Source organism: Hyperolius riggenbachi, chromosome 6, assembly GCF_040937935.1.
Source record: "Hyperolius riggenbachi isolate aHypRig1 chromosome 6, aHypRig1.pri, whole genome shotgun sequence".
Lineage (NCBI taxonomy): Eukaryota > Metazoa > Chordata > Amphibia > Anura > Hyperoliidae > Hyperolius > Hyperolius riggenbachi.
The window spans coordinates 317,438,905-317,583,083 of record NC_090651.1 but is presented as its reverse complement, the minus strand read 5'-3'; the positions used below and the strand labels follow the sequence as shown (position 1 = coordinate 317,583,083).

The window sequence follows — 144,179 nt, the reverse complement described above, 5'->3', positions numbered from 1 at the left end:
GATAGATAATTTCCGACATATCCGATCTCCCATTTGATCGTTTTGCTGCTCAATTTCTGATAGAAGTGAATGGAAAAAGATAAGCAAAACGAGCGGAAGATAAAAGAATCGACTGCAGAATAGAGCGGCAAAAACGATTGAGCGGTGAATCGAGTGCCAGAGACGAACCGTGTATTCCCACATATTTAACCTTCATATGTAGTGCCGGATGGATTATTCTCTTTGCTTTATGACCATTAACAGAGATTGTTTACAACCAATGCAATCAGAATTTCTGATCACTCAAACGATTTTTCGCTAGAAATTGGACCATTAGTGGACTAGTGGCCACCTTAACATCTATTTGTAAAGGACAATCTATGGGTATGGTGCTGTGCACGTGCACTCAACTTTCTTGGCCAACCATGGCAACAGTAGCATCACTAGGGGGGTGCAGTAGGTGTGGACCGCACCAGGTGTCATCAACAGAGGGGGTGACACCAAGCTTCAAGCTAAGGCAGAGTGTAGTAGGCTATGTACTGTATATACAGACCAGGCTAGTGCCTGATGTACATCTACCTCCTGCTCTTCTACCTTCTGCCTGCTCCATGTTGAGCTGTTAATAGTTTACAGGCCACCAGGGCCACATGGTGATCATCTTAACATCCCACCATAACAAGCAACCTTACTACCTGGTGAGGTTGGAGAGTCATGGGGTAAGAGGCAAGGGCGTAACTAGAAATAACTGGGCCCCCCTGTGAAAATGTGGGTGCCCCCCATAGGTGCCAAATGATTGTAATGGGGCAGTGTTTCACTATAAAATAATCGTAAAGCGGCAATGTTTCATCATAAAATAATCGTGTGCAGCATTTCACCAGAAATTAATTGTAAAGTGGGCAGCATTTCACCAGAAAATAATTGTAAAGTGGGCAGCATTTCAGCCGAAAATAATCATACATTGGGCAGCATTTCACCAGAAAATAATCATACAGTAGGCAGCATTTCACCAGAAATGAATGCACCTGCAAAAAAAATAATTTACTCACCTGACAACAGTCTCCTCTCCCAGCCTCTGGCACGCAACTCCCCCGACGATCCTCCTGCAGCAAATCTCCCGCGCTGAGAGGAATAGCAGGGCTAGAGGAAGATGGCGCCCGAAGCCCTGTACTGGAGACACAAATAGTCTCCAGTGCAGGGCTTTGGACGCCATCTTCCTGTAGCCCTGCTCTGCCTCCCAGAAGACTCCTGCAGTCTAAGGTGAATTGCAGGTTGCTGGGAAAGAACTGGCACAGTGTCTATTAGATGCCGCGGCCAGTTCAACACCTGGGGGTCCCACAATCGGACGGCAGCGATACCCCGCACACGGCGCTTCTGCTCCTGCCCCCCCCAAAAATGGCCTTGCGCGGGCCCCGGGCCTCCCTGCGACTGAAGGGGTTGCAGCCACTATAGTTACACCCCTGGTAAGAGGGGGTGACACCATGAGTTTCCGCACCAGGTGACACCAACTCTAGTGATGCCTTTGCATGGCGAGACCTGTTCTGAATAGAACCTGTCCTATTAAACTACTCTATGGTCTTGGCCACTGTGCCACAGCTCAGTTTCAGGTTGTTAATCTTCTTATTGCCAAGGCCCTCTTTATGTAGAGCAGCAATTAATTTTAAAAATCCTCAGAGAGTTATTTTTTGAGTTGCCATGTTGAACTTTCTGTGACCAGTATAAGAGTGATAACACCAAATTTAATACACCTGTTCCCCATTCACAGCTGAGAAATTGAGGGGAAGATGTCTAACTGGCCAGAATTTTGACATTCTCACTTAGGGGTATACTCACTTTTGTTGCCAGCGGTATAGACATTAAAGGGAAGCTGAACCGAGTAAAATGATTTAAAATCATCACATGATGTACATGAAAATTAATATTCCATTCTTACCTCGCCGTCACTTCCTCTCAGAAGCTCACCATTTTCTTCTTATGATGATTACTTCCCGTTCTAACAAGATTTCGTCAGAACTGAAATAGATCAGTTGCTGTCAGTTATATATCAGTTGCTGTCAGTTATAACTGACAAGACAACTGATAAGCAAGGTTTCCCCTGGCTCGAGTGGTCGAAATTACAGTTTAACAGTGCTGACCAGGAAGCTGTTATTAGAGATGGCTCGAACCTCAGATTTTAGGTTCACGAACTTCCGCAAAAGTTCAGTTCTCGTGAACCGCAATAGACTTCAATGGGGAGGTGAACTTTGAAAACTAAAACATTTATGCTGGCCACAAAAGTGATGAAAAAGATGTTTCAAGGGGTCTAACACCTGGAGGGGGGCATGGCGGAATGGCATACATGCCAAAAGTCCCAGGGAAAAATCAGGATTTGACGCAAAGCAGCGTTTTAAGGGCAGAAATCCCATTGAATGCTAAATTGCAGGCCTAAAGTGCTTTAAAACATCTTGCATGTGTGTGTATACATGAATCAGGAAATGTAATTAGAGTACTGCTTCACACTGACACACCAAACTCACTGTGTAATGCACCGCAAACAGCTGTTTGCATAGTGACGGCCGTGCTGGACTGGTGCGCACCATGGCGAGATTGCTCTTCCTCACTCAGTGATGTCAGGCGATGTCCGACTGCCTTATCAACTTTCAATAGTTCTTTCTCTACCATTGTTAAAGCTTACATCTATTTTTTTTTAAATACTTGTTCTGCTTGCTGTTCAGTACCGGCAACGAGAATCTTTTATGGAGGGCAAGTCTGCCATTGTGAGTGACCACAGGTAATGGCCGGGGAATCAGGGTTCAATTCCGGTCCAGAGTGGGAGCCTAAGAAGCGGCTACCACCACCACACATCCAGTGGCGTAGCTAAGGAGCTGTGGGCCCCGATGCAAGTTTTACAATGGGGCCCCCCAAGCACTCTATACATAACAATGTATACGGCGCACCAAAATCTGCCAATGGCAGCTACAGTGTCAGAGGTGCAAGAAGGGGATGGGGAACAGTTTGTTAATGATTACCACTATTCAAAGTATCTACAGAAGTCATTATTATGAGCATAGGACCAATAGAGAGCTAATTCTGTAGTCAAGGGAGGGCCCTTCGGGGCCCCTCTGGCCCAAGGGCCTTGATGCGGTCGCTACCTCTGCACCCCCTATTGCTACGCCCCTGCACATATCCAAGGAAGGCAGCAGGCACGCTGTGGGCAAAGGAGCAGGAACGGCTACCACACATCCAAGGAAGGCAGCAGGCATGGCATGCACGTCCTGAGGTAGTGACCAAAAAGAGGACTTTCGATGCTCTGCTGTAGATGACACTGATAGACTGCACTACCTGGAATGAGAATCTGTTATGGAGGGCAAGTCTGCCATCCATTCAAGTGAAAGGTATGCACTAACTGCCAGGTATAATACAATGTGCAGTCAAAGTTAAAGATGCAGTGAAAGGTATGCACTGACTTAACCAATACAATGTGCAGTCACACAGGTGCAGTAGGTATGCACGTAGTGGTATGTCACACTGCGTGCACTCACGTAGGTATGTGGGTGCACTGAACACAATAGGTAGGTATATGCAGTGATGGGTATTACAATGTAATACAAAGTTTATAGCGGTGGGGATGCGGCGGTTTAGTTAGGGATAACATATTAAACATATTTTTGAAATAAAGATACTTTAAGAGACTTCAGAGTCTCTTTAAAGGATGCCGGAACTGACATATGACTTGATGAGATAGACATGTGTATGTACAGTGCCTAGCACACAAATAACTATGCTGTGTTCCTTTTTTTTCCTTTCTCTGCCTGAAAGAGTTAAATACCAAGTATGTGAGTGGCTGACTCAGTCCTGACTCAGACAGGAAGTGACTACAGTGTGACCCTCACTGATAAGAAATTCCTCTTTTTATCTCATTCGTGCTCTCAGAAGCCATTTTCTGCTAGGAAAGAGTTTTATAGCTGGAATTTCTTATCAGTGAGGGTCACACTGTAGTCACTTCCTGTCTGAGTCAGGACTGAGTCAGCCACTTACATACCTGGTATTTAACTCTTTCAGACAAGACAAATAACATTTTTATCGCGCTTTTCTCCTGGCGGACTCAAAGCGCCAGAGCTGCAGCCACAAGGACATGCTCTATAGGCAGTAGCAGTGTTAGGGAGACTTGCCTAAGGTCTCCTACTGAGAGAGAAAGAAACAGCATAGTTATTTGTGTGCTAGGCACTGTACATACACATGTCTATCTCAGCATGTCACATGTCAGTTCGGGTAGCCTTTAATGCTGGGCATACACGGAACGATCTAGTGGCTCGATTAGCCGCCGGATCGACTCCCACCGCGTCCCCGCTCGTCCCTGCGGCCAGCCGGATCGATCCCCGCTCGTCCCTGCGGGCGCTTCCTTATCAGCCGCTCGATTCCCCGCTATTGTCCTCCCGCGGGGATCGAGCGAGGAATCGATCCGCGTGGGTATCGGACCTGTTGGAAATTATCAGCTGGGAGCATCAGCGGCTCGATACACGGTACAGAAACGTACAGTGTATCCCCAGCATAAGACTGCTGGTTAGTTGAGTTCCAGATAACCAGGACTCTGTGTATTATTTTCACATTACATACCATGCTATTTCCACCCTTTTTTAACCTCCTTAGCGGTAATCACTAGTACAGCTCAGGGTGGAAAAAACACGCGAGAAGCAGTAACCCCAAGCTGAACTAATGGTAGCCGCCAGGAGGTCTATGCAGGGCAATGCGTGCAGCAAGCATTTTTCACTGACCTCCTGGGGGATCCTGTCGGGGGATTCTCTTTCCTCTCCTCTGAGGCTCTGCTTTCCCCTGGTGAGATTGCCTTCTGTCGTCATGATGACAGCCGGAAATCTCACTATAGGGTTACAGAGGGAAAACTGCAGCGCTGGATCCCAGGGAGGTGAGTGAGCGCTGGGCTGCTGCAGATCTCCTTAGCAGCATGATTTTTTTTCCCCAGTTTTAGAGTCTAAAAACATGCAAAAAAAATCTAGCCCCTAAAATCCAGAAATAATCATACCGCCAAGGGGCTTAATATACACATACACACACTCTTTCATAATTCCATCCTTTTCATTGTTTATACAAACAATAAATAAAGTTTAACCACTTTACCCCCCACGGTACGGATTTCTCCGGCCCTTTTTTCCCCCCTAAAAAAACCATGGGACGAAGAAATCCGTACCTTCCGCGCTAATGGCCGCTGTCCGTGCTCCCGCCGCTTGTGCGCACGCTCCCGCCGCTAGTGCACGCCACCGCCCGTTCGCCCGGAGATCAATGAACGGGAAAATCCATTCCCGTACATTGATCTAAGCCCCCGCAATAATCTGCTGCTTCTTTGAGAGACAGCGCGATCATTGTGATTTGCCCAGCCTCGTAGTGCTTCCTGTAAGCGTCCTTCCGGACGCTTACAGGTCGCATGTAAACACTCACTGTGGCCATCTTGTAGCCAAATAGCAAAACTACACCCTAAAGCATTTTACATATACAAATACATTAGTTTTATACAAAAAATTAACTAATTACCTCCCACACTCCCCAATTTTTATTTTTTTTAGTAATTAAAAAAAAAAATACAATTATTAAAAACACTACCTTATGGACTGAACTTTTTAAATATTTATGTCAAGAGGGTATAACACTGTTACTTTATAAACTACGGGCTTGTAATTAGGGATGGATGCAAAACTGAAAAAAAATGCACCTTTATTTCCAAATAAAATATTGGCGCCAAACATTGTGATAGGGACACAATTTAAATGGTTTTATAACAAGGACAAATGGGCAAATACATTTCATAGATTTTAATTACAGTAGCATGCATTATTTAAAAACTATAATGGCCGAAAACTGAAAAATAATAATTTTTTCCTACATTTTTTCCTATTTTCCCATTAAAACACATTTAGAATAAAATAATTCTTGGCATAATGTCCCACCTAATGAAAAGCCTAATTGGTGGCGAAAAAAACAAGATATAGTTCATTTCATTGTGATAAGTAATAATAAATTTATAGACGAATTAATGGAAGGAGCGCTGAAAGGTGAAAATTGCTCTGGTGTTCAAGGGGTAAAACGCCTCAGTGGTGAAGTGGTTAATATCGTTCCATAAAATGTATTCAGGTTAAATACAATTTGACAATCTATCACACACCATACAATTCCAACACATCCAGTCCCAAAATATTGGAAAAAAAAATTCAACCAGATTGCTTGGTCCAATTTAAAAAAAATATATATATTTTTTTTTTCTGTTCAACCGATTGTTTTCATTGAATTGTGGTAAAATCTAACAGAAAAATCTTAACTTGTGTGACCACCTTAAGGCTGGTTTCACACCAGGACGTTGCGTTTTAGGGGACGTTATGGTCGCATAACGTGCCCCTAATGCAACGCCTGGTGCTCCCTGCTTTGGACGTCAGAGTGAGCCGCGTTGTGCAGCTCACTCTGGCGTCCGTGATGCGCACTCTTGGACGCATGCGGCATCACGTGGTCCCGCCGGCCAATCGCCGCACAGAGCGGCCGCTCCAGGAAGTAAACACTGCACATCACTGAGTGCAGTGAATATTAATTAGCCATGTGCCTGGCCGCTCTCCGCTCCTCCCCAACGTTACTGAGCATGTGCAAACAGTCTAACGCGGCTCTGCCGCTTACAAAGTACTGCATGCAGTACGTTATATTATGGCGCAGCGTACACTGTAACGCAACGTGGGCACTGTGAACAGCCCATTGATTTTTCATTGCTGTGCGGTGGGCTGGGTTACAGGCTGCTCTAAGGCCCGGTTCACATTAGCGGTGGCTATCCGGAATAGCCGTGCCGGAGCCGCACCGCATGCTGGCCGGACGAAACGGACGCACGGCATAGCAATGTTAAGTCTATGCCAGGGTTCACATGTGTCCGTTTCGTCCGGACCGGAGCCGGACCGGATCCGGACTCCGGTGTCCGTTCCAACATGCGCTATTTTTTGGTCCGGCTCCTCCGGCAGCCGTATCCGGGGCGGAGCCGGACTGCACCATCCGGCCAATGGAAACCAATGAGAACCGGAGAGCGCACAACACACTGGCAAAAAATCTGGATGTTCTACCCCACTTCCTATGCGGATTTTTGCGGCGATATTGGCTGGGGACACATGGGCAAGCATTTTGGAGTGGAGCAGCACAGCTGGATCCGGATCCGGAGATGTTGGCAGCATGTCGGAGGTGGAGGTGAGTGCTAAACAGCAGAGGGCCTGATTCCACAGGTCCCCCTTCTGCTGACCTCCCAGACCCCAAAATTTTTTTATTTTTTTTTATACAGGTTGTACTCTTTAAGAATCCGGATCCGGACCGCAACCGTGTTCATACCGCACGGAAACCGTATGCAACCGGACCGGATCCGGACAGGAACCGTACGGTTCAGGTCCGATCTGGCTCCGGTGCGGTCCGGACATCCGGTGCGGTTTTTGCAAAACCGCAAGTGTGAACCGGCCCTAACGTGCGCCTGTACATCCCACTGTGAAACCAGCCTAAATCCATCCACATCCACCCTGCCTAAAATCCATTAAACTGTCACTGCAAGATCTCAGGCAGGGGCAGAACTAGACTTAATAGGCCCTACCCTGCAAAAAATGATATCATGTAACACATACATGCAGGTTGTTTGGTAAAGTGAATCTGAACCCTTGCACAGGACAGAAAGAAAACATGAAGAAATGCACCTTGGCCTGTATGTATTTAGAGAGTTTAGCCTGTCCCCCTTCACTTGTGTCTACGGTAATGACAAGTTGTAATTTGATCCCTCACCTGTGTCACATGACTGCCATGGCAGAAATGACAGATAAGCTGATTTGAAAGCACAGGATGTTAACAATATGGGCTGGTGCACACCGAGCGGTCTTACCGGCGTTTTTGCAGCCGCTTGCGGCTGCGGATACGCTAGGGTAATGTATTTCAATAGGGTGGTTCACACCAGAGCGGGAGGCGTTTTGCTGAAACGCATACTCCTGGGATGAGGCATTTTTTGGATTGCGGAGGCATTTCTGCCTCCAATGTACAGTATAGGAAAACGCAAACCGCTCTGAAAAACGCCTGTTCAGAGCGGTTTTGCAGGCGTTTTTGTTACAGAAGCTGTTCAGTAACAGCTTTACTGTAACAATATATGAAATCTACTACACCAAAACCGCTACGCAAAACGCTAGCTAAAACGCTACATAAAAATAAGAAAAAGAGTTTCCAAAACCGCTAGCGTTTTGCGGATCTGCCAGCGGTTTTTGGTGTGCCCCAGGCCTGAGTCTGCTTCCATGAATCAGGAAGTGGAAACAGTAGATATGTATTTTAAGATTTTTTTATCCGCTGTAACAAAGAAATGTTTTCTTGTTTGAAGGTTATTATGATGTTGGGCATCTTTTAGAGCAGGGAGGAAGTTCTGAGTTCAGGTCCGCTTTAACTGCACTTGTTGTTCCAACAGCGGTTTACCTGTTTATGGTTTTGTTTGTCTGGGTAGTGTTCTCATCATCTATAATCAGACATCTGTTTCTTTTAATTGTATGGAAAAAAAAATTTGATTGGGAGCATTAAAGAGGAACTCCAGTGAAAATAATGTAGTAAAAAAGAGCTTCATTTTTTACCATAATTATGTATAAATGATTTAGTCAGTGTTTGCTCATTGTAAAATCTTTCATCTCCCCGATTTACATTCTGACATTTATTACATGGTGACATTGTTACTGTGGGCAGGTTATGTAGTTGCTGCTAGCTGTTTTGGCTGTTAGAGACAGCTGTAAACAGCTATTTCCTGTCTGTGAACCTTGTTACATTGTAACAAACTGCCAAAAGTACCGCGGTACTCAGAGCTTCTTGTGGGAGGAGTTTCAGCACAAAATAAGTCATACAGCGCCCCCTGATGGTCTGTTTGTGAAAAGCATATTTCTCATGTAAAAGGGGGTATCAACTACTGATTGGGATAAAGTTCAATTCTAGGTTGGAGTTTCTCTTTAAGTGTATTTTACTGCACAGATGTGATTATGATTTTTATGCAACCTTATGGACAGGACATTGGCCTCAATTCACTAAGATCATGCTGGAGATAATAAGGCAAGAGATAACTTGCCACCACACAGTGAGGCCCAGTGCACATCCACTAGCAGATCCACAAAACGCTAACGGTTTTGGAAGCGATTTTTCTTATTATTATGAAGCGTTTAAGCTAGCATTTTGCGGTTTTGTGTAGTGTTTTTTGTGTAGCAGATTTCATATATTATTACAGTAAAGCTGTTACTGAACAGCTACTGTAGCAAAAATGCCTGGAAAACCGCTCTGATCTGGCGTTTTACCTAGCGTTTTGCGATTTTCTTATACTTTACATTGGAGGCAGAAACGCCTCTGAAATCCAAAAAATGCTGCAGTATCTACCGCTCTGGTGTGAACCAGCCCATTGAAATACATTACCCAAGCGTTTCCACATCCGCAAGCGGTTGTAAAAACACAACCAAAACCGTTTGGTGTGCACTAGGCCTGAGAGAGTTATCTTATCTCTTCATTCCTTAAGTTACCTCCTCTGTAGTTATTTTCACACGCAGTAAATTAACAGCCTGTCTTTAACTTTAGAATTCTGGAGTTATTTTAAGGACTGAAGAGTTAACTTTAGGTTTGCCTGAGGTAAAATGTTTCCTGAATACTACATGTCTCATCACCATGGTGATAACTCTAGAAACATTATTAAAGACAGGAGATAAGCTTAGTAAATTGAGGCCATTATCTTTGTCATCTGTCCTGTAAGTTAAAGCAAGTTCTGTGTTTTTACTTATGCGTTTGTGGTCCTCAATAAAAAATTTTTGCACCCCAAAAAAGAAATCTCATTGGGCCCACTTTGTCCTCGATCCCCACGGGATTTGGAGCAGGCAAATGGCCGCAGAGAGTGTTCTGCTGTGACGCAGCATCTAGAAGCAGAAAAAAAAATTACACACGCTCATGCACACATTTTTCGTGAGTAAATGGGGAGATTTCTTTGCTAATTGGCTGCACTTGAGGTTAGTGAGACAGAAGTGGAGGGGCAAAGCCTCTGGACCCCCCTGCGATGGCAGGGGTCGCAGGGGTGATTGTTATGCCTATTATCTTGGGGAAGCCTTTGGCCATTACATTGTGGACAAAGTATGCTTCTGTGGTCTGGCATCCAAACAGCAGTAAGGACAGACATGCAGGGCTCGCTAGATACCAGCCGGTTTACATATAAACTTGCTGTTGGGACTTTTGAAGCATGGCTGGTGGATATGTAACCATGCTCAAACCCTGGGCTCAGTAACTGATAGGGGTGTGATCTCACCCACCTGCTGCAATAGGTTGCTGCATCCTTTCCTGAGACGTGTGTCCTGTGTGATGTGTCTTCTAGGCAGCCAGAGCAGGAACAGAGCACCTGTACTATAATCACCTGCTGGGATAAGGAAAGGGGTGTGATATGAACTGGCAAACTAACCAAGCAGTGATGTTCAGTCATTGTGGGTGTGGCAAATTTTAATAATCAGTAAAACTGAGAACATTAGATTGAATGTGTACGCTTCATAATGTAAATAACACTTCATTGGGTTTCATATGCTAATTCAATCAATTTAATTTATATGCATATTCATATTTTAAATATTGATGATTTTCATGATATCACATGGTAATTAAAGAAATTTACACTTATAGACATTTTTAAGGCTATGACCCTTTCTTTGGAGGATTTAACTAGCATAAAACCAAGTGAAAAATAAGGAAAAACAAGTTATACGCGTCTAGATTACTCAAACGCCAATGTGTCGGCTCTTCCCTATGCATTTTCGGATGATTCGAATCGGATCATTGAAAACATCTGGATCTTTGAACCGAATCTTTGAATCATTTTACTAGGGAAGCAGGGGGTGCATCAGAGTGAGAGGTGCAGGAGAATGAGAGCACATTGAGGGTGCTAATGGGGAAGGGAGAGATGCAGCAGGAAGATTGCTACAATTCCTGTTTCTTCCAGACATCCACTGTGAACCTTCATTGTGATGATCCGACTCACAAAAAAAATCTGGAAATTGTTCATGATCTGGACAACACTACAGTGCAGTGAATATTAATTAGCCATGTGGCTTGGAACAATAGGACTCTCCCCTTACTGAGCATGTGCAAACAGTCTAACGCAGCTAAAACCACATATAACGCACATATAACGCAGGCGATCGTGCGGGCACATGCCCGTAATCGCGCTGCTGCTGCTAGCAGGGGGATTGGCTGAGGGGACAAAAGTCCCCTGTGCCAATCCGAGCATGTCCGCCGAGAATTCTTACATAGAGCCGCCGACCCGCCGTTGATTTCTGCCGCCTAATCGTTAAATTTATGAATGGAAACAATGTATCCATTCTTAACCTCCCCATCGCCACTCTGATCAGAGGCTTCCGATGGAAGCCAAGCCTACCTCACATCCCCTAGTTACAATGTTACAATACATTGTATACTATGTAGCGTAATTGTACGCTACATAGAATTTTGCTCAGCGGGGACATCTTGTGGCCAAATAGTAAAATACACCTACTGACTATAGGGGAACAAAAAATAAATAAGATCTATGTCAAGAGTGCATCTTATTATTAAATAATAGGCTCAAAATTAGTGATGGATGTAAAACTGAAAAAAATACACCTTTATTTCCGAATAAAATATTGTCACCATACATTATATTAGGGATATCATTTTAACCACTTAACGACCAGCTAATGCCGATAGGCGGCGACTGGTCGTTTGTGGTTTTGCATGGAAACGGACGCTCGTTCGAGTGGCCTTTCCATGCCAGTTCACGGAGGGCGTCTCCGTGAACAGTGTGCAAGCCGCCGATCGCAGCTCGCACACGTAATGTAAACACGCGGGGAAGAAATCCCTGCTGTTTACATCATACAGCGCTGCTGCGCAGCAGCGCCGTAAGGCAGATCGGCGAACCTTGGCCTCTGATTGGCTGGGGATCGCCTGCATATGATAGGCTAAAGCCACTGCGATGGTAAGGGAGATGGAGGGAAAGCTGGGGATGGTGGAAAGCGCTGAAGAGCCCCCCCCCCCCCCCCCCCCCCGGAAAGCGCGGGTAGCCGGCTGCGATCAGACCCCCCCCAGCAGGACATCCCCCTAGTGGGGAAAAAAGGGGGGGTAAAGTCTGATCGCCCTGGCTATTTCCTGATCGGTGCTGCGGGCTGGAGAGTCCAGGCAGCACTGATCAGAAGAAAATCCCCTGGTCCTTAAGTGGTTAATGTCCGAATGGCCGAAAACTGAGAAATAATGATTTTTTTTCCATTTTTTTTGTGTGTTAATGGTTAATAGAACATTAGTAGCAAAGAAAAGCGTTATATAACATTGCATCATTCTCTAATATTTGCAAACTACACTCTGTATTTGAAACTATGAATCGCAGCAGAGCTAATGACCCTTTGAATTTTCCTGCAGTAAAACCTTAAACAGACAAGAAACAGTGAGAGACAGGTTGAGATAAGTGCTTTAGAAAACAGCACTGTAGCCGACCCAGCTTGGTCGAAGAGCTCAGAGAAGCTCTTTTGCACAGATAACAACTGAAGTTTCTTAACTCTTCCTGTACTGGAAACAATATGAGACTCATAGCTGTGCTACTAATGTTCTAATTCTCAGCTGTACTACATATGTTATACAATTTTATTATAATGATGCCGTCACTTGGGAAGACATGAAGAACTATGACTTTTTGTGAAGGATGTCCAGTTTTATTGGAGCAGCCCTTTGTTGCGTTCATCAGTTGGAAGCAGGATAACTGAAACTAGATTATTTACAGGAGTCACCAACTCTCTAGCGAAGCAGCATCTTCAGACATCTTGTATCTCCAGTCAAACCACAACAGGAACCAACAATCCACAACAGTTCAGAGAATTTCTTTCAGCAATACAAGTAGAACAGTTCCAGCTGCAGACCAGATGTACAGTATGAACACCTTGACAGCTTGATAATACAGCTTGGCGTTTCAGATGCATCTAAACATATGACAAGACAACAAATAAATAATGTGTATGACTTGGTACCTGGCCTCCAACCTTAGATTCCCAAGTCACTCACGTATGGCGTCACGTGATTACATACACTTCCTCCTTCCGGGTCACGTGACCGCCGGAATGGAGCGCAGCGTGGGAGGCACGGAGGGACAAGCGAAGAAGACGCCTGATGGGTTAGATTAACCCCCCCTCGGCCACCCGCACAGCTGCTGTAATTAATAGGATGAAATTTGAATAACCCTATTCGAATTTCATCCGAATTCGAAGTTAAGAGCATCCCTGGAGAGACTGTTCAGAGGATGGAGAGAAGGCAGATAAAGAGCAGTCAGCGAAAGTGCATTGAATAATGCCTTACCATTTGTTCATTTATTTTACTTCCCAAATTTTAAGACATTTTAAATGTGGTATTTAATTTTTCTGACTGTAGATCAAGTTATCTATCAATTTAGGAGGCTTATTTGTAGCAGTAAAATTGAGTTAAGGTCCTATTTATACATATACAGATAGGCAACCCAAAACAAATAGCTGGGATAACTTTTCCTTAAATATCTTGCAGGGATTCCCCCCTTTGGTACCTCATTGCAGTGGTACCACCTTACCAATAATTATTTATAACAAAAAGAAAATTGTGTATGTGTAAACAAAAAACACCCACAACCTAAAAAAAAAAAAAAAAGACGCCGGATCTGTGAACAGTCTTATCTGTCTGCCGACAGACTGTACACACTTCCTACTGTCTGCAAAACATCCACCCAGCGGGAGCAGGGCCGTGCAGAGAGTCCTTAAGTGGGGGGTGCTCAAATTTAAAAAAGGGGCCTGGCAATGCCTTCCCCCGCATGCCCCCACCTCATTTTTGGCTAGGGGGTATTGATTGTCATGCTGCTGAATGCAGATGCCCGGGTGCCATGTGGGTTCTGGGTGTAAGTATAGAGTGTCATGTGGGTTCTGGCTATGATTGGGTATCGAGTTTCATGCGGGTGTTGATTGCAAATACTTAGTGCCATGTAAGATCTGGGTGCATGTACTGGATGTCATGTGGATGCTGGGTGCAGGTACTGGATGTGACATGGGTGTAAATACTTGTCGCCATGCCTGTACTGGGTGCTGGCTATGGGTGGGCTTTGGGCATCACATGGGTTTTGAATGCAGGTACTTTGGGTGCAGGTACGGGTTAAGTAGGTGCTTGGTGCAGATAGCGGGCGCCATGTGGAAGTTGTGTGCAGGTGTGAGTACTGGGTGCAATTTTAGGCCTGGGTGCAGATACTTGGGGCTTGATTCACTAAACGGCGATAAGTGTTAGCAAGTTAGCAGTAAAGTCTGTATCAAGCTGCTTTGGGTACCAAGGTCTAGTTTGTATTGGGTGTATATTTGCAGTGGGTGCTATGCAGTATTGGGTGCTGAATGAGTAGCAGATGGTGATAAACAATAGTGGGTGCCATGTGAGTGCTAATTTGTACAGGGAGCCATGTGAGTGTTGGACATGAGTGAGTAGGGAGTGCCATGTGTGGTCTAGATGTGTGCCATGGGAGAGTACTGTGTCTCATATGGGTTCGGATCAAGGATGGGTACTGGGTGCTATTTGGGTGCTGGCCATGGATGGGTACTAGGTGCATATAATGGCGTTGGAACTTGGTGACGTTTGAGTACTGTGCCATGTGCGTGTTGATTATGGGGGTATGTGGGTCTTAGGTGCAAATTACAGAGTGCCAAGTGGGTACTGGGAGTGAGTACATGGTGACATATGGGTGATGGGTGCTGGCTAGTGGGGTATTTGTTGTCATGTGGGTGCTAAAGGCAGATGCTGGGTGCCATGTGGGTTCTGGGTGCTGGCACAGGGTGTCATGTGGATTCTGGCTGTATGGGTGTGTATCAACCATCATGTAGGTGTTGATTGCAGGTACTCAGTCCCTTGTGAGTTCTGGGTGCAAGTACTGGATGTCATATGTGAGTGCTTGGTGTGGGTTCTGGGCACCAAGTGGAGGCTTAGTGCAACTGGAACTACTGCAGATGAAACATGTGGGTGTTGGGTGCAGGTACTGGGTATCACATAGGTGCAAATACTTGATGCCATGCCTGGGTGCTAGCTATGGTTGGGCATTGTGTCATATGGGTTCTGAGTGCAGGTACTTTGGGTGCTAGTACTAATTATGTGAGTGCAGATAGTGGGTGCCATGTGAAGGCTGTGTGCAGGTGTGAGTAGTGGGTGCCATGTTGGGGCTGGGTGCAAGTACTGTGCCATGTAGGTCTGAGTACTGGGTGCCAGCTATAGGGTGAAGGGGTGCAGGTATTGGGTGTCATGTGGCTGTTTGATGCAAGTACTCAGTGCCATGTTGAGGCCGGATGTGAGTATTGGGTGCAGGGTGCTCGGTGCAAGTACTGGGTGCTTGCAATAGTGGGGGTTACTGGTTGAGTGTAATGTATGTGGGAGCTGAATATATGGTGGAATTGTTGTGGGTGCAAGGGGTGGGAGATCACTGTGGGTACTGCTATGAATGGCATAGTTGCTGCTAGGGGAGGTAGAGGTCAGTGTGGTTGCTGGGGGAAGGGTAGGTCACTGTGGTGCTGGGGGGAGAAGTAACTGTGGGTGCTGTGGAAGGTAGAGGTCAGTATGGGTGCTGGAGGAAAGGGAGGTCACTGTGGGTCCTTTGGGGGAGATCACTGTGGGTCTTGGGAGGTAGAGGTCATTGTGGGTGCAGGGGGTGGGAGGTCACTTTGGGTGCTGCTATGAATGGCATAGTTGCTGCTAAGGGAGGTAGAGGTCAGTGTGGGTGCTGGGGGAAGGGTAGGCTACTGTGGGTGCTGTGGAAGGAAGAGATCAGTATGGGTGCTGGAGGAAGGGGAGGTCACTGTGGGTGCTGGAGGAAGGGGAGGTCACTGTGGGTGCTGGAAGAAGTCAGAGTGGTTACTGGAGGAAGGAGTGGATGCTGGGTGTTGGGAAAGGCCACTGTGGGAGCTGGCAATGGGAGAGGTCACTGTAGGTGTTGCTTTTGGGATGGAATGTCCCTGTGGGTGCTGCAGGGGACAGGAGGGTAGCCACTGGGGGAGGGAAAAATCACTGTGGGTGCTGGGGGAGGGATAGGTCAGTGTGGGTGCTGGGGTAGGCAGGATCACTGCTGGAGAGGGAGATGTCACTGTGGGTGCTAGGTGGAGGGAGACTTCACTGTGGGTGCTGGGGGAGGGAAAGGTCACTGTGGGTGCTAGGTGGAGGGAGAGGTCACTATGGGTGCTGGGGAGGGAGAGGTCACTGTGGGTGCTAGGTGGAGGGAGAGGTCACTGTAGGTGGTGGGGGAGGGAGAGGTCACTGTGGGTGCTGGGGGAGGGAGAGGTCACTGTGGGTGCTAGGTGGAGGAAGAAGTCGCTGTGGGTGCTGGGGAGGGAGAGGTCACTGTGGGTGCTGGGGTAGGCAGGATCACTGCTGGAGCTGGAGAGGTCACTGTGGGTGCTGGGGGAGGGAGGGGTCACTGTGGATGCTAGGTGGAGGGAGAGGTCACTGTGAGTGCTGGGGAGGGAGAGGTCACTGTGGGTGCTAGGTGGAGGGAGAGGTCACTGTAGGTGGTGGGGGAGGGAGAGGTCACTGTGGGTGCTGGGGGAGGGAGAGGTCACTGTGGGTGCTAGGTGGAGGAAGAAGTCACTGTGGGTGCTGGGGAGGGAGAGGTCACTGTGGGTGCTAGATGGAGGGAAAAGTCACTGTGGGTGCTGGGTAGGGGAGATGTTACTGTGGGTACTGGGGAGGGAGAGGTCAGTATGGGTCCTAGGTGGAGGGAGAGGTCACTGGGTACTAGGTGGAGGGAGAGGTCACTATGGGCACTGGGGAGAGAGAGGTCAATATAGGTCCTAGGTGGAGGGAGAGGTCACTGGGTCCTAGGTGGAGGGAGAGGTCACTGTGAGTGCTAGGGGAGGGAGTGGTCACTGGGTACTAGGTGGAGGGAGAGGTCACTATGGGTACTGAGGGTGGAGAGGTCAATATGGGTACTAGGTGGAGGGAGAGGTCACTATGGGTGCTGGGGGAGGGAGAGGTCAGTATGGGTCCTAGGTGGAGGGAGAGGTCACTGTGATTGCTAGGTGAAGGGAGATGTCACTGTGGGTACTGGGGAGGGAGAGGTCAGTATGGGTCCTAGGTGGAGGGAGAGGTCACTGGGTACTAGGTGGAGGGAGTGGTCACTATGGGTACTGGGGAGGGAGAGGTCAATATGGGTCCTAGGTGGAGGGAGAGGTCACTGGGTACTAGGTGGAGGGAGAGGTCACTATGGGTCCTAGGTGGAGGGAGAGGTCACTGTGAGTGCTGGGGGAGGGAGTGGTCACTGGGTACTAGGTGGAGGGAGAGGTCACTATGGGCACTGGGGAGAGAGAGGTCAATATGGGTCCTAGGTGGAGGGAGAGGTCACTGGGTCCTAGGTGGAGGGAGAGGTCACTGTGAGTGCTAGGGGAGGGGGTGGTCACTGGGTACTAGGTGAAGGGAGAGGTCACTATGGGTACTGAGGGTGGAGAGGTCAATATGGGTACTAGGTGGAGGGAGAGGTCACTATGGGTGCTGGGGGAGGGAGAGGTCAGTATGGGTCCTAGGTGGAGGGAGAGGTCACTGTGATTGCTAGGTGAAGGGAGATGTCACTGTGGGTACTGGGGAGGGAGAGGTCAGTATGGGTCCTAGGTGGAGGGAGAGGTCACTGGGTACTAGGTGGAGGGAGAGGTCACTGTGGGTGCTAGGTGGAGGGAGAGGTCACTGTAGGTGGTGGGGGAGGGAGAGGTCACTGTGGGTGCTGGGGGAGGGAGAGGTCACTGTGGGTGCTAGGTGGAGGAAGAAGTCACTGTGGGTGCTGGGGAGGGAGAGGTCACTGTGGGTGCTAGATGGAGGGAAAAGTCACTGTGGGTGCTGGGTAGGGGAGATGTTACTGTGGGTACTGGGGAGGGAGAGGTCAGTATGGGTCCTAGGTGGAGGGAGAGGTCACTGGGTACTAGGTGGAGGGAGAGGTCACTATGGGCACTGGGGAGAGAGAGGTCAATATAGGTCCTAGGTGGAGGGAGAGGTCACTGGGTCCTAGGTGGAGGGAGAGGTCACTGTGAGTGCTAGGGGAGGGAGTGGTCACTGGGTACTAGGTGGAGGGAGAGGTCACTATGGGTACTGAGGGTGGAGAGGTCAATATGGGTACTAGGTGGAGGGAGAGGTCACTATGGGTGCTGGGGGAGGGAGAGGTCAGTATGGGTCCTAGGTGGAGGGAGAGGTCACTGTGATTGCTAGGTGAAGGGAGATGTCACTGTGGGTACTGGGGAGGGAGAGGTCAGTATGGGTCCTAGGTGGAGGGAGAGGTCACTGGGTACTAGGTGGAGGGAGTGGTCACTATGGGTACTGGGGAGGGAGAGGTCAATATGGGTCCTAGGTGGAGGGAGAGGTCACTGGGTACTAGGTGGAGGGAGAGGTCACTATGGGTCCTAGGTGGAGGGAGAGGTCACTGTGAGTGCTGGGGGAGGGAGTGGTCACTGGGTACTAGGTGGAGGGAGAGGTCACTATGGGCACTGGGGAGAGAGAGGTCAATATGGGTCCTAGGTGGAGGGAGAGGTCACTGGGTCCTAGGTGGAGGGAGAGGCCACTGTGAGTGCTAGGGGAGGGGGTGGTCACTGGGTACTAGGTGAAGGGAGAGGTCACTATGGGTACTGAGGGTGGAGAGGTCAATATGGGTACTAGGTGGAGGGAGAGGTCACTATGGGTGCTGGGGGAGGGAGAGGTCAGTATGGGTCCTAGGTGGAGGGAGAGGTCACTGTGATTGCTAGGTGAAGGGAGATGTCACTGTGGGTACTGGGGAGGGAGAGGTCAGTATGGGTCCTAGGTGGAGGGAGAGGTCACTGGGTACTAGGTGAAGGGAGAGGTCACTATGGGCACTGTGGAGAGAGAGGTCAATATGGGTCCTAGGTGGAGGGAGAGGTCACTGGGTCCTAGGTGGAGGGAGAGGTCACTGTGAGTGCTAGGGGAGGGAGAGGTCACTGGGTACTAGGTGGAGGGAGAGGTCACTATGGGTACTGAGGGTGCAGAGGTCAATATGGGTACTAGGTGGAGGGAGAGGTCACTATGGGTGCTGGGGGAGGGAGAGGTCAGTATGGGTCCTAGGTCGAGGGAGAGGTCACTGGGTACTAGGTGGAGGGAGTGGTCACTATGGGTACTGGGGAGGGAGAGGTCACTATGGGTCCTAGGTGGAGGGAGAGGTCACTGTGAGTGCTGGGGGAGGGAGTGGTCACTGGGTACTAGATGGAGGGAGAGGTCACTATGGGTACTGGGGAGGGAAAGGTCAATATGGGTACTAGGTGGAGGGAGAGGTCACTATTGGTGCTGGGGGAGGGAGAGGTCAGTATGGGTCCTAGGTGGAGGGAGAGGTCAGTATGCCACACTAGGATTTCTGTCTGGGCCTCTTCACTTTGAAAGTGTCCCAGGTGGGGGCGGAGCTTCCCGCGGGTGGGCGGGGCTTATCGCGACCGGGGGCGGAGCTTATTTTGCGCGCGAGAGGGGCTTTTTTTTGAAGATTTTAAAAAGGGGGGTGCCTGGGCACCCAGAGCACCCCCCTGTGCACGTGCCTGAGCGGGAGGGTCTGACGGACCCGTCGTTTGCTAAAGTATGGCGTGTGTACACGCCTTTATGCAGCACAGTTGTTGAACAACTGTTGTTGTGAAACAAGTTGAAACAGCTAAAAAATTTATTTTGCTATTGTTCAAAAAGCTGATAAGAAGTCAATCCAACAGTTGGATTGACTTCTTATCAGTCTTATCAGCTTTTTGAACAATAGCAAAATACTTTTTTTAGCTGTTTCAACTTGTTTCACAACAAAAGTTGTTCAACAGTTGTGCTGCATAAAAGACCGCTGTTGAGCGTGTGTATGAGGCTGTAGACTGTTAGTGACACAGGCCTTGACAATTAGTAAACATTAACACAGCCGAGGCTGGTATCCATTGACATTCCATTTCTAATCAATTGTCCTTCAGTAATGGCCCATCTGTGTGGCAACAGGGGAAAAAAAAAAGTAGAAAAAAAAAAAAATCAAAGACTACAAATACATATATTAACTAATAACCACTTTTTCTTAGTGTAATTTTACTCATTAATGTTCTCGGTGGGGGCTGTCAGTTGAAAGTATTAGATAGTATGTTCTATAAGGGCTCGTTTCCACTAGTGCGGCGTGCGTCTCGTAGACGCACGCCGGCACTGAGCGGGTGGGCGGGATCGCAGGCGATTCCCATCAGCCGTGCCATGCACGGCTATGGGAATCGCAGCCTCCGCCGCGAATTCTGTGGGGGTTTCCGGCCGAATCGCTACTGCAAGCGATTCGGCCGGCGGCGCCGTTATCCCCTATGGCAGAGTTTCCCCGCGCGATTTGCCTGCGGGGAAACTCTGCGGATTCGCGGCCGTTTCCGCGAGAGTGGAAACGGGCCCTGAGTTAGAACCTTTTTTTAAAAATCACTTGCGGTTTCAGTCCTACTGCTTCTCTTATGTCAGGATCTAGTTGCAATAAGTGCCAGTGCTTAGATAGGAACTTTTTGATATCTCCACGTATATGTATATCAAGGGCTGCCTTTAGAAATTTTGGGACCCCTCACACATCATCAGGTCTGGTCCCCCCAGGCCCATCTACTGGCTGCTGTGCCCACCCACGAGCCACCCCACCCCGTGCCCACCAGTCAGTACTTTTATAGGATTGGATTAAGAATACCTTAGTGGAAAATAAAATGAATAACGGGGGGGGGGGGGGAGCAGGCATGTTGAGTGGGCTCTCCTCAAGCACACCGTTCGCCCGTTCTTCTCCATTAATCAGTAGCGACCCCCCAAACTTACTTCCGTGCCAGGGTGGTCATGGCTTTCTGCTCAGGTGCTGCCACACGAAGCGTATCCTTGTATGCCTTTACACACTAAATAAGTAACAGTGTTATTCACAGCGAGAGTCTGTCCAGAAAATCTTTATATAAAATAATCTAGTAGTCACTTGCCTTGTGGTAATTAGTGTTGGGCTGGATGTTCGGGTTCGGGCCGAACAGGCCGAACATGGGCCAGATGTTCGGCATGTTCGGCCCGAACCTCGAACTCAATGGGACCCCCGAACATGCCCATTTTGGGGGCCCTATGGGGTCGCAGGCATAAGGGGGGAGCATGCCCCGATCGCGGGGGGGGGTCGGAAATTCCCCCCACCCCCTCCGCTAGCGCTCCCCCCTCTGCCCGCTTCCCCATAAAAAAAGTTTAATGCAAGTTAAATAGTACCGGTGGCTGGCAGTGGAGTGAGGAGGAGGAGTCCGAGTAGGAGAGTGACGCGTTGAGGCCGGGCAGCGGGCGGTTCAGCGGTAGTACCCTTGTGGTACTTCCGCCCTTTCTCTGACCTCACGTCCTCTGCATACGAGGGTACGCGTCACGCGTACCCTCGTATGCGTCATCACGTAGAGGACGTGAGGTCAGAGAAAGGGCGGAAGTACCACAAGGGTACTACTGCTGAACCGCCCGCTGCCCGGCCTCAACGCGTCACTCTCCTACTCGGACTCCTCCTCCTCACTCCACTGCCAGCCACCGGTACTATTTAACTTGCATTAAACTTTTTTTATGGGGAAGCGGGCAGAGGGGGGAGCGCTAGTGGAGGGGGTGGGGGGAATTTCCGAACCCCCCCCCCCCCGCAATCAGGGCATGCTCCCCCCCTTACGCCTGCGACCCCATAGGGGGGCCGTATTCGGCCGAACAGGGCCCTGTTCGGCCGAACAGGGGCCCTGTTCGGCCGGCCATTAAGCAGTTCGGGCGAACCCGAACAGTTTAGCCGAACACCATTAGGTGTTCGGCCGAACTCTAACATCACCCAAACAGGGTGATGTTCTGCAGAACCCGAACAGTGGCGAACACTGTTCGCCCAACACTAGTGGTAATTTATAAAGTGGTCACATGCCACTAAATAAAAATATTTAGCCCCTCCACACACCTATAGATAAAATTATTAAGTAGCCAGGTGCTTTACAATGAACAAATTAAATAGCCAGGCGCATCAAAATGAAATAATAAAGTAGCCAAATGGGTCCTGTATACATAAACAGAATTAAGTAGCCATGTATCACAAAAAAGACGTCCATGACAAAACTAATTCTAAGCCAATCCAGCTCCATATGGAAAATTAGTCAAAATCTTTATAAAGGAATTCGTTATAAAAACAATTAAAACCAGAAGCAGCCACTGGGTATCCACAGTGCGGAACGGTCAGGAGGATTCCTATGCAAGAGCTTGCAATGCAAAGGAATCGCAAAGGAAGTAGTTTTGTCACTATGCAAGAAACACTGAGACTCAGACCGGGATTAAAGGAAGTAATGTGAAGATTTATTGCAAACGCTGACATAAATGAAATAAACGCCATCAATGATATAAATTAAGCTCATGCACAGAATCATGCAAATGACCAGGCAATCAGTATACATAAGCAAATGGCATTAAGTTCATGCACAGAAGTCATGCAAATTATCAGGCAATCAGTATAAAATAATAATGCAACAGAAAACACAACTAAACACTGTAACAGTAATAACTATCAGAGCAGGGGCGTAACTAGACATCACTGGGCCCCCCTGCGAAACTTTGGATGGGGCCCCCCACCCCCACCTCCCTCACTTAGGGTATCATTCATAAAGCATTTCCGCATGCGGAAATGCTTAATACCGGTGACTTTACCGACCACTCAGCATAATCCCCATTCATAAAGGCTCTTTCCGCATGAAAAGCTGACAGAGCGATACATTTCCGCCTTGTGCGGAGTTTTTCTAGATTTATCTAGAAAAAGTTACAAACACGTCCATTCATAAAGTTTAGAGCAAGCGGTATCCGGAAGGAAAATACCGCTTGCTCGACAGTAGCGATAGGCGGGCGGATTATATGTAAATGAATGGGACGGACCTCCCAAGCAGCATCAAACAGAGCAGTGCACGGAGGGAATCGGGCAGCTTTTATGTTTCCGCATGTCTTCCGCCACACTACCGCCAGCTTCCTCCAGAAAACCTCCGCACTTCTTCCGCAACAGGCAACTTCTTTATGAATGCCCACCCAGAAGTCTTAATTACCGGTTGCGGAGAAGAACGGTGTTTTCCCGCACTACCGACAGCCTCTTTATGAATGATACCCTTAGTCGTTTTCTGCACAGGAAAACTGAGGACCAATGTGTTTTCTCCATGCAGATTAAAACACTTATTAGACTTAAAGGAAACATCAGGCAATCTATGCTACCCCCAGATCTACTTACCCGGGGCTTCCTCCAGCCCCTTGCAGCCGACAAGTCCCCTGTTGCAGCTCTGCTCCCAGTACATACATACACACACAGCCGTATTATTTTACTACATGAGAGCACATACTATATAGAGGAACAACAATGACATGCTGAATATAAGATATGGGGCTTGATTCACAAAAGAGTGCTAACTGTTAGCACGGCCGTTTTCGTGCGAATTTTCGCATTGCGTGCGCAAATTTTCGCACGAAACTATAACGTTTTCACGCGCAAATGCGAATTTTCCCGCCAAATCAATATCGTTTTCGCACGAAAATTCGTGATCGTGCGCAATGCGAAAATTCATGCGAAAACGCCCGTGCTAACAGTTGGCACTCTTTTGTGAATCAAGCCCAGAATGTCACTGATTGATACTGTTATTACGGGATTTTTGACTCAGTATGAGTTCTCAATGAGGCAGCAACAGTCAGACATCAATCTTACCCACTCTGCTGTGTTGTTAAAGTAATCAGACACCATAAGCCTGCTGTGTGTGATAAGAATCTAGGAATGCTGGATAAGGGAAAGTCTACAACTTTTTTCAAAATGTGATTCCTTTGTTTGTAAGGTTGTACATGAAGTAATCAGAACTTTGAAGCGGTGAGAGACAGATTTTTTTTACGAACCCTAGGGAGCAGGGACAGTGTACAAATTCCAAAGTGTGTATGACTCCTTATCTGTGTGGTGGACACATGCAGTCAACATAACAATGGTGGGAGAGCAGAATACGTTTTTTCTCTCCATGCCCTTAGTTTCTCAAACTTTTCCCCCCGCGGGCCCCCTGTGGCTTCTGGGCCCCCCTGCGGAGGCATCCCTTGCAGGGTCTTTTGTTATGCCCCTGTACCAGAGATTTGCATATGCTAAGAACCCCCTGCATATAGAAGATATGCGGGATAATTCAAAGCATATAATCAAGTGTGCACACTGAACCCTGAACCTGGCTAATATATACACATGTGAGCTATATACAATATATACCTTGACAAAGCAACTGAAGCAGAATCGGCAGGAAACGGAAAGTCAAACATGCAAAGTCAAACCAGAGAATCATACAAGATATAATCGCTTAAAGTGGACCCAAATTAAAAATACAAGATTTCAGAAATAAAATCTATTTTCTAAATTATAATAATAAATAGCAGCCTTTTTTTGGCTGCATGGTGACAAATATAAAATATTTTACATTTCTTGGAGGAACCCCTCCCTTCCTTTCACATTGCCGGGACAGAATCCGGCAAACTGGTTTAGTAGATGGTATCCAGCAAAGGAGGAATTGTTAATGGCTGCAACCTGTATAACCCTAGTAATGAAAAGAGAAGGGTGAAAAGCATGCACTGAAATGATCATAGGCTTGAAGGAGTGTTATTTATCTTTGTATGTGTCAGAGTGGTGCAACTAAATATTTTGAATTAAAAAAATGTTTGGTTTGGGTCCGCTTTAAGCAAAAGATTAGCCAAACAGCAAAAGGTCATACACGGCAAAAGCAAGATACAAAGCACAGATGCAAGGCAGGAAAGGCTAGAACACAATAATCAGGACCAGGAACTTACATGATGGTCTAGCATTGGACTGACTTGCTAAAGCAGCTTATATTCTGTGCTGGGAGGTCAGATGACAAAGTCCAGGTGATCTCAGACCTGTCCTCATTACAGTCTGTGATGGACAGTCCCTAAAGGAGAGACTTCTGCTGGTGGCAGAGAGTAAATCAAGCTGCTGCATAATCCCTGAGGATACTGAGGACATCTGCTGGTGAAATAAAGGAAGTTCATCAACATAGTTCAGGAAATTGCCAGCAGATGCAGCTGGTGACAAGAACAGTGTGCAATAATATAAATCCTGTTATAATATAATCTAGCTCCCAGGATACATAACAGAATAATTCAAACACATATGCTGTAGCCAATAGCAAAGCGGCAGTTCAATATGCTGCACAACACATATGTATATGTCACTAGCTTTATCCATATAAGTTCAGCACATGCTAGTGATAAATGGAACACTCTCCCCAGGAGTAGGGACACCGCACAATGAGGCCCAGCACTGCGCCTATCTGATGCATATCGGACCCCTGTCCTTCATCGGAGACGCGTCAGATAGGCGCAGCGCTGGGCCTCATTTATACTATTGCACACTGACTGTTCCGCACTGTGGACTACCCAGTGGCTGCTTCTGGTTTTAATTGTTTTTAGAACGAATTCCTTAATATAGATTTTAACTAATTTTCCATATGGTGCTGGATTGGCTTAGAATTTATGTTGTTATAGATGTCTTTTTTGTGATATGTGAATCTTTTCGCCCATAGACATGGATGGTGGTGTAGTATTTGTGTTGCTCTATCTGTTTTGGTGCTTAAGTAGCCATGTGACCATATTATCAGTATTAGGTATTGCTGACTGGGGAGGGCTGTGTGCTTTGTTGGGTGCTGGGCTGGGTGCTGTGGAGGGCAGGGCGCTGGGTGCTTTGCTGGGTGCTTTCCTGGGCTATTTGCCAGGTGCTTTGCTGTGCAATTTGCTGGCTGTTGGGCTGGGGGCTTTGCTGGGCTATTTGCTGGTGCTGGGTGTTTTGCTTTGCAGTTTGCTGGGTGCTGGGCATTTTACTGTGCAATTTGCTGGTTGCTTGGCATTTTGCTTTGCAGTTGTCTGGGCATTTTACTGTGCAATTTGCTGGTTGCTTGGCATTTTGCTTTGCAGTTGTCTGGGTGCTTTGCTGTGCAATTTGCTGGTTGCTTGGCATTTTGCTTTGCAGTTGTCTGGGTGCTTTGCTGTGCAATTTGCTGGTTGCTTGGCATTTTGCTTTGCAATTGTCTGGGTGCTTTGCTGTGCAATTTGCTGGGTGCTGGGGGCTTCACTGTTCTATGTGCTGAATGCTTTGCTGGGCTTTGTGCTGGCGGCTTTGCTAGGCTATGTGCTGGGTGCTTTCCTGAGCGCTTTGATGGGCTAAGAGTTGGGGGCTGTGCAGGGTGCTTTGCTGGGCTGGGTGCGGTGCAGGGTGCTTTGCTGGGCTGGGTGCGGTGCAGGGTGCTTTGCTGGGCTGGGTGCGGTGCAGGGTGCTTTGCTGGGCTGAATGCTGGGTGCTGTGCAGGGTGCTTTGCTGGGCTGGATTCTGGGGCGTTTGCTGGGCTGGGTGCTGGGGGATGTGCTGGACTCTGCTGGGGGCTGTGCAGGGTGCTATGCTGGGCTGGATGCTGGGGGCTGTGCAGGGTGCTATGCTGGGCTGGATGCGGGGGGCTGTTTAGGGTACGGTGCAGGGTGCTTTGCTGGGCTTGATGCTGGGGGCTGTGCAGAGTGCTATGCTGGGCTTGATACTGGGGGCTGTGCAGGGTGCTATGGTGGGATGGATGCAGGGGGCTATGCAGGATGCTATGCTGGGTTGGATGCAGGGGGCTATGCAGGGTGCTATGCTGGGCTGGGGGCTGTGCAGGGTGCTATGCTGGGCTTGATGCTGGGGGCTGTGCAGGGTGCTATGCTGGGCTTGATGCTGGGGGCTGTGCAGGGTGCTATGCTGGGCTGGATCTGTGCAGGGTGCTTTGCTAGGCTTGATGCTGGGGGCTGTGCAGGGTGCTATGGTGGGCTGGATGCTGTGCAGGGTACTATGCTGGGTTTGATGCTGGGGGCTGTGCAGGGTGCTATGCTGGACTGGGGGCTGTGCTGGGGGCTGTGCAGGGTGCTATGCTGGGCTGGATGCTGGGGGCTGTGCTGGGCGCTTTGCTGGGCTGAATGTGGGGGACTGTGCAGGGTGCTTTGCTGGCCTTACACAGACCTCAGAGCTGGCGGCGACCAGACCGGAGAGCGGCAGAGCAGGGCGCACACTACCACCTGGACCACTTCACATGCAGGAAGTGGTCATAGTCAATGACGTCACTTCCGCATGTGCAGTGTCTGCGGGTAGCGTGCACTCTGCTCTGCCGTTCTCCGGTCCAGTCGCTGCCAGCTCTGAGGTCTGCAAGAGAGGCAGGCAGCAGTGGGAGGCACACGGGGGAGGGGGAATAGCCATGGCACCATTTTTATAGTACAAGAGGGCCTGGGGATTTTTTTGTCTTCCCGGTGGTCCAGCCATTTATGCCAGCGGGTAGGGGGGTAGGAGAGCCCGGGCCTCCTGAGGGCTCCAGGCCCGTCACTGCAGTGGTAGTTGTCCCCCCTGATGGCGGCACTGTGTATATCCAGGTATAGATTTAAGCGGATGATGGATTAACTTGGATGGTGGAAATTATCAAGTTCACACTCGATGAGCTAAAATCTGAGTTAATTTATTAATGGTAACGAGGATAATCTGGTTTTTAGGTGTAACTGATGGTGTTGATATGGCATATACTGTAAGACACGCTTACCTAAACTCACTTCTGCCCACCCTGCCGAATAGCAGGAGGTAGGTTCTTGTTTAGTGATGAGCAGAAATGATGCCTATGCATGACTACGTATCCTAATTTTGCAATTACGTATCGTAATGCTAAATTTCAGGGAAAATCATAATTTCGTATGTAATTGTAAAAATTCGTAATTTTGCATAGTTTTTCATGTAATTTTTCTGTAATTTTGTGCCGATTTTAGCAGTTAACAGCAAAGCCTCAATGCATGCTATGGCTACCAAAAGTGCTACATATGTTAGGGAAAGTAGTGGGTACACGTCAAAAAAATTATTTTTCAAAAAGTGGTTGTAGTTTTTAAAAAAATCGATTTTAAAAATGCAAAGATAAATATTTTTTATAAACTGCCAGTTGTACCCACTATTCTTCTTATAAACATATGTAGCAGTTTGGTGACAATAACATGTATGGGGGTTTAGCTATTCACTGCCAAAGTCTGCACAAAATGACGTGAAAATTATGTGAAAATTCATGCGAAATTTCGAATGATTATACAAAATCAATAAAATTAGCAACCTGTAATTACGTATAGGCGTAATCGTAATTAGCTTATTACGATCATCACTGTTCTTGTTTTTTTATTTTTCAAGGTACATTAGAAATGATGTTAACTATGTAAAAACGAACTAAGGCCACATTATAAATCGCCAGCGCTATCGCAAGCGCTGAGCTTAGGGCTATTTTTGAAGCGCTTTTCCAAGCACTTTCTGGGCAATTTTCGCTTAGAAAAGCGCTTTTATAAGCGCATTTGTGCAGCAATGATTTTTTTTCACTTCCTGACGTCAGGCAGAAAGTGAACTCTTCGACCTGGAAATGAATAAATACAATGTATTTATTCATGAAAGCGCTCAGGAAATTGCAATTTAAAGCGCTTTTTAAGCGCTTTGCTATTACCATATACTTTCCATTGAATCACAAATGCTCAGAAAATGGTGCAGGAGCCGCATTTGTGATTGGATAGAAAGCTCATCACCATTGCACTAGTACTTTTAAGGCAATTTTTTTAATTCACCAGCACTAAAAAAAGAGCGAAATCACTAGTGTGAACAAGCTCTTACTAAAACCCAAAAACAACTGTTGAACACAGTGGAGCACAGTTGTGTCCTATTTAAAACCACATCCAAACATGTGTCAGTTTTGATAGGTTGAATAACAGGAGATCGTTTTTTTTTAAAGTACATTAAAAATGGTGTTAAAGTGGGCCTGAACTCTTGAACAGGACAGAAGAAAAACAGAGAGAAATGCACCCTGTATGTATTTTGAGAGTTTAGCCTATCTAATTCCCCCTCATCTGTGACTAATTTGATCTCTTAGCTGTGTCAGCTCAGGAATCTCCTCTGCTACTGCAAAGCAGATTATTTGTAAACACAGGATGTTAACCCTATGTCTGCTTCCATGAAAGCAGGAAGTAGACACACTGCAGATGTATTGTAGTATTTGTATCAGCTGTAACAGAGAAATGTTTTTTGTTTAAAGGTTATTATGCTGTTGCATACCTTTTAGAGCAGAGAGGAAGTTCTGAGTTCAGGTTCATTTTAACTATGTAAAAACTAAAAAAACTAACTAATTAAAACCAAAAAAATAACAGTTGAACACATTGGTGCACAGTTGTTTCGTAATTAAAATCCCAGCCAAATATGTCTTGGATTCTTATGTATATGTCCAGTGTCGGACTGGCCCAGCGTGGGTTCGGGATAAACACCGGTAGGCCTTTCAATAACAGTGCGACCTCTCCTGTCATGGATACACACAGTCAAAGCTGCTACTTCTGTTCAAGGAGAGAGGAGCGGAGGTGCCACTAGGAGGAGCTCTAGGAGAGAAGAGTGCACTGAGCTCTGAAGGCTCGTGCAGAGAGAAAGGAAATGCAGTGAGAGGGAAACATGCCGAGGAGGACCGAGGACAATGGGTTGAGCTGCGGAGAGCGTTATGAGGTCACTGTCCAGCCTGGCAGCTGAGTGAGGGGAATCACAGTCCTGCCTGGGGTAAGAGATCTTAGCAAGATTCCCCCACCTGCCTTTCACAGCACACCCCTGCACACTAAACTTGCAGAAGTACGAGTGACACTCACACACTCCAGCTCTCTGCAAATGCAGATGCGTACACATTAGTTGCGGGCAATAGCCTCATGTCTATGTGAGTATATAGTCATGTGTGTCACTGACTGTCCGTAGAGGAGCTTACAATTTAATGCCTACCATAGCCTGTCTAATGTCCTACCATATTATTATTATGTAATTATATAGCACTGACACCTTCTGCAGCACTTTACAGAGTACACAGTCATGTCACTGACTGTCCTCAGAGGAGCTCACAATCTAATCCTACCATAGTCATAGTCTAATGTCCTTACATATTAATATGTATTTATATAGCAATGACATCTTCTGCAGCACTAACCATTGTATGGAAACAGTAAATTCGGGCGCATGAGGCAAGTGGACAAAAAGGGCGCCGCCATAGACTGCCATATTAATTATCGTTTGACGGGCACCCATCGGGAAAAAAGGGCGCCCGCGTAAAATAACGTTTTACCATTACATTTTTGCTAATTAATGTTTTCCACATTTCCCCACGATCATTGTCGTTAACATATTAAAATTTTATCCCTTACTGTTTGTAAAACATTATTATTCACAAAATAAAGCGATCAGTACGTAACAGAAATTGTAATATATTTTATCCTTTACTGTTTTTAAAACATTATTCTCCACACAATAAAGCTTAGGTTTAGGCACCACCAGGGGGGGTCTTAGGTTTAGGCAAAACCAGGGGGGTCTTAGGTTTAGGCACCACCAGGGGGTTTTAGGTTAGGCACCACCAGGGGGGTCTTAGGTTTAGGCACCACCAGGAGGGTCTTAGGTTTAGGCACCACCAGGGGGGACTTAGGATTAGGCACCACCAGGGGGGTCTTAGGTTTAGGCACCACCAGGGGGGACTTAGGTTTAGGCACCACCAGGGGGGTCTTAGGTTTAGGCACCAGTAGGGGGGACTTAGGTTTAGGCACCACCAGGGGGGTCTAGGGGTTAGGGGTAGGTACAGGGAGGGTTCTGTGTGAGAGTAGGGTTAGGTATAGTTTTAGTAAAATTTTAGTAATACTTACTAATGTTTTATCACACTTATTACGAACTATCATCTATCATCACTATTATCTATATTTCTATCATCGTTATAAACAATATTTTCAGATTTTATTATAAGAAGGAACAATAAATGAAGGTTATTCACAATAATATACAATTACAATGATTAAACATATATTATCGTTTTTTAAAGAAACGTAATTATAAGTTTAACTTTTGAAACAGGGAAGATTAACGTTTTCACAATTGCCGATTTCATACACATTATTTAATGATTTATAAATTTGTAAAACATTATTTTTAAACGGAATACAGCACAATATTTTTTTTAAACGCTATTAGAGCTTATAGTTTAAACCCCGCACCCTTTTTTCCCGATGCCCTTTTTTAACGTACGCGTGGGGACTGTATAGGGTAGGGAGGGGAACCGCTATACAACTAGGTAATGCTGTAATGGGGACCACTAGAGTAGGGTATGTGAGCGCCAAATCATGGGGCGCGTGGGCCCCAGGCTGAAATATCTCTGGTGGGCCCCCAGTGTCCCAGTCCGACCCTATATATGTCCCATATGAAGTTAGATTCACTTACATTTCCTGCTCCTGTGGCCTTCACAGCTTTACTTTTGCCAGAGGCTCTACCCTCCCCCACGCTACAATTTATGGGGAGTCTTTGTCCATTCTGGAAAGATTTATACCACTTTCTGTTAGGCAGGTTACACACCTACAAGTGGGATATCGGGGGCATTTTCTCATTATTGCGTCACCCTCCGATTATTTGAATCCATCTGAAAATGGCGCCTGAGAATAATGGCGCACGGTGTTGCCGCTAATCCATTTGCCGCTTATTGCTATTTAACGTTAAAGCCTTATTGTTATTTAGCTTTAAAGGATACCACAACTGACATGTGGCATAATGAGATAGACATGGGTATGTACAGTGCCTAGCACACAAATAACTATGCTGTGTTCCTTTTTCTCTTTCTCTGCCTGAAAGAGGTAAATATCAGGTATGTAAGTGGCTGACTCAGTCCTGACTCAGACAGGAAGTGACTACAGTGTGACCTTCACTGATAAGAAATTCCAACTATAAAACACTTTCCTAGAAGAAAATGGCTTCTGAGAGCAAAAAAAAGATAAAAAAGGGGGAATTTCTTATCAGTGAGGGTCACACTGTAGTCACTTCCTGTCTGAGTCAGGACTGAGTCAGCCACTTACATACCTGATATTTACCTCTTTCAGGCAGAGAAAGAAAAAAGGAACACAGCATAGTTATTTGTGTGCTAGGTACTGTACATACCCATGTCTATCTCATTATGCCACATGTCAGTTGTGGTATCCTTTAAAACACAGAGCCCTCTCTGTACCTATCCCTAACCCCTAAACCCCTCCTGGTGGTGCCTAACCCTAAGACCCCCTCTGGTGGTGCCTAACCCTAACCTTGACAGTGTTACATTAAATCCATTAACCGTTTTGCAGTTAAATAACATCTGCAGTTTGGCTTATGTAGGACGCTATTGATAAATAACGTTACTGTGGGCAATAACGTCTGCTGTTTGGCAAATGAACGGCACTATTGATAAATAACGTTAGTGTGTGCCGTTTTTCTTCTTTTTTCCCTGTGCGCCATTATTATGCAGTACTAACGATAAATAGCGATAAGCGTATCTTTTTAATGCGGCGCCATTTTTATGCATAGGCGCTGTGCGCCATTATTCACTGATCCGGATTATTTATTCATATTTTTCTCATGCAATTTCTCATTTTCATTAGCAGTTTGTTTTGTGGCAAAAATTGTATTGGCTACTTTTAGCAGCTCTTCAACACTTTTACTGAAAGAGCACCTGTAACCTTAAATAGCACAGCATAAATTTGTCAAGATACCCAAGAACCAGGGCTGTAGTGTCAGTACAAAAATCCTCCGACTCCACAGGTTAGGATTCCACCGACTCCTCTAATTTGCATATTACAATCTTGTTGGTTGAAAGTATGTAACATAAAATGCATCTCTTAACTGCCAATGCATAGGGATATGGAGGCTGCCATATTTATTGCCTTTTAATCCTGGCTATCCAGCCGATCTTCTGCCTCTAATACTTTTAGTCATAGACTTAGGCTTCGTTCTCATGATACCCGCTTCTGTGCACAGTTGGAAGCGCATATGATGTGGTAACATGCAAGAACGGCAGAAGGGAATAGACAGCCCTCTGCCGTTCACATTAAATGCACTGCGCAGCAGTACGGTGTGGCAAGCCGGGCCGAGGCATAGGCTGGAGAGGCTCCAGCCTCAGGGCGCACTGTAGAAGGGGGCGCACAATTCATTCAGCTGTCATTCCTAATTGTGTTTGAAGCAGAAAGAAATAAGAAAAGGGGATACATAGCAGTGACTGCAAGCCAGACAACTAGATATTGAGGTGTTGGGGAGGTTGTGGGCCCTGTGGCACCTCTTAGTCTAATAGCAATCAGTGTGTGACGGCTGGGGTGGCAGAGCTGGAGGGGCGTACTTTGGTGTCTCAGCCTTGGGTGCTGGAGGACCTTGTCCCGCCTCTGCGATGCGCTATGATGTGCTTGCGTACTGCTGCATGCATTCTGCCCGCAAGCGCAGAACTGACCCATTCACTGTCAATGGATGGGATCGGCGGGTAGCAGCGCAGATGGCGTGCGATCATAATGCACTGCATAGATGTGAACGAGGCCTAAAAGCAGTACTTGGTAAGAGTACTGGTAGAAGGTACAGACAGGAACAAGGCAATGTGATTGTGGGTACATGTAAGAGTGATGTGCAAGTACTCTGCAGGAGAATGAGGGGACTCTTCCTCTATTACACATTCTTCATGTACAATCTGAACTAGGTTTATAGGTGATAGACAACACCTATGTTCAATATGCACAACATTCTCAGTGGATTCCCTGCAGCTCTGTGGGGAGTGCATATGTAGAGTATAGTACTACTGTGTAACTTAAAGTAAACCTGAGACAGATGAAATTAAAGTTTTATACATACCTGGGGCTTCCTCCAGCCCCCTTCAGGCTAATCAGTCCCTCGCTGTCCTCCTCCGCCACCTGGATCTTCTGCTATGGGTCCAGGTATTGAACCAGTCGGGTGCAGTGCGCATGCACACACTCCGCCGCCAGGAACGTACTACGCCTGTGCAGCACTATTGCGCAGGTGCAGAACGCTCCTGGCTGTGGAAGCGGCACGCGGCGGGACTGCACTGACTGGCTGAATTACCAGGACTCATAGCAGAAGATTCAGGTGGCGGAGGAGGACAGCAAGGGACTGATTAGCCTGTAGAGGCTGGAGGAAGCCCCAGCTATGTATAATACATTTCTTTTCATTCATCTCAGGTACCCTTTAGTCACCACACCAAATTTTAACAACATACCAAATTATTTGATTTCATGAGCAAAAGGAGTGCATAAATTTGCATAAATCAGCATCAATGCAGAATTATTTCCATCTCATTGACCATCTCTATTAGTGACACGGCTACACATCAGGCTTTATTCTTACAGCATAGATGTTATTTAGTATATATAAGATTCCTGTGTACACATCATATATACAGTCACAATCAGATGTGTATATCTGACTTTAAAAATACGGGGACTGCTTTATTGAAGCAGCACAAGTAACTAATTTTGATTGGTTTATTTCATTTTTGTGGCTAAGCACAGCTATTACTGTATATATAATTTATGATGACTATTATCTGAGAAATAGAACATTTTATCATATTTTCTATTTTAATTACAGTTTAGATTAATTGGGAGTCAGAGTCGGTGCATTTTTTCCAGACTCCAAAAATTGCTCCGACTCCACGACTCCGACTCTGACTCCACAGCCCTGCCAAGAACCTGGCTTCTGCTTCAAAAATGCTTTTTATATGTATATATTGATGTATGGCCATATGCAACCCTGCCCTCCCAGAGATGTTTATCATAGGCAATGATGTCACACAGCCTTTTGCACTAAAGTACTCTGGGAAGTGCAGCTGATGTTACTGTTCACTATACAGATGGGAAAAAACATACAACAATGATTCACCTTGCCAGCAGTAAAGATGCTGGCATCACACAAATAAATTAAAAAATGTAAACCAGAGCAAGTTAAGAGTAAAACATTGGAAATTGTCTGAATAGTTTATAGTTTATAAATAAATATTATAAAAAATAAACAGTTTTATTCCTTAAGCTATATTCAGCAAAAGCTACTCTTTAAAGGAAACCTAAAGCGAAACAAAACAAAAAGAGTTTAACTAACCTGAGAATTCTACCGCCCCCCTGAAGCCGCCCTGTGCCCGTGCCAGGACAAATCAATCCACCTATCCCTGCAGCGACTCAGTTTAGCCAGTCGATGCCCACTGCCCCTGCGCATCCTTGATCATGCTTGCCTTGCAGGAGCATCCTGCGCGTGCGCAATATGAGAAAATCTCATACTGTGCATGCACAGAATGCTCCTGGCGAGAGGAGGAGATGCGCAGCCATTGCCACGCAGGCGCAGTGGCCATAGGCTGGCTCAGTCGCCAAAAATGAAACTAAGTCACTGCGGGGACTGATTGGTTTGTCCCGGCGCGAGCTGCAGTGGGTCGGTAGAAGCCCGAGGTAAGTTACATTTTTTTTTTTGTTGCTTTGCTTTATGTTCACTTTGGTCATTTAGTCAAGTATTACAGCTTAAAGAGACTCCGTAACAAAAATTGCATCCTGTTTTTTATCATCCTACAAGTTCCAAAAGCTATTCTAATGTGTTCTGGCTTACTGCAGCACGTTCTACTATCACCATCTCTGTAATAAATCAACTTATCTCTCTCTTGTCAGACTTGTCAGCCTGTGTCTGGAAGGCTGCCAAGTTCTTCAGTGTTGTGGTTCTGTGATGCATCTCCCCCCTCCAGGCCCCTCTCTGCACACTGCCTGTGTATTTAGATTAGGACAGCTTCTCTCTTCTCTCTTATCTTTTACAAGCTGGATAAATCCTCCTCTGAGCTGGCTGGGCTTTCACATACTGAGGAATTGCATACAGGCAGAGCTGTCTGCACTCTGCAGGAAGAAACAGCCTGACACTTCAGTGGAAGATAGCTGCAGGAGGAAATAAACACATAAATGATCTCTTGAGATTCAAAAGGAAGTGTGTATACAGCCTGCTTGTGTATGAATGTATTTTCTATGTGTGGACATACTATACATCAAACCTACTTCCTGTTTTGGTGGCCATTTTGTTTGTTTATAAACAAACTTTTTAAAACTGTTTTTAACCACTTTTAATGCGGCGAGGAGCGGCGAAATTGTGACAGAGGGTAATAGGAGATGTCCCCTAACACACTGGTATGTTTACTTTTGTGCGATTTTAACTACTTCCCGACCGCCGTATAGACAAATGGCGGCCGGGAAGCAGACGCCGCAAGGACCGCCGTATTGACAAATGGCGGCGGTCCTTGTTTGGGCATGGGCGGAGCGATCGCGTCATCCGTGACGCGATCCTCCGCCTCCGCCTGTCGCCGCTCACTCGCCGCAACATCCCGCCGGCCATACGGAAGCACCGGCGGGATGTTAACCCGACGATCGCCGCATACAAAGTGTATAATACACTTTGTAATGTTTACAAAGTGTATTATACAGGCTGCCTCCTGCCCTGGTGGTCCCAGTGTCCGAGGGACCACCAGGGCAGGCTGCAGCCACCCTAGTCTGCACCAAGCACACTGATTTTCTCCCCCCCCCGCCCCAGATCGCCCACAGCACCCATCAGACCCCCCCCTGCCCACCCCCAGACCCCTGTTTGCACCCAATCACCCCCCTAATCACCCATCAATCACTCCCTGTCACTATCTGTCAACGCTATTTTTTTTATACCCCCCCCCTGCCCCCTGCTCCCTCCTGATCACCCCCCCACCCCCCAGATTCTCCCCAGACCCCCCCCCCCAGACCCCCTACCATGCACTGTATGCATCTATCCCCCCTGATCACCTGTCAATCACCTGTCAATCACCTGTCAATCACCCATCAATCACCCATCAATCACCCCCTGTCACTGCCACCCATCAATCAGCCCCTAACCTGCCCCTTGCGGGCAATCTGATCACCCCCCCACCCCAATAGATCGCCCGCAGATCCGACATCAGATCACCTCCCAAATCCATTGTTTACATCTATTCTCTCCTCTAAACACACACTAATTACCCATCAATCACCCATCAATCACCCCCTATCACCACCTGTCACTTTTACCTATCAGATCAGACCCTAATCTGCCCCTTGCGGGCACCCAATCACCCGCCCACACGCTCAGATTGCCCTCAGACCCCCCCTTATCAATTCACCAGTGCATTCATTACATCTGTTCTTCCCTGTAATAACCCACTGATCACCTGTCAATCACCTATCACCCATCAATCACCCCCTGTCACTGCCACCCATCAATCAGCCCCTAACCTGCCCCTTGCGGGCAATCTGATCACCCACCCACACCATTAGATCGCCCGCAAACCCGCCGTCAGATTACCTCCCAAATGTATTGTTTACATCTGTTATCTTCTCTAAACACCCACTAATTACCCATCAATCACCCATCAATCACCCCCTATCACTGTTACCAATCAGATCAGACCCTAATCTGCCCCTTGCGGGCACCCAATCACCCGCCTACACGCTCAGATTACCCTCAGACCCCCCCCTTATCAATTCGCCAGGGCATTATTTACATCTATCCTTCCCTGTAATAACCCACTGATCACCTGTCAATCACCTGCCAATCACCTATCGCCCATCAATCACCCCCTGTCACTGCCACCCAACGATCAGCCCCTAACCTGCCCCTTGCGGGCAATCTGATTACCCACCCACACCAATAGATCGCCCGCAGATCCGACATCAGATCACCACCCAAGCGCAGCGTTTACTCTCCTCTAAACACCCACTAATTACCCATCAATCACCCATCAATCACCCCCTATCACCACTGTCACAGGAGCCCTCAGTGGCTGACCGCACTTAGCCTTCTAAACGGTGCCAGCGCACAGATCGTGCGAACTCTGGTCGCAGTCAATGCGCAGGAACCGTTAAGAATTAGCCGCAGACAACTCAGAAGGGAGCCTGTGAGACACGGGTAATTACAACGTCACCTACTGGTTCAGAGTAAACTGCCACCACCGCGGTTACTATGGGACCGTGGGGCCCACTAACTGACTGACTAATCCTGCGAATAAAACGGTTAAACACACGATATTCTGTCTAGCCAACAACAAACAAACAGTAGCGTATCTTCAGAGACCCGGGATCATTTCTGTGTGTGCTGATAAGCAGGGTAGCGAAACAGTGAATGACTTGGGGAAAGTCGTTTATTCACGCAATATAAATAATTAATATATACAGACAATTATGAAAAATCAACAATTATTAAAACAGTAATAGACAGTATGAAAAATAAAAGAAGGGAGAAAAATACTTAGTTCCTGGAAAGATGTCCTTATTGTGGGAAGAATCATAAAGTCCTTGGTTTCAAAGTCCAGAGTTCAGAGTTCAGACCAGGTGGATACCAGCATATCCTCAAGCTGGCATCTGATGAGTGCAAGATGGTTCAGTGTGGAGGACCCTGAGTTTGGGTCCTCAGCCATTCTTATGCCCCTGCTTCAGTAGGAGGGAGTGAGGGCGGGGAGCTATACACCTCCTTCAAAGATGAGATGAGCCCTCCTCTTGTACTGGGGCTAGAAATCATATCTACCCATATATGGGCTCTATCTCACAGAACCGTACAGGTCAGGGCAGATTTACTAATATTTTCAGATCTGCCTCGATGTACCCAGCAGTCTGATACCAAACATGAGGGGTGGGACCCCTGTGGTACCATTAGGGCACTGTTGGACTGCCTAATGGGCAGTCTTTACCTCAGAAGGTTCTGAAATGTTCTCAGAACCAACGCCAGGCAGGGCCCTACCTGCTCTGTTAGTTTGGAGGGTCTGCCAGCCTGGCAACACAGAAAATATGATACATATAGCAATTTATGGAATATGAGAGACCCCTGGGATTTATACCAGGTCATTCCCAGGCAAAGGTTCTTTGAAGTTGGCAGCAGCAAGCCACATGTCGGCTCCCTGCTGGGAAAAGGAGTCGGAGTGTCTGAGTTTCCTCACTCTAAATTGGTTCTGTCATGGTGTTTGTCACCTTATACCTGATGGATGGGCCATCAGCACAGCTTGAAGCCAGGGACTCTCTGGGCCCAGGCTCATTAGCATATCAAAAGAGCCATCCTGCAGTTAAGGTGATGCTATTCCTCTGCTAAGAAAGGACTGCAGACCTCCTACACAATAAATCCAGATTCTATCGATTTGAAGCGCAATCGACGCAGAGAATCGAGTGCGATCGCTTTTCTTCACGGGCGGTTACAGGACGCGCCTGCGGCCCCGCAACCGTCCGTGACAACCACCTGTCACTGTTACCCATCAGATCAGACCCTAATCTGCCCCTTGCGGGCACCCAATCACCCGCCTACACGCTCAGATTACCCTCAGACCCCCCCTTATCAATTCGCCAGTGCAATATTTACATCTGTTCTCCCCTGTAATAACCCACTGATTACCTGTCAATCACCTGTCAATCACCTATCAATCACCCATCAATCACCCCCTGTCACTGCCACCCATCAATCACCCCCTGTCACTGCCACCCATCAATCACCCGCTGTCACTGCCACCCATCAATCAGCCCCTAACCTGCCCCTTGCGGGCAATCTGATCACCCACCCACACCAATAGATCGCTCGCAGATCCGACGTCCGATCACCTCCCAAGTGCAGTGTTTACATCTGTTCTCTACCCTAAACACCCACTAATTACCCATCAATCACCCCCTGTCACTGCTACCTATCAGATTAGACCCCTATCTGCCCCTAGGGCACTCAATCACCCGCCCACACCCTCAGAATGCCCTCAGACCCCAGCCCTGATCACCTCGCCAGTGCATTGCTTGCATCTATTCCCCCCTCTAATCACACCTTGAGACACCCATCAATCACCTCCTGTCACCCCCTAGCACACCTACCCTAGGTGATCAGGCCCTAATTTGCCCCGTGTGGGCTCCTGATCACTCGGCCAAACCCTCAGATCCCCCTCAGACCCCCTTCCGATCACCTCCCCAGTGCATTGATTGCATCTATTTTCCCCTCTAACCACCCCCTGAGACACCCATCAATCACCTCCTGTCACCCCCCTAGCACTCCTATCCATCAGATCAGGCCCAATACAACCTGTCATCTAAAAGGCCACCCTGCTTATGACCGGTTCCACAAAATTCGCCCCCTCATAGACCACCTGTCATCAAAATTTGCAGATGCTTATACCCCTGAACAGTCATTTTGAGACATTTGGTTTCCAGACTACTCACGGTTTTGGGCCCGTAAAATGCCAGGGCGGTATAGGAACCCCACAAGTGTCCCCATTTTAGAAAAAAAGACACCCCAAGGTATTCTGTTAGGTGTATGACGAGTTCATAGAAGATTTTATTTTTTGTCAAGAGTTAGCGGAAATTGATTTTTATTGTTTTTTTTCCACAAAGTGTCACTTTCCGCTAACTTTTGACAAAAAAATAAAATCTTCTATGAACTCGTCATACACCTAACAGAATACCTTGGGGTGTCTTCTTTCTAAAATGGGGTCACTTGTGGGGTTCCTATACTGCCCTGGCATTTTAGGGGCCCTAAACCGCGAGGAGTAGTCTAGAAAACAAATGCCTCAAAATGACCTGTGAATAGGACGTTGGGCCCCTTAGCGCACCTAGGCTGCAAAAAAGTGTCACACATGTGGTACCGCCGTACTCAGGAAAAGTAGTATAATGTGTTTTGGGGTGTATTTTTACACATACCCATGCTGGGTGGGAGAAATTTCTATGTAAATGGACAATTGTGTGTAAAAAAAATCAAACAATTGTCATTTACAGAGATATTTCTCCCACTTAGCATGGGTATGTGTAAAAATACACCCCAAAACGCATTATACTACTTCTCCTGAGTACGGCGGTACCACATGTGTGGCACTTTTTTACACCCTAAGTACGCTAAGGGGCCCAAAGTCCAATGAGTACCTTTAGGATTTCACAGGTCATTTTGCGACATTTGGTTTCAAGACTACTCCTCACGGTTTAGGGCCCCTAAAATGCCAGGGCAGTATAGGAACCCCACAAATGACCCCATTCTAGAAAGAAGACACCCAAAGGTATTCCGTACGGAGTATGGTGAGTTCATAGAAGATTTTATTTTTTGTCACAAGTTAGCGGAAAATGACACTTTGTGAAAAAAAACTATTAAAATCAATTTCCGCTAACTTGTGACAAAAAAATAAAAACTTCTATGAACTCACCATACTCCTAACGGAATACCTTGGGGTGTCTTCCTTCTAAAATGGGGTCATTAGTGGGGTTCCTATACTGCCCTGGCATTTTAGGGGCCCTAAACCGCGAGGAGTAGTCTTGAAACAAAAATGACATGTGAAATCCTAAAGGTACTCATTGGACTTTGGGCCCCTTAGTGCAGTTAGGGTGCAAAAAAGTGCCACACATGTGGTATCGCCGTACTCGGGAGAAGTAGTATAATGTGTTTTGGGGTGTATTTTTACACATACCCATGCTGGGTGGGAGAAATACCTCTGTAAATGACAATCTTTTGATTTTTTTTACACACAATTGTCCATTTACAGAGGTATTTCTCCCACCCAGCATGGGTATGTGTAAAAATACACCCCAAAACACATTGTACTACTTCTCCCGAGTATGGCGATACCACATGTGTGGCACTTTTTTGCACCCTAACTGCGCTAAAGGGCCCAAAGTCCAATGAGTACCTTTAGGATTTCACAGGTCATTTTTGAGAAATTTCGCTTCAAGACTACTCCTCACGGTTTAGGGCCCCTAAAATGCCAGGGCAGTATAGGAACCCCACAAATGACCCCATTTTAGAAAGAAGACACCCCAAGGTATTCCGTTAGTAGTATGGCGAGTTCATAGAAGATTTTATTTTTTGTCACAAGTTAGCGGAAATTGATTTTAATTGTGTTTTTTCACAAAGTGTCATTTTCCGCTAACTTTTGACAAAAAATAAAATCTTCTATGAACTCACCATACTCCTAACGGAATACCTTGGGGTGTCTTCTTTCTAAAATAGGGTCATTTGTGGGGTTCCTATACTGCCCTGGCATTTTAGGGGCCCTAAACCGTGAGGAGTAGTCTTGAAACGAAATTTCTCAAAATGACCTGTGAAATCCTAAAGGTACTCATTGGACTTTGGACCCTTTAGCGCAGTTAGGGTGCAAAAAAGTGCCACACATGTGGTATTACCGTACTCAGGAGAAGTAGTATAATGTGTTTTGTGGTGTATTTTTACACATACCCATGCTGAGTGGGAGAAAGATCTCTGTAAATGGACAATTGTGTGTAAAAAAAATTAACAAATTGTCATTTACAGAGATATTTCTCCCACCCAGCATGGGTATGTGTAAAAATACACCCCAAAACACATTATACTACTTCTCCTGAGTACGGCAATACCACATGTGTGGCACTTTTTTGCAGCCTAACTGCGCTAAGAGGTCCAAAGTCCAATGAGCACCTTTAGGCTTTACAGGGGTGCTTACAATTTAGCACCCCCCAAAATGTCAGGACAGTAAACACACCCCACAAATGACCCCATTTTGGAAAGTAGACCCTTCAAGGTATTCAGAGAGGGGCATGGTGAGTCCGTGGCAGATTTCATTTTTTTATGTCGCAAGTTAGAAGAAATGGAAACTTTTTTTTTTTTTTCTCACAAAGTGTCATTTTCCGCTTACTTGTGACAAAAAATAATATCTTCTATGAACTCACTATGCCTCTCAGTGAGTACTTTGGGATGTCTTCTTTCCAAAATGGGGTCATTTGGGGGGTATTTATACTATCCTGGAATTCTAGCCCCTCATGAAACATGACAGGGGGTCAGAAAAGTCAGAGATGCTTGAAAATGGGAAAATTCACTTTTTGCACCATAGTTTGTAAACGCTATAACTTTTACCCAAACCAATAAATATACACTGAATGGGTTTTTTTTTATCAAAAACATGTTTGTCCACATTTTTCGCGCTGCATGTATACAGAAATTTAACTTTATTTGAAAAATGTCAGCACAGAAAGTTAAAAAAATCATTTTTTTGCCAAAATTCATGTCTTTTTTGATGAATATAATAAAAAGTAAAAATCGCAGGAGCAATCAAATAGCATCAAAAGAAAGCTTTATTAGTGACAAGAAAAGGAGCCAAAATTCATTTACGTGGTAGGTTGTATGAGCGAGCAATAAACCGTGAAAGCTGCAGTGGTCTGAATGGAAAAAAAGTGGCCGGTCCTTAAGGGGTAGAAAGCCCTAGGTCCTCAAGTGGTTAACAATACAGATTCTCTTTAAATAGTTTTTATAACACTTTTAAAGCGAACCTTAAGTCTACTAAAAAAAATGAGATTTACTCACCTGGGGCTTCCCTCAGCCCCCAGCAGCCGATCGGTGCCCTCGCAGCTCCGCTCCGATGTCCCAGGACCCGCCGGCGAGCACTTCCGGTTTGGCCGTCACCGGCCGACAGGCATGGGAACGCGAGTGATTGTTCGCGTTCCCAGCCTGTATATCGCCCCCTATGCTGCTATTGCGACCTCCTGGCCGCAATAGCAGCATAGGGGGGGATATACAGGCTGGGAACGCGAACAATCACTCGCGTTCCCATGCCTGTCGGCCGGTGACGGCCAAACCGGAAGTGCTCGCCGGCGGGTCCTGGGACATCGGAGCGGAGCTGCGAGGGCACCGATCGGCTGCTGGGGGCTGAGGGAAGCCCCAGGTGAGTAAATCTCATTTTTTTTAGTAGACTTAAAGTTCGCTTTAAAGTTGGTATTATGATAAGTTAAAATGAGTCCAGTTACTTTGTTGGGGAGTTATTGTTTCATTCTGATTTGTCTTATTTAGGAGAGGAGAAAGATCTGCAGGAATACCAATCCATTCAGGGAGAAAAGCAGCTTCATACTTAAAAAATTTAAGAAAAGGAGAGTCAGGCAATGTGTAGTTTGTTAAGTAAATTGTTTCTCCACCTGCTAAGTAGCTCGCCCAAACACCAAAGGTCCCTATAGTCATGATGGTGTGGTTACAATGGGCCAGGAGGGCAAAGTCCCGGGCTGGAGAGACCTCTTGACCATCCCCAGCAAAGTGTACATCTCCTCGTGAATTATTTATGTTCTCTTTACACCAATCCATCCCGTTGCTGGTCACAATGAAAAGTGGATTCTCATACTTGTTTCTGAAATAGTCTGTGGCCTTTTGCAAATATCCTTTGTCAGCAACCACCCCTTTCCATACTTTGGGCATGACTTTGACATAGTCTCCTCTTCGAACATGTACCCCTACAAACGTGACATTTTTCTTCTCCCCACGTACTTTGTCAAGGTAGGCATAAGACTCTTCTCTAATAAAGTCATGGAATGTAAATTCTCTGAGGATTTCATCCTTAATATGGTGGTAGAACGTATAAGAGCACGGGGTGCTAACAAAGTAGATATGGTCTCTTTGAATGTTATAGTACTCTTCAGACATCCAATCATGCAAGGCCAATCTTTTCCATTTGATTTTGGAACTAATTTCTTCGTGAAGTACAGGTAATCTTATCTTAAACATCTTTGACAGTTGGTCATGCATACTAGATAAAATATAGGCTTGACGGCCATGTATCTTGGCAAGGGCATAAAGAGTGGCGTACTCCCCCATGTAATTGCCCAGACGTCCAACAGCATTGATAGTCCACATGCCAGTCAGAGATTCAGGCTTTTTCACTGGTGGACACAGATCTTCAGTGCTTTTCAACAGTTTGCTATTTTTCACAAGTCCCGTAAATTCACTGATGTGCAGATTGTAATGATAATCATAAGAAAACGTGATCAGCACAAGGAAAAAAGCAGTTGCCATGACCCAGAGGACACGCTTGTTCAATTTTCCAGGGGTTCCCGCTAAAGTGGAATTGACAAAACACACGTGTTAGGAAAAAGAAGCAGAATACGTAAGTAACAGTTGTGACTTTAATTATAGGACACAACATAAATGTTAAACTTTAAAGAAAATGTAAATTTTTGGTAAGAACTAAGCATTCAAATCAGATCTGTACAGTAAATAGGTTTTGGCAAACATTATTTTTGCGTCCTTATTCCTGAAAGTGTAACTGTCGGGCATAAAATAAAAAATCAATTATTTATTTTTATCTAGTAAACAAGTAATAAGGATGCTAACCAGGCAATCCAAAAGTTTAAATCACTAATACTTTTCTTGTTGATAAATGATCATTCCCTAGTTTACCCGAGTCTTATTTGGTACACACAAAATTTGGTACACGAAAAGAAAGTTGCAGGGCATGCTGGGTGGTCCTTTTTTGCTTCTCTATTTCCTCTAAGACTTAACTAATGCAGCCTGATTGGCTGAAGCCTGTTTCCCTCCTGTTTTCCCTTCCCACACCTCTGTTCCTCTCTGATTGGCCAATATTTCTCATGATGAGACAATGCACTTTCTATAGTGAAGGGCGGGCAAATCAGGCAGAGCAGAGTAAGGGAGGAAATGACATCAGGATTGGCTTCAAAATAGCCACACTTAACCACTTGCCGACCGCACACTCATAACGTGCGTCGGCAAAGTGGCAGCTGCAGGACCAGCGACGCAGTACTGCGTCGCCAGCTGCAGCCTAATTAATCAGGAAGCAGCCGCTCGTACGAGCGGCTGCTTCCTGTCAAATCACGGCGGGGGGCTCCGTGAATAGCCTGCGGGCCGCCGATGGCGGCTCGCAGGCTAGATGTAAACACAAGCGGAAATAATCCGCTTTGTTTACATTTGTACGGCGCTGCTGCGCAGCAGCGCCGTAAGGCAGATCGGCGATCCCCGGCCAATCAGCGGCCGGGGATCGCCGCCATGTGACAGGGGACGTCCTGTCACTGGCTGCACAGGACGGATAGCCGTCCTGTGCAGCCCCGATCACTGGGGGAGGCAGCAGGTAGGAGAGGGAGGGGGGAATTTCGCTGCGGAGGGGGGCTTTGAGGTGCCCCCCCCGCCACCCACAGCAGGCAGGAGAGATCAGACCCCCCCAGCACATCATCCCCATAGGGGGGAAAAAAGGGGGGCAATCTGATCTCCCTGCCTGCACCCTGATCTGTGCTGGGGGCTGCAGAGCCCACCCAGCACAGATCAATCAAACCAGCGCTGGTCCTTAAGGGGGGGTAAAGGGTGGGTCCTCAAGTGGTTAAAATGGGAAATGCTAAGAAGGATTTTCTAAGTAGAGTGTAATGATCTGCTCAGCTGCCTGCGCAGGCAGGCAGCCTTTTGACCACTGTTCAGGTCTGCATTCTGCAGGTCTCTGGAAGAGAGACCTTTTGTCAGTATTGCAGCTTGCTGCTGAGGAATTTGCATATGGTTGTCATGCAGATTGCCTAGCCACATCCTTTGTAGGCTTGCTCTATATATACCATGTGATCCCACAGGTCTGGGCTGGTCATAAGGATTCTTCCTGTGTAACACTCTGGAGAGTGTCAGCCTTGCTCATTGTTTGAATATCAGCTTAGAGTAATTCCTGGGACTGCACTCGGCAGGTTCCCTAGTGCAGTTAGGATTGCTTATCTGTTTTGTTTGTCTGTTGCGATTGTCCTGTCCCAGCGGTGGTCGACAGGAAATCGTTCTGTGTGTCTGGGTGCTAACCGGAACAGCGGTTGTTACTGGTAGCCCCTTCTGATCTGTCTTCCTGGATTGCACTAGCCTCTTTTCGCTGGTGCTGTGGATCCTTCTGGTCTGCTACTCTGTACTTGGATCGCACTAGCATCTTGCGCTAGCGCTGTCGATCCTTCTGTTCTGTCTTCCTGGATCGCACTAGCCTCTTTCCGCTGGTGCTGTGGATCCTTCTGGTCTGCTACTCTGTACTTGGATCGCACTAGCATCTTGCGCTAGCGCTGTGGATCCTTCTGTTCTGTCTTCCTGGATCGCACTAGCCTCTTGCGCTAGTGCTGTGGATCCTTCTGTTCTGTCTGCCTGGATCGCACTCGCCTTGCGCTAGTGCTGTGGATCCTTCTGTCTCCCTGGATCGCACTAGCCACTTTCGCTAGTGCTGTGGATCCTGTCTCTCGCTTGTTCATGTTTTTGTGTGTTTGTCTTGTCTGCTACGAACGCTTGCTGGAGGCTCGGTGAGGTAACCGTTAAGCAAGCGCTCGCGTCCTCTGTTTTATGTTTGTCTGTCGGTGGTTAGTTAGGCGTGTTTGTCTCTATTGTGCTTATCACGTGGAGACCGCGCATAAACGCGTGCACTGTTGTGAATGAGTGCGGTGTTCGCGTTTAGCTAGCGTTTGTTATTTTCCGTATCTCCTCATTGTATGATTTGCTGTGCCTTTGCTACTCTCGTGTTCTGCCTTGCTGTAGCCTTGTGTCACCTCTGGCAATCGCCTCTCTCGCGATTGCGTTCCTACTCCATGTCTGCTGTGGTGTGTGCACCGTCGCGGGTTGGCGACTAATTTGGTGCACACACATACAATCTGTCTCTGTGCTCATTCTCAATCGCCTCTCTTGCGATTGCGTTTCTTCCCTTCGTACAATTCCTGCCTGGCGTGTGTGGCAGTGCAGAGGAGCCGTTCCGCTGCACTCCACAGCTCCCCCTGTCGACAGGAATTTCCCTCTACAGGTGCATCGCACCTTTTGCTGGGTTCCCGCAAATTATACGCTTGTGGAGGATTTCCGCAGTGTCAGCGCACGCCTTGTGCGCTGATCACGGAGAGAATTCCACAATCGTTACATAGAGCAAGTATTTATCTACTTATATATGTTTTGTTTTGTTTTTCTAGATAGTACGGCTGACAGCTCCTCTTTAATTTTCTAGGAATTTTCTAGCAATTTTCGCCTTTCAGCGCTCCTCCCTTTCATTCACCAATAACATTATCACAACTTATCACAACAAAATGATCTGTATCTTGTTTTTTTTCGCCACCAATTAGGCTTTCTTTGGGTGATACTTTTTGAACAGCAAGGCAGGGGAAGCATCATACATTACCTGTGTGGAGCGAGTGATACATCCTCCTTACTCCTCTCTTCAGCTGCGCAGTACATTGTGAGAAGCTTAGGCTGCCATGTTCTAGTTACAGCCCAGCTAGGTAAAATACTATGAATCACCAATTAATCATGTTTATAGCAAGGTTTGTTGGCCCCATCACCACAAGATTCCTAGCAAATAGAGAGACATCTTACAAAGTGATTCTATTTTGGAACAACACAGGTGTTGTTAGATCCCTACTCTTTAATAGAGATGTCGCGAACCTTCGATTTTAGGTTCGCGAACCTCCGCGAAAGGTTCGGTTCGCGAAAAAGTTCGCGAACCGCAATAGACTTCAATGGGGAGGCGAACTTTGAAAATTTTAAAAAATCCTACCGGCTGGAAAAATGATAGAAAACATGTTTCAAGAGCTCTAATACCTGGAGGCACACCTGATTGAGTTAAATACACATCACTGCTGGAGGACCCACCCTCCCTCCCTCCTCCAAGCAAGGTCCTTATACCATTTGACTCAGTTGTCTGCCTACACTAATTAGTTATGGGACAGCTGCTACACACTCTGCTAGGGAGATTTTAATTAGCCTCTTGTGGGTCTCCTCCCACCTGTTGTTATATCAACTGGTATTATTTTAAAAGGAAAAATCCATATTCTTCTCCGTTTAGGTTCCCTTTAAGGATTTGTAGCATAAAAGCCAACTCACATTGGCTGGGATTTCAACCTGGGTCTCACTGTGTGGTGGGCAAGCACACTAACCACTGTACCACTGGCCTAAAATGTACCATGTATGCTCAATGCAATAGAAACATTAGGTTGCTTAAAGGGAACCTTAACTGAGAGTGATATGGATGTTTCCTGTAAACAATACCAGTTGCCTGGCAGTCCAGCTGATCTTTGTGACTGCAATAGTGGCTGAATCACACCCTGAAACAAGCATGCAGCTAATCCAGTCTGACTTCAGTCAGAGCAACTGATCTGCATGCTTGTTCAGGGGCTGTGGCTAAAAGTATTAGAGACACAGGATCAGCAGGCAATTCAGGCAACTGGTATTATTTTAAAAGGAAAAATCCATATACTTCTCCGTTTAGGTTTCCTTTAAGGATTTGTAGCATAAAAGCCAACTCACATTGGCTGGGATTTGAACCTGGGTCTCACTGTGTGGTGGGCAAGCACACTAAGCACTGTACCACTACAGTAGTAACTGAAGCTGGCCTAAAATTTACCATTTATGCTCAATACAAGAGAAAAAGTAGACAAGACAAATAACATTTATATCACACTTTTCTCCTGACGGACTCAAAGCACCAGAGTTGCAGCCACTAGGGCATGCTCTATAGACAGTAGAGGCCAGCTTCAGTTACTACTGTAGTGGTACAGTGGTTAGTGTGCTTGCCCACCTGGTGCAACACCCTGTGCAGTAACTACAATGCGCTCACCAGATGCATTGGCTGCTCAATCACAAACAGCAGTATCAGCCCAGCAGATGTAACCCCGACCTTCTATTTCTCCTCCTCAGCTGCAGTAGCTTCTAATAGTACAGATATCTTCAATTCTCAGCTTAAAAACAAAGATGGGCGCAACACATAGTGTAGTATCCAAGACAAAGATACACCTCCACCTTCTCCTCTGTGTGAACACAGCAACCATACACCCCACCCTAGGTGTGAGTATCAGGTAAACCTATACGCTCACCAGATCCTGGTGCTGCCCATCCACAAACAGCAAGAAACGCTTTGATAATCAGATTTGACTCCTGGTCCTTCAAATATGGCTTCCTTAAAAACTAAACAAACACTTCCATTGCGCAGTACTACTTTAATTGAATAAAACTTCCAAAAATGCACTCACATTTTCCAAAAGGTTAAAAGGCGGGGCTAGAGGTCGGCACACTAAGGAGAGCATGCTGTTTTGATCCAGGACGCTGGAGTTTTTACCTGTATATGCCTTTTAACCTTTTGGAAAATGTGAGTGCATTTTTGGAAGTTTTATTCAATTAAAGTAGTACTGCGCAATGGAAGTGTTTGTTTAGTTTTTAAGGAAGCCATATTTGAAGGACCAGGAGTCAAATCTGATTATCAAAGCGTTTCTTGCTGTTTGTGGATGGGCAGCACCAGGATCTGGTGAGCGTATAGGTTTACCTGATACTCACACCTAGGGTGGGGTGTATGGTTGCTGTGTTCACACAGAGGAGAAGGTGGAGGTGTATCTTTGTCTTGGATACTACACTATGTGTTGCGCCCATCTTTGTTTTTAAGCTGAGAATTGAAGATATCTGTACTATTAGAAGCTACTGCAGCTGAGGAGGAGAAATAGAAGGTCGGGGGTTACATCTGCTGGGCTGATACTGCTGTTTGTGATTGAGCAGCCAATGCATCTGGTGAGCGCATTGTAGTAACTGCACAGGGTGTTGCACCAGGGTGAGGTGGAGGTGCCAAAGAAAGTGTAAAGATATTGCACTATTGTGTTTTCTCTCTTAAATATACCTGGAGGTTCCATTGAGTGGAGGACTGGAGGGTATCTGAAGCAAGATCAAGGAGCTCCATGATCGATTGGCTATTGATAACAAGCGTTTGTGCTGTCTGTGACTGAGCAGCCACATTATCTGGTGAGCGCAATCTATATACACTGTGATTGTAGTGTGCTACACCGGTGTGGTGTGGGGCAGGTGTAGGTTATAAAACTCATTGCCAGACGTTATTACCCTATGTGGCGTGTTATTTGTTTTTTTCCCCCTTTATGCAAAATCGACCTGAGGGCTGCTTGCACTTTCTGGACATCTCACGGAAGGAGTGAAAAGAAAGAACTGTGTGAAACAATACCCCGGGAGACCGTAGCAGCGCCTGCACCTTTTGACTTAATTATCTGATTATTACGGTGTGGCGAACCGGTATTGAGCTGAGGTGGATAATTATTATCTGTGGGCGGAGCGCAACATCTTTAAGAACTTTTAGGCAACTAGTATTGTTTACAGGAAACATTCATATCACTCTCAGTTAAGGTTCCCTTTAAGCAATCTAATGTTTCTATTGCATTGAGCATAAATGGTAAATTTTAGGCCAGCTTCAGTTACTACTGTAGTGGTACCGTGGTTAGTGTGCTTGCCCACCACACAGTGAGATTTGGGTTCGATTCCCAGCCATGGTATGATGTATACTGGTTTTTGAAATAGGATAATTCCCTGGCAGATGAGACCCTCCTCCCTCCGGTAGGAGGGAGGAGGGAATAGGTAGAAGGGTAGAAGGGAGGTGGGAGGGGGGAGGAGACCCACAAGAGGCTAATTAAAATCTCCCTAGCAGAGTGTGTAGCAGCTGTCCCATAACTAATTAGTGTAGGCAGACAACTGAGTCAAATGGTATAAGGACCTTGCTTGGAGGAGGGAGGGTGGGCAGGCTTACAGCAGTGAGACCAGTGTGTTTGGCAATAATGTGTCTGCTGACAGTGATATGGAGAGTCAAAGTTTTGCTCAATACAGCATTGTGGGGCGAATCGAACTTCTGCAAAAGTTCGCCTGAAGCAGGCAAACGCGAACCCCCAAAGTTCGCCTGGAACCGTTTGCGACATCTCTACTCTTTAACCACTTCACTACTGAGGGTTTTTTCCCATCAGTCGCGCTATACATTAGCACGGCTTTGTGAATCAAGCCCACTGCCTCTATATGTTTATTGCATACTACCCTACCTCTTGTTTCCCTCTATTCCTTTAGATTGTAAGCTTGCAAGGGCAGGGCTCTCTCCCCTTTTGTGTCTTTTAACCACTTCAGCCTATCTGGACGGATCTGCTCATCCAGATAGGCGCATTGCGGGCTAAATGGACGCACAAGTACGTCCAGCGTTATTTCCGCGGGTGCGCGCGCATGCGCGCGCACCCGCCGCTCGTTCACAGCCCAGCCGACGGAGAGCTAATTGGTTCAAGGGACCAGCAGGTCCCTTAACCAATCAGATGAGTTTACAGGCAGAATGCACATTGTTACAGCCAGTAACAATGTACATTCTGCTAAATGTTTATAAACAAAGTTTCCCTCTCTCTCTCTCACAGCTCTCTGTCATCACAGATTCTGTGAGTGATCTGTGCTGACAGGAGCTGAGAGAGAGACTGCAGCAGTGTGGTAGGACTTATATTATTAAAATTTTGCCCCCCATTCCTTGATTTTAACCCCATATCTACCCCCTTATCTCCTGATCCTCCCTCTCCTTGCCATTTATTCTTTCTAACCTCCCTTCCTAACTTTTGGGTATTTTCACCCTCTCTACTCTTTCTATATACTCTTTCTATCTATCTTCTATCTACTCTTTATCTATTTTATCCATCTATTTCAATTAAAAAAAACAAAAAAACAAAAAAAAACTGTCACTTTAAAAAAAAAAAAAAAAAACACAATCTATTTCTTTCTTTTTCTTCTTACTTTTTATTTCTATCTCTTCTTTTTAGTATGGCGAGGAGGCGCTTTTCTTTGCAGGAGGCAGTCGCCTTCTGCGAGCAGAGCAGCAGTGAGGAATCTGGGGATGACTCAGGCAGCGAGTGGTCCCCTCCGAGCGACTCTGATTCAGGTACTGAAAGCTCAGAGTCCGGAGGGCTGCCATCTCACCAATTGTGTTGGGATGATCCTGGAGGAACCATCAGGACAGTCAGAGGCCATAGCTGGGGTCTCAGCGGGCAACACCACAGCAGCCAGCAGCAGCAGTGGGCAGACAGGAGCCAGCAGACAGGAACCAACTGGACAGTCAGAGGCCATAGCTGGGGTCTCAGCGGGCAACACCACAGCAGCCAGCAGCAGCAGTGGGCAGACAGGAGGCAGCAGACAGGAACCAACTGGACAGTCAGAGGCCATAGCTGGGGTCTCAGCGGGCAACACCACAGCAGCCAGCAGCAGCACTGGGCAGAGGGGAGCCAGCAGACGGGGTGAGCGGCCATCGGTACCTCGCAGGCAGCCGGTACCAGATCATATCCTTAATGGCACTTGGTCACCCCCTAATTTTGAGGTGCCCAATATACCACCCTTTACAGCCACTCCTGGTGTGTCAGTGCCTATTGACAATCTGTCACCCATTGAGCTGTACCAGCTCTTTATTACGGTGGACTTTTGGCAGCATATGGTTGAGCAGACTAATCTCTATGCTGAACAATTTTTAGCTGAAAACCCAACCCACTGGACTGTGACAAAATGGAAGCCCACCAACGTGCCCGAATTAAAAATTTTCATTGGCTTGAATCTCAGCATGGGTGTCACAACAAAGCCACAACTGAGAATGTATTGGTCCAAGGACCTCTATCATAGCGCGCCCCTCTACCCAGCAACAATGAAAAGGCAGCGATTTGACTTGCTATCTAAATTTTTTCATTTGAATGATAATACCAACCATGTTTCACGGACTGACCCTGCCCATGATAGGTTATTCAAGTTAAGGCCCATGCTGACCCACCTTACTGCAGTATTTCGAGATCTCTACACCCCAGACCGTGACATTGCAGTGGACGAGTCCCTTGTACCATTTCATGGTAGACTTGCCATTAAACAGTACATACCTAGCAAGAGGGCAAGATATGGGGTAAAAATGTACAAGGCATGTGAGAGTGGCACTGGCTACACCTTCGCCTTTACAGTATACGAAGGCAAGGACTCCGCTTTACAGCCAGCTGGGTGCCCACAGTACATTGGCACCAGTGGGAAGATTGTTATTGATCTTTTAACCCCTTATCTCCACCAGGGGTACCACCTCTATGTAGATAATTTTTATTCAAGTGTACCTTTGTTTAAGTTCCTGTACTCAGCCAAGACTGGAGCATGTGGGACGGTTAGATCCAACCGTGTAGGCCTCCCACTACAGGTACTGAACAAAAAACTACATAGAGGTCAGTCCTACAGCCTCAGATGTGGCGAACTCCTCGCACTAAAATACTTTGACAAGAGGGATGTGTTGATCCTAACAACGATCCACAGTGAGGCCACCGTTCCTGCCTCGTCAATAGGGGAGGGAACTGTAAAACCACAGGCTGTAGTGGAGTACACCAAGAAAATGCGAGCAGTGGACTTGGCAGACCAAAAACTGGCTCCTTATATGCTAAGAAGAAGGCGGAGGGCATGGTATAAGAAGATAGCCTATTACTTGCTGGAGGTGTCAATGCAGAACGCATTTGTCTTGTATGCAAAAGCAGGCGGAAGGGACACCTTTGTGCAGTTCCAGGAGAAAGTCCACAAGTCTCTAATTTTTGGCCCTACCCAAATCGCTCAGCAAAACGATCCGATTTATTTGGAGAATACCCTCAGACTTAAAGAAAGACACTTTCCTGCCCTGATCCCCCCAAATGAAGTGAAAGCCACCCCTATGAGAAGATGCAGAGTGTGTGTGAAACACAAGATGAGGAGGGAGTCCAGATATTTTTGACCGGATTGCCCCTCAGCCCCAGCACTATGCGTTGCTACTTGCTTCAGGACATACCACACTCTTCCACATTATTAATTTCTTCTTCTTCCTTTTTTTTTGGGGGGGGGGGGGGGGTGTCTATATTTTTTTTAAACCTGGACATATTTTACTGGCCTTTTACTGTCCCTTAAGAAGCTCCCATTTGGCCTACCAATGTGTTTCTGAGGTGTTGGAGGAAACTGGATGCTTAGGAGAAGCCCAGAAACATAATCAAGCTGCCAAATTGAACTTTGGACCCTGCTTCCAAATTGAACTTTAGCCACATGCTTGGAATGAACTATGCTGACCCCTCCCTTCTTCTGACCCACCAATTTGCTTTGGCTTCTGACACCTGACTTCTGACCTCTGACTTTTCTCCAATCCTGCTAGACGTCCAATGGTAAGTTCCATTGTATTTGTCATCATTGTCATTTGGTTTTCTTTTAACTGTGACAAGCTGTAGAATAGATTTTGGTGTGTTTTAGGATTGAGGCCTATGTCATGTGAATACTTCATACTGCCAAACTGGAAAAAAACTGTTCAAAAATGCAATTTTCAGAGTTATGGTGCAACTTTAGCAAAACCGCATACGTCCCAATGTTGCCAAATATGTATATCTGAATAGGCCTGGGTCTCTAATTTTCAGAATGGTAACATTTATGACATGTATTGAATGTTCTGACACTCCATGGGCGTTGCTAAGAAAGAATGACATTGCTGCATTTGTTGAAAAAAATGACTTTGAAAAATCCATTGGCGCTACTTGCGGTTAATAGTGTGCTGTGAGCCCAAAACACTATGTGATTATGTATATAGGGTATCTTTTTAACCGTGACAAGCTGTAGAATAGAATTTGGTGTGATTTAGGATTGAGGCCTATGTCATGTGAATTCTTCATACTGCCAAACTGGAAAAAACTGTTCAAAAATGCAATTTTCAGAGTTATGGTGCAACTTCAGCAAAACCGCATATGTCCCAATGTTACCAAATATGTATATCTGAGTAGGCCTGGGTCTCTAATTTTCAGAATGGTAACATTTATGACATGTATTGAATGTTCTGACACTCCATGGGCGTTGCTAAGAAAGAATGACATTGCTGCATTTGTTGAAAAAAATGACTTTGAAAAATCCATTGGCGCTACTTGCGGTTAATAGTGTGCTGTGAGCTCAAAACACTATGTGATTATGTATATAGGGTATCTTTTTAACCGTGACAAGCTGTAGAATAGAATTTGGTGTGTTTTAGGATTGAGGCATATGTCATGTGAATTCTTCATACTGCCAAACTGGAAAAAACTGTTAAAAAATGCAATTTTCAGAGTTCTGGTGCAACTTCAGCAAAACCGCATACGTCCCAATGTTACCAAATATGTATATCTGAGTAGGCCTGGGTCTCTAATTTTCAGAATGGTAACATTTATGACATGTATTGAATGTTCTGACACTCCATGGGCGTTGCTAAGAAAGAATGACATTGCTGCATTTGTTGAAAAAAATGGCTTTGAAAAATCCATTGGCACTACTTGCGGTTAATAGTGTGCTGTGAGCCCAAAATGCTATGTGATTATGTATATAGGGTATCATTTTAACCGTGACAAGCAAGAGAATACAATTTGGGCAGTAAGAAAGTTGAGGCGTATTTCATGTGAATTTTTCTAACTGCCAAAGTGAATGAAAAGCAATAATATTGGTATTTTCATAAACTCTGTACCAAAATAAAACACTTGTAAAACCCCCAAAAAGTGACAGATTTGAAAAAAGAATACATAAATCTTTACCTTAGGGACTCAGCTTTGTAAATATGTATGCCATGAGGGCGTATTCCTGTTAGTTATGCAAATAAGGACTTTTAATCCTTGGTAGTGTACAATGAGAAAACAAAAAACACAACATAGAAAAAATACACCTTTATTTCCAAACAATATACTGTCACTATACTTTGTACTAGGGACATAATTTATATGTTGTGATAACCAAGACATATGGGCAAATAAAATGTGTGTATTTTATCTATAGTAATATTGTTTATTTTAAAACTATAGGGGATGGAATTTGAGAAATAGTGTATTTTTTCATTTTTTCCTTGGTTTTTCACTATAAAATGCATAGAAAATAAAGTATTTACTGAAAACAAGTATCGCTCACAAAAAGCTTGATTTGTGGCAAAAAAAACAAGATATAAATCATTTATGTGTGATGAGTAGTGAAAAAGTTATTGGGGAATGAATGGGAGGAGTGCTGAAAGGGGAAAAGTGTCTGCGTGCTGAAGGTGAAACACCTGTAGGCTGAAGTGGTTAATGATACATTTTATTCATCATGTTACTTTTATTACTGTCATTACCAATCCTGTATTTTGCATCGATTTTCTATTTTGTCACCAACTATGTATTTTGTATATTGGTGTACACCATTGTCTGTATTATTATGTAGTCCATGTTCATTTCTTACCTTGTACAGCGCCACAGAATATGTTGGCGCTTTATAAATCAATAATAATAATAATAATACTTTTCCTATATGCAGATATGTTATTGGATCTTTTTTTTAATAATTACATGACCAAATATACAAAAAAATTGTTTTATTTGTTTAACTGTTGAAAGTTTTAAATCAGCATGATACCATTTATTGGCTAACTTAAAAGAAAAAGTGTAAGCTTTCGGGTAATAAGCCTCCTTCAGACTCACAGCTTATATACAATGAGCATCTGAAGGAGGTATATATATTTTTTGAGGCAAATATACTGTAAATAAGTGGCATTCAGATGCAGTAATTAAAACAGGGCATCAAAAGGGTTTTTGCTAGGATGCTTGTCAATCCCCCAAGTGTTGTGAGGTATTTATGACAAATAGATAAGACCCTTTACTTAACCTCCACATACCTAGGCTGACAAAATTAACTAATGCTGATAATACACCATGAGATTTTTTTGGCAGATAGATGGTTCAATAGATAATTTCCAACAGGTCCGATCTGATTTTCTGATTTTCAATCGTTTTCTGATCGATTTCTCATAAAAGTGAATGGAAATCGATCGGAAAAGTGGTCAGAAAATCAATTGGGTAATCGATCGGACTGCTTAAAAATCTCAATGTGTATTCCCAGCATATAGCTGAACACTCACCTGAAGATGGATTGGGGAACCTCAACGCAACACCAGCCGATGAAGAGCACTCCCTGGTCCATGTTCCTACTCATGACAGCAGTCAACGGGCATGGACGAGAGGTTAAAAGATTGAGATACTTTGCACGAGAGTCATCAGGGATCTTAAATATCTGATCAATCCTGAGGGTCGTAATTGCTGTGCATCACAAAACCAGGTTCGTGTGCGTGCATGTACCCACGCCAATCATGGGAAAAATTGCGCAAAAAACTGCGTCGTGGCTACGAGCCTTTAGAAACAGAGTGGATACTATATTTTTGAGGGCTGAAAAGAAAAAATAAGCCAATTAAATTTTGTTTTCTTTGTCTAATTTTAGGACATATGTTTAATAAAGTCACAAGTGGGTGTGAGTATTGTCGTTAGTAGAATATCAGTAATATTACTGATATTCTACTGTCTGTCACTTGTTATCCATAATAGAATACTGTTAGTGTTACCAATATTCTACCATCGTGTATCTTATCCTATACTCACACTAACGTTCCCTGCATTTATGCTTAACACCAACCTACAGCAAACACTGACCTCCCCACATTTTTGCCTAGCACTTACCCCCAAACCTACACATAACACTGACAGCGCCGCTCACCAGTCTCCCCACCGCTACTATCCTCATTATCCATGCCGTGCCACTATGGACTTTGGCTAGAGGGGTAGCCAACTCCAAAGCTGTCCGCTGTATTCACTGCTACAGAACTCCCCCACCACTATTAACCACTTCGCATCCAGACCTTGTTTCCCCCTTATGGACCAGAGCAGTTTTTGACATTTTAGCTATATCCCTATTTAATCAGCAATAACGTTATCCCTGCTTATGGCATCTAAATGAAATACGGTATATACTGTATCTGGTTGTTGTTGTTTTTTTAAGACAAACCAAACTTTCATTGTATGGCATTTTTCCCTTTTGTTTCCTATGCATTTTAATTGGAAAAAGAGGAAAAAAAATAGAAGAAAACACATTATTTCTCAATATTACCAATTCCAGATAAAAAAAAAACTAAAACTTTGTTTGGCTATCATTACCGTTTATTAAAAAACTTAGATTATGTTCCTGTCACAATTTATGGTGAGGATATGTGATTCTGAAATGATGCTACAGTCAGGACCAGCTCTAGCGTGGGGCAAGAGGGGGCATCGCCCCCTTAAATAATTACTCTGCCCCCTCAAACAGGGGTGGCAGGGGAGAGAGAAGCGGAGAGAGAAGAGCAAGCTGTGGGCATAGCAGGGAAGGGGGGAGACTTTCCTCACCTTGGGGCTCCCCATCTCTCAGGCTCCATGCCACACCGCATTGAAGCAGTCATTTCTGCAAAAGGATTCCCGACCAAGTATTGAGTGCATAACTGAACATAATTATTTGAAGGTTGACTTTTTTTGTTTTAAAAACACTTTTTCTTTTATTGGTCGGATGAAATTGTATTTACTGGGGAAACGCTGTCTGTCATTTTGTGCATTTACTGGTGAAAGGCTGTCAGTCATTACATGTATTTACTGGGGGAACGCTGTCTGTCATTATGTGCATTTACTGGGGAAACGCTGTCTGTCATTACGTGCATTTACTTCATATTTTTTTATATAACTACATTAGCTGGTATAACTACATTACAATTAGCCCCGCCCACATGCCATCATGACCACGCCCATTTTTCCACTTTGCGCGCCGCAAATTTCCCAATCCATGATGCCATTTTTGATTGCCCCCTCATATGTGCTTGTCTAGAACCGGCTCTCGCTACAGTGTGTGTTTTTTATTATGAACTGAGAAAATAAAAGCATTTTTAATGGTAAAAATCAATCTTATTGGCTCAAGAAACACATATTCCCTTTCACCAATTAGTGCTGCATCAGATATTGCCGGAGGTTTGCACAGGAGTAAGCCCAATCGTGCACAGCTGTGCTTCAGCTACAAGATGTATATCTATGTCCTAGTGGCTTAGATGAAGTCATAGAGGATGTAGATATACTTTAGTGGTGGATAAAGTGGTTAAATCGGGCTCAGCCAGTAAGGAGTTTTGCTACATACAGTTGAAGCGGAACTCCACCACTATTTTATCGCACCATCGCTCCCCCGCCACCAGTGGCATAACTACAAATCATGGGGCCCACCCTGCAAAACATGGATGGGGCCACATTAATGTTCATAAACCTTCTTTGCCTCTCCTTTGTGACCCTTACAGCCCGGGGGCCCATCTCATAAAGAGCCATGAAAACACCTGATCTGGGGCTTCAGAGGGTGGGAAGACTAGTAGTTGGTGCCTCTCCACACCTCTGGGCCCCCTGTTGTCGCAGGGGCTGCGCCCCACCTGCCACTGTTACATGTAGCCAGTCAATTCCTCATTAAATATGGATGTCAATGGTGGGGCCAATTTCTCCACCCAGATTACTTGCTTTGACTTTGAAACACAGATGATGTTCACATTCATATAAGAATAGAATATTTTTAAAGTGTTCACAAACTTACAAGCACCACTGTATACAATAATTTATACCCAGGTGGCGTAACAATAGACCCCGCAAGGGATGCAGCTGCAGGGGGGGGCAGAAGCTGCAGGGGGCCCCGTAGGGAAGAAGTTTATTTTCCCTGTCCTAAGAGACTGACAACTAAGGACACGGAGAGAAAAAAATTCTGTTCTATACACAATTGTTCTTATGACTGCATCTGCTCAGCCTCTTATAAGGAATCATATGAAGTTTTCCTGACAAAGATTTGTAGACAGTCCCTATTCAGTGTTCAGCAGGGTTTTGTGTACAGTTCCCATCTAGAGATGGCTCGAACCTCCGATTTTCGGTTGCTGGCTGGCTGTCCATAGGTGGCGATACATGGCGCCGGACGCTGCCACCAGCTGTTTCTGAAGAAGAGCTCCCCCTGCTTCTTTCAGGAACTCATCTCCTCCTACTCCTCTCTGACCCCCCTCTGAACTGTGGGGATGATCGGAAAGAGCAAATTCCGTTCCGTCGGAATTGCGGAATTCTGCCAGCGCTAAATTCCGTCGCCATTACATTTCCGCTGAATTTTGCAAATTTCCGTGGAAAATTCCGGTGGAAAAATTAAAGTAATCGCAAATGAAACCTCGTTTTTGCTAAATGGTAGCCCATGGGACCTAGTGGCTGTTCCACCGGTCATTCTTTTTTTTGGGGGGGGGGGGGGATTTTTTTTTTCTTTCTTTTTTTTGCAACAGCAGCAGCAGCAGCAGGAGGTGTCGCTTACGCCATGGGACCTAGCGGTGGTCCCATGAGGTGTCGCTTAAGCCATGGGACCTTGCGGTGGTCCCATGGCAGTCATTTTGGCACTGCAGGAGGTGTCGCTTAAGCCATGGGACCTTGCGGTGGTCCCATGGCGGTCGTTTTGGCACTGCAGGAGGTGTTGCTTACGCCATGGGACCTTGCGGTGGTCCCATGGCGGTCGTTTTGGCACTGCAGGAGGTGTTGCTTACGCCATGGGACCTTGCGGTGGTCCCATGGCGGTCGTTTTGGCACTGCAGGAGGTGTCGCTTAAGCCATGGGACCTGGCGATGGTCCCATGGCGGTCGTTTTGGCACTGCAGGAGGTGTCGCTTACGCCATGGAACCTTGCGGAGGTCCTATGGCGGTCGTTTTGGCAACGCAGGAGGTGTCGCGTAACCTTTGGGACCTGGCGGTGGTTCCATGGCGATGGTTTTGGCGCCGCAGCCCGCAGAGGTGTTGCGTAAGCCATGGGACCTATACAAAATGGTTGGGATAGGTGAGATAGCTAGGGAGCTGGTTGCTAACATAGGATTGATTGTTTTTTGTTAACACTGTAATTGATGCTGAAATAATTCCGATTTTCCTGCAGAAATCCATTTGGGTGGTTTTTGTAAGCCTCTGATTGGTGCAGAAATTCCTATTTTCATGAAGAAATCCTGTTGTTCTCACTTTATGCTTCTTCTAGGGGCTTCCTTGTGATTGGCTTAAAAAATTCCGCATTCTGCCGGAATTACGCATCATTCCGCGGAATTTCCGCTATAGCAATTCTGTTCCGATGCGACAGAACGTAACCACCAAATTCCGTCCGGAATAGCAGAAAAATGAATTCCGTGGAACGCGGTGAGCATCCCTACTGAACTGTCCCCCTGTTCATCTCCTCTATTGGGAACCCACGTGGCATCTGTATCATCATCATCATAATCATCATCATCATAATCATCCTCCCCAGCTTCACTTGCATCAGTCACCTCCAAAACTGTACCAACAGCAGGTACTTCATCCTCCTCCTCCTCACACCTTACGTCCATAGTGTTGCCTAACTCAGACATATGAGGTGGTGGAACATGCTTAGCGCCTTCATCTATGTAACAATAGACAAGTATGTAACAAGTGTCAAATGCAGCAGTTGTGGTGCTTGTAGTAGCGCTGGTGGCTGCGGAAGATGAGGTGTTCTGTTTTAAATAGTCAACCAGGTCCTGTCTGGAATCTTGGGAGTTGATTGGACGTGCCTTCTTCTGAGCACTGTACTTTGGTCTAGGGCCGCACGAAATCACGTCAGCACGACCTTGAACAGACCTGCCGGGTGGCCTGCCTCTGGGTCTGCCTCTGCCTGTTGTTTTGTCCATATTTGAAGAAGTGAAAAGTATGCACTGACTTGACCAATACAATGTGCAGTCACACAGGTGCACTGAAAGGTATGCAGTGGCTGGTATTACAATACAATGTGCAGGTATGCACAGACTTGTATATTAAACAGCGTGCGGTCACACAGGTACTGTGAACAATTATGCAATGGCTAGTATTACAAATGTGCAGCTGTCTCACACACACAGGTACCGTGAACAGGTATGCAGTGGCTGGTATATAATATAATACTGAGTGCGGTCTCGTAGGTGCACTAAACATGTATGCAGTGACTGGTATCAATACAACGTGCAGCTGTCACACACACACACACACACACACACACACACACACACACACACACACACACACACACACACACACACACACACACAGGTACCGTGAACAGGTGCAGTGACTGGTGGTATATAACACTGCGTGCGCTCACGTGGGTAGGTGCACTACTGAACAGGCATGCAGGGATTGGTAATACTAAATGTGCAGCTGTCACACACACAGGTAACGTGAACACTAGTGGCAGTGACTGGTGGTATATAACACTGTGTGCCCTCACATAGGTAGGTGCACTACTGAACAGGTATGCAGGGATTGGTATTACAAACGTGCAGCTGTCACACACACAGGTACCGTGAACATGTGCAGTGACTGGTGGTATATAACACTGCTTGCGGTCACGTAGGTAGGTGCACTACTGAACTGGTATGTAGGAATTGCTATTACAAATGTGCAGCTGTCACACACACAGGTAGTCACTGAATGTGCTGGGCCTGGCAGTGGCACAGTAGGAATTACCAAGGGGCCAAGGTCCAGAAGCTGCAACTGACTGACAGGGCTGTATATGCAACACAAGTGTCTGTGGGACACACACACACACACAAAAAATAGATCACAAGAACAACATTAGCTCTCAGAAGAGCTGTTAAGTAGTGCTTTTTAGCAATAAGTATCAGCAAAGAGCAAGCTAACAAGCATAACACAAGAGCCTAACTAAGCTTTCCCTATGTCAGCAGGTTCTCTCCCTTCTCTAATTACTGCAGCCACACCAGTGAGTGAAAAGGCTGAAGCTGCCTGCGTTTTATAAGGGGGGGGGGGGGGGCTCCAGGAGGGAGTGTAGCCTGATTGGATTCGGGTCGAACTTGCATATAGTTCGCGGTTCACCGCGAACGAGAAACCACCGAAGTTCGTGCGAACCGTTCGGGCCATCTCTATTCCCATCCTCCAACCTCTCCACCCCTCCCCAAGTGCTCTGTACTGTAGGGATGCTGGAGAAGTCTGCAGTGCTAGTTCTGCTGCTTCAGAGATGGACAGAGTTAGTGTAATAAACTGAGGCTGGGAGCACACGTCTGTCAGTTTTTTTGTATGCATTTTCTGCCCACCATGTGTGTCTGTATGTGTGGAAACATGCACATTTTATCACAGAAGCTAATGTAATTGATAGGGAAAATGTGTGCAGTGCTTCACTGTTGTCTGTTTTCATCTGCATGAAGAAAACACATTCAAGTGTGCCCTAGCCAATTGAATAACATTTGTTCTTAGTTTGTCTGTGCAGAAAGCGAGGGGGGGAGGAGGGGGGGTCCTCCAAAGCTTTGCAGGGGGGCCCAGTGATTTCCAGTTATGCCGCTGTTTATACCATACTTTTCTACTTATGTAATATTATTGTGTGGTTCCAAATTCTGTTAAAGGGATCTTGAGCAAGTGATAAAAGCAGAATTTACACTTATATTGTCACAAGGAGAAAAATTAATCCGGCACTAAGCTCAAAGCCATTTCTTCTTTCAAATTTATTGCAACCGTTCTTAAAAGGTATTCAACAATAACAAAATCTCCATACATGCCAATGAGACATTCCCTTGATGGTCCTAGCTGTGGGGTAGTGTGGGAGCAGCGGCCCGCCTGACGACCGTTTCGCTCTAAGATGAGCTTCTTCCGAGGAACCGTGTGCGGATGAATTTTTCTCCTTGTGACAATATAAGTATATGTTGACTTCAGACATCTTGAGCACACAGAAGGCTGCATGCCCTTTTCCATACCCTAAAGCCACTTCCATACTAATCCCATAACCGCAGTGCCAGTCTCTTTTCTCTTCATTTAAAGTATAGAATTTACACTAACCTATGTGAGAAAACGCGAGAAAGCCGACGCGTGTGCTCAGAACAAGGCGGCTGATTCCGCATCCAACGTGGCGGTTTGCACGCGTAGGCCTACATCTGCCTGTATGGCTGAACGCGGAGAAACCGCCGCATGCCCTGATAGCGGTGCGGTTGGTTCCGCATCCAGCACGGCGGGTGGTACGCAACACATGTCTGGTGTGGCTGGGACTGATAGTCCACACAGGTTCAGAAGGACGCGCGCGCGCTGAGAGGCAGAACTTTTATGACAGCCAGAAGGGAGTCAGCTGACCAAGCCGGTCAGCTGACGATTCTACCAGTTCCCATTGGTCCAGCACTTAGGGGAGGCGCTGGAGAGCGCTGTGCTATATATACTGGGTGCTGGTCATTCGCTGGTTGTCTGCCGTTGCGATCACTACGTGGAAGCACTCAGACCTTATTGTCAGAATCTGTGTTATCATTCTGTTATACTTCAGACTAGTTCCAGGGTGTTGATGATCAAGGACCTCACACCCAAGATTAGGGACTTGTGTTATCATTCTGTTATACTTCAGACTAGTTCCAGGGTGTTGATGATCAAGGACCTCACACCCAAGATTAGAGACTTGTGTTATCATTCTGTTATACTTCAGACTAGTTCCAGGGTGTTGATGATCAAGGACCTCACACCCGAGATTAGGGACTTGTGTTACCATTCTGTTATACTTCAGAATAGTTCCAGGGTGTTGATGATCAAGGACCTCACACCCAAGATTAGGAACTTGTGTTACCATTCTGTTATATGTCAGACTAGTTCCAGGGTGTTGATGATCACGGAGCTCACACCCACGACTAGGCATTGTTTATTATCTGTTATGACTTACTGCTTTCCTGACCACTCTTCTATTCCCTGATTCGGTACTTCGCTATATCTGATACTCTGTTGCCAAACCTTGCGTGCCTTAGGATTACCGAATCAGCCTCCTGTCTTTGTACTTTGTATGTCCGTGTGTTGCCGACCTGGCTTGCCCGACCTTGAGAACTATCTCCTCAGTTTAGAGATAGTTCACAGATCAGTTAGTGACACCCTCCTATCGGTGTCACTCACGCTCTGGTCCTTTCCTCTCCCAGTCTGACTCCTCCCTGCGGGAGATTCTCAGGCTGCTGAAAGGTACTCATTCCCTAGTGCAGTATTCCTTACTGCCTTTGTACCTGTCCTCCAGATATTGTTCTCAAAGTATTACTGTTGCACCAAACACTCATATTACTCAGGTGTCCAGAGGTTAGTAATATATTTGATTGTCGGTGATACTGCAGATCATCAATAATCAGGTATATATCTGTATTTTTGGTGATACTGCAGATCACCAATAATTAGACTGTAACGATCGGTGTCAGCAACCAGAGAGAGAATCTGATCCTTGGCGATCCGCAGTATCCCCAAGAATACAGATATACCCGATTATTGAGGATCTGCGGAATCGTCAATAATCAGATATGTCTAACCTCTAGACACCTGAGAGAGTGTAGGTGTTTGGTGCAACTCTGAGTGAAGACCACCAGAGGAGCTGGCGGCCTAAGACTCCTGAGGAATTCACCCCTGACTGTGCGTGATATTCCTGTAGCCTGTGGACCCCTGAGCGAGGGACCGAGGCTGGGGTTGCAAGAAGCCCTGCTGCTGATATAAGGTCTTGCCCTGAACTGGGCTAACGTAATACAGTAGTAGCACAATCCTAGTCTTGGGTGTGAGGTCCGTAGTCACAACACCCTGGAACTAGTCTGGAGCATAACATAAATGATAATACAATTCCCTAGTCTTGGGTGTGAGTTCCGTGATCATCAACACCCTGGAACTAGTCTGGAGTTGTAACGATCGGTGTAACACAGAGAGGGTCTGATTACCGGTATCTGCAGTATCACCGAGAATGCAGAATATACCCGATTATTGATGATCTGCAGTATCACCGACAATCAGATATATCTACTAACCTCTGGACACCTGAGATGTGAGTGTTTGGTGCAACAGTAATACTTTGAGGAAAGCACCCAGAGAATGGGAGCAAAACAGTAGGATCTACTGTAAAGGGTTAGCTTCCTTCCACAAGCCTGTTGCTCCCCAAGGGGCGGAGCCAGGCTGAGACAGTGGGAAGGACAGAACGTGAATGACACCAGTGGTGGAGTGTCACTGACAGATCTGTGAACTATCTCCTAACAGGGGAGATAGTTCTCGAGGTCGGACAAGCCAGGTCGTAAACACACGGACAGATAAAGTACAGAGACAGTAGGCAGATACAGAATCCAGAGACTAGCCAGGTATCGGCAACAGAGAATCAGAAATACAAGGTACAAAATCAGAGATCAGGAGAATGGTCAGGAATGCAGAAAGTCATAACAGATAATCAACAATGTCTAAGCTTGAGTGTGAGCTCCAAGATTCTCACACTCCAGGACTAACTAGATAATACAATAATACAGATAGTATAGAATTCCTAGACTAAGGTGTGAGATCCGTAGCCGTCAACACCTTGGAAACTAGTCTAGATAACAATACAGATAATAACAGAATTCCTAGGCTAAGGTGTGAGTTCCGTGATCATCAACACCTTTGGAAACTGACTAATAAACACAGGTACTGACAAGGTCTGAGTGCTACCACGTAGTGATCGCAACGGCAGACAACCAGAGAATGACCAGCACCCAGTATATATACACCAGCGCTCTCCAGCGCCTCCCCTAAGTGCTGGACCAATGAAAGTTGCTGCAATTGTCAGCTGACCGGCCTGGTCAGCTGACCCTCCTCTGACTGCCATAAAGGCCCTGCCTCTCTGCGCGTGCGCGCGTCCTCCTAAACCAGTGTGGACTATCAGTCCCAGCCACACCAGTCATGTGTTGTAATGTTGCTACTGTATTGGATGCGGAATCCGCCGCCACGCTGTCTGAGCGTGCGGCGTTTCCTCCGCCTTTCTGAGAGAAGCAGGCCTATGCGAGCAACTAGCCGCATTGGACGCGGAATCCGCTCTGTAGTTAGAGCATGCGGCGGTTGCTCCGCGCTCCGACTGTGCCCCAACTGCCATGTCAAACGCGGAATCAGCCGCCTTACTCTGAGTATTGGCGACGGCTTTTCCAAGTTTTCTCACAGGAGTATAACATAAATGATAATACAGTTCCCTAATCTTGGGTGTGAGGGCCTTGATCTCAACACCCTGGAACTATGCTAGAGAATACACAGAAGATACACAGTATTCCTAGTCTGGGGTGTGAGGGCCTTGATCTCAACACCCTGGAACTGGTCTAATAAATAATACAATTCAATTAGTACTTTAAGCTATCAACAGAATCTGGCTAAGTGTGAATTCCCAGGTCCACCTAGTTCAAACACACTGTAAGGATCTGACTATGGTCTGAGTGCCTTCACATAAGTGTTAGCAATGGCAGACAACCAGCAACTGACAAGCAGCAGAATATATAGTTGCTGGACTCTGCCGCCCCGCCCGAGCCATTCAGCCAATCATGAGTCCTGCAGGAATCAGCTGATCTTCCTGATCAGCTGACACTTCCCCTGCTGGTATGAAGGTCCTGAGTTCAGGCCCGCGCGCGCGTAGCTCTCCATCTGCCTATGTGCACTAACAGACCCAGCCACACCAAGCGCACGCTGCTGCATGTAAACCGCCGCGTTGGACGCGGAAACAGCCGCTCCGCTGTCAGGACATGCGGCGGCTTTTCCGCATTCCACCATACTACCTGATGCGTGTCTATGCGTGCAAACCGCCGCGTTGGACACTGAGTCAGCCGCCTTGCTCTTGGCACATGCGGCGGCTTTTCCGCGTTTTCTCACATAGACCCTCTCTGTGTTACAACGATCGTTACAGAACGGCAGACCAAACCCAAATGGACACACTTCACAGCCGTCTTAATGCACTCACCACCTTGGTGGAAACTTTCATCCGAGTGCTAGACAGTCACCAGACTCAAATCAACGCTTTGTCTGGGACTGTGCAAGTTTATCAGACGGCTGTGGACGCAGTGCGATCTCCTCCTAGCACAGACATACGTATGCCTGTACCTGAAACATTTTCTGGTCACAGATCTGACTTCTGAAATTTTAGAAGTAGAGTGTTATCATACTTTGAGTTAAGACCTAATTCTTCAGGAACTATGGCCCATTTCGTGCCCCTGAAAGGACTCCCCTCGGCCCAGGAGTTGGCCATCTCTTCATCCTGCATATCTTCCGGCTACATGGTATTCCGGAAAATATAGTGTCAGTTCAGGGAGTCCAATTTGTTTCTAAATTTTGGAGGGCATTCTGTCATCAGCTGGGCATGAAACTTTCATTTTCGTCGGGCTACCACCCACAGACCAATGGTCAGATCGAGAGAATTAATCCCTGGAACAGTTTCTAAGGTGTTATGTTGCGGATGCACAGACTGATTGGGTCAAGTTCTTGCCGTTTGCAGAATTTGCACACAATAATTTGAAAAGCTCTTCTTCTGGATTCTCTCCATTCCAGGTGGTAACAGGAAGGTTGCCTAGGTTCTCCCCATTGCCAGTAGCTTCTACTCCGTTTCCAGCTCTGGAGGCTTGGCAAAAGTCATTTAAAAACATTTGGGGAATTGTGAAAAAGAATCTAGAGAAGGCTTTTCAGAGTCAGAAAGGACAAGCTGACAAGAAATGTTCCATAAAGTGGAAGTTCCGGCCAGGAGACTTGGTCTGGGTGTCCACTTGTCATTTGGCTCTAAAACAGCCTTCACCCAAGCTAGGACCCAGATTCGTGGGTCCTTTCCCAGTAACCAGGCAAATCAACAATGTTACTTATGCCATTGATCTTCCTGCCAGTATGCGGGGTGTGAGATCATTCCATGTATCCCTGCTTAAGCCAGCAGTTCATGTAGATTCCACTCCTCCTCCCCCTGTGATGGTGGATGACCAACCTGAGTATGAAGTGGAAAAGATTTTAGACTCACGTATTGTACAGAACTTAGTACAGTATTTGGTTCACTGGAAGGGTTATGGCATTGAGGAAAGAACATGGGTACCTGATTACCGCATGCATGCGGATGAATTAAAGAGGGAGTTCCATGCCCTACATCCTGAGAAACCGGGTAGGAGCTGTCCGGAGTTCACTCCTCCCGGGGGAGGGGGGGGGGGGGGTACTGTGAGAAAACGCGGAAAAGCCGCCGCGTGTGCTCAGAACAAGGCGGCTGATTCCGCATCCAACGTGGCGGTTTGCACGCGTAGGCCTACATCTGCCTGTATGGCTGAACGCGGAGAAACCGCTGCATGCCCTGATAGCGGTGCGGCTGGTTCCGCGTGCAGCGCGGCGGGTGGTACGCAACACATGTCTGGTGTGGCTGGGACTGATAGTTCACACAGGTTCAGAAGGACGTGCGTGCGCGCTGAGAGGCAGAATTTTTATGACAGCCAGAAGGGAGTCAGCTGACCAAGCCGGTCAGCTGACGATTCTACCAGTTCCCATTGGTCCAGCACTTAGGGGAGGCGCTGGAGAGCGCTGTGCTATATATACTGGGTGCTGGTCATTCGCTGGTTGTCTGCCGTTGCGATCACTACGTGGAAGCACTCAGACCTTATTGTCAGAATCTGTGTTATCATTCTGTTATACTTCAGACTATTTCCAGGGTGTTGATGATCAAGGACCTCACACCCAAGATTAGGGACTTGTGTTATCATTCTGTTATACTTCAGACTAGTTCCGCGGTGTTGATGATCAAGGACCTCACACCCAAGATTAGGGACTTGTGTTATCATTCTGTTATACTTCAGACTAGTTCCAGGGTGTTGATGATCAAGGACTTCACACCCAAGATTAGAGACTTGTGTTACCATTCTGTTATACTTCAGACTAGTTCCAGGGTGTTGATGATCAAGGACCTCACACCCAAGATTAGGAACTTGTGTTACCATTCTGTTATATGTCAGACTAGTTCCAGGGTGTTGATGATCACGGAGCTCACACCCAAGACTAGGCATTGTTTATTATCTGTTATGACTTACTGCTTTCCTGACCACTCTTCTGTTCACTGATTCGGTACTTCGCTATATCTGATACTCTTTTGCCAAACCCTGCGTGCCTTAGGATTACCGAATCAGCCTCCTGACTTTGTATGTCCGTGTGTTACCGACCTGGCTTGCCCGACCTTGAGAACTATCTCCTCAGTTTAGAGATAGTTCACAGATCAGTCAGTGACACCCTCCTATTGGTGTCACTCACGCTCTGGTCCTTTCCTCTCCCAGTCTGACTCCTCCCTGCGGGAGATTCTCAGGCTGCTGAAAGGTACTCATTCCCTAGTGCAGTATTCCTTACTGCCTTTGTACCTGTCCTCCAGATATTGTTCTCAAAGTATTACTGTTGCACCAAACACTCATATTACTCAGGTGTCCAGAGGTTAGTAATATATCTGATTGTCGGTGATACTGCAGATCATCAATAATCAGGTATATATCTGTATTTATGGTGATACTGCAGATCACCAATAATCAGACCCTCTCTCAGTGTTGCCAACCGCCTGTAAATTTACGGGCAGCCCGTAATTTTTTATACAAATTAAGCTGCCCGTGAATTCCGTAAGGAATTCAGCAGCGTCCGTAAAAGGGCGGCCGCCCGCTCTGTTGCAGGAGGACAGTGGCGCAGTGGAGGAAGAGCTGTGGGCAGCGGTGGAGAAGGGGGGCAATCTCCTCCCCCTTCTCTCACCTTAGTGCTCTCCCTCCCTCGCTGACTGTCCCCATCCTGATCTAAGTGACTGAGTGGCTGGCAGTGGCGCTTGGCAGCGGACGGGACTTAACCTCCGTCTCGCTCCTGCGCCGGAAGTTCTGCTGCTCTGGTTTGGACCAGACCAGAGTAGCGGCAAATCATCCCGCGCCGGCGACGAGAGAAGACGCAGGTAAGTTCCGCTCACTGCCGCCTGCCACTGCCAGCCACTCAATCACTTAGTTCAGGAGGGGAGAGCGAGCTGCTCCCCTCCTGCTTTGGGGGGTCACCTGGCTATCCATGGGCACATATACATCTGGCTACATCTACTGGGCACATATAACCCTGGCTACATCTACTGGGCACATGTAACCCTGGCTACATCTACTGGGCACATATAACCCTGGCTACATCTACTGGGCACATATAACCCTGACTACATCTACTGGGCACATATAACCCTGGCTACATCTACTGGGCACATATACCTCTGGCTACATCTACTGGGCACATATAACCCTGGCTACATCTACTGGGCACATATAACACTGGCTACATCTACTGGGCACATATACCTCTGGCTACATCTACTGGGCACATTTAACCCTGGCTACATCTACTGGGCACATATAACCCTGGCTACATCTACTGGGCACATATAACCCTGGCTACATCTACTGGGCACATATACCTTTGGCTACATCTACTGGGCACATATAACCCTGACTACATATACTGGGCACATATAACCCTGGCTACATCTACTGGGCACATATAACCCTGGCTACATCTACTGGGCACATATACCTTTGGCTACATCTACTGGGCACATTTAACCCTGGCTACATCTACTGGGCACATATAACCCTGGCTACATCTACTGGGCACATATACCTCTGGCTACATCTACTGGGCACATTTAACCCTGGCTACATCTACTGGGCACATATAACCCTGGCTACATCTACTGGGCACATATACCTCTGGCTACATCTACTGGGAACATATACCTCTGGCTACATCTACTGGGCACATATAACCCTGGCTACATCTACTGGGCACATATAACCCTGGCTACATCTACTGGGCACATATACCTCTGGCTACATCTACTGGGCACATTTAACCCTGGCTACATCTACTGGGCACATATAACCCTGGCTACATCTACTGGGCACATATACCTTTGGCTACATCTACTGGGCACATATAACCCTGGCTACATCTACTGGGCACATATACCTCTGGCTACATCTACTGGGCACATATAACCCTTGCTACATCTACTGGGCACATATAACCCTGGCTACATCTACTGGGCACATATAACCCTGGCTACATCTACTGGGCACATATAACCCTGGCTACATCTACTGGGCACATATAACCCTGGCTACATATACTGGGGACATATAACCCTGGCTACATCTACTGGGCACATATAACCCTGGCTACATCTACTGGGCACATATAACCCTGGCTACATCTACTGGGCACATATAACCCTGACTACATATACTGGGCACATATACCTCTGGCTACATATACTGGGCACATATACCTCTGGCTACATCTACTGGGCACATATAGCCCTGGCTACATCTACTGGGCACATATAACATTGGCTACATCTACTGGGCACATATAACCCTGGCTACATCTACTGGGCACATATAACCCTGGCTACATCTACTGGGCACATATAACCCTGACTACATCTACTGGGCACATATAACCCTGGCTACATCTACTGGGCACATATAACCCTGGCTACATATACTGGGCACATATAACCCTGACTACATATACTGGGCACATATAACCCTGCCTACATATAATGGGCACATATACCCCTGCCTACATATACTGGGCACATATACCCCTGCCTACATATACTGAGGACACTGGCTGTTTGCCATTATGTGCATTTACTGGTGAAAAGCTGTCTCTTATGTGCATTTACTGGTGAAAAGCTGTCTCTTATTATGTGCATTTACTGGTGAAAAGCTGTCTCTTATTATGTGCATTTACTAGTGAAATGCTGTCTCTTATTGTGTGCATTTACTGGTGCAAAGCTGTCTCTTATTATGTGCATTTACTGGTGAAAAGCTGACTCTTATTATGTGCATTTACTGGTGAAAAGCTGTCTCTTATTATGTGCATTTACTGGTGAAATGCTGTCTCTTATTGTGTGCATTTACTGGTGCAAAGCTGTCTCTTATTATGTGCATTTACTGGTGAAAAGCTGACTCTTATTATGTGCATTTACTGGTGAAAAGCTGTCTCTTATTACGTGCATTTACTGGTGAAAAGCTGTCTCTCATTACGTGCATTTACTGGTGAAAAGCTGTCTCTCATTACGTGCATTCACTGGTGAAAAGCTGTCTGTCATTACGTGCATTTACTGGTGAAAGGCGGTCTCTTATGTGCATTTACTGGTGAAAAGCTGTCTGTCATTACGTGCATTTACTGGTGAAACGCTGTCTCTCATTATGTGTATTTACTTGCGATGCCCACTTTAGTCGCCGCAAATTTCCTCGAACATGTTGCCCCCTACCCATTTGACTGCCCCCTCATATGTGCCAGTCTAGAACCGGCCCTGTACCCCTGCCTACATATACTGGGCACATATACCCCTGGCTACCTGTTCTGGGGACATCTCAGCTCTGCCTGTTCAGTAAGCCAGCACCTATTCAGTAAGGAGTTCTTTGGGCGAGATTCCCTAACACTGCTGCTGCCTACTGAGTGCGCTCTAGTGGCTGCCTCGCAAGCGCTTTGAGTCCGACAGGAGAAAGGCGCTATACAAATACTGCAATTATTATTATTATTATTATCTCTCCCCCTGGCTACCTGTTCTGGGGACATCTATACCCCTGGCCACCTATTCTGGGGACACCTATAGACCTGGGGCTACCTATTTTTGGGGAACCACTGCTGTCAGATTAAATGTATTTTGGGGAACTGCTGCCAGATTATGTGTATGTTGGGGGAATCGCTGCTGCCAGATTACATCTATTTTTTGGGAACCACTGCCATAATATCTGTATTTTGGAAGAACCTCTGCCAGATTACGTGGATTTTTGGTGAAATGCTGTAAGATTACAAGTATTTTGGGGGAAGGGGGGGGAAAGACTATGGCAGAGCTCAAACTTCCCTGGCAGACCTTTTACAGCAATACTAAAATCATGTATATTTGGCCCCACCCATGACCACGCCCACATTCTGTTGCGTGGCCACGCCCATTTTTCGGCGCGCCGCGCTTTTGTCAGTAAGAAAAATCTTTTGTCAGTAAATTTTTAGGTATTTGTCAGTAAAAAATAACGTGAAAGGTTGGCAACACTGCCCTCTCTGTGTTACACCGATCGTTACAACCTGGGGCTTCCTTCAGCCCACCGTAGGCGGTGAGGTTCCCCGCCGACCTCCTGGCTCCTGCTCTGGTTGTGGTCCTGGCTCTGGTTACAGAACGACTTCGCCCTGAAGTCATCAGGTCTGCTTACTGCTTCCATGGATTGCGACATTACACCGGCCGGCTATGCATCATCACAACGGCTGGCGTGAAAGTCCTGCTCATGCGCGGTTCTCTAAGATTGAACCACACATGAGCAGAACTCTGATGCCAGTTGGAGGAAGCCCCAGGTAAGTGTAAATTCTGTTTTTATCACCTACTCAGGGTCCCTTTAAATACTTCCCTCTTCATGAGGTTTATCTTATGGTAATTCCAATCTATGACACTAGGTGGTGCTTTAGTATAACATTGCTTGCGGTTATTGTATATGTTACGGCCAGAACCCGAAGTGTGGCCACTTCGTGTTCTGGCCGGCCAATGTGCGAACTGGCCGCTGCGCTGCGGCCAATGTTAGAAATGAAATGTTTCCCTCGCAAGATTAATATGTTTTCTGGCCGTCTCTGGCCAAATGTTGCAAAAGTTAGGTAATTTAATGAAATGAAGCCGGCGGCTTCCGTTCTCTCTTCTCCCCCCCGTTCTCCTCCCCAATACCACCAGCCGGATGGGGGGTGGGAGACGTGTCCCCCAGAGTCGTTCGTCGCGGCAGGCAATCCTGCCGTTCCTGCAGAGCGGGTGCTGGCAGAAGCAATGTCTGCAGCCTCCCCGCTCTGCTTTCCTGCAGCCACGAACGACTCTGGGGGGACTCGCGTGTCCCCCCTCCCCCCGCAGCACCCATAGGAGAAAGAGAGAGAGAGGCAGGGGGGAGGAGAGATAGCTGAAGCCGGCGGCTTCAGCCGCTAATTGCCGCCGGCTTCATTTCATTAACTAAACTAACTTTTGCAACATTTGGCCAGAGACGGCCAGAAAACACATTGATCTTGCGAGGTAAACATTCCATTTCTCAGTGGCGTAGCTAAGGAGTTGTGGGCCCCGATGCAAGTTTTACAATGGGGCCCCCCAAGCACTCTATACATAGCAATTGATACGGCACACTAAAACCTGCCAATGGCAACTACAGTGTCAGAGGTGCAAGTAGGGGATGGGAAACAGTTTGTTAATAATTACCAGCATTCAAAGTATCTATAGAAGTGATTATTATGAGCACAGGACCAATAGAGGGCTAATACTGTAGTTGAGGGAGGGCCTCTCTGGCCCAAGGGCCCCGATGCGGTGGCTACCTCTGCAACCCCTATTGCTACGCCCCTGCCATTTCTAGCATTGGCCGCAGCGCAGCGGCCAGTTCGCACATTGGCCGGCCAGAACGCGAAGTGGCCACACTTCGGGTTCTGGCCGTAACATATATATGTGAAATAATGAAAAAAAAACAACACTTATTTACTTTATTGTAGTGGTTTTCTATCTTTTCAGTGCTTGTAGCCTGTTGTGGGTCATGCCCGAGCCCAGTATACCCCTTCTGTTTCTTTGTAATCCAAAAGCGTATTTTGTGCTGTTAATGTGCTAATAATGGAGGTATATATTTTAGCATTGAAAAAAAAAAAAAGGAAAAAGCACTCTTTTATTTTGTAAAAAAACACACAAAAAAAAGGGGTGAAAATGCATTAGCATTGCAGATGTCACACTATAAATGCTGACACAAGCAAGATCTATAGGCCCAAGCCAGCAGGAACAATGAAAATATAAAAAATATATATATATATATAAAAAAAAAAATTCTACCTATCCTCTGTACTACCAACTGCCCCCATGCCCCTTTTCCTAATAAAAGCTTTTTTATGTCTCTTAATGAATTGCGTCCCGTTGCATTCCATTTGTCAAAATGGGACGCAACTCAACAAATTATGTGTAAATAGGGCCTAAAGGACACCTGAAGGCATACCTAGGAATCTGCCCCTGAGAGATTTGGGTGCAGGATAAAGCCGGTAAATGGCTCACTCTGCTCCAGCGGCGTTAATTACTATTCCTTCTCTGGCCCGCCATGGATAGTGGGGTAAAGACGTAATTGTTGGCTTCCAGCTATTGCTGGTGGCCAAATTACACTGTTTTGTAGTAATTTGTGCTCCATCTTTTGATGGTGCCCAAAGCATTCACTGAGCACTGCTATAGTCGTAATTCCTATTACATAACCTATTTGTTAACATAAAAAAGCAGCTGCTAATCAGTAGCTGCTGCTGGAACAGTGGCAACTACTACTTAGTGGCTACTGCTTCTGTTGCAGAGGCATATCTGGGTAATAAAGCGCCTATGGCAAACACTCAAATTGCACACACTGCAGCTTGTTTACTATCAGTACAGGCACAGAGTAACAGCTTCTACTGTGCATACTGGAGGTAGCAGGAATCAGCACACAATGCAGCTAGTTTACTAACAGTACAGGCACAGAGTCACAGCTTATACAGTGCATACTGGAAGTAGCAGAGATCAGCACATGCTGCAGCTAGTTTACTATCAGTACAGGCACACAGAGTAACAGCTTATAGTGTACATGTTGGAGGGGCAACAGAAATCATCACACACCGCAGCTAGTTTACTATCATTACAGGCACAGAGTAACAGCTTATACTGTATATACTGGAGATAGCAGAGATTAGCACACACTGCAGCTTGTTTACTATCAGTACAGGCACAGAGTAACAGCTTATACTGTACATACTGGGGGTAACAGAGATCCACACACACTGCAGCTAGTTTACTATCAGTACAAGCCCAAAATAACAGTTTATACTGCACATACTGGAGGTAGCAGATTTCAGCACACACACTGCAGCTAGTTTACTACCAGTACAGGCCCAAAATAACAGCTTATACTGCACATACTGGGGGCTGCAGAGATCAGCATACACCACAACTAGTTTACCATCAGTACAGGCCCAAAATAACGGAAACAGTAAATTCGGGCGCCTGAGGCTAGTGGACAAATCGGGCGCCGCCATTCACTCCTATAATAAATATCGTTTAATGGGCGCCCGATAGGAAAAAAGGGCGCCGGAGAAAACTAACGTTTTAAAAGCGGCGCCCGGAGACTTAATGTTTTATTACTGTTTCTCATGATTACACATTATTTAATGATTTATACATTTTTAAATATTATTTTTAAACGAAAAACAGTACAATATTTTTTTCCAAACATTATTTTTAAACGAAAAACAGTACCTTTTTTTTTATTTTTTATTTTTTTTTTTACATTATTTTTAAACGAAAAAACCAACAGGGGGGTCTTAGGTTTAGGCACCAACAGGGGGGTCTTAGGTTTAGGCACTAACAGGGGGGTCTTAGGTTTAGGCACCAACAGGGGGGTCTTAGGTTTAGGCACTAACAGGGGGGTCTAGGGGTTAGGGGTAGGTACAGGGAGGGTTACTTAGTAATTTTTTTTTAAACGTTATTATACGTTTCACTATTTAAACGAAAGATTAACGTTTTTACAATTGCCGATTTAATGCACATTATTTAATGATTTATAACTTTAAAAAACATTAATTTTAAACGAAATACAGTACAATACAATTTTAAACGTTATCCATGCTTATCGTTAAAAACCCGGCGCCCTTTTTTCCCAGCGCCCCTTTTTAACGTACGCCAAAATAACAGCTTATACTGCACACACTGGGGATAGCAGCACATACTGCAGTTAGTTTACATCAGTACAGGCCCAGAGTAACAGCTTATACAGAACATACTGGGGGTAGCAGCTAGCTTACTATAAGTACAGGCACATGGGAGCCCACTTCTGTGAGTATATTAACCCCATATTACTATTGAGGGGGAGGTAATGGAGGGGTGCAACACTGGACACAAGGGAGGAGGGAGGGACATAAAGGGGGAAAATGACTCTATAAAAATATATATATGTGTACATGCACATCATAAAGGCACACATACATTTACACATCTTACATTTATACTGTGCGCAGTCAGATACGCCACACAAACAGCACACAATGCATACGTACAAGCAGCCATTTACACATAGATCCATACACACACATAGTTACACACACGCAGCCATTTCTACACAGCACACAAAGCATACACACAGCACGCGCACGCACGCACCTTGCCAAATTCCAAATAACCTTTTTTTTTATTATTCTCTGCACTGTTATAACGTCTCAGGTCCTTCCTGCAGTCTGTATCTCCTTTGACCACCCACCCCTAGACACACACACACACTACACACACACCCATTTACACACAGATCCATGCACACACATACAGCAGCACCTCCAGCTCACAGCACTCCATGACGCTGCTGTCTCCCGTGCACGAGTGTCTGTTAGTGTTGTCCGGATCATGAACGATTCGGATTTTTGATCCGAATCTATTTTGTGAGTCGAATCATCCGAATCATCAAAATGAGTGATTCGGATTGCAAAGGGGGCGGGGCCAGGAGCGACACGCGCCCTCTCAGCGGGCAGCGGGGTCCTGGAAGCAGAGCAGAGATGGATCGCTCTGTTGAAGGGGAGGCAGCCTTGCACAGGTACAGGTAGATGAGAGAGAGGGGACATGGGTGCCACGCGTCTATCAAAAAAGGGCGCGTGGAAAAAAGGGCGCGGGGTGTAGCCGAAATTGTACGTTTGAATGCAAAACCATATTTTCGTTTAATATGTTATAAACGATAATTTAGTGCTAAATAGGTGAAATAAACGGAAATGAAATGGCAAAATACCGTCTATAACAGTAAACAAATTCTGAAATAAAACGTCAAATAGCGTCTATAGAAAAAAACGCTATTTACACGTGTATTAAGCATAGTATTAGAATGGTAGGTTTTACAGGTATTTTACTACAATTAAACCTAACTTTAGGGTCACAGATATATCTCCTTATCCCTATCCCTCTCACCTAGACCCCCCTTTTGTGTAAATACACATAATTTAATAAATTGTATATATGACATATATTGTACTATAACTATACCTAACCTTACTCTCACACAGAGCCCTCCCTGTACCTATCCCTAACCCCTAGACCCCCCTGGTGGTGCCTAAACCTAAGACTCCCCTGGTGGTGCCTAAAACTAACCACCCCCCTGGTGGTGCCTAAACCTAACCACCCCCCTGGTGGTGTATATTGCACTATAAGTATACCTAACCCTCCCTGTACCTATCCCTAACCCCTAGACCCCCCTTTTGGTGCCTAAACCTAAGACCCCCCTGTTGGTGCCTAAACCTAAGACCCCCCTGTTGGTGCCTAAACCTAAGACCCCCCTGGTGGTGCCTAAACCTAAGACCCCCCTGGTGGTGCCTAAACCTAAGACCCCCCTGGTGGTGCCTAAACCTAAGACCCCCCTGTTGGTGCCTAAACCTAAGACCCCCCTGTTGGTGCCTAAACCTAAGACCCCTCTGTTGGTGCCTAAACCTAAGACCCCCCTGTTGGTGCCTAAACCTAAGACCCCCCTGGTGGTGCCTAAACCTAAGACCCCCCTGTTGGTGCCTAAACCTAAGACCCCCCTGTTGGTGCCTAAACCTAAGACCCCCCTGTTGGTGCCTAAACCTAAGACCCCCCTGGTGGTGCCTAAACCTAAGACTCCCCTGGTGGTGCCTAAAACTAACCACCCCCCTGTTGGTGTGTATATTGCACTGTAACTATACCTAACCCTCCCTGTACCTATCCCTAACCCCTAGACCCACTAGTAATGCCTAAACCTAACCATCCCCACTGCAGAAACACGCTAAACACATATAAACAATAATATATTTAATCCTTAAAATACTTCACTCCAAATAACATGAATAAAATAATTTATATATTTGTCATGGAATAGGTAGCCTTAAAATCACATATACATTAATAATATTAGAAGTAGAAAAAGGTATATATAATATATATACACATACAATACAATAGATAACCTGACAATCACTTATGCATTAGAAATCTTAAAATAACAGTAATATTTAAAGCGATATTTTAGTAACTATAATCAACGCATTATAAATGTAAAAACAAAGTTAATACCAAAAGCGATGTATTTCTAATGCAATCAGGTTGAGAAACGTTATTTAACCACTTAAGGACCGAGGTGATAGAGATCTACGCCCTGTTTTGATGGGCTCCTGGCTGGCAGGGCGTAGATCTCTATCACCGGCGCCGCCGCTCCCCGCCGCGATCGCGCGCACCGAACCGGCTGCACTTAGCTGTCTTATGACAGCTAAGGCTTCCGGGTATCGGCAGGAGCCGTCACTGATTGGCTCCCTGCCGTGTGATCGCTGTGAGCCAATCACAGCGATCACCCTCCGAAAGGCAACATAGTTGCCGTTCCGCCTCCCTCTCCGCCTCCCTCTCCCTGTCACTGTGGATCTTGTGTGACAGGGAGAGACGCACAGCCTGCAGCCGTGACAGGCTGTGCGATTTTAGTGTAAAAAAATCCAGATCTCCCCCCCATGTATCCCTTGATCCCCTCCCAACCACCTATATATAGATATATATATATATCTATATATAGATCTATATATATAGATCTATATATATATATATATATAGATCTATATAAATATATATATAGATCTATATATATATATAGATCTATATATATATATAGATCTATATATATATAGATCTATATATATATATATATATATATATATATATATATATATATATAGATCTATATATCTATATATATATATATATATATATATATATATATATATATATATATATATATATATATATATATATATAGATCTATATATATATATATATATATATATAGATCTATATATATATATAGATCTATATATATATATATATATAGATCTATATATGTATATAGATCTATATATATATATATATATATATATATATAGATCTATATATATTTTACTGGATTGTGATTTTAACCACTTGCCGACCGCCCCTACCTAGGGGCGGCGGCAAAGTGGAGCCCGCAACGACCGCAATACGCCGATCGGCGGCGGCTCGTTGCGGACTAGCTGGCCGGGGATCGCACGCTGGATGTGCCCACCCGCGACGTCAACCCTCCAGCCAATTAGCAGCGGCGGCGGGTTGTTAACCCCCGATCTGCCGCATGCAAAGCGGATAATACGCTTTGTAATGTATACAAAGCGTATTATACAGGCTGCCTCCTGCCCTGGTGGTCCCAGTGATTGAGGGACCACCAGGGCAGGTTGCAGCCCTCCTAGTAAGTACCCAAGCACACTGATCCTGCCCCCTGATCACCCACTGCACCCATCAGACCCCCCCCTGCCCACCCCTCAGACACCTGTTTGCACCCAATCACCCCCCTAATCACCCATTAATCACTCCCTGTCACTATCTCAACACTATTTTTTAGATTAGGTCCTAAACTGCCCCCTGGGGGCTCCTGAACACCCCCCCCACACCCTCAGGTCCTCCCTAGACCCTCCCCCCTGTGTACTGTATACATCTATTCTTCCCTATAATCACCCACTGATCACCTGTCAATCACCCATCAATCACCCCCTGTCACCACCTGTCACTGCCACCCATCAGATCAGACCCTAACCTGCCTTTTGTGGGCACCTGATCACCCACCCACACCCTCAGATTGCGTGCAGACCCACCCTTAGATCACCTCCGAAAGTGCATTGTTTACATCTGTTCTCCCCTCTAATCATCCACTGATCACCCATCAATCACCCCGTCACCAACTGTCACTGCTACCCATCAGATCAGACACTAATCTGCCCCTTGCGGGCACCCAATCACCCGCCCACACCCTCAATTAGCCCCCCAGACCCCCTCTGATCAACTCGCCAGTGCATTGCTTGCATATATTCTCCTCTGTAATCACCTACTGATCACCTATCAACCACCCCGTCACCCCCTGTCACTGCTACCCATCAGATCAGGCCCTAATATGCCCCCTGCGGGCTTCTGATCACCCGGCCAAACCCTCACCCGCCCCACCGCAGTGACAGAAATTTTTTTCTGATCACTGCTGGTACGACTTAATTGCCATGTCCAGGTCACGATTTGAGAACATTCCTGCACTTCAGTGCCAATACAACCTGTCATCTAAGAAGCCACCCTGCTTATGACCGGTTCCACAAAATTCGGCCCCTCATAGACCACCTGTCATCAAAATTTGCAGATGCTTATACCCCTGAACAGTCATTTTGAGGCATTAGGTTTCCAGACTACTCCTCGTGGTTTTGGGCCCCTAAAATGCCAGGGCAGTATAGGAACCCCACAAGTGACCCCATTTTAGAAAGAAGACACCCCAAGGTATTCCGTTAGGTGTATGACGAGTTCATAGAAGATTTTATTTTTTGTCAAAAGTTAGCGGAAATTGATTTGTATTGTTTTTTTTCACAAAGTGTCATTTTCCACTAACTTGTGACAAAAAATAAAATCTTCTATGAACTCACCATACACCTAACGGAATACCTTGGAGTGTCTTCTTTCTAAAATGGGGTCACTTGTGGGGTTTCTATACTGCCCTGGCATTTTAGGGGCCCTAAACCGTAAGGAGTAGTCCAGAAACCAAATGCCTCAAAATGACCTGTGAATAGGACGTTGGGCCCCTTAGCGCACCTAGGCTGCAAAAAAGTGTCACATATGTGATATCGCCGTACTCAGGAGAAGTAGTATAATGTGTTTTGGGGTGTATTTTTACACATACCCATGCTGGGTGGGAGAAATATCTCTGTAAAGGGACAATTGTGTGTAAAAAAAATCAAAACATTTTAATTTACAGAGATATTTCTCCCACCCAGCATGGGTATGTGTAAAAATACACCCCAAAACACATTATACTACTTCTCCTGAGTACGGCGATACCACATGTGTGACACTTTTTTGCAACCTAGGTGCGCTAACCTAGGAGGCCCAACGTCCTATGAGTACCTTTAGAATTTCACAGGTCATTTTGAGGCATTTGGTTTCTAGACTACTCCTCACGGTTTAGGGCCCCTAAAATGCCAGGGCATTATAGGAACCCCACAAGTGACCCCATTTTAGAAAGAAGACACCCCAAGGTATTCAATTAGGTGTATGTGGAATTCATAGAAGATTTTATTTTTTGTCACAAGTTAGTGGAAAATGACACTTTGTGAAAAAAACAATAAAAATCAATTTCCGCTAACTTGTGAAAAAAAAAATGAAATCTTCTATGAACTCCCCATACTACTAACGGAATACCTTGGGGTGTCTTCTTTCTAAAATGGGGTCACTTGTAGGGTTCCTATACTGTCCTGGCATTTTAGGGGCCCTAAACCGTGAGGAGTAGTCTAGAAAATAAATGCCTTAAAATGACCTGTGAAAATCCTAAAGGTACTCATAGGACTTTGGGCCCCTTAGCGCAGTTAAGGTGCAAAAAAGTGTCACACATGTGGTATCGCCGTACTCAGGAGAAGTAGAATAATGTGTTTTGGGGTGTATTTTTACACATAACCATGCTGGGTGGGAGAAATATCTCTGTAAATGGACAATTGTGTGTAAAAAAATCAAAAGAAATCTCATTTACAGAGATATTTCTCCCACCCATCATGGGTATGTGTAAAAATACACCCCAAAACACATTATACTATTTCTCCTGAGTAAGGCGATACCACATGTGTGACATTTCTTTTGCAGCCTAGGTGCGCTAAGGGGCCCAAAGTCCTATGAGCACCTTTAGGCTTTACAGGGGTGCTTACAATTTAGCACCCCCCAAAATGCCAGGACAGTAAACACACCCCACAAATGACCCCATTTTGGAAACTAGACACTTCAAGGTATTCAGAGAGGGGCATGGTGAGTCCGTGGCAGATTTCATTTTTTTTTGTCACCAGTTAGCAGAAATGGAAACTTTTTTTAATTTATTTTTTTTGTCACAAAGTGTCATTTTCCGCTAACTTGTGACAAAAGATAAAATCTTCTATGAACTCACCATGCCTCTTAGTGAATACTTTGGGGTGTCTTCTTTCCAAAATGGGGTCATTTGGGGGGTATTTATACTATCCTGGAATTCTAGCACCTCATGAAACCTGACAGGTGCTCAGAAATGAGAGAGATGCTTCAAAATGGGAAAATTCAATTTTTGCACCATAGTTTGTAAACGCTATAACTTTTACCCAAACCAATAAATATACACTGAATGGGTTTTTTTTAATCAAAAACATGTTTGTCCACATTTTTCGCGCTGCATGTATACAGAAATTTTACTTTATTTGAAAAATGTCAGCACAGAAAGTTAAAAAAATCATTTTTTTGCCAAAATTCATGTCTTTTTTGATGAATATAATAAAAAGTAAAAATCGCTGCAGCAATCAAATAGCACCAAAAGAAAGCTGTATTAGTGACAAGAAAAGGAGGTAAAATTCATTTAGATGGTAGCTTGTATGACTGAGCAATAAACCATTAAAGCTGCAGTGGTCTGAATGGAAAAAAGGCTCTGGTCCTTAAGGGGTGAAAAGACTGCGGTCCTTAAGTGGTTAAGCACGCGCCGGCTTCCAAGGGGGCGCCTATAGCTGGTTGCCTATACTAAGGGCGCCTACACCTGATTTCCTATACTGAGGGCACCTATAGCTGGCTACCTTTACTGAGGGCTACAACACCTGGCTACCTATACTGAAGGCACCTACGCCTGGCTACCTATGGGGGGATGGAGACCTTCAACTGACTTCGTATACTGGGGGCACCTATGCTTGGCAACCTATATTGAGGGCACCTACACATGTGATCCTATACGGGGGTCACCTATACCTGGCTACCTATATTGAGTCTGAGGGCGTTTAGAAGGGGGGGGGGGGGATAGCCGCATAGCGGCTATAACGTGTGGTGCAAATTGTCAGTGCTGTGCTATCATTCTAAATGGGGGGAGGCAGATAACTGTCCCACTGATTGTTTTTATTAATATTCCTGAAAGGTTCTAGCCTTCATTTTTAAGTGTACTCAGGATAATGCACTCCTTCCATCCATTTGTGGTTAATAGTATTTTTTCTATTATACATATGTGATGTGTCACGGAGATCTGAGCATTTGGCGTGATGTGTCACAACGTCAAAAAGGTTGGAAACCACTGTCCTAGGAAATATCTCAGGTGAAAAGGGGAATTGCATATGGGCCTGTGTGTGTATACGTGCGTGCGTGTATCTGCACATGGGAAGAGGATGAGGGGGGCACAAAAATCAGTTTTCGCTCAGGGCGCTGTGAAACCTAAGGCCGGCCCTGCAGGCAGCATGCTGGGCTAGGACAGGGCAGGCACTGTGATTGCAGGGCAATATGATCCTCATGCACTGCTCTATACAGCTGCACTTCACTTATGGGAATGCTTTGGGGAATGGGAGTACACAGATGAACATATAGGTGAAATATATGTAAAGCATATGATTGCAGCATGTGGGTATTGTGTGCAAACAAACATTTCTGCTCTCTGCTCGTCCCTCCTCCCTTCTCTGTCCACTCCCTGCCCTCTGTCCACCATCTCCCCTTCTCTGTGTGTCCACGCCCTCCCCTTCTCCTGTCCTGCAAGTCATTTCACTGCCGAATGCTTCCCTTGTAAAATGATCCGAGATTCGGATCAAAGATCCGGATCTTTTCAATGATCCGATTCGAATCATCCAGATCATTGAAAAGATCCGAACTTCGCATCTCTTGTGTCTGTGAGCCTCTCTCCTCTTCTCCCGGCATCCTCATTTAATTTTCCCGAGGGAGGGGGGAGCTGGACGGGCTCACATTCCTCCAGTTCCTCTGGTCAGCTCAGCAGGGCACAGAGCTGGAGTCTGGAGCTGCAAATTCCGAGCAGGAGGAAAATGTAAATCAGGCTCCAGCCTGATCTGAGTGTATATTTATTTTTATAAGTAGATGCTTGTAGCAACTTCCCCGCTGGTAAAAGTGGTGCGTCCCCTGCACCTGACGCATGCCAATGATGCGTCTGACAGGAAGGCAATGGGACAACAGCAGCACTGATCTGAGGCAATAAGGAGACAGCGGGCAGTATTGATGGGAATTCCGGCTCTTTTAACCCTCTGGGCGATACAATTATATCGCCCAGGAGGTGGCGCAGCACTATTTTTTTAAATTTTTCTATTTTTTAAATCATGTAGCGAGCCCAGGGCTCGCTACATGATAGCCGCAGCGCAGCGGCATCCCCCCACCCACTCCGATCGCCTTCGGCGATCAGAGTAAGCAGGAAATCCCGTTCAGAACGGGATTTCCTGCTGGGCTTCCCCGGTCGCCATGGCGACGGGGTGGGATGACGTCACTGACGTCATGGACGTCGTGACGTCAGAGGGAGTCCCGATCCACCCCTCAGCGCTGCCTGGCACTGATTGGCCAGGCTGCGCAAGGGGTCGGGGAGGGGGGGGGGACTGCACGGCGAGCGGCGGCGGATCGGCGGCGAGCGGCGGCAATCGGAAGTTACACGCAGCTAGCAAAGTGCTAGCTGTGTGTAACAAAAAAAAATTATGCAAACCGGCCCACCAGGGCCTGAGAAATCCTCATGCGCGATATACCCCGAGCTCAGCTCGGGATTATCGCTCAGGAGGTTAAGAGAATTGACTCTTTTGGCGCAGCTCCCATTAAAGAGCCGGCTCGTATGGCTCTCAAACGGCTCTTCATTTAATATAATTAGAAGCCACTCAGACACTTGGAGTAACCGACAGTTCTCTGAATGTATGTGGACTGTATTTATGAGCCTCACATGTGCAGTCTTTTATTGATTGGGACCACAGTTTACTAATCAACCAATTACTGGTCTGAGCCATGCTTATGCACTTTGAGTCCCATGGAAGAAAAGCGCTTTACAAATAATATTTGTTGTTGTTGTTGTAAAATAAAGAGTCTATCTAGATTTTTAGATTGAGAATCCTGCATCCAGAAAGGTTCCATGAAGTTTTAGAAAACATTACTCACCTCTTTTTGTCGTTTTATGTATTTCATTATTTATTATTATATTTCATTATTATTTATTTTTATCATTGAATCAAGGTTTTTTTTGTTATTTGCATAATAATCTTATTGAATAATCTTTTTTACCTTCAATGTCTGTTTTTTTTTTTTACTTCATCAGTATTTATTTTATTTTTATATTAGTATTACCTTTGCTATTTCTTTTATTTATCTTTGATTACTACTACTATTATGATGATTATTATTTTTATGTGGTTTTCTGTTTATCATGTATTATTTGTATTTATTATCACATTGCAGGTCAAACTAATGGTGCCCATACAATAAAAATGTTTGATTTTCTTGTTTATTCGACCAAAATGATCGAATCAAATGAAAGTAAAACAATAATCTTTTTTTTTTTTGATCAAGAGAAACGAGTGATTAATTATCTCATTTTTTTCAATAAAAATCCAATCGAACATGTTGAAAAAATCTTTAAAGCGGATCCGAGATGAAAAACTAACTATAACAAGTAACTTGTCTATATATCTTATGTAAAGTTTAAATTCTTCCTGTGATACAATGACAGCAGTCATGTTGTTTGTAAATATTACACAGAGGCAGGCTTATCTACACCATCAGCACTCAGACTGTGAAAAAAACCTAATCCCCCCTCCTCCTCCCTCCTCCCCTCTGCCTCTGAAATCTCTGGTTAGTAATACCTCCCCCTCCTCCTGCCTAGACTGAGCTCCCATGAGCTCTTACTACTGCCAAGGCTCTCTGAAAAACTGTGGGCGGGGCTTGTTTAGTTTATAGGGAATTAGAGTATTAAAACAAAAAAGTATTTGGCTTGAGGAATGCCCTATAAACAATAGGAAAGGAACACAATTATGCAATGAGTAAAAGTTCACCTCGGATCCACTTTAAATTCGATCTAACAAAATAATCAAACAAAATTATCTAATAAAAAAAAATGAAAAATTGTACCATGTTTGTACCATGTATGAGTGATCTATAAGATTACTGTATCTTTACAAATGGCAATGCATTTTTCATTTTATAGCATCTGACACCTCCTTCATTAACCACTTCAGGATCACAGGTTTTTTCCTTTAAAAACCAAAACAATTTTCACATTTCAGCGCTCCTCCCATTCATTCACCGATAACGTTATTGTTAATTTTCACACTGAAATGGTCTATATATTTATTTATTTTTTGCCACAAATTAGGCTTCTTTGGGTGGTATTTTTTGCTAAGAATTATTTTATTTTATATGCATTTTAAAGGGAATAATAAGGAAAATAAAAATAAAAAAATCATTATTTTTCCGTTTTTTGGCCATTATAGTTTTAAAATAAAATGTGCGGCTGTGTATAAAACCCACACATTTTATTTGCCCATTTGTCAAGGTTATTACAATGTTTAAATTGTGTCCTTAGTACAATGTATGGTGATAATATTTTATATGGAAATTCAGTTGTATTGTTTTCCATTTAGTGAGTTTTATTTCTATATCACTAATTACAAAATTTTATTTGCAAAATTAACAGCAATATACCCTCATGACATACATATTTAAAAAAAAGTCCCTAAAGTAACTCTTTATGTTTTTGTTTTTTTAATGATGTGATTTTTAATTTTTTTTACAAGTGTTTTATTTTGAGAACTATGGAGTAGGGGTGGAAGGGGATAAAAAAAATAAAAACATGTATTTAATTTGTTTATTTAATAGTGTATAATTGTGAATTTCAGTGTATCTTTACTTTTTTTTTTGGGGGGGGGGGGGGGAGAAGATGGCTCTACACTTAGTTTGCGATTAGACGGGAACTAGTGAATGCATCTGTTTACTTTTGGTTTTGTGAATAAAAGCCAATGTCTCACTGACATCGTCTTTAATTCATTACAGGTGCGACGATCGCAAATGATGACGGTAAGTAAACAATACGCATATTGTTCCGCAAGTGAAGTATACAGGGGCGTAGATATGCGTAGCAAAAGAAGTATACAGTGAGTGAAGTATACAGGGGTGTAGATGTCTGTAGCAAAGATCCGGAAGTAGTTAAAGAGAAACCGTGACCAAGAATTGAACTTCATCCCAATCAGTAGCTGAAACCCCCTTTCCCATGAGAAATCTTTTCCTTTTCACAAATGGATCATCAGGGGGCTCTGTATGGCTGATATTGTGGTGAAACCCCTCCCACAGGGGGATGTCAGGACCTTGGGTCCAACTGCCATAAAAGCAAGCCGCATCTCCTGCCACTGACATCACCTGCCAGCAGTAAAAATGTCACCATGGGACATATGCAATTAACTTTTTCACATGTGTTTTCTCCTAGAAGATAATTTTTCATCTTCGATTTTAAATTACTTGTTAGCACTTTACTATGGAAAAAGCCCAAAAAGTATGTGAAAAAGTCCCATCAAAATTATTTTGAGCATTTATTTGTTTGCTGGTGGTTTTAAAAGGCATTTTATTTGCAAGTTGTGAAAATATCACCTAGGTAAAAAAGTGAATTGCATATGGGTCCATGTGGAAAAAGTCAGAATGTAAATCAGGGAGAGGAAGGATTTTACAATGGGCAAACACTGAGTAAATTATTTATGCATAATTATTGTAAAAATTATGCACTTTTTTATTACATTATTTTCACTGGAGTTCCTCTTTAAAGCTCACCTGAAGTGAGAGAAATATGGAGGCTGACACATTTATTTCCTTTTAAACAATGCATATTGCCTGGCTGTCCAGCTCATCCTTTGCCTCATGTAGATCAGGTTAGGGATTTCGTCGAAATTTCGTGTACCGCATGCGAAAACCGAGTTTCGTGTTCCGAATTTTCGTGTTCCGAGTGCATTTCTATTGAATTAAATAGTGTTAACTTCTGCGGTTATTTGTAAAGCCCCCGTACATGCTATCATCACCAAATTTGGCATGTATGTTAAGCAGATGAGTAGGAACATGGTAAAAAAAAAATTTGTGAAAAGAGCTTATAGTTTTTGAGCAAATCGATTTCAAAGTTTCATAAGAAAAATGTTGACACTGCTGCAGAGCAGGTTACTGCATTCCGAGTTCTGTATACATATTGTATACATTTCATGAAAACAGACAGCGTGGGGTCCCCCCCCCAAGCCTCCTTAACCCCTTGTCCCCCATGCAGGCTGGGATAGCCAGAATGCGGAGTCCCGGCCACGTGGGGCTTGGCACCCTGAGCTATACCAGCTTGCATGGTCCATGCTATGGGGGGGGGGGCTCTGGAGGAGAGGGGCGGCCAACCTCCCCCTCTCCCCCAGAGCCCTTGTCCAATCCATGGACAAGGGGCTCTTCCCCACCTCCGGTGCCCCAGGAGGAGGTGGGGGCCACCGACGTCCTGGGGGGTTCATGGTGCCATCCGGGGTTCCCCTTTAACAAGCGGACCCCGGAAGCCACCCCCTCCCCAGGAGAAATGAGTATAGGGGTACACGGTACCCCTTACCCATTTCAGCAGAGTTAAAAAAGAAATAAAAACACGACAACGAAAAAAGTCCTTTATTGTTCTAAATTAACCAGGGATACTTACCTTGCAATAATCTCACGCCAGTAACCTCAGGAGTGGTCCCACGCCAGTATCCTCTTATGACATCCCACCTCCCTCCCACACTGACGAAGTCCCACCACTGAATGGTCACAGTCAGCCTCTGCATCTGTATAGCAGAGGCTGAGAACACGAAAATTTTGCCTTTAAAACAAGAAATTTCGGCAAACAGTGATGCAATCAAAATGGCCACTGGGAAATCCCCGATCGCTGGAGGCCACACTAGAGTGGCGAAACCAGTGATTTTTCACATAGATGGTGGGTCCAGGTGACCAGAGCAGGAGGTGCCCTAATCCCCTGGACCCACCGATTCATGTGAAATAACGCGTATTCTGACACTCTGAGGTGGCCTCCGTGGGAACGGGGATTCCCCAGCAGCCATTTTGTTTATGATACTGTTTGCCGAAAATTCTTGTTTTAGTAAAAATTTTCGTGTTTCTAGCTTATGCAATACAGATTGCAGAGGCTGTCTACAGCCATTCATCCCCAGGAGTTCTGCAGGATCGGCAGGTGCGCGGGATCTCCTAAGAGTATAGAGGGGGGCACAGCGCAGGAAGGTGGGAAAGTGGGCACAAAGCGGCGGGGAGGGGGGAAGCCTCCCCTCCCTCACCTAGGGCCCCCCCCTGCGCACCCCCCCCCCCCCCCACCTCCAGAATTCCAGCCAGCCAGCGGAACGGCTTACCGAGAGCGATAGCTCTGTGTGCCGCTGGTCTGATATTCTGCACTGACACTGTCCAATCACGCTCTCGCAGTACTTCCTGTGAGAGCGTAATTGGACAATGCAATGCAGGAGACCAGACCAGCAGCGGCACACAGAGCTCTTCTCTCGGTAAGTGATTCCGGCTCGCTGCCAAGTTTCCAAGTTTAGGTAGGCAGGTATATAGTTGTCCCCAGTATAGATATACCCAGGTCTATAGGTGTCCCCAGTTTAGGTAGGCAGGTCACCAGCTAGTGGGGGCCCCCATGCTGGAAGAGGGGGCAGTGGGCACAGAGTGGCGGGGAGGAGTGGAAGCCTTCCCCCCTCCCTCACCCAGGGTCAACCTTCCGTGCTCCCACTCCAAAATTGCAGCCAGCAGCGGCAGCGAGCGGGAATCACTTACCGAGAGAAGAGCTCTGTGTGCCGCTGGTCTGGTCTCCTGCATTGCATTGTCCAATTACGCTCTCACAGGAAGTACTGCGAGAGCGTGATTGGACAGTGTCAGTGCAGAATACCAGACCAGCGGCACACAGAGCTATCGCTCTCGGTAAGCCGTTCCGCTGGCTGGCTGAAATTCTGGAGGTGGGGGGGGGAGTGTGCAAGGGAGGGGGGCCCTAGGTGAGGGAGGGGAGGCTTCCCTCCCTCCCCGCCGCTCTGTGCCCACTTTCCCACCTTCCTGCGCTGTGCCCCCCTCTATTCTCTTAGGAGGTCCCGCGCACCTGCCGATCCTGCAGAACTCCTGGGGATGAATGGCTGTAGACAGCCTCTGTAATCTGTATTGCATAAACTAGAAACACGAAAATTGTTTGCTAAAACAAGAATTTTCGGCAAACAGTGTCATAAACAAAATGGCTGCTGGAGAATCCCCGTTCCCCGGAGGCCACCTCAGAATGTCAGAATACGCGTTATTTCACATGAATGGGTGGGTCCAGGGGATTAGGGCACCTCCTGCTCTGGTCACCTGGACCCACCATCTATGTGAAAAATCACTGGTTTCGCCACTCTAGTGTGGCCTCCAGCGATCAGGGATTTCCCAGTGGCCATTTTGATTGCATCACTGTTTGCCGAAATTTCTTGTTTTAAAGGCAAAATTTTCGTGTTCTCAGCCTCTGCTATACAGATGCAGAGGCTGACTGTGACCATTCAGTGGTGGGAGTTCGTCAGTGTGGGAGGGTGGTGAGATGTCCTAAGAGGATACTGGCGTGGGACCACTCCTTAGGTTACTGGCGTGAGATTATCCCAAGGTAAGTATGTCGTTGTCGTGTTTTTATTTCTTTTTTTAACTCTGCTGAAATGGGTAAGGGGTACCGTGTACCCCTATACTCATTTCTCCTGGGGAGGGGGCGGCTTCCGGGGTCCGCTTGTTAAAGGGGAACCCCGGGTGGCACCATGAACCCCCCAGGACGTCGGCGGCCCCCACCTCCTCCTGGGGCACCGGAGGTGGGGAAGAGCCCCTTGTCCATGGATTGGACAAGGGCTCTGGGGGAGAGGGGGAGGTTGGCCGCCCCTCTCCTCCAGAGCCCCCCCATACCATGAACCATGCGGGCTGGTATAGCTCAGGGTGCGAAGCCCCACGTGGCCAGGGCTCCGCATTCTGGCTATCGCAGCCTGCATGGGGGACAAGGGGTTAAGGAGGCTTGGGAGGGGGGACCCCACGCTGTCTGTTTTCATGAAATGTGTACAATATTTATACAGAACTCGGAATGCAGTAACCTGCTCTGCAGCAGTGTCATTTTACACAGTTTAAAAATCATTTTTCCTATGAAACTTTAAAATCGTTTATTTCAAAAACTATAAGCTCTTTTCATAAATTTTTTTTACCATGTTCCTACTCATCTGCTTAATATACATGCCAAATTTGGTGATGATAGCATGTAAGGGGGCTTCACAATTCACCACAGAATTTAGCACAATTAACTTCAATGTAAACACGAATTCGGTACTCGGAATTGCAGAATTTTCGAGTTTCGAGTGCTTACTCGGAACTGCCAAATTCCGATGGCAAACTCGAAATTCGGAATCCGAGAGCTCAGCCCTAGATCAGGTGCCTTAAATGAAGTCTGACTGTATTAGCCACATGCTTGTCCCAGGTGTGTTATATTTAGACACCAATGCAGCCAAAGATATCAGTAAGACTGCCAGGGAACTGGTTTAAAAGGAAACAAACATGGCAGCCACTATATTCTTCTGAATTCAGATGATCGGTAATCCCCTCCCCAGTTGGAGTGTGCTAGTTGTCATCTACCCCCTCCCCCCCCCCCCCCCCCCCACACACACACACACACACACACAGACCATATTGTAACTGATTGTCTTTTGCACATACACTTCTTTCACAGCAGAGCCCTTTTTCGGCGTTTTAACGCAAGACTATACTTTGCGTTAACCAAGGTAAAAGGAAAGTCCATAGACTTTCATTTTACCTTTCACACCCGACGCTGCGTTTCGATGCGTTGCGGTACGACGTATCCGGGCGCATTTTATCGTCGGGAATCGGCGTTTTCCCTTCGGGTTAATTACCTACTACTGCCGCTAATCAGCGTCGCACCGCAGATTCCCGACGACACGCCGCAACGCGTACAGGAGCCGTTCTGCTGCACGTTTTTAACGTGTAACCGGCCTTAGGGCTACAGTTGTGCTATCCTGTGTAGCTACATTATACTTGGGAGGAACCTATCGGAGTTATCAGGCGAATCACTTGGCAAGTGAGGATGAAAATTACAAGCGTTTCTCCCACTGCGGTGCATTTTCGTTACCGCCGATATGTAAGTCGACGGCAATTGCGCCTCCACAGCCCTGGCCAAACGTATCCTTCTTCGTGTTCCCGTCCGCAATAGCACGGGAACGTGAAGAAGCAGGCCCGGATTTACCTCACAGGAGCAGGGATACTCATATACCCCTTTTTAAAATACGAATTGATTCGGATACGGATACCCAGATATCCGGATCCGAATCGGATATTCAAATCCGAACGTTCCGGTATCCGAATCTGATCCCATTATCTGGGAAATCCGGATTGATTCGGATATCCGGATAGAAAACCGGAAGTGGCCTTTAAATTGCTTCTAAAACGTTTTTAGAGTAAATGATGCATGTAGCATCATGTTTTTTTAAAGAGAAACACTAATTGATTATGTGGGGAGTTAAAATACAAAAAAAAATGGCTGTAAATTAACATCAGGACTACCGGTAGGTTCCAGACAGCGGTCGTGCAGCCCACATTGTGTCCAAAGTCCAACCGCACAACTGGGACATGAAAGTTTTCAGCCCAGACACCTCAAAAAAATTACACAGCAATTGTGTTTTGGGTTAAATATAGGTTGTATCAGCACAGCAGCAGTGGCCTGTGGCACCCTGGTGGCGGGAGCAGCACAAGCAGCAGGAGCAGGGCAATGCAGCAGCAGGTGTAACGTGTGCCAGGAGCATTCCGGACGTGGCACGTGTACATGGCATGTAGCGTTGGTACCATGGCTGTAAAAAAAATTGTGCACCAGGCGGCTTAGTTAGTAATAGTTAACAATCAGGAGGAGCCAGGAGGTTAGGGTGGTGGTGGTAAAGGGTGGTAAGACAGGCATAGTGATTCCCAGCCACTTCATGTCCCCCTCTTGCCAACAACAGGGAAAGACTCGCCCAACAGGGTCTGGTGGCGTTTTTTCCTTGCACAGAAGCGGTGGAGGGAGCAGAGGAGGCCACTGAGGACTGGCTGCCTGAACAGGCCTCAGTGTCGGTAAGAGTGGCAGAGGGGGTTCTGGTACTCTGAGTCTGACCACTGCCAGCGCCAGCTTGCTTCAGCCAGATGATGTGGGGTATTTGAAAGTTGTGCTTTTTTAAAATCGGGGTAGGACTTTAAAGCAAATCAGCACAGAGTGACAGACAGCAGAGTAGAAGACAGTGCACACTAACGGTCTAACTGTCACACTGACACTGCTCAGCACAGCAGCACTACAGTGATCTGTAGTAAGTTAACACAGTACTACTCTAACAACTAACTAGCACTGCAGTACTAACTACACAATAACACAGTAATCCTATTCCATAACCTATACTGTGGCTAAGGCTAATAGTACCAGGCCAGCAGCAGGCCTGGTCTGTGCATAACACACACAGACACAGGACCTAACTAGCATCTGCTGCAGCACAGAGTCTGACTGTCACTGAATGAAATCAAGCTAGCTAACTAAAAACAATATAACAATAGTGTAGTGAAGGTGTTTAGCACTCAAAAGCTTTAGGTTTATCACTGTATACAGCACTTGCTAGGCCAGCAGCAGCACTGGAGCATGTCTCTCAGTGAGCAGTCACACAAGCAAGGACGAGATTTCTCATCATGTCACCCCTCCTTATATACAGGGGGGGCTGGCCAGGGTTCCCTTCTGTGATTGGGTGCTTGGGCTTAGACTGGGAGCCCTCTGATTGGCTCAATGACTTCATGGACATCATCTCCATGGTTACAGTATCCGGATTCGGATATCCGACCTAAGTATCCAACCGGATTCCGGATTTCAGATTGATATCCGAGTTAACTCGGATATCGCTATTCAGATTTACACAGAAATCTGGAATCTGAATCCGAGTTCGGATAGCGGAAAAAGTTCGGATTATCTGGGTAGTTCGCGTCAGTGCTGATCGTAATGGAAAAATCTACGCTTACGGGTCATTACGCGTAATTCTACGCAATTACGCATTACGCAATTACGGTTACGACGTACTACATTATCTACGGGTCATCTCTGTAATTACGCGTAAACTTACGCGGTTACGCGTAAGGGTACCGTAATGTATGCGCTTACGATATATTGTTACGTGTACTACGGTAATTACCACCTATGCGTACGTTTTGACGCATGCGGGCGAGCGTGTACGCAATAGCCGCCTATCACTATGGTAGCTATTGCGTAAATGCGTCAGTACGTACGCGTACGTATGCGCTCCGGGCACGCTCAGCTTCATAGGCTGTGATTGGCTAATGCGTAAAAATCAACAGGAAGCTGTAAAAAAAAGACAGAGACTCGTGGGAAAGACCTGGACACCACACAGACTTTGATTGCAGCCTGCAGGGAGTCCAGGGCACATCCAGCATGCCTCCAAAAAACCCACCCGAGTTGAAAAGGATGGTGATTGAGGTAAGCAATGTATTTTGAACAAAATGCATTTATTTGGTATTGTTTCTATGCATTTATTTATATTTTACTTTAAAAAGTGTATCATAGGTGTTGCAGAGGGTTTTTTATTTTATTTGTCACTGTAACTTTGCTTGTACCACTACTGTTAAAGGGACTGCGAGCTACGCGTCATGACGTGACAGTCCTGCGCATACGTGGGTTTACTGCGCATGCGCAGGACTGTCATGCCGGCCGCCGTCATGACGCGTATCGGCTGACGTAATGACGTGCCTCTTCCTATACCAGCAAGTGTGGGGGCGACGCTTGGCTGAGTGTCGCGGCTGAGTCCCTTTAATAGTAGAGACACATTCACACTGTATTTTGCTAAATGTTAGTGATATTATATTGTAATAGTACAGTAAACTTACGTTACACTCATTGCACGCCTGAACATTAAGTCTAGGAACCCACTAAAAATCGCAAAACGCTCCCGCAGACGCTAGCGTCTTGTTTTTTTTGGAGCATTTTGCAAGCGGTTGTTTAGCGGTTTACGTTAGCGTTTTTTGCACGGTTTGCGTTTTTTGTATGGGAGTTCCTAGTGTCTACATTGTTTTGTGATTATTGATTAGTGTTCTGAATTTTTTTTTTTTTTTTTTTCTGGACAAAAAATGCATTGTGGGAATCATAAATGCATTTTTTGTTCAGCGCTTTAAAAACGGTAAACGGTTTCAGCAGCACTCCAATATTTTCATCTGCTCATGAACGGACATTTTGTTAAAGTGAACCTTAAGTGAGGAAAAAAAATTGAGTTTTACTCACCTGGGGCTTACCTCAGCCCCCTGCAGCTGATCGGTGCCCACGACGAGTCGCTCTGATGCTCCGGGTCCCGCCGGCGGCCACTTCCGGTTTCGCCGTCAGGACCCGTCAGGCTGGGGAACGCGGCTCATGCTACGCGTTCCCAGCCAAAATAGCACCCCTATGCGGCCATATGTCCGCATACGGGTGCCTATGCGGACATATGGCCGCATAGGGGTGCTATTTTGGCTGGGAACGCGTAGCATGAGCCGCGTTCCCCAGCCTGACGGGTCCTGACGGCGAAACCGGAAGTGGCCGCCGGCGGGACCCGGAGCATCAGAGCGACTCGTCGTGGGCACCGATCAGCTGCAGGGGGCTGAGGTAAGCCCCAGGTGAGTAAAACTCAATTTTTTTTCCTCACTTAAGGTTCACTTTAAAGGACTTCCGAGGCCAAAAAGAAAAAAATGACACTATACCTTTTTATTATCTGAATCCATGGAGGATGTCCAGCGCGTCCTCCGCACCGTACCGCCGTCATTGCAGCCCTTTTCGTTCCCCCATGGCTCGGCCCGACCCCACTGAACGGGTGGCATGTATTCCACAAGTAAGATGGCCGCCTTGAGCCGCGGCTGCGCAGTACGCTTTGCCGCGAGTGCGACTGCGCAGCCTTTAGCCCGCCTCCCGTACCCAGTATGCGGTGGGAGGCGGGCTAAAGGCTGCGCAATCGCACTCGCGGCAAAGCGTACTGCGCAGCCGCGGCTCAAGGTGGCGGCCATCTTACTTGTGGAATACATGCGACCCGTTCAGTGGGGTCGGGCCGAGCCATGGGGGAACGAAAAGGGCTGCAATGACGGCGGTACGGTGCGGAGGACGCGCTGGACGTCCTCCGTGGATTCAGATATTAAAAAGGTATAGTGTAATTTTCTTCTTTTTGGCCTCGGAAGTCCTTTAACATGTTCACGAACACAAATTCACAATATTTACCAATCACATTGGCTATCATTCATAAGGCTGGTTTCACAGTGGGACGTTACAGGCGCACGTTAGAGCAGCCTGTAACGCAGCCCACCGCACAGTAATGAAAAATCAATGGGGCTGTTCACAGTGCGGACGTTGCGTTACATTGTAACGCTGCGTCACAAGACAACGTACTGCATGCAGTACTTTAGACGCGGCTAAGCCGCGTTAGACTGCTTGCACATGCTCAGTAATGTTGGGGAGGAGCGGAGAGCGTCCAGGCACATGGCTAATTAATATGCACTGCGCGTTGTGACGTGCAGTGTTTACTTCCTGGAGCATCCGCTCTGTGCGGCGATTGGCCGGCGGGACCACGTGATGCCGCATGCGCACAAGAGTGCGCATCACGGCATCACTGACGCCAGAGTGAGCTGCACAACGCGGCTCACTCTGACGTCCAGATCCAGCACCAGCACCACCAGGCGTTGAGTTAGGGGAACGTTATGCGACCTTAACGCCCCCTCTAACGCAACGTCCTGGTGTGAAATTAGCCTCAAGCATTCCTGCATGCGCAAATTCTGAAAACAGCTGACTTTACCGAGCACTTAGCAAAATGTGCATTCATATAAAGGCTGTTTCCGCATCAAAAGCTGTCATTCCCGAGCACAGCGATAAATTACCGCCTTGTGCGGTGATTATCTAAAAAAAGGTAACAAAATGTCAATTCATAAAGATTAGACCAAGCGTTATGCGGACGGGGATTATCGCTCCCTAGGAAGTAGCGATAAGCATGTGGAATACATGTAACTGAATGGGACACAGACCTCCCAAGCAGCAGCAGAGAGAGCAGCGCACGGAGGGACTCGGGCAGCTTCTCTGTTTCCGCAAGCCTACCACCAGGCTTTTTCGGGGAATCACCGCACTTACAGTATATCGCAACTGGCAACATTTGTATGAATGACCACCAGAAGTCTAAAATACCGAAAGCGGTACTTTCCCGCACAGATTTTGTTACCGACCACACTTTAATGAATGATAGCCTATGGGTGGAAATTACATTTGGCCAAAGGATGGGGGACCAGATAAAGTAGGGTGATACTTATATCATTTTTATAATGTTGAAACATTATGATTTAAGTAAAGTTAATCCTAATTAAAAAATGTATAATCCATACAGTGCTCATGAATACTGTCAAATTTTTTTTCAGGAATTTACAAGAGGTCGATATGACCTGGTGGTGGGGAAGTACAAAAAGCGGGTGGTGAGGAAGGTCCAGTTACTGCTGAGGACCCAATTCAGCAGGAACTTGAGGGTGAAGCAGGTCCAGATGATGTGGAGCGACCTGAAAAGGAGGGACAAAGAGCTCGTCAAGAGCATTGAGGAAGCCCTGTCATGTAAGTCAGAAAACTACTAGTTTATGTATGTGTATCTTGGGTTTTTTATACGGTATCTAATTATACTATAAAAATACCTTGTGCAGTGAATATTATAATAGAGTTGTGTAGTACTATATACGGAAAAATTATCCGTTTAATATTCACAGATGAGCTCATCACTTTTTCCACATTTTGTTTTCGTTATGGAATAATTCTAAAATGGGTTACCTAAATTATTTTTTGTGCTCCTGCCTCCTGTGTGGGCATAGTGATGATATTTGTGCAGTATTTGCTGAGTGTTTTGTTTTTTTGGAGCATTTTGCAACCGGTTGTTTAGCGGTTTGCGTTAGCGGTTTTTGCACGGTTTGCGGTTTTTGTATGGGAGTTCCTAGCGTCTACAGCGTTTTGCGATTATCGATTAGTGTTCTGTTTGGGTGGTTTTTTTTTTTTTTTAAATTATTTTCTGGACAAAAAAAGCATTGTGGGAATCATAAATGCATTTTTTGTCCAGCGCTTTAAAAAAGGTAAACGGTTCCAGCAGCACTCCAACATTTTCTATTGGAAGCGGTAACGCACCCGAAATCGAACATAGAAAACTGCGACCGCTGTAGTGGAATTTGGGCCACCCATTAACATTACCAGAGCATTTTGCGGGATCGCAGGGCGGTGCACAAAACACTCAAAACGCGCATAAAAGCGCTCTAGTGGGTTTGAGCCCTAAGAGTATGGGCCCTTTCCACTGCAAAACACAAACGTAAACACGTTATTTGTGCAATGCATCTAGATATTTTGATGTAAATGCTTTAGTGAGTTTTTTATGTGTTTGCTTTGCTTTTTTACTGTGGCTGAAAAGTGTTGTATTGATTGAAAAAGAAAAAACACAAAACGCATCGTAATTGCGCAGACATGCACCTGCACTATTGAATTTGGAAAAACGCATGCGTTTTGCATTTTTACCAAAAACGCAGCTAGTGTAAAAAAGGGCCTTATATCATACTTTGTGGAATGCAACTTGATAACCACTGTTGATCACCTGGTATTTTTTACAAGGATTTGATAGGTGCTATCGTCCATCAGGCTCTTTGGTCCTCTCCATGACCTTGGCAACTGCCAAGGTTTGCCTTGTGGATGATCCGGCTGTGGTGCATAGCCATTTTAAGATCTCTCCAGAGTTATTAAATTTTATTGATGCCTATGCTCTTGCTTGGCCTCTCAACTCAAGGGCATACATACACAGAGTTGTCTCAAAGCCACTCCTTTGATATATTTGCTGTGTGCGCAGGGGCTTATTCCTACTAAAGATGAACCATTGCCCCAGTCTACGTTCAGGAGCGCTCTTTATATCCTATCCTATTTATATTTTACTGTATTTAAAGCGAATGGGTACCAGTTTTACAATAAAAAAGTCAGATACTCACCTAAGGAGAGGGAAGGCTCGGTCCTAATGAGCCTTCCCTCTCCTCTCCCGGTGCCCTCGGTGCTGTGCTGGCTCCCCCGTTCGCATCTGCCAACGCAGGGAATTCGGAGGTTTTCAGGAGTACTCCATACTCCATACTACGCATGCGCGAATGCGTCAGAGTGCGCATGCGTAGTATGGATTGGCCCATCTTCGGGAGCCCGATTGCTCCCGAAGGCTTCCGAAACCTCCCTTCGGCGGTGGAAGTGGCAGTATTTGACAGAACTGGTCGAATACTGCTACGGGGGATCCTGCGCGGGACCGGGCACTGGGAGAGGAGAGGGAAGGCTCATTAGGACCGAGCCTTCCCTCTCCTTAGGTGAGTATCTGACTTTTTTATTTTTAAAGTGGTACCCATTCACTTTAAGAGTCATATTCTTTCATGTCCAATAAAGAAATAAACGGTATTAGAATTTTTCTTTTTTCTGTGTTTAAACACTTCACATCCAGACCTTGTTTCCCCCTTATGGACCAGTGCAATTATAGCCAGATGTGCCCTCTGGATTAGTGTGTGCACTCAGGATTAGTTCCCCCCCCACCCCCACCCCCCCCCCCACCCCCATTATAGCCAGATCTGCACCCAGAATATTTTTTTTTTAAATCCAAAATGGGTATATGTATCCACATTATTTTATTAGTCACCCCAGCTGCACATTTTAACACCTCACCCCACCCCTCACCAGGGGTCCTTAATCCCCCAGTATGGATAGTCAGATATCCCACCCCCCATTCAGGCAGCCCCCTTTGTGGGTAGATCGCAAGCCGTCTCTCTCACCTCACCTCGTTCCTGCGATCAGGCTGCAGCCTGAGCCTCCGTTCCCCGCTCTACACGCAGCCCGGTGATGCCCTTAACTGGGTCTGGGCTTGATGACATCATCAAGCCGAGATTCGGATATTCTGCATCACGGGGCTGGCTGCAGAGCGGGGAACGGAGGCTCGGGCTGCAGTCTGATCGCAGGGACGAGGTGATGTGAGAGAGACTGCCAGCAGTTGGATACACCAGCAATTAAAAAAAATAATGAGTTTGAGTAAAAACTTAATACTTTTTACCTATTTCATGACATATTTCGTTCTCATTATATTATTTATTATTCTTTATTACAGCTGGATCTGCTTCTCATCCCCCACCTGCACAGCAAGGCCCAGGACGTGCCCCCAGACAGGGCAGGACCCCACCGTCTGCTGCGCAGCCCCAGGACCTGCAGGAAGGAGATGCCCCTGGACCTAGCACCTCCCGGTCTTCCTCCCCAGGCCCCTCATATCGCAGCCAGCGAGTGGCCAGGCGATTTGCTGGAAGCCTCCAAACTGGTAAAAATATTGCATTGTATAATTAATAGGTTTTGGATCAGGATGATACCATTTATTGGCTAACTTCAAAAAAATTAAAAGAGCATGCAAGCTTTCGACTGTAGACTAGAGCCTTCTTCGGGCTTAAATCCTGAATGCTTACAAACAGATGGAATGGACAGCTATATACATGCAACATCCCAAGGGGATACATAATTTTTTTTTACACACACATACATGTCATTAAGATGCCTTAGTTAGGACACGTGTCAAACTCCAGTCCTGGAGGGCCCGATCCATGCCAATGTTTAGGATGGACTGAGAAAGAGAGGAATGTGTTGTACCTGATGGAACACACCTATCCCGATGCAGACCCATCAATTTATTTGAGCTGTGCCAAAAATTTGTGAGGATCTCGGCCCTCGTAGGACCGGTTTGACATCCCTGCCCTAGGGGAAACAGAGCAGAGTTAGTTAGCTGAGAGTACTGTGTAAACAAATGTGTTATCTCAGCTAACTAACTCTGCTCTGTTTATCTCAGCTAACTAACTCTGCTCTGTTTAAAAAAATGTATCCCCTTGGGATGTTGCATGTATATAGCTGTCCATTCCATCTGTTTGTAAACATTCAGGATTTAAGCCCGAAGAAGGCTCTACAGTTGAAAGCTTGCATGCTCTTAGTCTTTTAAAGGCAACCTACACTGAGAGGGATATGGGTATTTACTTTTAAACCATACCAGTTGCCTGGCAGTCCTGCTGCAGCCAAAGAGATCAGTAGTGGCTGAATCACATACCTGAAACAAGCAGCTAATCCAGTCTGACTTCAGTCAGAGCACCTGATCTGCATGCTTGGTGAGGGGATGTGGCTGAAAGTATTAGAGACACAGGAGCAGCTGGAGAGCCAGGCAACTGGTATTATTTTAAAAGGAAACCTCCGTATCCTTCTCAGTTTAGGTTCCCTTTAAGTTAGCCAATAAATGGTATCATCCTGATCAAAAATGTCTTGCTTTTTTCTGATGGCTAACACGGTACAAAACTCTACTGCTTTCACTGTATAAGTAATATCTCATATTAGGTTAACTACAGTCAGGTCCATTTCCATTACATGTGGTACGATATGGCACACCGCGGGTGTCCTGAGACCATTGCACGGTAATGGTATAGTTTCTATTGCGTTCAGGTTCTGCGGAGCGGTGTAGACTGATCCAAGAATCTTCAGCATGCTGCAGATTCTCGCAGGGCTGCATCTGCGTCCCATATCCTCTAATCACTTCTGCATTGGGAGATGCGGAAGTGATGCAGCGAGGTGGCCACCTTCGCATTACTTCTATGGTGGAACAGGGCCCTAAATGTTATTGTATAAGCTTTACATTACAGGTTTCTTTTCTTTTTTTTTTGTTTACATGTAAAATGTATAATCATTGTATCAATCAGGTTAACCTATTTTCCCTATTCTTTCCACAGTTCCACTTTCCACTCACTTACTAGTGAGACGGGAACTAAGGAGGCTGAAGGCAAGGGTGAGGAGGCATGAGACAGGAGTGCCGGTCCGGGAGTTCAATCTCCTACAGCAGCAGGTCCTGGAGCTGCGGGAAAAATCGGCCCGGCAGGACGAGATAAATGCCCAATTAATGGGCACCGGGGGCAGGCGTGATGCCTAATATTTTATACATAATTATTGTAAAAATGAAGCGCTTTTTTTATTACATTATTTTCACTGGAGTTCCTCTTTAATGACAGTATGTTTGTTTATGCTGAAGTTCCCCTTTAAAGTTTTTTGTTTTATTTTCCATTATTTTTTTACTAAAAAAAAAAAAAAAATTTGCCAGTTGCAAAACAAAAAAAAATATATATATATACACGTGACATGGCAAACCCAAAAAAATAAATGTTTTTCATAAACAAGTATACGTTTCTTCTCTTTTGTTGTACGATCTCTGACACTGACACATTGTGTTGGACTAAATAATCGCAAAAGAAATGCAATGACATTGTTAGTACAATGCATTTCAAAAACATATATTTATGCAGAATACTTAGTTGTATGTGTCACATTGCTTGTGTGATGCAATCCCTTAATTTTGTAGATCTTCTTCTGTGTCCAACACAAAGCACCAGTGTGAAAAATTTACAGTGTGAAGAGTATATGTAGCAATTATTCATTGCTTTTTATTTCTCTTTTACAGCGCATGCGCCGGCTCAGTCTCCTCTAATTTCTTCCTCCCTTCTGCGTGGCCCGTGTCATAGTGCACGGAACTATGATGCGCTGCAGAGAGTCGTAAATAATTAGAGGAGACAAAGCCTGCGCATGCGCTGTAAGGACACGCAGACATCATTTTTCAGGTTGCAGCTCTACTTTCTGTAGGAGCTATGATTTCAATAGCATTGAGAGCGGGCATACCGGGATGGACAGGGATTAAGAGAGGGAGTGTATACTCTTCATATACACCTGGGTATACATTTTTTTTTTTTTGGGGGGGGGGGGGGTTTGGACTGGTTTGCAGGCTGTAAAATACTTACCAAGCCTCCAGCAACGTTTTGTAGCCTTTCTGAAGCTCCTAGCATGCTCCTAGTGGTTTTCCGACGTCCTCTGTGCACGGCAGCAGGCGTATCACTTGACTCTAGGCAGGTCAGGTAACGCGCCGGCTTCCATGCAAGGAGGATGGCAGAAAGCCACTAGGAGTTTCAGGAGGGCTGCAAGATGTTGATGGAGGTTCAGTGAGAATTTTGGAGTAGGTGTGTGTTCTTTCTGCTGGCGGTTCAAGCAACCGGTTCAAGCTGGCGGTTCAAGCAAAGGACATGAATACGGCATCAGGTGATCCCAGCTGGTGGGGGATATTGGGGACATATATATATATATATATATATATATATATATATATATATATATATATATATATCTGATAATATATCTGTATGCATGTACAGTATATCTCATATGCATAGAAATACAGGGAGCCAGACCTCTCCCTCCAGTTAAATATACATAGCCAGACCTGCCCCCCTCTCTCCCAGTAATTCATAGGTAGCCAGACCTCTCCCCTTCCCCCAAGAAATTCATAGGTAACCATACCTGAAACCCTTCCACCCACCCCCCTGTAAATCATAGGTAACCATACCTGAACCCCTTCCCCCCCCCCCCCCCCCACTAATTCATAGGTAACCAGACCTGAACCCCTTCCACCCACCCCCCTGTAAATCATAGGTAACCATACCTGAACCCCTTCCACCCCCCCCCCCCCCCACTAATTCATAGGTAACCAGACCTGAACCCCTTCCACCCTCCCCCCAGAAATTCATAGATAACCAGACCTGAACCCCTTCCACCCTCCCCCCTGTAAATCATAGGTAACCATACCTGAACCCCTTCCACCCCCCCCCCCACTAATTCATAGGTAACCAGACCTGAACCCCTTCCACCCTCCCCCCAGAAATTCATAGGTAACCAGACCTGAACCCCTTCCACCCTCCCCCCAGTAAATCATAGGTAACCAGACCTGAACCCCTTCCACCCCCCCCCCACTAATTCATAGGTAACCAGACCTGAACCCCTTCCACCCTCCCCCCAGAAATTCATAGGTAACCAGACCTGAACCCCTTCCACCCTCCCCCCAGTAAATCATAGGTAACCAGACCTGAACCGTTCCACCCTCCCCCCAGAAATTCATAGGTAACCAGACCTGAACCCCTTCCACCCTCCCCCCTGTAAATCATAGGTAACCATACCTGAACCCCTTCCCCCCCCCCTCCCCCCCACTAATTCATAGGTAACCAGACCTGAACCCCTTCCACCCTCCCCCCAGTAAATAATAGGTAACCAGACCTGAACCCCTTCCACCCTCCCCCCAGAAATTCAGTTTCAGTTTATTTTATTTTTTTTGGGAGTGCTCCATGACAGTGGGAACACTGCTATCTATAATCAAAAGAAGGTGGTACATTATAATAAAAAGTGTGGAGCACCCTAACGGTGGGGACACCCAAGAAATTGAACAGGAACAGGTGATTTTTTTTTTTTTTTGTGGAGTGCTCCCTGACAGTGGGAACACTGCTATCTATAATCAAAAGAAGGTGGTACATTATAATAAAAAGTGTGGAGTACCCTAACGGTGGGGACACCCAAGTAATTGAACTGGAACAGGTGATTTTTTTTTTTTTTTTTTTTTTTTTTTTGTGGAGTGCTCCCTGACAGTGGGAACACTGCTATCTATAATCAAAAGAAGGTGGTACATTATAATAAAAAGTGTGGAGTACCCTAACGGTGGGGACACCCAAGTAATTGAACTGGAACAGGTGATTTTTTTTTTTTTTGTGGAGTGCTCCCTGACAGTGGGAACACTGCTATCTATAATCAAAAGAAGGTGGTACATTATAATAAAAAGTGTGGAGTACCCTAACGGTGGGGACACCCAAGAAATTGAACAGGAACAGGTGATTTTTTTTTTTTTTTTTTTTGTGGAGTGCTCCCTGACAGTGGGAACACTGTTATCTATAATCAAAAGAAGGTGGTACATTATAATAAAAAGTGTGGAGTACCCTAACGGTGGGGACACCCAAAAAACTCAACAGGAACAGGTGAGTAGTAATGTATTTTTTTTCCGGTGTGCTCCCTGACAGTGGGAACACTACTATCTATAACCAAAAGAAGGTGGTAAATTAACGGTGTGGACATCAAGAAACTGAACAAGAAAAAGGTGAGGTTTTTTTTTTTAAGTCAGCAGAAGCCTTTTTGGTGGCAGGTAGTATGCAAAGTCCTAGCTTGTGGCCCTGAGAGGAGCAGCGGCTCAGTCATATAGTAAGTTGACCATCACCCTCAGTAAGCCCAAGCCATTTTGGTGGCAGGTAGTAGGCAAAGTCCTAGCTTGTGGCCCTGAGAGGAGCAGCGGCTCAGTCATATAGTAAGTTGACCATCACCCTCAGTAAGCCCAAGCCATTTTCATGGCAGGTAGTAGGCAAAGTCCTAGCTTGTGGCCCTGAGAGGAGCAGCGACTCAGTCATATAGTAAGTTGACCATCACCCTCAGTAAGACCAAGCCATTTTGGTGGCAGGTAGTAGGCAAAGTCCTAGCTTGTGGCCCTGAGAGGAGCAGCGGCTCAGTCATATAGTAAGTTGACCATCACCCTCAGTAAGCCCAAGCCATTTTGGTGGCAGGTAGTAGGCAAAGTCCTAGCTTGTGGCCCTGAGAGGAGCAGCGGCTCAGTCATATAGTAAGTTGACCATCACCCTCAGTAAGCCCAAGCCATTTTCATGGCAGGTAGTAGGCAAAGTCCTAGCTTGTGGCCCTGAGAGGAGCAGCGACTCAGTCATATAGTAAGTTGACCATCACCCTCAGTAAGACCAAGCCATTTTGGTGGCAGGTAGTAGGCAAAGTCCTAGCTTGTGGCCCTGAGAGGAGCAGCGGCTCAGTCATATAGTAAGTTGACCATCACCCTCAGTAAGCCCAAGCCATTTTGGTGGCAGGTAGTAGGCAAAGTCCTAGCTTGTGGCCCTGAGAGGAGCAGCGGCTCAGTCATATAGTAAGTTGACCATCACCCTCAGTAAGCCCAAGCCATTTTGGTGGCAGGTAGTAGGTAAAGTCCTAGCTTGTGGCCCTGAGAGGAGCAGTGGCTCAGTCACACAGAAAGTTGACCATCACCCTCAGTCAGCCCAAGACATTTTGGTGGCAGGTAGTAGGCAAAGTCACCGGAAAGGTGGAAGACCAATAAACAAAACAGCAGCAACATCAGGGACACCAGTAAACATAGCAGGACATAGCAGTGCTCCATGAGGGTAGGAACACTGAAATACTTTTGCAGCAGGAGCAGAAAAAAATGAAATTGTGCAGTGCACTGTAACGGTGTGAGCAACGATATCAATAAAAGGTTTTTTGTTTTTTGTTTTTTTTGGGGGGGGGGGGGGGGGGTTTAACCATAGAGCTCCATAAAAGTGGGAAGACTGCTGTACCTTTGAATCAAATTGTGCAGTGCACAATAATGTTGGGAACACAACTGAACATTAAATATTTAATGTTATCTTATAGACACATAGGTATATCAGAGGGATTTGAAAGCGATCTCATTCAGTTTCTGTCTCTGAGGGCAGGGGCTGAGTATTCACCATCAATCCAGGACTGATTCATTTTTAAGAAGGTCAGTCTGTTCACTGAATCTGTAGACAAACAGGATCGCTTTTCAGTAACCACCCCACCTGCCGCACTGAATGCACGCTCAGAAATGACGCTGGAAGCCGGGCATGCCAGAAGTTGAAGCGCATACTGCGCCAGCTCGGGACAGGTTTCCAGTCTGGCGGACCAAAATTCCATAGGGTCCTCTGTGCGCATACTGTCAGATGCACCAAGTGACCTCATGTAATCACTGACCATGCGGCCCCCCCGCTGGTGAAAACTTCCTTCTACTGTTCTTGTTGTTATTGTTGGACGCTCAGAGAAGTAAAAGTTTCTCATTGCTCCAAAAAGGTCTCCAGGAAGAATGGGTCTGCTAGGCTCAGCTACTTGCTGGGTGCGATGAGTGGGGATAGCTGTGATCTCAGACTGTGGAAAGGCCTCCTGCACATGACGTATTAGGGCCTGCTGCAGCTCACGCATCCTCTCCTCCTGCCGGCTTGCTGGAATGAACTGACCCAGTTTCCCCTTGCATCGAGGGTCTAAAAGGGCGGCCAACCAGTAGTCATCCCTCTCCTTAATGTTTTGGATCCGGGGATCTCTGCGTAAGCATTTCAACATATGAACAGCCATGGGGAAGAGATGAGCCTGCGCCTCCAAATCATCCGGTCTGCTCAACACATCAAAATCCTCTGACTGCTGCTGCTGCTCGTCCTGCCTTCCAATGTCTACCCACCCATGAACCACAGATGCCGCACTGGCCTGCTCTCCCTCCTCACAATGGTCAGGCACCTCAAGTAAGTCCCGCGTGAAAGTAAGCTCCTCCTCCTCCTCCTCCTCATGTGCCTGAGTCTGGGTGGCTTGGAGCAAGCTTTGTTGTTCAAGCTCATCAAGCGCATCCTCCCCAGCTGTCATCAGGCTACTCAGACTCTCGTCCAGCATGTACACGAGAGGGATCACTTCGCTGATACAGACTTGTGCCCCACTTACGAATGTTGTAGCCTGATCGAATGGGGACAAGACACGGCAGACTTGATACATCAGCCGCCACTCTTCCTGGGTGAATCGGGCAGGTGCGCCCTGGGTGCCATGTCCTCCTCGGAGGTACTCTGCAACCGCCTTTTTCTGCTCGCACAACCTATTCAGCATGTGAAGTGTGGAGTTCCACCGTGTTGCACTGTCTGCAATGAGCCTATGGGGGGGCAGGCCATGTTTCTCCTGCAATTTAGACAGCGAATCTTTGGCATTTGAAGAATAACGTAACTTTGATACAACTCTTCTTGCATGCTGCACCACATCACTCAAACCTGGGTAGGTGCGTAAAAAGCGCTGCACCACCAGGTTGAGTATGTGGGCAAAACATGGCACATGGGGGATGTTGCCCTGATTCAGGGCGGCAATCAGATTTGCTGCGTTGTCACATACAACATGACCAGCCTGGAGTCTTCTTGGGGTCAGCTACTTCTGCACCTGTCCGTTGATAATGGCCAGGACATTTGGTGCAGTAAGTCTCTGCTGCTCAACGCTGACTAAACCCAGAACCGCCTGACAGCGTCGATGTACCACTCTGCTGTGGCCAGTCCCACGGGCACGCTTACTGGGGGCCTCAGCTGTAGCGGTTGCGACATGACTAGAGGCAAGTGTGGAACTGTTCCCCTTGACACCACGGGGCGGCGCAACCAGCTCATTGGCCGCCCCAGGACTGGAACCCTCCTGTTGACATTGGAGGGTGACCCAATGTGCCGTAAAGGACATATAACGTCCCTGGCCATGACTGCTGGTCCAGCAATCCGTCGTGAGATGTACCCTGTTGCCTACAGAATAGTCAAGGGACAGGGTCACATTATCCACAGTGTGGCGATACAGATCAGGTATTGCTGTCCTAGCAAAAAAATGGCGGCTGGGGATCCGCCATTCTGGTATGCCAAACCTCAGCAGCTCGCGAATGGCTGTACCCTCCTCTACAAGACTGTAGGGCAATAACTGCTGGACCATAGCCTGTGACAGCAGCCCATTCAACCTCCGGATCCTGCTGTGATGGGAAGGCAGTGGCTTTGTCGACCTTATCGACTCAGTAATTAAGGGCTGGGTGCTGTGAGCCACTGACGAGAAACGTGCAATTGAGGTAGCAGACATGTGGCCTCTACTGCCAGACTGTGTTGCGGAGTGAAGGCAGGGGGAAGGGGTGCCGATGTCAGAACCTGAATGGGAAGAAGGATGGGGCACTGTGCGGGGTATTTTGCCCATTGCTTCCTGAACAAGCTGATTTTCTCTCTTATGCTTTTTTATGTGGGAGAGTGGTCCACCTGTGCCCGCTCTTGACAAGTCCTTCCCTAAACGCACTTTATGACCACAAATGTTGCATATGACAATGTGGGGATCAGATTCATCAACGGTAAAGTACTTCCAAACTGGGGCTTTCTTAGATGATTTTTTAACTGTTTTTTCAGTCTCAGGCACAACAATTTGGGAGAGGGTGCTTTCAGATGCAGGCTCAGGTTGTGGCTGCTGCCTCGTTTGAAAAAGCCTACCAGAGGAGCCACTGCTTCCACTAGGTCTCACGGTATGCTGATGCAGCCTCTGCGGCTCTGAATCATCTGAGCTGGCATCATCATGATGTTCAGGCGGGTCATAGTCCCTATCCAGATCATCGTCACTACATCCCTTATAAGAACCCAGCTCATCATCATCAGGATAATTGGGAGAAAGAAGGTTGGGAGAGCCCTCATCCTGGATGTTATGTTCTCCCATTGAGGACTGAGACTGATCGCGGGCATGGTACAAGTTGTCATCATGATCATCACCCGCCAATCCCTCATCGATAACATTCTGAGGTTCATTAAAAAAATTCTGGGCATCAGACTCTAGGTTTATGTCGGACTGCGAAAGAGCTTTGTCCACAAGGTCTGCAATATGTGCAGTATATGGAAGTGAAGGCTCATTTTGGATGTTGGTGGCAGATCTTTGAGCAGGCATGGGTGTGCTGCTGGTACTGCTGCTACTCTCCAGGGCCTGAAGATTGGGGGACTGAGAACCGCTATCTCTCGTCACAAACTCCACAATATCAGCAGCCTGGCTCTCCCTAATGGGGCGTCGTGGGCCCTTCATCATCATAGAATCGCGCGTAAGGTTGTAGACTTTTTTTGGAGTTACATCTTCACTCCTCACTGTGCCTGTTGAGGATTGGCCACTACCTCGCACTGATTGTCCACTACCAACTGACTGTCCCCTGCCAGTTTTGGACTGACCCCTGCCGGGTACAGTGCATCCCCTGCTTGGTGCAGAGCGTCCCCTTCCTGCTGTGAAATAGGGATGTACTTTTTGGGCTGCTGGTTCTTGATCACTGCCTGTCAAGGTGTCAAACAAACATCTTTTTGCAGTGGGTTCAATTCCTCGGCCACGGGCACGGCCTGCTCCACCTCTGCCAGACATTGTAGGGAATATGTTCAGCAAGTGCCAAACGTTATTGTTTTATTGAAATGTAGGGGAAAGTGACAAATGATAAACGTATAAAATAAAATAAAAATAAATCAAATTAAAATTTCAATGTAATGAGGGAGGAGAGGACTGGAGAGCTAGTCCAAATTATATATCAATTGCTTTTGGACAACGCACTTGAAATAAATCCCCCCACAAAAAAAATGAAAATAAAATTCAATCAAATCAAATAATCAAAATGATAAAAAAAAAAAACAATTCACTCTCAGCACACGATCCCTGAATCTAACTGATTTCACTCTATTACATATCACAGGCCCTCTCTTGTCTCTACAATCTACGCTTTCACTGTAAAATCACAAGCCCTATAATCAGTTTTCCCTGCCTCTAACACTAAACAACAGAATTCTAACCCTAAACAAAGCCCTAACTACAATAATCAACTTCCTAACACAGGCTTACAATCACACAGATCAAAGATCTAAGAAAATACAATAGAATTGCACTTAATATGGATGTGTAAAACTGTATCACTCTCTGTCTCACTCCTTCTCCTCAGAAAGTGAAAGCAACCCACAAAGAACACAGATCATGGCTGACAGCTTATATACTAAAGGGCGGGAGAAGATACTATTGGTTGCTTAGGATGTAGCTCCCAAACAAACTTGATAACTGATTGGCTACTCTTGGAGAAGGGGAGTTGTGCCTACGAAATTACGCGTAAAATTACGCGTAATTCACCGTAAAATTACGCATGCTACGCAATTACGGTAGGCGGCGTAATTACAATACCGCTTTACGGCTTACGCGTACATACTTACGCGTAAGCCGTAAATTACGCGTAGCTCTTACGCGTAAAAAAACGGTAAATTACGGTGCGTAATTACGCGCATGCGTAATTTCGGCCCAGCACTGGTTCGCGTATCCAAAATCCGGATGAGCATCCCTGCACAGGAGCCTATAGGCACAGATTACCTGGCACCCTAGACTTCACCCTCCATGAACCTACAAACCCCCACCAAACTGCACTGCAAGTGTGCTGGCTGTCCCTGCTGTCCCTTCTCCCTTACTTCCCTTGCCTGTCATAGGTAGCTACAGGTGCCCCTTAGTAATAGGTAGCCAGAGGTACCCTCAATATTAAGTAACTAGAGGTGCCCCTGACTGAAGTGAAATCTCGTCAGTGGAATGCCGAGACCCAGGTGAGTAACCTCTCATTTACACTCTCATCAGGACTTAGCATAAGGAAGGAAGGAGGCGCTCTAGGAGAGGAGTAGAGTTGAGCCGAAATTTTCGTAATTTCGCATTACTATAATTACGCATGCGAAATTTGCGATTACGATGCGAAATTACGGTAGCGTAATTGCCATTAAAATCGTAATTGAAAATACCGTAAGCGTAATTTTCAACGCGTAATTTCGCGTTTCGTTCATGCCGTAATTTCGCATTAAACGCTACCGTAATTTCGCGTTAAACCGTAACGCTCCGTATAATATAAAAAAGCCGCCGACTTTAAGGGTTAATAGCAAAGCTGCCGACTTTAAGGGTTAATAGCAAAGCCCCCTTAAATGCTAAGAGCCTCAAATTTGGAGATTATATTAAGGAGATCAGGAGGAATAAGAGGAAAATTTTTTTTTTCAAAAAGACCTTATAGTTTTTGAGAAAATCGATGTTAAAGTTTCAAAGTAAAAATGTATACATTTAAAAACCCGCCGACTTTAACGGTTAATAGCAAAAAAAAATTTCCTCTTATTCCTCCTGATCTCTGTGAGAATCTGCTCAGCTGCCTGTGCAGACAGGCAGCGTTTTGACCACTGTTCACGTCTGCATTCTGCAGGTCTCTTTAAGAGAGACTTTCTGTCAGTTCTGCAGCTTGTGTTGCTGAGGAATTTGCATACATTAGTCATGCAAATCCGTTACCTGCCTTCTTTTGATGACTAGCACTATAAAAGCATTCTGCTCCCAGAATGCTTTGCTGGACATTTCCCTTCCATGGTCTGTTCCTGATGGACACTGCTGGAGTGTCAGCCATTGCTATCTAGTATAGTTAATTCCTGGGGGTTGCTTTAGGCTCCCCTTCTAGTCCAGTCAGGTTGTATTATCTGTTTTGCCTGTTCCGTCTGTCTTGTGTTTGGATCGCACAAGCCCTAGCGTTAGCGGCTGTGGATCCTTCTGATTGAGTCTGGAGTGTAGGTTGGAACAGCGGTTGTTTCTGCCTACCTCATCTGTTCTGTCTGCCGTGTGTTTGGATCCTTCTGTTCTGTCTCCTGGGATCGCGCTAGCCACTTTTCGCTGGCGCTGGGGATCCTTCTGTTCTGTCTCCTGGGATCGTGCTAGCTACTTTTTGCTAGCGCTGGGGATCCTTCTGTTCTGTCTTCTGGGATCGCTCTAGCTACTTTTTGCTAGCGCTGGGGATCCTTCTGTTCTGTCTTCTGGGATCGCGCTAGCCACTTTTCGCTAGCGCTGGGGATCCTTCTGTTCTGCTACTCTGTACTTGGATCTCGCTAGCCACTTTTCGCTAGTGCTGTGGATCCTATCTCTCGCTTGTCCCTGTTTTCGTGTGTCTGTCTTGTCTGATTCGAAACGCTTGCTGTAGGCTCGGTGAGGTAACCGTTAAGCAAGCGCTCGCGTTCTCTGTTTCGTGTTTGTCTGTTAATGGTTAGTTAGGCGTGCTTGTCTCTATTGTGCTTATCACGTGGAGACCGCGCATAACCGCGTGCACTGTTGCGAATGAGTGCGGTGTTCGCGGTTAGCTAGCATTTGTTATTTTCCGTATTTCCTTATTGTATTATTTGCTGTGCCTTTGCTACTCTCGTGCTCCGCCTTGCTGTACCTTGTGTCACGTCTGGCGATCGCACCTCTCGCGATCGCGTTCCTGTTTCTTATCTGCTGTGGTGTGTGCACAGTCGCGGGTTGACGACTAATTTTATGCACACACACACAATCTGTCTCTGTGCTCACTTTCAATCGCTTCTCTTGCGATTGCGTTTCTTCCCTTCGTACAATTCCTGTCTGGCGTGTGTGGTAGGGCAGAGGAGCTGTTCCTCTGCACTCCACAGCTCCACCTGCCGACAGGAATTTCCCTCTGCAGGTGCATAGCACCTAGCCTGGGTGTCCTCAATTATACGCTTGTGGAGGAAATCCGCCGCGTCTGGTGCGCTGACCACGGAGACGATTCCGCAATCGTTACAGAATGTCCAGCCAAACCAAAATTCCCAGGGCAGAGGGAACCTTCGATTTTGTTTAGATGTCATTGCCTGAGGCAAAGGCATATGTGGATCCTATTATAGGTAGGATCGCACACTACATTAAAGCAGTTAAAAAGTCTGTCCTCGTTCCTGACCCCAACCCATATGGAGATTACCTAGATACTGGGTTGTTTGAACCGCCATTTGCCTCATGGGAGATTGGGGCCTTGTTGGAAGAGTTTGATTTCGATTGGAAAGCCTTTTGCGATTTTTATATCGCAAAGAGCGCGGATGACCTGAATGATTGTCTCGACTCTATGTACCTTTTGATCGATTTTGATGAATGTGATGAGTGTGATGTGGATCTGGTGATTTATGTGTGGCAGACTATTTTGGACGAATTGCACACACACCAACCAATTATTTCCAATAAAGAGACACCATTGTCACATGATTATTCCTGTCTTTCTGGGGTAAAGCAAGTGAGTTTGGACACTGTGCGACCTGAAATGAATGGGTGTGCCTCGACTGTGGACACCTGCGCGAATTCTGATGGAGTTTTTCCCGTTTGTTTAGAGGTTAAATCTGTGCGATCTGATGCCGGTTTCTCAGATGTTCCTGTCGATTGTGATCGGCGTGAGTGTGTCAGCTTTGTCAATGATTTGTGGGATCCCTTGCCATGTAAAAACAGATCTTCTCTCAGTACTACTTTAAGATCCTCCATCTATGATCTCGCTATGGGGAAAATTCCCAAACGATGCAGTTTCAAGAGTAAAATTAATATGATTCCTCATGTTGTTGTCACAACTTCCCCTAACATTGTTCAGTATGAATGCTCAGACCTAGTCAGGTGTGAATGGGAGCCCCCGTTCCAGAAAAAACAGCTCGAAGCGTTGGTGTATGAATTGGAGAACGATTCAGAGTCGTTTTGTGAGTACTACATTGCCAGAAGTGAATCTGTCTTGAGAGCATGTATAAGTTATGCTTCCGCCTTAAGAGAAAAAAAGGGGTGTGAATTTGACTTTGTAAGTCCGCTGATTTGTATGTGGAAAATGATTCTGAATGAATTACGTGTACGTCATTCAGGTGACGTTTGTAAAGATACATTGTCAGCTGGCGTTTCTGAGATCCAGCAATCCAGCCTGGAGACCTCAGAATCCCTGTCTTTGGAGTGTTCGGTTTCGCAACCTAAAGCGATTGTGGATTCGCAAATTTTGCGTTCTGTCTCCTCGGATTCGACATCGTTACCCGAGTCTAAGAGTGAGACAGCACTTTGGTTTTGTAAACCTGATACTGAAGCACCTTTGCTCTGTCCAGAGAAGGTGTCTCTGAGCCTGCCCTGTATCATGAATAAAGACATTATGTCCACTCGCATTGACATTTGCGAGTCTGATTCTGAAGTAAGTACTGACTCTCCACTCAGTAATCTGGATGAGTCAATATTACCTTGTTTAAAATGTCCTGCAGTGTCCCTAGAGGCTCGTCTAGGTATTGCAACCATTGTTACCTGTTTCTCTGCTATTTTGGAATTGCAGTCTGGTTTGACTGCTATGGAGGAATTTCCCTGCAGTGAAACGAAACTCAGAAAGCCAGAGTTAGTTTCACTAGATATTTCTGTGTATCCCTGTCTTGATGATGAAATTCAGTCTCAGTTTATGGTGGAACCTTCCCTGGGACATCTGCCCGGTTCACAAAATAAAGTTCAAGCCTTGCCCTGTAACATGGATAGTTCAGAATCCTTCTTAGGAAACTTGAAAAAGGATGTTCCTGAGGTCCTGTCTGACCTCCTGGAGATCTCCGAGTTCCTCCCAAAGGGTGCAGAACTTGTAGGAGACGTCTCCTGCCCCCCAAGTCCTTCTGAGGTGTTGCCCACTTCAGTAGGCATTGCTGCCTTGCTGGCTACCTTTTCAGCTCTGATGGAGCTTCATGCCTGTGTAGTCAATGATGATATTATTGTCACGGAAATTTCTGAATTTGTATCCGAGTCTTCTTTTGAAAGTCCAGTGCCTGTGACCTCCACTCATGATGATTCTTTGCCCGGTACTGGTTTTGGTCTTGACGTGCCGGACTCTGAGGTTGGCAGTTCCCCGACATGTCCTGAGGTTTCTCCTGTGCTGGTGTACCCCAGTGTGCTCTGTGACCCAGAAAGCCCAAGTGTGCCTCGGTTACCAGCGTACTCAGATGCTTCCTCGGTGGAGACATGCTCTGATATGGCCTGCCTGCTTACATGCCCAGAAGTGGTCCCTGAAAGTCTTGATCTTGATGGGTGTCCTCGTAATTCTGAATCCGGAATTGTCATTGGTTCCGTGGGGGTTCTTGGTAATTCTCCATGTGAGCCTGGTGATTGTTCTACCCTCTTGGGATCTCTGTGGAGCTTCAAAAGGTTCTGGGAGATTCCGGGAGAGATTTTGCTTGGTACCCTGGATAAGATCAACGGTGGCTTTTGTGTTGTAAGGGACACTTCGAACAGGTATTGTGGCAGGTTTGGTATTTTCGGACGCTCCTTGGAAGGTGGTGGGTATTGTCTGGAGGGTGTCGATGGCTTCTTCTCTGGCGTTCACAGTCCTGATGGGTGTTATACTGAGACTGGTAGTACTGATGGGCATGTTTCGGTGGCTTCTGTTTCCGATGAGGTCGGTTTCGGGTGGACTGACTCTGGAATTGGACCTTGTCGGGCTGCCCCGACCTTCATGAGTCTTCTGTTAGAATGGTTTGGAGATATCAGTTTTGAGGGTCGTCTGGAATTCGACCCTAGAAGGGGGGGTACTGTGAGAATCTGCTCAGCTGCCTGTGCAGACAGGCAGCGTTTTGACCACTGTTCACGTCTGCATTCTGCAGGTCTCTTTCAGAGAGACTTTCTGTCAGTTCTGCAGCTTGTGTTGCTGAGGAATTTGCATACATTAGTCATGCAAATCCGTTACCTGCCTTCTTTTGATGACTAGCACTATAAAAGCATTCTGCTCCCAGAATGCTTTGCTGGACATTTCCCTTCCATGGTCTGTTCCTGATGGACACTGCTGGAGTGTCAGCCATTGCTATCTAGTATAGTTAATTCCTGGGGGTTGCTTTAGGCTCCCCTTCTAGTCCAGTCAGGTTGTATTATCTGTTTTGCCTGTTCCGTCTGTCTTGTGTTTGGATCGCACAAGCCCTAGCGTTAGCGGCTGTGGATCCTTCTGATTGAGTCTGGAGTGTAGGTTGGAACAGCGGTTGTTTCTGCCTACCTCATCTGTTCTGTCTGCCGTGTGTTTGGATCCTTCTGTTCTGTCTCCTGGGATCGCGCTAGCCACTTTTCGCTAGCGCTGGGGATCCTTCTGTTCTGTCTCCTGGGATCGTGCTAGCTACTTTTTGCTAGCGCTGGGGATCCTTCTGTTCTGTCTTCTGGGATCGTGCTAGCTACTTTTTGCTAGCGCTGGGGATCCTTCTGTTCTGTCTTCTGGGATCGCTCTAGCTACTTTTTGCTAGCGCTGGGGATCCTTCTGTTCTGTCTTCTGGGATCGCGCTAGCCACTTTTCGCTAGCGCTGGGGATCCTTCTGTTCTGCTACTCTGTACTTGGATCTCGCTAGCCACTTTTCGCTAGTGCTGTGGATCCTATCTCTCGCTTGTCCCTGTTTTCGTGTGTCTGTCTTGTCTGATTCAAAACGCTTGCTGTAGGCTCGGTGAGGTAACCGTTAAGCAAGCGCTCGCGTTCTCTGTTTCGTGTTTGTCTGTTAATGGTTAGTTAGGCGTGCTTGTCTCTATTGTGCTTATCACGTGGAGACCGCGCATAACCGCGTGCACTGTTGCGAATGAGTGCGGTGTTCGCGGTTAGCTAGCATTTGTTATTTTCCGTATTTCCTTATTGTATTATTTGCTGTGCCTTTGCTACTCTCGTGCTCCGCCTTGCTGTACCTTGTGTCACGTCTGGCGATCGCACCTCTCGCGATCGCGTTCCTGTTTCTTATCTGCTGTGGTGTGTGCACAGTCGCGGGTTGGCGACTAATTTTATGCACACACACACAATCTGTCTCTGTGCTCACTTTCAATCGCTTCTCTTGCGATTGCGTTTCTTCCCTTCGTACAATTCCTGTCTGGCGTGTGTGGTAGGGCAGAGGAGCTGTTCCTCTGCACTCCACAGCTCCACCTGCCGACAGGAATTTTCCTCTGCAGGTGCATAGCACCTAGCCTGGGTGTCCTCAATTATACGCTTGTGGAGGAAATCCGCCGCGTCAGCGCAGGTCTGGTGCGCTGACCACGGAGACGATTCCGCAATCGTTACAATCTCCTTAATATATTCTCCAAATTTGAGGCTCTTAGCATTTAAGGGGGCTTTGCTATTAACCCTTAAAGTCGGCGGCTACCTAACATTGATCTATGCGTCAAATTTTCCGCTTGGGAGCATGGCCATACGCATTAATTTTGTAATACCCAATGTAATGCGAAAATTACGGTTACGCGAAATTTCGCGAAATCCTTCTTCATTACGATTATGTACTTACGGCCATAATCGTAATTACACTAATTACGCGAAATTTCGCGAAATCGTAATTACGTCATTAAGCTCATCTCTAGAGAGGAGTGAGCCACCTTTCCATCATCAAATCCAGCCCGCAAAGAAGTATACGCTTGGCCAGAGCTGCGTATTTAACATGTGTCGAAGGTAATGTTTGGCACATTTCATGTGTCGGAGGCAACATTTGCCGCATTTTAAGTGTGGTAGGTAACTCTTGTCTGCATCTCATGTGTCAGAGGTAAGATTTGCTGCATTTATTATTTGATGGCCATAGTGGCTAAATTTGATACCTTGTGGTTATGGTGGTTATCTCAAGCAGAACCTCCCCCACATTCCTCCCCCCCTACACACTCACACTCACACTCACACTCACACTCACACTCTCACACTCTCACACTCTCACACTCTCACACTCTCACACTCACCTCAACATGTGAAGCCATCTCTTTACCAGGGATGGACAAAGAGATGCTAACAATTTTAAGTTGATGGAAATGTCATGCATCTCAAGCTGTCTGGGATCAAGAAACGATCCTTCGGGCAACAATTTCTGGAACGATGCTGTACAGACATATACCTAGCCTTGAGGCTAGCGATGTGTTCTATTGCTATGGAGGGATGGTGACTGGTGGATGACGGAGTGGCTTCAAAAGGTAGGCGGGGCTTGTGAAAAAGCAATGCGAACAATCACACTCGGGCAATATCTATCAGCCCCTCCTGCAGAGGATGACCTCATTTGTTGTGGGAGGATCAAGTTCTTGGTCATTTGCATGCAAATTATTATGGAACCCAACATCCTCCAACAGTCAGTGGCGTAGCTAAGGAGCTCTGAGCCCCAATGCAAGTTTTACATTGGGGCCCCCCACCAACAAGCACGATATACATAACAATTGATACGGTGCTCCAAAACCTGCCAATGGCTACTACAGTGTCAGAGGTGCAAGAAGGGGATGGGGAACAGTTTGTTAATGAATACTGCCATTCAAAGTATCTATGGAAATGATTATTATGAGCACAGGACCAATAGAGAGTTAACACTGAAGTTGAGGGAGGGCCCTTCGGGGCCCCTCTGGCCCAAGGGACCTGATGCGGTCGCAACCTCTGCAACCCCTATTGCTACGCCCCTGTGTAGTGGTAATATGGTACATCAGATCTGAATGCAGGGTGTGCATGTTGCCTATAAGTAGTCTCTGCACACTCATGCAGCGAATCATTGGGATGCAGTTTGTCCTTGTCCTAAAGTAGCGCTGCCTTTCCCTGCTGTGTACAACATCTGTCGGCAGTTGCTGTACACAGATAACGATCGTCGGCTGTAACGACTGTTATTGGAAATTTCGGACAACTTTTATCGCACGTGTGTATGTAGCTTCAAACTGGTTTCACTCTGGGGATTGGCAGCAGCAGTGCAGTGCAGCCCAGGGGCCGCACCGCCCAAAACAGGCCTTTGGGAAACTGCGTTAGTACGCTGTAATCCCCGCCAAGCAGGAAGTGACGCTCACTCCCTGTGGTCGAAGTGATCACGTGCACAGAAATGTATTGCTAAAATACACTTCCGCGCATGCACAACACTTAAAACATACAGCAGGCATTTTAACACACGTGTCGCCATAGATTTACATGACTTTCGGTTTGCCCCACATCGTCGCAGGTGGCAGCAGAACTGCACGGAAATGTAGGTTTTCCCTCGCGTTGGGGATGCGGAGAAAACATCACTTCTGTTGCATTGCCCTTTGCCCGTGACCGTCGCACTTTCATTGTCCCGCGTTGTGGTGCGGTACAAATACCACACCGCACCGTCCCAGTGTGAAAGGCCGCTCAGAAATGAACCAGTCTAATGCAGCACTCGCATATGAAGTTGCTGGTACATTTTGTTAGAACTGAACTATATCCCTTGCTGTCAGTTATATATCAGTTGCTTTCAGTTAAAAGTGAAAGGACAACTGATGTGCAAGTAAATGTCCATGTATCCTTATGGCTCAAGTGGGCGATATTACAGTTTAACAGTGTGCTGACCAGAAAACTGTTATGCGTTGATGGCCATTTTCAAAATGGAGGACGGAGAATTACATTGATCACAGCGCACAAACAGGATGTAGGAGAGGCGAAAGAGATGATGAGTAGACTAAACGGGATGTAATTATGATATGTGTATGTTTATTTTGACTTTTAATTTTCAGTTCAGGTTTGCTTTAAAGAAGAACTGTAGTGAAAATTGTGTTCCCATTCACTGACCTGTGTACTAACTGCAATAACACAACAAATGAGTCAAAAAAGTAACATTGCGGTTGTTGGGGGGAGGGGGGAGTCTGCCGACCCTCCACCATGTGGTCTGGAAAAAAAACGGCCCTCCATGCCCGCGAAGTTGGACAGCACTGATATACAGAAAAGAGAAAGCCATCCATATGGCAACAAAATATAGAGTCAAAACTGTGTTCTCCAAAATATCAAATCTTTATTAGTACGTATCAAAAGATAAAAACAATTAAAACTGCTATATACAGCAGGTCAAGATGTCTGAAAGTGTATTGAATTCATACAATCTAATAATACAATTCAGAATGGAATGTATAGAATATGTAGTATAAGCATATAATAGGGGACACGGGCTCGATGGGGGTAACGCACAGTGATGTTCGGATGGAGGTCGTGATCACGACTTGGCGTAATTTCACGACTATTTTTCAGCTATCCGCCACGGGTATTCGTCGCCGTGGATCAATTTTCATTCACTAAAATCCGCTTCGGCAGACCGTGAATGAACGCATTCACGCTCGTGAAAATGGCGCAGAAGCCGTGGTTAGGTCGTGATTAGCGGAAGTAGGCAGAAGTGACTTACCTGGGCCAATCAGCCAGGCCCTAGCAACCAATCATAGGAGGCTATGCCCTCCCCTCCTGCATATAAAGTGGCGGCCATGATGGAAAAGCTCCGTCCTTGCTAGACTCTGGTACTGAGAGGATCATCTCCAGGCCATTGTTCCTTCAGCAAGCGTGTTTTCTGTGTCAAAACCCAGCGTTTTTACTCCTAACAGTGCTCTTATATTGTACTTGTCAGGTGTATTTAGGTAGCTAGCCAGTGAGTCATTGCTGTAGTCGGTGTAGTCAGAGTGTACTGGTGATTAGTGTGTAGTGCAGGCAGGCAGGCAGGTTCAGAGTGTACTGCTTACTTGCATTCAGCTAGCCAGTCATACACGTCAGCAGTGGCGTACCTAGGGCATTTGACACCCGGTGTTGGGTATTAAAAGACACCTCCCCCCCCCAAAAAAAAATGGGTGTGGCTATAACCTGCGGCGCGCAAAGTGCACTGCGGTGAAAAATGACCAGATGAGGGCGGAGCTAACTAATTTAAAGTGAACCCGGGATGAGAGTGATATGGAGGCTGCCATATTTATTTCCTTTTAACCCCCCTGGCGGTATGAAAAATTCCACCAGGGGGCAGCGCAGCAGTTTTTTTTATTTTATTTTTTTTAAATCATGTAGCGAGCCCGGGGCTCGCTACATGATAGCCACTGCTCAGCGGCATCCCCCCGCCCGCTTCGATCGCCTTCGGTGATCTCCGATCCGGAAATCCCGTTCAAAGAACGGGATTTCCTGGAGGGCTTCCCCCGTCGCCATGGTGACAGGGCGGGATGACGTCAGCGACGTCAGCGACGTCGGGACGTCATTGGGAGTCCCGATCCACCCCTCGGCGCTGCCTGGCACTGATTGGCCAGGCAGCGCACGGGGTCTGGGGGGGGGGCGTGCGCCGCAACACATAGCGGCGATCGGGCGCGGGCCGGCGGCGATCAGAGTGCTGGCGCAGCTAGCAAAGTGCTAGCTGCGTCCAGCAAAAAAAAAATTATGAAAATCGCCCCAGCAGGGCCTGAGCGGCACCCTCCGGCGGCTTACCCCGTGTCCAGCACGGGGTTACCGCTAAGAATAGGGAGCCCTGCTGATCTATTTGGCTGCAGTAGTGAACTGAATTACACCAGAAACAAGCATGCAACTAATCTCGTCAGTTCTGACAATATTGTCAGAAACCCCTGACCTGCTGCATGCTTGTTCAGGATCTATGGTTGAAAGAATTAGAGGCAGAGGACCAGCACAGCAGCCAGGCAACTGGCATTGCTTAAAAGGAGATAAATATGGCAGCCTCAATATTATTCTCACCTCGGGTTCCCTTTAAAAGTGCAACGTAAAGACAGTGGGCCCAAGTTTTGGTGAGGCTTTTCCCAGAAAATTCACATAATTGTGCAGGTTTTCTCAAGAAAATACACGTAAAGTGAGTAGATTTGCCCAGAAAATAAATGCAATCATGGCGGTAGATTTGCCTAGAAAATACATGCAATCATGGTGGCAGATTTGCTCAGAAAATACATGCAATCGTGGCAGACCTGGCCAGAAACCACTTCAATCATGTAGCAGACCTGACCAGAAAATGCATACAATCACGTAGCAAACCTGGCCAGAAAACACTTCAATCATGTAGCAGACCTGGCCAGAAAATACATGCAATCATGTCGGCAGATTTGATCAGAAAATACATGCAATCATGTAGAACTTTTGACCAGAAAATACATGCAATCATGTGGCAGACGTGGCCAGAAAACACTTCAATCATGTAGCAGACCTGGCCAGAAAATACATGCCAGCATGTGAAAGATTTGACCAGAAAATACATGCAATTATGTGGAAGATTTGACCAGAAAATAAATCCAATCATGTGGAAGATTTGACCAGAAAATACGTGCAATCATGTGGCAGACCTGACCAGAAAATAAGTGCAATCATGTGGCAGACCTGACCAGAAAATACATGCAATCGTGTGGAAGATTTGACCTGAAAATACATGCAATCATGTGGCCGACCTGGCCAGAAAACACTTCAATCATGTAGCAGACCTGGCTAGAACAGTCGATACACCTGCTAATATAAATTAAAAAAAAAAACATTTATTCACCTGAAGCAGCAGCAGACCTCCGTCCGGCGCAGCTCCCACAATCCTCTGCAGCCAGCCAGCAACTGAAACTCCTGCGCTTAGAGCAGGGCTATGGGAAAATGGCGCCCAAAGCCCTGCACTGCAGACTCAAAGTCTCCAGAGCAGGGCTTCAGACGCCATTTTACTGTAGCCCTGCTCTGCCGCAGCTGTAGGCTGCTGCTGTCAGTGAACTGACACGGCGTCTATTAGATGCCGAAAGTCAGTTCACGCTGGGGGGTGCTTTAGGGGTGCTTGGAGAATGGCGCTGCCATTGCCCCAGTATAGCTAGTATAGTTGCCCCCAATATAGCTAGTATAGTTGACCTTAGTGTAGGTAATATAGTTGCCCCCAGTATAGCTAGTACAGTTGCCCACAGTATAGCTAGTATAGTTGCCCCCAATGAAGTTAGTATACAGGGAGTGCAGAATTATTAGGCAAATGAGTATTTTGACCACATCATCCTCTTTATGCATCAACAATTCAGTTATTCCACTGCGCTCAGCGAGGTAGTGTCACCAAAAGTACTTGTTAAGCCACCAATGAGTGCTGCTCCTTGTTTACTTTGGGATTGTGGTAAACGGTGCTGGTGAAAACATAGAAAATAAAAAAGAAAAGTAGCGCTCTCTGGTGCATTAACTTTTTTAATTTTGCTTCTTGCACAAAGATAATAAATAAAACTCACAATGTTCAATTTGAATTAAAAGCTCATCACAATATGTTATATCACCGTGTCCAAGATGTTATGTCACCGATCTGGTCGCCTCCACACTATGGCCAGTAGTAATGGTGATCTAATGGATCCGAACACTTTTAATTCAAATTGAACATTGTGAGTTTTATTTATTATCTTTGTGCAAGAAGCAAAATTAAAAAAGTTAATGCACCAGAGAGCGCTCCTATCCTTTTTATGCATGTTGTCTTACTCCAAGCTGTATAGGCTCGAAAGCCTACTACCAATTAAGCATATTAGGTGATGTGCATCTCTGTAATGAAAAGGGGTGTGGTCTAATGACATCAACACCCTATATCATGTGTGCATAATTATTAGGCAACTTCCTTTCCTTTGGCAAAATGGGTCAAAAGAAGGACTTGACAGGTTTAGAAAAGTCAAAAATAGTGAGATATCTTGCAGAGGGATGCAGCACTCTTAAAATTGCAAAGCTTCTGAAGCGTGATCATCGAACAATCAAGCGCTTAATTCAAAATAGTCAACAGGGTCGCAAGAAGCGTGTGGAAAAACCAAGGCGCAAAATAACTGCCCATGAGCTGAGAAAAGTCAAGCGTGCAGCTGCCAAGATGCCACTTGCCACCAGTTTGCCCATATTTCAGAGCTGCAACATCACTGGAGTGCCCAAAAGCACAAGGTGTGCAATACTCAGAGACATGGCCAAGGTAAGAAAGGCTGAAAGATGACCACCACTGAACAAGACACACAAGCTGAAACGTCAAAACTCGGCCAAGAAATATCTCAAGACTGTTTTTTCTATGGTGTTATGGACTGATGAAATGAGAGTGAGTCTTGATGGGCCAGATGGATGGGCCCATGGCTGGATTGGTAAAGGGCAGAGAGCTCCAGTCCGACTCAGACGCCAGCAAGGTGGAGGTGGAGTACTGGTTTGGGCTGGTATCATCAAAGATGAGCTTGTGGGGCCTTTTCGGGTTGAGGATGGAGTCAAGCTCAACTCCCAGTCCAAGACACCTTCTTCAAGCAGTGGTACAGGAAGAAGTCTGCATCTTTCAAGAAAAACATGATTTTCATGCAGGACAATGCTCCATCACACGCGTCCAAGTACTCCACAGCGTGGCTGGCAAGAAAGGGTATAAAAGAAGAAAAACTAATGACATGGCCTCCTTGTTCACCAGATCTGAACCCCATTGAGAACCTGTGGTCCATCATAAAATGTGAGATTTACAAGGAGGGAAAACAGTACACCTCTCTGAACAGTGTCTGGGAGGCTGTGGTTGCTGCTGCACGCAATGTTGATGGTGAACAGATCAAAACACTGACAGAATCCATGGATGGCAGGCTTTTGAGTGTCCTTGCAAAGAAAGGTGGCTATATTGGTGACTGATTTGTTTTTGTTTTGTTTTTGAATGTCAGAAATGTATATTTGTGAATGTTGACATGTTATATTGGTTTCACTGGTAAAAATAAATAATTGAAATCGGTATATATTTGTTTTTTGTTAAGTTGCCTAATAATTATGCACAGTAATAGTCACCTGCACACACAGATATCCCCCTAAAATAGCTAAAACTAAAAACAAACTAAAAACTACTTTCAAAAATATTCAGCTTTGATATTAATGAGTTTTTTGGGTTCATTGAGAACATGGTTGTTGTTCAATAATAAAATTATTCCTCAAAAATACAACTTGCCTAATAATTCTGCACTCCCGGTAGTTGCCCCAGTATAGTTAGTATAGTTGCCCCAGTATAGCTAGTATGGTCTCCCCCAGCCTGTATAGCTAGTATAGTTGCCCCCAGACAGTATAGCTAGTATAGTTGCCCCCAGCCAGGATAGCTGCCCCCAGTATAGCTAGTATAGTTGCCCCAGCCAGTATAGCTAGTATAGTTGTCCCAGCCAGTATAGCTAGTATAGTTGTCCCAGCCAGTATAGTTGCCCCCAGTATAGCTAGTATAGTTTAGTTGCCCCCAGTATAGCTAGTATAGTTTAGTTGCTCCCAGTATAGCTAGTATAGTTGCCCCAGTAAGCTAGTATAGTTGCCCCCAGTAAGCTAGTATAGTTGCCCCCAGTATGGCTAGTATAGTTGCCCCCAGTATGGCTAGTATAGTTGCTCCCAATATGGCTAGTATAGTTGCCCCCAGTAAGCTAGTATAGTTGCCCCCAGTAAGCTAGTATAGTTGCCCCCAGTATGGCTAGTATAGTTGCTCCCAGTAAGCTAGTATAGTTGCCCCCAGTAAGCTAGTATAGTTGCCCCCAGTGTAGGTGCCCCAGGAGTGGGAAGCAGGGCTAGCTGGATGGGCTGTGGAGGGGTCCCTCACCTGAGACCCCTCCTTCTGTCTTTCTCACCCCCTCCAGAATAGCGGCGACAAGTGCGGGGCGGCCGGAGGCGTACAGAGAATTACTCACCTAATCTCCGCGATCCAAGCATCATGACGTTACAGGTCTCTGCCTCCAATGCCGTCCACTGTGCTTCCGCTAATTAGGAAGCACAGTGGGCGGCATTGAAGACGGAGACGCTGCACTCCACGCTTGGAACGCGGAAATCAGGTAATTGTCCATACGCCTCCGGCCACCCCACACTTGTCGCCGCTATTCTGGAGGGGGAGAGAGAGGCAAAAGAGGGGTCCCAGGTGAGGGAGGGGGGATATGTCCCCCCTCCCCATCGTTGCCTCCACAGCCCCTCCTTCTAACCCTGCTTCCCCCTCCTGCTGTGCTGCTGTGGGGGGTCGTGGCGACACCCCCCAGGGTGTCTGACACCCGGTGCGCCACGCCCCCCTCCGCTCTATAGTAGGGACGCCACTGCACGTCAGCTACTACTTACAGACAGTCAACACTGCCACTGCCAGTGCTGTTCATTCAGTAAGTTTCATGAGTGACATTGTGTACTGTGCTCACTGTTCACTGGTATTATTCATCTCATTTGGCAGGGATACCCTTCAGTTACGTTGTACTGTGCTCACTGCTCACTGGTATTATTCATCTCATTTGGCAGTGATACCCTTCAGTTAGGTTGTATTCTGCTCACTGCTCACTGGTATTATTCATCTCATTTGGCAGTGATACCCTTCAGTTACGTTGTACTGTGCTCACTGCTCACTGGTATTATTCATCTCATTTGGCAGTGATACCCTTCAGTTAGGTTGTATTCTGCTCACTGCTCACTGGTATTAATCATCTCAACACCCAGTGATACCCTTCAGTTACGTTGTACTTTGCTTAGCAACAGGGCCGGGACAAGGCTCTCCAGCACCAAAGGCTGAAATTCCAAAGAGCACCCCCCCCCCCCCCACACACACACACACACTCACACACTCACACTGTACATACACACTCACACTGTACATACACACACACTCTGTACACACACACACACACTAACACACAGATGTACACACATACACTTTGTACACACACACACACTTTGTACACACACACACACACACACACTTTGTACACACACACACTTTGTACACACACACACACACACACACTTTGTACACGCATGCACACTTTGTACACACACCCACACACTCTGTACACACACACTAACACACAGATGTACACACATACACTTTGTACACTTCGGGGGTAAGATCTCTGGTTGATTACTTTGATTACTTTGATAGTAACAACCAGAACCTCCAGTTCACCCATTCTGCCAGTAAAGACTCCATTAGTTATCTAGATCTCACTCTGAGGGGCGATCCCAGTCGGGGCATTATTGTAACCTCCACCTATAGGAAACCATGTAGTGGCAACACTCTTTTGAGGGCAGATAGTTGCCATCCCGGTCATACCATACGCGGTATACCTGTGGGCGAGTTCGTAAGGGCTAAGCGAAATTGCTCTGACCCATGCGAATTAGAGCAAGAACTGGATATGGTAGAGGCTCGCCTTAAGGCGAGGGGGTATCCAGGTTGGTGTATCAAGCGGGGTAGAACTAGGGTAACTAGAAGGTCCAGAATGGACCTCGTAAATCCGCCAGAACCCCGCCAACAGGGACCCCCTAGACCAACCTTTGTGACCATGTACTCATCCGAATATAAGAAAGTTATTGATATTATCACCAGGTATCTTCCAGTCCTGCAGGCGGATGGCGGTCTCATGCCAGTAATGAAAGATGGTGTTAGGTTCTCAAGTAGAAGAGCCCCAACTTTGGGACAGGTTTTGTCCCCTAGTTTATTTAATTCCAGGCCAGTAGATAAGAATTGGTTGTCGACTGTTGGTTCTCACAAGTGTGGCATCTCGACCTGCAAATATTGCCGAGTACACAGCAAAACCAAGGTTGCTGTCTCTCTCTCAGTGGGCCGCAGCTTTAATATTAAACAATTTATTAATTGTGGGTGGCACTAAACATGTTGTGTACCTCATTACTTGCGGGATATGTTCCCTGCAATATGTGGGGTGCACTATCCGGCCCTTGAGAGAGAGGATAGCGGAACATTATCTGGGTGCGGGCTGGCATACCTCAAAAATCAGCAATGTGGCGAAACATTTCCGAGAGGTCCATGGGGGAGATATGACTAGCTTTTCTTTCTGTGGTATCGAGAGAGTCACTCCATCTTATAGAGGTGGAGATCTACATAAAAGATTATTGCGAAGGGAAGCCATGTGGATTTTCGAATTAAATACTAGAACTCCATATGGTTTAAATGCCAGATGGGACCTTGCCACTATTACTTAATTCTTATCTCTATTTTTATGAGAAATTGTTTTGACTTTGTAGAATTAGTCCTTATAGGTCAGCATTTGAGAACGCCGTTCACTGTTTTTATTCTGCATTTTATGCATTTTTATTCTTGTATATTTGTATATGTGTTTTAATTTTGCATTCAAGCCCAAATTGACTCCTCCCCGGCAGGGCGGGATCATGGGCGGGCATCCTACACACATACTCCTACATATATGTCTAGATGGTTATTTGTTTGTTAGCTATGATTAAGGACGGTTAGTCCGAAACATGTCAGCTATGTGATGTTTGCCCTGGATGTTCTTGGATATGTCCATTAATAAAGGAAATCTTCACTGACAAGTGCGGACCATTTCTCCTTCTTGTGACTTTTGGACTTGCTAACCAGGTCGTGCACTGTCGTGGATTTTGGTGGGATGTAGCGGTGTCCACTCCATACAAGTGTCTTGTACACACACACACACACACACACACACACACACACACACACACACACACACACACACACACACACACACACACACACACTTTGTACACACACACACACTTTGTACACGCATGCACACTTTGTACACACACCCACACACTCTGTACACACACACTTTGTACACACACACACACCATTTGTACACACACACACACACACACACACACACACACACACTTTGTACACACACACACTTTGTACACACACTCACATTTTGTACACTTTGTACACACACACACACTTTGTACACACACACACAAACTTTGTACACACACACACACAAACTTTGTACACACACACACACTTTGTACACACACACACACACACACACACACACACACACACACACACACACACACACACTTTGTACACACACACACACACACTTTGTACACACACACACACACTTTGTACACACACACACACACACACACACACACACACACTTTGTACACACACACACACACACACACACACACACACACACACACTTTGTACACACACACACACACACACACATTTTGTACACACACACACACACACACACTTTGTACACACACACACAGACACACAAATTATCTCTCTCTCTCTCTCTCTCTCTCTCCTATTCGATATTATTCTCACTCTTTCAAAGCCCCCTTCCCCCCACCATACCTGCTTCATCCCCGCGTTACAACAGCTGGCCTCTGTCCTGACTGTCATCTAGGCCTGGCTTGCATTCACTAATTTGGATTGTATAGAAAGGATTTTGAAAAAACTCGTACAACGTCTTCAAAGTACAAAAATATCAAAAGATTTTATTGACATAAATTTCCAAAAAATTCCATTAAAATTCTCTGTGAGAAATTCCTTGCAGGTGCTTCAAATACGAAGTATATAGCACAGACATGTACTTCACTCATCAACTTAATGCAATATAACAAAAGGCAAAAATGCTCTTGGAAATTTATGTCAATAAAATCTTTTGATATTTTTGTACTTTGAAGACGTTGTACGAGTTTTTTCAAAATCCTTTCTATACAATCCAAGTTTGTGGAGGGGTGAAGTGGATGACCCCAAAAAGGACTTATGGTTTTTTTGCTTTTCCCCCTTGTAAAAGCTTAAAGAGAACCTGTACTGAGTAAAATTATTTAAAATAAACACATGAGGTAACTTCAAATGAACATTACATAGTTACCTTGCCATCAGTTCCTCTCAGAAGCTCACCATTTTCTTCTGACAATGATCCCTTCCAGTACTGACAATATTTTGTCAGATCTGAAATATATCAGTTGCTGTCAGTAAAATATCAGTTGCTGTCAGTTATAGCTGAGAGGAAAACTGATGTACCAGGTAATGTCTATGTTTCCCTATGGCTCAAGTGGGCGATGTTACAGTTTAACTGTGTACTGACCAGAAAGCTGTTATGGGTAACGGCCATTTTCAAAATGGAGGACGGAAAATTCCCTTGATCACAGTGAACAAACAGGACGCGAGACAGGAGAAAGACACTGAGGAGTAGACTACATGGAAGGTAAGTATGACTTGTGTATACTTATTTTGACTTTTAATTTTCAGTTCAGGTTTTCTTTAAAGAAAACCTGAACTGAAGATTAAAAGTCAAAATAAACATACACAAGTCATACTTGCCTCCTGTGTAGTTTACTCCTCAATCTACTTTTCCTCTCCTGCGTCCTGTTTGTCCACCGTGATCAATGGAATTCTCCGTCCTCTATTTTGAAAATGGCTATTACTTCCTGGTCAGCACACTGTTAAACTGTAACATCGTCCACGTCAGCCATAGGGAAACATGGACACATCAGTTCTCCTCTCAGCTATAACTGACAGCAACTGATATATAACTGACAGCAACTGATATATTTCAGTTCTGACAAAATGTTGTCAGAACTGGAGGGGATCACTGTAAGAAGAAAATGGTGAGCTTCTGAGAGGAACTGATGCCAAGGTAACTATGTAATGTTCATTTGAAGTTACCTCTCGTGTTTATTTTAAATAATTTTACTCAGTACAGGTTCTCTTTAACACTCCCAATTATATCTAAACTTGCATTCACTAATGCCTGAGGTGGGGACGGCAGGATGCCTGAGGGAGGGGGGTCCAACCCCTCCCCCCCCCACCCCCCTCGTACAGTCCAGCTGCATCTCGAGTGTTGTTACAGTATTATCACCAGGCAACTCTGCAGCAAGCCGACACCAGTTCCGTTCCCCAGAAGTCAGCTTCCTGCTGTTGCCTAGCAACACAATGCACACAGCCGTGCCTGTCATCTCTATGATTTGATGACAGTGTGGCTGTTACAGCTCCCAGCAGACAGGAGCGCTCTTTGCCAGATAAGGCAGATATGATGAGGACACTGAGGGGACTCGGGAAATTAGTCTGGTGGCAGGGGAGATCGCAGAGCAGGAGGGGAGAGCGTAAAGAAATAGGGCAGGTGTGAGAGTGCAGATGAATGCGCCCTCTAGGGGAAGCGCTCAGAGGCTGCAGCCTGTCCGGCCTCTGCCTCTTCCCGGCCCTGCTCAGCAGGTGAAGGAGGATCCGCAAACACAGCAGGATGGTTCTTTATTGAAAAAAAACACATACATATGATACAAAAAAGCCACAGGAACAACTGACGCGTATCGGACGCAAAGTTTGCCCTTAATCATAGTTGTGTTACACCTGGAAAGAGGTAGGAACTTTATAACCGGGAGGGGGGGGGGGGGGGGGAGAGAAAAACTCCACCTCCATCCCACCAGGAAAGAACACATCCCTCTTAAGGAAACAGATACATACTATATTGCACATCATTAAATAGCGTTATTGCATCGTCACATATGTACAAAAGATGTAGAAAAATGTTCTAAAATCACCTACATGTTTAAGTTATGTACAAAAGTGTACAAATGGAAAAAGGGGGAAGAGGGAAATTATAAACTAGTGGCATAGAGAAAAATAATGAAATAATGCTTTTAGGAATCATATATGAGACTTATGTCCCAAAAGATTACGGGTGGTGCATCCCACATACTGAATGTGGCCACTGGTACAAGAAATCACGTAGATTGTGTATTTAGTGTCACAATTGATATACTGCACAATGGGAAATGACCTGTTTACTGCATAAGAGAAGATGGAAGTACCTCTTTGGTGACATCTACATCTACAGTAATGACATGTGGCGAAGCCACAGGGGTAAGAGCCCACTGTGGTAAGCCATGTTGGGGTATGTTGGGGTATGTCTGGAGGCTGCGGATTTGAAGAGACTGGGAGACAGGGTAGACCCCAAAGTTCGTGCCTTGCGGGCCGAAAAACGTCAGCCTCTGTCAAGAACCAACTTAAAGAGACTCTGAAGCGAGAATAAATCTCGCTTCAGAGCTCATAGTTAGCAGGGGCACGTGTGCCCCTGCTAAACCGCCGCTATCCCGTGGCTAAACGGGGGTCCCTTCACCCCCAAACCCACCCCGGCAAGACTTGGTCGCAAGTTGGTCGTGAAATCTTCTCTTCCTGGAGGCAGGGCTAACGGCTGCAGCCCTGCCTCCAGTCGCGTCTATCAGACGCGCATCGCCGCCTCTCCCCCGCCCCTCTCAGTGAAGGAAGACTGAGAGGGGCGGGGGAGAGGCGGAGATACGCGTCTGACAGACGCGCGTGGGGCAGGGCTGCGGCGGTTAGCCCTGCCCCAATGCGGAAGCGCTCCCCCGCTGTACGGAGGGGATTTGGGGGTGAAGGGACCCCCGTTAAGCCGCGGGATACACTTAGACTATGAGTTCTGAAGCGAGATTTATTCTCGCTTCAGACTCTCTTTAAGTTTTGGGTCTGAATGCAGGACTGGAAGATATTTTTAATAGTATCTACAATATTTTTATATTCCAAACTGTATTCCGTTACAAATGTAACAGCTCCTGTCCCTGTCCGATTACGGCGTCTCCTGCCACCCATCAAGAGCTCATTCCTGGATTTTTTGGCTGTCTTGTTTCGGCTTGTTTTTAATTGTCTATCGGTATAACCTCTCTGCCGTAGTCTAGATTCCACCAGACTGCACTCTCTATTTGCATGCTCCAAAGTAGAGCAATTACGAATTGCTCTGATAAATTCACCTGTAGGAATAGCATCAATGGTGTGTTTGGGATGACAAGAATTAGCTAAAAGGATAGAATTACCCGATGTCGGTTTACGAAAGGTGCATGTGGGGATCGATCTTGACAAGGGATCTGCTGTCAAAGTGAGGTCTAGATAGTCAATCGTAGTTGCATGGGTGTTCATCGTGAAATTCAGATGAACGATGAACATCCATGCAACCACGGAATTTTGTAAAAATCTCCAATAGCCTTGCGTTAGCAAGAGCTTTTAAAATCTCTAGAGTCTAAAAAGCTCTTGTGGTGTGCACCAGCCCTAAGTAACAATTGCTAACTTGTTTCAACTTGTGAGCCCTTTAAGACTGCTGGTTAGATGAGTTCTGGATTACATACCAGCATGCTACGTCCACCCTTTTTTAATATACATATACACACACTCTTTCATAATTCCATCCTTTTTGTTGTTTATACAAACAATAAATAAAGTTTGGAATGTAATGAATAGTTAAAAAAAAATTCCTGTACAAACAATCGTTTTCATTGAATTGCATTAAAATCGAACATACAAATCGTCCTTATAACCTATTGCCGACCGTGTCACGCCGATGGGCGCGGCCTCGGCAACAGCTCCAGGACCGCCTAACGCTGATCAGCATAAAGTCCTGGGGCTTCATTTTGCAGGAGATCTCGCAAACACTGCGCGCGCATCTCCTGCTTGGTAGGCGGAGTGGAGCCGCTCGGAGACTGTTAGATGGCAAAACCGCTGTCTAATTAGCATGTACAGCACTGCGATATACAGCAGCGCGGTACTGGGGACAGCCGTGTGACACGGCTGTCCCCTCCAGAAGCAGGGAAGTGATTGGTTGGCAGGGGAAGGGAGGGTGGAATATATAAATAAATAAAAAAAACATGGAAATTAACCACTTTACCCCCAGCGGTACGAATTTCTCCGCCCCTTTTTTCCCTCCTAAAAAACCAGGGACGGAGAAATCCGTACCTTCCGCGCTACCGCCGCTGTCCGCGCTCCCGCCGCTCATGCGCGTGCACCCGCCGCTCGTGCACGCCGCCGCCCGCTCGCCCGGAGATCAATGAACGGGAAAATCCATTCCCGTTCGTTGATCTAGCCCCCGCAATGATCTGCTGCTTCTTTCAGAAACAGCGAGATCATTGTGCGTCTCCCAGCCTCCTACTGCTTCCTGTAAGCGTCCTTCCGGACGCTTACAGGTCGCATGTAAACAAACACTCTGTGGCCATCTTGTGGCCAAATAGTAAACTACACCCTAAAGCATTTTACATATACAAACATTACATTTACACAATAAATTAACTCATTACCTCCCACACTCCCCAATTTTTATTTTTTTTTTGTAATTAAAAAAAAAAAAAAAAAACAATAAAAAAAAAAACATAAATAGTTACCTTAGGGACTGAACTTTTTAAATATTTATGTCAAGAGGGTATAACACTGTTACTTTATAAACTGCGGGCTTGTAATTAGGGATGAATGCAAAACTGAAAAAAATGCACCTTTATTTCCAAATAAAATATTGTCGCCAAACATTGTGATACGGACATAATTTAAATGGTTTTATAACCGGGACAAATGGGTTAATACATTTCATGGGTTTTAATTACAGTAGCATGCTTTATTTAAAAACTATAATGGCCGAAAACTGAAAAATAATAATTTTTTCCCACATTTTTTCCTATTTCCCCATTAAAACACATTTAGAATAAAATAATTCTTGGCATAATGTCCCACCTAAAGAAAGCCTAATTGGTGGCAAAAAAAACAAGATATAGTTCATTTCATTGGGATAAGTAATAATAAAGTTATAGACGAATGAATGGAAGGAGCGCTGAAAGGTGAAAATTGCTCTGGTGGTCAGGGGGTAAAACCCCTCAGTGGTGAAGTGGTTAATTAAAAAATAAACAAATAATTAATAAGTAAACAAACATCAAGGGGGTAATCTGACCCCACCAACAGAGAGCTCTGTTGGTGGGGAGAAAAGGGCGGGGGTAATCACTTGTGTGCTGTGTCGTGCGGCCCTGCAGCTTGGCCTTAAAGCTGCAGTGGCCTATTTTACAAAAAATGGCCTGGTCTTTAGGGGAGTTTAACACTGTGGTCCTCAAGAGGTTAAATCCCACAACCATTTAGTTTCCAGTAAGCACATCCACCCTGCCTAAAATCTATTAAACTGTCATTGCCACTGCAAGACCTCAGAGAAACCGTTGCTCCATAGACGTAACAATCACCTCTTGCAGGGGGGGGGGGGGGCTTTGTGGGCCCCTCCTCCTCCCTCTACTTAAAGCGGATCCGAGATGAAAAACTAACTATAACAAGTAACTTGTCTGTATAGCTTATCTAAAGTTTACACAGCAAATCTAGCTGCAAACAGCTTTAATAGAATATGATTGATTATTCCTGTGATACAATGACAGCAGCCATGTTGTTTGTAAACATTACACAGAGGCAGGCTTATCTGCATCTTGAGCAAAAAACCCTAATCCCCCCTCCTCCTCTCTGCCTCTGAAATCGCTGGCTAGCAATACCTCCTCCTCCTCCTGCCCAGACTGAGCTCCCATGAGCCCTTGCTACTGTCTGAAAGTGCCTTGGCTCTCTGAAAACCTGTGGGCGTGGCTTCTTTAGTTTATAGGGAATTAGAGTATTAAAAGAAAACAAAAAAAGTATTTGGCTTGAGGAATGCCCTATAAACAATAGGAAAGGAACACAATTATGCTATAAGTAAAAGTTCACCTCGGATCCACTTTAACTGCAAGTGCAGCCAGTTAGTAAAAAAAAAATCGCTACACATTTGCTCGCAAAAATCTTCCCCATCACCTCCTGCCGCCATGCAGAATAGCGAGTAGCGGAGCGTGTGTAGTTTTTTTCCTGCTTCCAGTCGCTGCTTCACAGCAGGACACTGTCTAGTCTCAGCTGCCGTTCCGCGGGCTCCTGATCACCTGACCTGCATGGGGTTTGGGGACCAAGGTGGCCCCATGCTATCATTTTTGCAGGGAGGCCTATTAAGTCTAGCTACTCCACTGCTTTGCTCATTACATTGTGGGCAGCCTGCTTCTTCTATGGACTGACATCCAAACAGCAGTAAGGACAGACATGCAGGGCCCGCTAGGTAACAGCCGGTTTACATATAAACTTGCTGTTGAGACTTTTGAAGCATGGCTGGTGGATATACTATGTTCAAACACTGGGCTCAGTAACTGATAGACAGACATATAGCAGGGCCATCCCAGGATTTTCAAGGGGGATTCCTGAAAGGTCTTCCTCAGCCACGTACAATTCAGTATAATAATATGGTAGGACGCGTCTAGTGAAAAATGGCGGCAGACATTGTTTTTAGAAAAATGGCGCCTCATAGGAAATCATTGTAGAAGTATGTTTTTTGTTTTTTAACGTTAAAAAATGGCGCCGACGTCCAAAACGATATTTATCGTTTATGTTTTATTTCCTTTTCTTCCTAAGTGATATTTATCGTTTATTACTGTGGACGAGAAAATATATTGTTGGGAAATGAGCTAGTTAGTGTGGTACTGATTTAGCTCAGGGGTAAAGCCTTGGACTTTGGTGATTCTTTTTGTGCAGGTGCAGGTTCGAATCCAGTCAAAGCTCCTTTTTTATTATTATTATTATTATTATTATTATTATTTATTTATGGTACTTATCCGTTAGCCGGGCGCATCCGGCAGGTGGCGCTGTTGTAGCTAATTTCGATGCGCTGTTGTAGCGAATTTCATTCAAACTTAGTTAACGTAGTACTGTGTGAATGGAAGCGCCGCAGGTGGCGCTAATTACATTAATACGGCACGTAACAATACAGTATTAATGGGAACTAATACATTGTATTTCAAGTGGCCGGAACTGTCACTTAATGCAATTAAAATTGCGTTACAAAAACAAGGTTAAAACGAAAAATAAAAACTACTCTAAAAACGATATTTTTCATTTTTAAAATTGTATCGTTGACTGTCTGGCGCCATTATTTGGCCGGCGCCATTTTTCACTGGCCCGTGGTAGGACATCATGCTGGATACACATAATGCTATTTCCCGTCCGATCGACCGACAACAGGATCAGGAGCAGTTTGGATACAGATAATAATGAGGACAGCCGACATTGCTAATGAAGGGGAAAGTGAAGCATTCACACAGCAGGGCACAGGGCTGTGCTCATACCTGACTCTGTTAAGTTTCCCAGAGCTGCTCCATGCTCTGTACACACACTACTGCTCCATGCTCTGTACACACACTGCTGCTCCAAGCTCTGTACACACACTGCTACTCCATGCTCTGTACACAAAGTCATATGTAGCAGGAAAAAAAGGGGGGCAGTGCTGTGAGCTGCAGGATGCATGCAGATATTCTGGTGTCTCAACTTGTGCCTTTCCCCAGACACAGCACCGGCCCTGGTCTGAGGGAGGGTTCTGGGCAGCTGTAATCCCCCTGTGTTTGCCTATCATGTGATCTCACCCACCTTCTGCAATAGGTTTCTTCATCATTTCCTGAGACTTTGTCCTCTGTGATGTGTCTTCTAGGCAGGCAGAGCAGGAACAGAGCACCTGTACCATAATCACCTGCTGGGATAAGGAAAGGGGTGTCATTAATTGGCAAACTAAACCAGCAGTGATGTTCAGTCATTGTGGGTGTGGCAAATTTTAATTCTCAGTGAACTGAGAACATTAGATTGAATGTGTACACTTCATAATGTAAATAACACTTAATTGAGTCAATTGTTTGATTATTTGCATATTAATATTTGAAATATTGAGGATTTTGATATGACATGATAATTAAAGAAATTCACATTTACATACATTTTTAAAAGAGGATCTGCAATGTAAAAAATCCCGCTGCGGGATACTTACGTCGGGAGGGGGAAGCCTCTGGATCCTAACGAGGCTTCCCCCGTGCTCTGGTGGCCCGGCAATCCAGCACTGTGTCCCCCTGAAGTGCAGCGAGGTAAATATTTACCTCTCCGGGATCCAGCGCAGGCGCACTAGAGGCTCTTCATTCTTGTTTAGGCGGAAATAGCCAAACCCGATCGTATCCGCTCTACTGCACCTGCGCGAGTCCTTTGCGCCTGCGCAGTACAGCGGATACGATCAGGTTTGGCTATATCCGCCTAGCCTGAAAGAAGAGCTGATAGTGTTCCTGCGCTGGATCCAGGAGAGGTAAATAAATCTTCTCTCGTCAAGCTTGTCGGGGGAGCCAGCGCTGGATTGCCTACAGGCTTCAGAGATTGGGGAAGCCTCAATGGGATCCTGAAGCACTGGCGTAACAATAGGGGATGCGACCCCTGCCTTTGCGGGGGGGGGGGCCCTCAGGGACTTTTGGGGGGCAGGAGGGGTCGCAGCATAAGAGGAGAGTGTGGCAGATTGGTGGGACATTCCCCCCCCTCCCTCACCTCGGGCTCCCCTCTCAGCGCTCCCCCTCCTTCAATCATTGGTGGCAGCGGGCAGCGGCGGCTGCAGGCTGAACACATTACTTCCTTCCCTCTGGAGGTCTTCTGATCTCGTTAAGAGCTTCATGCAACTTCCTGTGTAAACAGGAATTTGCTCTTAGAGATTAGAAGACCTCCGGCGAGAAGGAGGTAATGTGTTCAGCCTGCCGCCGCTGCCACCAATGATTGCAGGAGGGGGAGCGCTGAGAGGAGAGCCCGAGGTGAGGGAGGGGGGGGGGAATTTCCCCCCTCCCCACAGATCTGCCACACTCTCCTCTTATACTGCGACCCCTCCTGCCCCCCACAAGTCCCTGAGCGGGCCCTGGGGGGAGGGGGGCGCGGATTTTTTTTTGTGCAGGGGGCCCGTGGATTTCTAGGTATGCCCCTGCTCTGAAGCTTTTTATTACATTACAGATGCTATGGCCATTTGTTTATTTGAGGTATTTAGCCAGCTAGCAAAAATACAGAAAAACAAGTTATACGGTTCAGAATGACTCAAACGCCAATGTGTTGGATCCTCCCCGTGAATTTTGTCACAAAGCTGACTACTGCATTCTGACGAAACACGTAGGGTCACCTTTAGCGCTCAGAACAAGACTCTATCTTCATTTAAGCATCCAGTAGCCGATATACACAGTCACCTCACCCCACACAGAGTTGCACTCCCCACATGTTGGGACAGAGCAAACTGTCACGGGGCACTCACAGAAAATCCCAGCACAGCTTGTCTGGTTGAAACATTATGTCTGGTACACACCATGCAATTTCTCGCCAGATAGACGGATTGAATTGATTATTTTCTGTTTCAATAAGCTTTATTAAAGTAAAATGACAAAGTTGAAATCTATTTCAACCGGAAATTATTGTCAACCGGTCCAAATCTGATCAATTTTCTGATTGATTTTGAATAGAAGTGAAGGGAAAATCGATTCAGAAAAACGATTGGATATCAGATCAGACATGTCGGTAATAATCGATTCGATCCATCTATCTGATGGGAAATTGCATGGTGTGTACCAGGAGTAAGCACCTTTGTTACTGGCAGCTTAAAGGACATCTGAGGTAAAAATAAACTGAGATAAACAATTAAATCTATCCTCAGGGGTGCCTCTAGTCATTTTGTCACTCCAGGCGAGAAAACCTGTGGTGTCCCCCCCCAAAGCCCCTCCCCCCCAGGAAAATAATCATAATGCAGCATCGTTTCACCAGAAAATAATCATAATGCGGCAGTGTTTCATCAGAAAATAATAGTAATTATCGTAATTCAGAATCGTAATTCACCAGAAAATATTCGTAAGATGGCAGCGTTTCACCAGAAAATACACTTATTGCAGCAGCATTTCACCAGAAATTAATCATAGGGCAGCAGCGTTTCACCAGAAAATAATCGTAATGGGGCAGCGTTGTCAGAAAATAATCGTAATGCGGAAGCATTTCACCAGAAAATACACGTAATCCGAGCAGAGGGAAAGAGTAGAGAGGGAGAAGCAGCATAAGATGTAAGAGGGGGGTAGAGGCACAGAGAGGGGGAAGGATAGACAGCATAAGATGGAAGAGGGTGCAGAGAAACAGAGGGGAGAAGGAGAGACAGCATAGGATGGAAGAGAGTGCAGAGGAACAGAGAGGGGTAGAGACAGCATAAGATGGAAGAGGGGGCAGAGGAACAGAGAGGGGAGAGGGAGAGACAGCACAGCACTAAAGCACAGGTTTACAGCTTTACCAGCCTACAGCCTAACCAGCTTTCAAAGAAAACTCTACTATCAAAAGAGCAGGGCACATTCTAGCAGTTATAACAGTACTGGGAGTCTGCACACAGGACAGGAAGTGTTCTTAGCAGCCTGCCTGCATACCTTCTCTTCTGCCTGTGCATGCAGCTTATCATCTCTGGAGTAGTGATGGGTCGTTCGTGAACGAGCCGGCTCTAAGAGCCGGCTCTTTGCTGCAAATGACAAGAGCCGGTTCTCAGTTTTGAAAGAGCCAATACCTCAGCCGCCCCACAGAGCTCTGCTTTGCTCTGCAATAAAGGGCGCTGAGGCATGTTGGGATATGTAGTCCTCCTCTTGCAGCTTGTAGGAGTGTATGGGCCAGAGCAGAGCAGTAGCAGGAGGGATTGCCCCAATCAGAGAAGCAGTCTGGAATTGTCATGGAGACGGGGGCAGGGCTTTTACTCCGATTCTGAGTGGTCTTTAGTGATATTTAATGAAGAGCCGATTCAAAGCCGTAAGAGCCGGCTGTTTTTTGGGAGCCGATTCAGAAGAGCCGATTCTCTGAAAAGAGCCGGAATTCCCATCACTACTCTGGAGCAGAAACTTCCCTTCTCCCGGGCTGTGTTGCTGTCTTGTGCGGGGGCGGGGCTCCAACACGGACACATCACATTCTTCTCTCTGTGACTGCATCTGTCCCCTGGCTGTCTCGCTCCAGTGTCTGTGTGCAGCCAGTGACACAGGTGGGGGGTCAGATTGTCGGGGGCATAAGCTGGCTGGCCGCTGGCTCCTGGTTTGACTGGCGTGGGGTGGAGTTAAAGGCTGGGCCACACGAGGTAAACACTTTACCTGTGTGGCTACTGAGAAGAAGGGGCACGGCTTTAAAGAAGGAGCCTGGCAGAGAAGAGCAGTATTGATTGCTCTATTGGCTGGGGAGAAGTGGAGGTGGAGGCACTGCTGAGCACATGGTAGCGTGCTGACCACCGGGGACTGAGTCGGGAGGTAATATAATATAGAAAAAAAAAAACATGGTCACGGTAGCAGCGGCGGGGGAATGCGCCTCACCACCTCATGGCACCCCAGGCAACCGCCTATAGTTGCCTGGTGGGTGAGACGCCCCTGTCTATCCTCCTCCTTCTAAAGCCTCATCTACACGTGTAGATGAGGCGGCGATCCGGCGGCTCGATTAGCCGCCGGATCGCCTCTTCTGCGTCCCCGCGCGTACCCCGGATTTGATTCCCCGCTCCTCCCCGCCGGCGCCGCTTATCTTCTGCTCGATTCCCTGCCATTGTCCCCTCGCGGGGAGCGAGCAGGGATTCGGCGGTGGGGAGATCGGTTCTGTCGGATCTTATCAATCGAACCGCATCAGCGGCTCGATTGATAAGGAACATCGCGGCCGCATCTACGCGTGTAGATGCGGCTTAAAAATTACTTTTTAAGACATCCCACAGTTTTATTTTAAATTTAAATCTACTTTTTAAGTTATTACTGTTTCACTGTTTCTGCTCAATGACACATTCATTGAAGTATACCAAAGCTAAAATCTATGAACTATTGACGTTTTTTATCTCTTTCCTGCTGTCAGAAGCCATTTACTGTTCGGAAAATATTTTATGGCTGTAATTACTTATCAGTGAGGGTTACGCTATATAGTCCGACCCAGTTCTGACCCAGACAGAAACTGTCACTTGCATACCTGATGTTTAACTCTTCCAGCAAAGAGAGAAAAAAAGGAACAAAGGAACACAGCCTAATTATTTGTGTGTTTAGCACAGTACATACATATGTCTATCTCATTATGTCACATGTCACCTGGGTTGTCCTTTAAAGTTTTTTTTTTATCCATTTTAAGTGCAACAATTACCTTGGACAATTTAAAGGGAACCTGAGGGATATGGAGGCTGCCATATTTATTTCCTTGTAAACAATGTCAGTTGATCTTCTGGCATAAGTAGTGTGAGTCAAAACCCTGGAACAAGCATAAGGCAGTAAGCTGAGTCAGAGTACCTGATCTGCTGCATGCTTGTTCAGGGCCTATGGCTAAAAAGCATTATTTATACAGGATCAGGAAGACTGCCAGGCAACTGGTATTGTTTAAATGGAAATAACTATGGCAGCCTCAATACCCCTCTCGCCTCAAATTCCCTTTAAGCAAACATACCATCCAGATCTGAAAACACGACCTGTGCTTTCAAGCAAGCTTTTTACAATGATGACACTGTCACTTGGGAAGACATGAAGAACTATAACGTCTTGTAATGCATGTGCAGTTTTATTGGAGCAGCCCTTTGTTGTGTTCATCAATGGTAACGGGATAGCTGAAACCAGGTTTATTTAAAGGGGAACTGAAGTAAGAGGTATACGGAGGCTGCCATATTTATTTCCTTTTAATCAATACCAGTTGCCTGGCAGCCCTGCTGGTCTATTTCTCTGCAGTAGTATCTGAATAACACCAGAAACAAGCATGCAGCTAGTCTTGTCAGATCTGACTTTAAAGTCTGAAACACCTGATCTGCTGCATGCTTGTTCAGGGGCTATGGCTAATAGTATTAGAGGCAGAGGATCAGCAGGGCTGCCAGGCAACTGGTATTGCTTAAAAGGAAATAAACATGGCAGCCTCCATATACCTCTCTCTTCAGCTCCCCTTTAAAGGATTCACCAACTCTCTACCTAAACAGCATCTTCACCTTGTATCTCCAGTCAAAGCACAACAGGAACCAACAATCCACAACACTCCAGATAATCTTATTCAGCAATACAAGTAGAACAGTTCTATATTCAGGCCAGATGTATGAACAGCTTGATAATACAGCTGGGCATTTTAGAGGCATA

General features: G+C 46.1%; 2 protein-coding genes across 2 annotated transcripts; one reads left to right on the top strand and one right to left on the bottom strand.

Annotated features, from left to right (window-relative positions):
- Window positions 1–43,548: 43,548 nt before the first annotated feature.
- LOC137522867 (galactoside alpha-(1,2)-fucosyltransferase 2-like) lies at window positions 43,549–138,773 on the bottom strand. Its single transcript, XM_068243008.1, has 2 exons — window positions 138,679–138,773; window positions 43,549–44,658 (listed from the first exon to the last, which is right to left on the bottom strand). The coding sequence occupies exons 1-2, from the start codon at window positions 138,770–138,772 to the stop codon at window positions 43,556–43,558; spliced, it is 1,197 nt and encodes a 398-aa protein (XP_068099109.1). The 5' UTR covers window position 138,773; the 3' UTR covers window positions 43,549–43,555.
- On the top strand, window positions 96,215–103,869 carry LOC137521311 (uncharacterized). Its single transcript, XM_068240411.1, has 4 exons — window positions 96,215–96,259; window positions 99,199–99,385; window positions 101,928–102,131; window positions 103,573–103,869. The coding sequence occupies exons 1-4, from the start codon at window positions 96,215–96,217 to the stop codon at window positions 103,767–103,769; spliced, it is 633 nt and encodes a 210-aa protein (XP_068096512.1). The 3' UTR covers window positions 103,770–103,869.
- Window positions 138,774–144,179: the final 5,406 nt, after the last annotated feature.

Coding starts and splice junctions, on each gene's coding strand:
- LOC137521311 (XM_068240411.1), top strand. CDS start 96,215: ATGCCTCCAAAAAACCCACCCGAGTTGAAAAGGATGGTGATTGAG. Junction 99,386..101,927: donor CATTGAGGAAGCCCTGTCAT/GTAAGTCAGAAA, acceptor TCTTTATTACAG/CTGGATCTGCTTCTCATCCC. Junction 102,132..103,572: donor TGCTGGAAGCCTCCAAACTG/GTAAAAATATTG, acceptor TTCTTTCCACAG/TTCCACTTTCCACTCACTTA.
- LOC137522867 (XM_068243008.1), bottom strand. CDS start 138,772: ATGGTACAGGTGCTCTGTTCCTGCTCTGCCTGCCTAGAAGACACATCA. Junction 44,659..138,678: donor GAAGAAACCTATTGCAGAAG/GTGGGTGAGATC, acceptor ATTCCACTTTAG/CGGGAACCCCTGGAAAATTG.